Consider the following 143,104-nt stretch of genomic DNA (forward strand, 5'->3'; position numbering starts at 1 on the left):
CCAGTATCATGAAATGTCTCAAAAGAATTTATAGGCTTAGATCATCTCCAAATCAAGACGCAAAAATTTTATTATGCTTCTGTTCCAAAAGGGAGTTTTAGTCATTAGACATGGGGCTAAGTTCTTAATGAACAAGCTATAATGGGAAAAGACACCATAAGGCAGGCAAAATCCCTAGAGAACTTGCCATGGGGTTGGGTGTTTCCTAAAGAAGTAATCAAAAAAATAGGGTACCAGTATGTTTTTTTAATAAGAAAAAAATGACCTGTAGGGTTGACCTCTATAGCTTAGTCTTCTTCTTGGATTCAGTAACTACAGGGTTATGATAATTTTGTCAATGAAATAACAAAAGGATAATAAAAGGCCTATTTAAGAGTAAAAGAACTGTTGGTGCTCTTCCCTGCTTCCCTTGAGGAGTAGCATGGCTTCCCATTTATTTACAGTAATTTAGGCCCTCCTCAGTTAATACCCTTCCTTATATCTACTTGGCTACCAAGGACCCAGGATCCCATCAACATCAGTGACACTGTCACCTAGATAGTATCATTTGTAGATATTTTGGTCTAATTAGAACTCACTTCTAAAATGGGATTTTTATGAATCTTGACCAAATTTATTCTCATATTTAAGACTTTATTTTTAATTAATTAATTAAAGGTATTCTCTACAACCCATTCTCCAATTAATAGTCAAAGGTTATGAATAGACAATTTTCAGATGAAAAAATTAAAACCATTTCTAGTTATATGAAAAAATGTTCTAAGTCACTATTGATCAGAGAAATGCAAATTAAGACAACTCTGAAGTACCACTACACACATTTCATATTGGCTAAGATGACAGGAAAAAGTAATGATGAATGTTGGAGGGGATGTGGGAAAACTGGGAAACTGATACATTGTTGGTGGAATTCCACCATTGTTGGTGGAAATGGGTGAACGGATTCACCCATTCTTGAGAGAAATTTGGAATTATGCTTAAAGGGTTACCAAATTATGCATACCCTTTGATCCAGCAATGTCTCTACTAGGTCTATATCCTAAAGAAATCATAAAAAGGGAAAAGAACTCAAGTGTGCAAAAATATTTGTAGCAGCCCTTTTTGTAGTGGCAAGGAACTAGAAACTGAATGGATGCTCATCATGGAGAATGGCTGAATAAATTATGGTATATGAATGTGTATTCTATAAGAAATGATCAGCAAAATGATTTCAGAGAAGTCTGGAGAGAATTACATGAACTAATGCTGAATGAAGTGAGTAGAACCAAAAGAACATTGTACACAGCAACAAGATGATGTGATGGTCACATCACAGTCTATCAGATGACCATCACAGATGACCATAATCTGTGATAGACTTGATTCTTTTCAACAGTGAGATGATGGAGAGAGTCACCTGTATCTAGAGAGAAGACCATAAGTCTTGAATGTGGATCACAACATAATATTTTCACCTTTTTTATTGTTTGCTTGCTTTTTATTTTCTTTCTCATTTTCTCCCTTTTTGATCTGATTTTTCTTGTGCAGCGTGGTAATTATGTAAATGTGTAGAATTACATACATTTAACCTATATTGCATTACTTGCCATCTAGAAGAGGGGATGAGGGAAAAGGAAGAAAGATATAGCACACAAGGTTTTGCAAGGGTGAATGTTAAAAGCTATCTTTGCATATATTTTGAAAATAAAAAGGTTTTTATTAAAGAAAATATTCTCTGATTAACTATGAATAAAAATAGCCAAATCTAACTATGCTATCTATAAACATAAATATGAAAAGATAAATTCGAATCACTTCTTTGGTAGATTTTCAGGTGTTAAGGCTCAAAAACAAACTATAATGTTACTAGGGGCAGCTATGTTGCACAGTGGATAGAATGCCAGCCTTAGAATCAGTAACACTTTTCTTCCTGAGTTCAAATTTGGCTTTAGGCACTTAATAGCTATATGATCCTGGGCAAATTACTTCATCTGGTTTGCCTCTATTTTCTCACCTGTAAAAGGAGCTGAAGAATGAAATGACAAACCACTTCAGTATCTTTACCAGGAAAACCCCAAATGGAGTCACAAAGAGTGTCTGAAAAGGTTGGGAAAAACTATTATTTATTACTGTGATACAGCAGTATAGTGGTGCAAGGTTCTGTCACCATCCCTGCCTCTCCCCCCGCCCCCATTTTTAAACTACATCAACATACTTAGTGATATCAATTCATTATTTTCCTCTTTTATTATTGATGTTATTACTATGACTTTTAAAAACTGATCAATGTAAAAGCAACTTTTTAAAAATTATATTTTCCCCCAAGTACATGTTAAAACAATTTTTAATTTTAAAAAAGTATCATTGAAAAAATATATACTTTTACTGGCAAAATCATATAAACAAAGTTTCACTTCCTGCATCTCTTTTCTTGCCATTATTATTTTTTGTTTCATTTAATGATTAAAAAAAAATTGCCATTGTCTATCTCACAAGGTTGTGAGAATCAAATGAAATAATATATGTAAAACCTGCTAATTTTAAAGCACTATGCGTTATTTTTTATTAGCAGTAGTAGTAATAATGATGATGATATTAGATATCTTCTTAGCACTTTTAATGCAAAAATGTGCTACACCTAGCACTCTAATGCTCTTTGGGTAGTTTTTTTACCCATATATTATAAAAAGAGGGTGTAGGGTGTGTTCAGGGAAGCCTAGTACCTCTGAACTAAAGGCTGAACCTTACAGGGCTGATTTATTTTATCCACCTGATCCACCTAACTCTCACCTGTGGCCCCCAAAAGCTGTCATATGCATAATAGTCAGACTACAGTAAATCGTTTTGGCAAGTGCGCTAAATCAGACTGAGGGTAATCAAGGGACCTCAAACTTGTTGTTGAGTTTAGGGAGGTGAAGACTTCCTCTGGTGGATGTCACCCATTCCATTTTGCCATTTCTACTTATCTCAAGTCGTTGGTGAAGTTCCAAAGATCTTGTGATGAAGAGAGCCATCTACACCCAAAGAGAGACTGTGGGAACTGAGTGTGGAACACAACATAGCATTTTCACTCATTTTATTGTTGTTTGCTTGTCTTGTGTTTTCCTTCTCATTTTTTCCTTTTTGATTTGATTTTTCTTGTGCAACAAGATCATTGTATAAATATGTATGCATACATTGGATTTAATATATATTTTTACCATATTTACCATATTTTGTATTACTTCTCATCTAGGGGAGGCAGTGAGAGGGGGAAAAGGGGAAAATTGGACCACAAGGTTTTGCAAGGGTCAATGTTGAAAAATTATCTATGCATATGTTTTGAAAATAAAAAGCTTTAATAAAAACAATTTTTAAAATATCAAATGTTCATGTCTAGGCTGAGCTAATATAAAAATGGCAATTCTGCCTAAAAAAAGTGACTGGTGAGTGATGATGAAGCAGCAGGTGCACATACACTGGGAACTGTAGTCCAAACCCTGGCAAATCCAGGCCAGAGGATTATCTTTTAACTGGCAGCATCAGTGAGCAGCCCCCTGAGTAGCTTTTTAGGGATTGCCCCATTCACCTCCTACTATGAGGAAGGAGTTAGAAAAGGTGTCCTACTCTCTTCAACAATGAGATGATTCAAACCAATTCCAATTGTTCAATGATAAGAGAGTCCACAGAGAGAACCATGGGAACTGAGTGTGGAGCAAAACATAGCATTCTTACTCTTTCTGTTGTTGTTTGCTTGCATTTTATTTTCTTTCCCAGTTTTTTTCCTTCTTGATCTGATTTTCCTTGTGCAGCAAGATAACTGTATAAATATGTATACATATATTGGATTTAACATATAATTTAACATATTTAACATGTGTCAGACTACCTGCCATCTAGGGGTGGGAGTGGGGGGAAGGAGGGGATAATTTGGAACAGAAGGCTTTGCAAGGGTCAATGTTGAAAAATTACCCATGCTTTTATTTTTTAAATAAAAAACTTTAATTAAAAAAAAAAAAGAAAAGGTGCTCTAAAAATCATCTGCTTACCCAACCCTTTCCTGATTATTATGTCAGGTGGGGATCCCACCTTGTAGTTAAAATGCAAAAAAAAAAAAAAGTGCAAAAACCTCTGCAAAAATGATTCCACTCATCCTCAGTACATGGAATATGTGCACACTTTTAGACACAAAATTTTAAACCTAAAAGATGAGCAGTTCTTGTGGCAAGAGAATTCGCCAGCTATCAAATCCAAATAGCATCCCTGAGTGAAACAAGGCTGGCAAATGAAAGTCAGCTTCCTGAAGTAGGAGCTGGATACACATTTTCTGGCTCTAGTGAAGGAAAGTAATGTGAAGCAGTTGTGGGCTTTGCAATCAAAACTAATCTAGTCAACAAGCTGGTATACCTACTGAAAGGCATGAACAACAGGTTTGTGACAGTTTGATTGCCACTTGCCGGAAAATGCCAGGCCATGATGCCCATCATCAGGGCCTGCAGTCCCACTTGGTAAACCTTGATTAGGTCAAAGAAAAAATTTGTGAAGACCTGGAGACCCTTATCCTCAGTGTGCCAAAAAAGGACAAGCTTTATAGGAAAATAATAATAATAAATAAAATAAATAAGTCTGAGTGACTTTTATTTTTGCTGAGACAATTGGGGTCAAGTGACTTGCCCAGGGTCACACAGCTAGGAAGTGTTAAGTGTCTGAGGCCAGATTTGAACTCAGGTCCTCCTGACTTCAGGGTGGGTGCCCTATCCACTGAGCTGCCCCTCAGAACAGAAATCTTAACAAGATGTTTGTAGAACTGACCAAGGCCTTTGATACTGTCAATAATTAGGGTTTATGGGAAATTATGTCAAAGTCTGGTTGCCTAGAAAAGCTCGTTAGGATGGCACACCATTGCCACGATGCTATTATGCGCGGGGTGGAACAAGGCTGGCTGCTTGCTCCCATGCTTTTTTAGCGTGATGCTTTCAGCCACGTTGCCAAGGGCCTTCACTGAGGATGAACACAGGCGTCGAGGTCAGCTGCCACACTGATAGGAAATTCCCCTTGAAAAGGCTACGAGCCAAGACTAAAGTGCAGGGAGTGTTAGCCCATGCTTTTTGATTTGCAGATGGTTGTGTACTCAATGCAGTCTCTGAAGATGAAATACAGCAAAGAATTCTCTGCTGCTTGTGCTGATTTTGGCCTAAAATTTACCACCAAAAAAAACAGTCCCAGAACGCCGTCCATATGTGGAACCGTGCTTTGGATAAATTTACTTCCTGTGACAGTATGCTTTCCAGGTAGGTACACACTGACAATGGGGTTGAGAGACACATTGCCAGAGCTAGCTCAGTGAATTAAAATGTGGGAGAGGAGAGGTATTAGACTGACTACCTAACTGAAGGTCTGCAGAGCCACTGTGCCAACCTCATTGTTGTGTATCTGAGAAAGCTGCCAGCGCCCTGCCAGGAAACTGAACTGTTTCTTAGGAAGAGGCTGAAGAACGCCTGAGCAGAGAAGATATCAGATCCTTTCTTAACTGCCAAGCATTCATACTCTACTGCCGACAGCACATTTGGACTGACCACATTGTTTGAATGCCAAATGTACACTTGGCCAAAAAAGTATTTTACAGAGAACTCACCTAGGTAAATTGCTCACATGGTGGTCAGGAAAAGCAATAAAATTGCTTTTCCTTTTTATTTATTATAATTATAATTTTATTTATTATAATTATTTATTAATAACATTTTGTTGCTTTTTTAATTTATCAAGTGTCCTTTTAGGACACTCGCATGTCTCTCTCAAGAACTCTGGAAGTAGATAACTTAGGAGACACTGGCACAGAACCTCCCAGCATAGCATCCCCTCATCAGAGAAGATGTGGTCTGTGAGCAAAGCAGAATTTATTCAATTCAAAAGAAACTTGAGATGCACAAATTTAGAGAATCCATTCTAAATGTTTACATGGATTATTGTCTCTTATCTGTGACAGAGAATTCTGAGCTCATATTAGTCTGATCAGCCACAGTTGGACACATTATAACTTGACTTAACATAGTCATGTCATTTTGGTGGTCTTCAAGAATGAAGAACCAGGGGCAGCTAGGTGGGGCAGTGGATAGAGCACCCAGACCTGAGTTCAAGTTTGACCTCAGACACTTAATGCTTCCTGGCTGTGTGACCCTGGGCAAGTCACTTAACTCCAATTGCCTCAGCAAAAAAGAAAAAGAAAAAAAAGAACGAAGAACCAGCCAGTATTAGAGGCTCTCCTGTGTTCTGAGAAATGAATGGACCAAGTAGCAGACTGACCCCTTATGTTTGAATTAGGACTAGGCTTCTTGCCTAAGACTGTGCCTAAGAACCAGAGATAAGATAGAGAATCTTCACTAAAAAGGGCTTAGTTTGCACAATATTTCCTTTTTGGAGAGGCTCCGCAGAACTTCTCAAATACTCTGAATTCTACACCGTTGTTAGATCAGTATTTTAATTCTAAGCATATAAATTATTCCATGTTGTGATGTCAATCAATCTTCTGCCCTTGACAGTACCAGGCAAATACAACTCCTTCAGTAATGATAGGAAAACTTGACTTTTAAGATAAAGGGGGATGAGTGGATAAAGAGGAGAACATGATACACTCAACTGGGGCTATTCAGGGTAGAGTCCCATATTATTTTATCTTCAGGAGTCATCCTTGTCTGAAGAAACATAGAAGAAAAATTAAGAGATTGGATAGGAAAAGCGTTTTAAATGATCACAGGTAGTGGCTATATAAATATAAAAATATAAACCCTTTATTGTTCATTTGTCATCCAATCTGGTGCCCCCCCCCCCATTTAAATGCTCCCTGGTGGCAGTAGTATAGTCAATCTTCAAAGCAGCTGTTTCTCTGTGTCACTGTAGCGAAACTAATTCTTTTTTTAAAAATTTTAAATTTTAAATTTTTATTTTTGAACTAATTCTCTTAATGTCCTTATATCTAGCTTTGGTCTTTCATGTAGTTAGAAGAGTGAGAGGGCAAGTATGGACTAGGTCATGGTCTTAGTTCCACACAACCAGTGTGGAAGAGCCATTCCTGAGTTGAGTCAGAGAAAACTTTTCAATAGTCTTCCTACATTTTCCCTAGGACACTAGGGAAATGGATTTGTGATCTTAGTGACTCATGAGTTTCCTTTAATGTTATATCCATCCATCCATCCCTGCCCATCCTGTGAGATTTTCATCCCTGTCCCTCACCAAAGGTAGCCCACCCAACATACTGGGGGGCCTTTCTTGATTTCTCCTGAGATTATGAGACTACAAGTGGAGACCTTTGCTTGTCCCCCTTAGATTTCAGTCAGTCTTCTCTTTATATCACACAATTCCTTGATGACTTCCTTAAAGTACCTCATTGGTTACAGGTTGTAGGCAGCTCACATCACCATGGCTCTTTCTGTAGTCTTTCTGTGTAATGTCTATTTTTAGTTCTTTGGAAGCAATAGTATTATGGGTCTCATTACAATAGAGTATATGACATTTCCTTGCAAAGGGTGATTTACTTTTCAATGAAGGATTGATCTAGTTAATTTCTGATTATGATGACCATTTTTATAATTAGCAATACTAGCTAGTATTTATATGGCACTTTGAGATTTGGAAAGTGTTTTGCATATGTTATCTATTTGGGCAGGGAAGTAGAAACCAAGTGACCCCAATCTCTAGCTTCTTAGGTGACTTCTGTCTCCCTTCAAGACCCATCACAGCAAATCTTCAGAAGGCTGCAGAGCAGGTAGGAATTTGTCATATTTTATTCACTTGGATGGACTGAAAATGAACTGGAATCTTGGGAAGACTTTGGTGCTGTCATAATTAGTCATAATTATCCAGTTAAAAAATAAGAGTGCTACTACCAACAAATTTTGACCCTCACAATTTATCAGAACTTAGTTTCCTTCTTCTTAAAATGAAGGATTTATACTGATCTGTAAGACACTGTTCTGTATGTATGTATCTATGTGTATAAAACATTTGGGGGGGATATATCTATTTATTTATCTATCTAATCTATCTAATTTATGCTTCCATCTTGATAAAGAAAGCTAAATTGACAATGCTGTATTATAGAAATGGTAGAGAGTCCCTCATCCTTGTATCATTTTTTTTTTTTTTTCCAGGATGGAAGATAGAAGAATTCATTCTCTAGCCTGGTTACAAATGGTGTCCTGGCCAATGGCCTGTCCTTTTTGGTAACCTGGCAACAGGCTTTCTCTTTGAGAATTCTTCCCAGTGATTGGAGCCCAGGCTGCTAATGGATGATTCTTCAGAGTTCTCAAGGAAAGGTTTCATTGAGCATGTTCTCGTAAAAATTGTGAACTATTGAGAGATATGAGTGGTTCATCTATAGTTCATCTATACAGTGTCATTTTGGAAGATCAGAACAGCTAAAAACAATAGAAAAATAGAGCAATTTGTGGTATAGCTTGACACGCATAAGGATGGAGGTACTGTTTGCTCTGTTGCATGCTGTTTTCCATTTTCTCACTGAAAGGGCCGTTTCCATAGAAATAGGGCCGGTCAGTCAGGAGAAAAACATAAAATGATTTTCAGGAAAAGAAACAGAATTGGGATTGTAACCCAGAATTCCAGGCTCATCCATGAATTGCCATTTGCTTAGTTATTCTCAGATAGTCTTTATTTCTTACAGACTTGCCCCCAACCCTTGTCCCGTATCCTCACGCCTGCAGACAGGAGCTCACCTCAGGACTAGGAACCTCCCCAAAGTAGGATGCTTAGTGACTGATCACCTAGCTCTCCTTTTTTCAGACTTCTTTCTATTCCAGCTCCTGTTCTGACTCCTTAGCCCTCTCCCCACCTCAACCACCTCCACAATCACAGATAAACTTGTTTAGGTGGGAGAACCTGAAAGTCATAAATCAAGACAGACACCTTGAGGTATCAATGTCTAAAACTCATCAGGGCCATCCTCTTGGACTCCTAGGGTTCCCAGGACTCCTCAAATATCTAGACACGCAGCGGACTCACTCTCCTGACCTTTTGAAAGTCTCAAGGTTACATACAGTCTCCAAACTCCTATCTAAAATAAAAAGACACCCAAGCAAAGAGCTGAAACCTGTATTCATGGAATTATAGATCAGCCTCCAAGGGAGAAGGCCCATGCCCTCTCCCTTTATAGAGCTGTTTTTTATCAGACACCATCAACAAAGGAGTAACACTGAGACAGGAGCTGAGAGGGCAGCTAAAGGCTTTTGATAGTGCCTCCAGTTTAGGTTTTAAAATAGCAACCAATCAAATTGCCATTTTCCATGAAGTACATGGCAAACCACTCCAGTATCTTTGCCAAGAAAATCCCAAATGGGGTCATGAAGAGGCAGACACGACTGAAAAGACTAAATAACAACAAGAATAACGTGGTGAATATCTGTAGAATATGCTCCAAATTCTCTCAGTTCCATTACTCATTGTCACAACTCCCTCCTCTTCTATGGGGGAACTGCATCAGCCACTAGTGCACCCTGTGCAGACTTCAGAAGAACTGGGTCTATTGGACAGTCCCCTATCACAAAAGAATAAACACAAAAGAGAGTCCACAGACAGTTGTCTGCTGGCTACCCCTACCTGTCCACTGTAAGCCGTCCTGGCTGGAAAGCCGCCAGGGAAGAGAGATTGGTCTCTTGTAATGTTGGGATGTACCGTACATTCAGTCTCAATTAAGCCTCTCTTATTTCATCAGGCCTTCTATCTTCAAAGGCAATTAGAGGGCTTTGCATAATAACATAATACTAACCCTGAGACATCATGGCCAAAATCAGTTTCGAAAATTCCCTGGGTTAGATGGGTAGCAGACAGAAATGTGAGTTTAAAGGATAGGGACTTCATTTGCCAGTCCTTTGATTTCATTTATTTTTGGCAAGAGAACAATGACTACTTTGGGAAGGGAAAGGAGGCCACAATAGAGAAAGCACCTGTGGATGTTTTTATTTTGTCTTCTCTCTCTCTGCTTATTCTCACACTTTTTTCTATGAAAGCTTTTCCTCCAAAACTCAGGACTGCTTATGCTGAGCCGGTCATAGGAATCTCTGCCCCCATAGCAAGCAAAAAAAAAAAAATCTCTTTTTAAAAATGTTTTTTTTCTCTCTCAGCCTTCTCTCCCCCCTCCCCCCCCAGCTCCGGGTTAAAACAATCTATTTTTTCTATCAGTGACATGTCACTACAACACCATCAGCCCTAACTTTTCAAAAGGAAAAAAAAAAAACTTGCTTTTTTTAATTTAAGAATTTGAACATTACTTGTAGATGTTGAGACTTCAGAAAAAAAAATTGAATAGTATCTCCTTTGTACCAGCCCAAAGTAACAAAGCCCATTGTAACCCTCTTGGTCTATTTTCTCCCTCATTTTCTCCTCTGTGAGTAGCAACACCCTCCCCCCATCCCCCAGTTCTTAGGACTGGTCTGTTATATTTTATCTGTTTTAAAGAAGGCTGAAAATGAAAATAAAATGGGGGAACCTTTAAAGCATTTAAAAAGTATGGGAATTTTTACTTTTTATTGCTTGTTTTGAACTTCACAAATAAATGAGAACAAAACTTCCCCCTGTGTCCGCTGTCTGCTGTCTGTGATCATAGGGTTTTGAAGCGGATGTTGTTCAGTATAGATGTTGTAAAAAGCCTGATAATGGGGACTGGGAAAATATGCTCTTCCTGTTAAAAAAAAAAAAAAGAGACACAGAGACAGAGAGGAGAAAGAATAGAGAAATAATAAAAGAGAGAAATAGAGAGACAGGAAGATACAGAAAGAGACACAGGGAAAAAGAAAGGGAGAGGGAAAGGGAAGGAGAAAGGGAGAGAGAGATAGAGACAGAGAAGAGAAAGAATAGAGAAATAAAAACAGAGACACACAGAAATAAACAGGGAGATACAGAAAAAGACAAAAGGGAAGAGAGAAAAAGGGAGGGGGAAAAGGGAAGGTGAGAAAGAAAGGGAAAAAGAGAGACAGATCAATAGAGATAGAGACAAAAGACAGAGAGACAGAGACATGGAGACAAAGACAGAAAAAGATAAGAGAAAGGCAGATATAGAGAATGAGGGAGATAGAGACAGAGAGAAAGAGTTTTCCATAGATCCACTTTTTTTCTCCTCTTTCCCTCCTTTTTTGCTTAAAAACAAACCCAACTTGTGTATGGCACGGCTGTTTTTGGAGTGGGAGACAGTGCTACTTGAGGGTGAATGGGAGCAGGAGTGGAGCTCCATACCTCGTCTCCCTCACTCCTGTGTCCTTCTGTCCATTTTAGGAGGACCCAGAATCACCTTCCTGGTCTCCCTTTAGAGTTCCTATTCAGTTATTTTCCTGTACTAGACAACTGAGACCTTTTTTGGGGAGGTTGTGTGTTGTGAAACTATGGATTATCGATAAATGCTTGGTACCCAATATTCCCATGGCTTTTTTCTCCCAAGAGAACCCATAACACTGGTTTTTCAGCAGAAACATCCCCGGATCTAAAGGAGTTGAGTTCAAATCTGTTCCTTACTTCCTGGTTGATAGGAAACAAGTCATTTGTACTTGCTTTGCAAGAGGCTGGGATGACAGTATAGTTGGAAAATGCTTTGCAAAACTTCAGGTGTGATGGAAATGTCACCTGCTCATGTCTCCTTTCCTGGATCTTGAGTTTCCTCATCTGGAAAATGCTGTTAATGACTTCTCTACCAACCTCCTTCCTGTGTTAGGAGTGAGAGTCAATGAAGTAAATTTACCCCCTAAAAAAGGCCCATCCCCTAGTGAAATGGGGTATTTCCCCAATCAAGATTGCCCCATGGGCAGGATAGAGTACTGAGGCTTTCACAAAGGAAATGTTAAAACCTTGCCAAGAATCCTGAGACTTGTGGGATTTTGCCCTCTTAATCTAGCAAAAAAGCCTTTTATATTTCTGATCATAAAAGACACATATGCGTATGTATATGTGTATCTATATTTATATGTTCATGTGAGTGCATATGTGTGTGTGTGTGAGAGAGAGTATTTCCTTAAGAAAGGAGACCGAACCAAACTATTTCTCTTCAAGAGGCTGAGAAAGGGTTAAAAAATGTCCTCTCTCCAAATTTCCCTTCCCCATTGCTGGTCACTAGCTGGCATCAATTTATGATATGTTTCCTTACTAGGTTTAAGTTGTTTCTTTATTTTGATTTTGCTTTTTTTCTTCACATAAAAGCTATGGTTGAACATAACATTTGTGGGTGGCCTGTTTGTTCATTAGTGGAATACATAGTGGGCTGATGGGAGATGCCAGCAGTTAGCTGAAATAAAAGTACAAAAAAAAAAAATCAGAAGAATCAATTCTGTTCTAGTGACCAGATCTTAGAACTTAGCATTTTTATGTATTTTTACTAGTAAGTGATAAATCTTCAAAACAGTGGGATTTTAAACTGAACTTTTCCCCATGTACTAAAAAAGCAGGATAGTGAGAACTTGGGTAACTGGGGCTAGACATCATCTGCCTTTCCTGTTTCATTCTCTAGAATTAAGTCTTTAAATAACACCTACTATGTGCCAGGCATTGTGCTAAGTCTCCTCCCCTTTTTTTAAACTAAAAATTATCTCATTTGATCCTCACAACAACTCTGCAAGGTAGTTACTATTATTATCCCCACTTTATAGCTGAGGAAACTGAGGCAGACAGAAGTTAAGTGACTTGCCCAGAGTCACACAGGTAGTAAGTATTTGAGGCCAGATTTGAAATCAGGTCTTCCTGACTCCAGGCCCTGCACTCGATTGCATCCCCAGCTGCCCTTAAGAGAGAGAGAGAAGTGAGTCAGGGGGAAACAGGTGAGGAGAGAAAGAGACAGAGACAGAGAGAGACACACAGAGACAGAAAGTGATAGAGACAGAAACAGAGAAGAGAGACAGAAAGAAACAGAAAAACAAGAGAGAAAGAAAGAGGAGGAGGAAGGGGAGAGAAAGGGAGGGCAGAGAAAGAGAGAGAAATGGAGGAGAGAGATTTGAGGAGAATGAAAGCTCAACCCTCCAAGGAGACACAGTGTAGTCTTGAGGAGAAGGGAGACATGAGTACAAGTCAGCCAGCTTTGCTTCTCAGGGTATCAGCTATTGGTTACATGAGTATCCCGGGGTTTAGGGCTGGATTTTACAGAGGGAACTGAGCACTCCGGGAGGCTGTGACATCCACAGTGGCCCAGAGCTGATAGTCAAACTCTGGTCTTCTGAAAAGTCATTATTCTTCCCATTGTACCACACAGACTACTCTCTCTAGGCCCCCATGAACCCTTGGAAAAGAGGCCGGCCATCTCTGTCCTCCAAGGATGGAGAACTGTCTCCCTTCTCTATAGCCCTGTAGGACTCATAATGCACTTTCTTCATGACAACCCCTGGAAGTATTAGATGGCATGAGAATTATATTAGCTCTTTTTTATAGTTGAGGAAAAAGGCTCCACAGGTCACTGGGCTTGCCCAGGCTCACACAGCTAGCAGCCATCTGAATCCTGATTTAAACCCAGGTCGCCCAGGTTTCACGACTGGCACTTGTCCAACTGCCCATTGCTCCCCATAACATCTTATAGGGAGAAACAATCGGCAAGACAATGTGTCCAGGGGCGTCCTGTAAGAAAGAATTTGAAGATGAGATCGGAATCCAATTTTCTTGTCTCCACTACTCTATTCCATTACTTTCAGCTGCCTTCTGATAATTCTGATAGAGAACTGAAGAAGAAAATAAATCATGGGTTATCAGAACTGGAAGGGAGCACTCCTGAAACAGACCCACAGAGGGATGGTGACTGGTACCCAAAAAGAGTGGCAGGACCAGCCCTTGGGGACTTGGCCCATTCCTGGCTAACGTGGATGTTTTAGGTGATTCTCGGGGGACACAGGTCCATCCCGTTGCGTTTCTTGACTTTGCTGTACAGGGGTATCCCAGGCCCCCTCCCTTTTACCTCATGGAGGGCCCCAGGAAGTGTCTGTTGGTAATGCTGAGGCTCTGGGCTGTCCTGGCGGTGTAGCATCTTGGAGCTGTGGACCTCCAGTGGGGGTGGAGGGAGGGCTTCTGGTTCTACTGCAGACTGTCAATGACGGAACAGCATTTGGCAAAGATATTTTCTGCAGCATCTTCTGCCAGGATCTGAAGAAGGTGTTAGGTATGGAGGGGGAAGGGTCAGCCCCAGGCCAGGGGAGGAGGGACCCCTGTCCTTACTTCCCCCCAAGTGTATCACTACCACCAGCCCAAGCCCAGAAATGGGGATTTCTTGTCATGGGAGGCAGAGCTTTCAGGGACTTCAGATTTCAACCCCATTCATTTTTCAGATAAGAAAACTGAGAAATAATCTCAAGATCATACGAGCAGAACAAATTTGAGAGTTGGGATCTGAATCCAAGTTGCTCTGACTTCAAATGCAGGCCCCATTCAACTAAATTGTTATTTTCTGCTTTAAGGAAACCTGACATCTAAAAATGCCATTCCTTCAACATCAGAGGTGGAAGCTAGATCTGTCTCCCCTGCTCTAGGCTGCTTTCTCGTAATTCTGATCAAGAGCTGAAGAAGATATCATGCAGCTTATGATCTGCTAACGAGATTAGCAGTAATCACCTCTCATTGGCTATAAAATTAAAAAGTAATTTTCTACTTTAAAATGGCTGAAAAGGAGAATAAATCATGAGATATCAGAACTGGAAATGAGCACCCCTAAAACAGACCTACAGAGGGGGTGGTGACTTGGACCAAAAAGAGTGGCAACCCATCCCTGGCTAACGTGGGTATTTTAGGGTACCCATAACTGCCCATGATTCTAAGGGGACAAGAGTCTGTTGCCTTTTCCATTTTTCAGATGGAAAAAAAAAATGAGTCATTGAAAAGGAAAGTCCCAGAACTAGGAAAAATGAGTTGAAATTGTAAGTGGACAAATTTAAGTTTGAGGTGTTAAAAAACTACCACATAATTAGAGCTATCTTAGAATGGGATGGGATGCTCAGACCAGTGACTTGTGCCTCACTAACAATAGCTAATAATAATAATAAACATTTGTATCTATGTGCCAGACACTTTATTGTCTATCACTGCTCCTCACATTGTCCCCCACTTTGCAGATGAGGTTTGCCCCTGAGGCAAACAGAGTGGCTTGCCTGCAAGGGGTCTGCCTCCAAGCCCAACCTGGATGGCATTGTTCAGGCTGGTGGGGGTTCAGGAGAGGATGAGCTGGGCCTCGGGGTCCCCTCCCCTCCCTTCCAACTTAAGATTCTATGACTCAGACTAATGGAGCTAGAAGGAATTTAGATCACAGAATGTAGAATGTTAAGAGTCAGGGGGAACCTTAGCTCATAGAACACAGAATGCCAGAGCACAGAGGGAACTTGGACATCATCCAGCCCGCCCCCCTTATCTTACAATCTTGAAAGGAAAAGCTTCAAAGAGGAAAAATGGTTTGCTTTAGGTCAAGAACCAAGTGGCCGGGCCAGTATTGGACCCAGTCCTGAGGCTGGGATCTTTCGGTTTGCTTCTTACTCTGCTGCCATCCAGACTTTCCTGTAAATGTCAGCAGAGACCCTCCCCTTTTCCTCTGCCCTCGCCCAGTTGGGATCATTTCGCCCACCCCCCTCACTTTTACAGGTGAAGGCCTGAACACAGGCTGTTGGAGCACCTACATTCCGGAGAAGGTTTTTCTGCTGGTAGAAAGCCAGGATGGGCTCGCACAGGGTGTAATGGGTCTCCAGCCGCTGGCGTACAATGTCCTCAGCATCGTCCTCACGGTGCTCTTCCTGGCCTCGAAGCAACACCCGGTGAATCATGGTCTCCGTGGAGCAGTCGAAGACAATGACGATGTTGGGGGAGCGACCCACCTGGTGGGGTGAGGCAAGGGAAGAGGCTGCAGGGGGTTCCCCCTTACTGTCCCCCCTCCAGTCTCAGAGGTGCTGACTGAGGGAGCAGCGAGGGCCTAGCTAGCAGTCGCTGTGAAGAGGGCAGATGCTCCTTCCAAGAGTCAGGGGCCTGTCTTTGCAGGTGCTCAAGAGGAGAATGGATGACCATGCTTGGGGATGTCAGAGGGAACGGCCCTACCCGTATATAGGTTGGCTCACCCACACGTGTAAAATCAGTAATAATAATGGTGATGAGTAGTAACATTTACATAGTGTTTTTTAGGCTCCAGGCCCTGTGCTCTAAGCTTTTGATCCAAAATGGCACCTTATTACCCCATTTTATAGATGAGGTAACTGAGGCAAAGAGAGACTTAATAACTTGCCCAGAATCACAGAAGTAGTAAAAAGCCAAATTAGCCGTCTTGAGTAGGTTTTGTTGGGGGGGTTTTGTATTTTTAACTCTGAGACTGCTTCTATGAATGTTAAAGGAAGAGTAGTGGACAGGGAATCAGAAGGTCTGGGTTCAAAACCCAAACTTTCCCTTTCTGGGCTTCAATTTCTGCATTTGTAAAATGATTAGATTTGAGCTAAATGATCTTTTAGGCCTCTCATCTCAAAAAACTATGAAACACATGCTTGTGTGACCTTTATAAGTGACTTAGCTCAAACTTTGTGCGTCCTGGTTTTCCATTTGTAAAATGGGAATAAAATGGGAATCCCCCCAAAAAAATCCTATTAAGAAAATGTTCTGTAAACTGCAGAACACTATACAGATAAGAAGTATTGCTATTGTAATGAACTGAACCAGCTACGCCCAGCGAGATGCCTAAAAACCATTACATTGAATTCCCAATCCCTATATTTATGCCCACCTGCATTTTTGATTTCCTTCACAAGCTAATTGTACAATATTTCAGAGTCTGATTCTTTTTGTACAGCAAAATAACGGTTTGGTCATGTATACTTATTGTGTATCCAATTTATATTTTAATGTATTTAACATCTACTGGTCATCCTGCCATCTGGGGGAGGGGGTGGGGGGTAAGAGGTGAAAAATTGGAACAAGAGGTTTGGCAATTGTCAGTGCTGTAAAGTTACCCATGTATATATCCTGTAAATTAAAGGCTATTAAAAAAAAAAAAGAAGTATTGCTATTACTGTTATTATAGGTAATATCAGAAATCAAGTTTTTATAGCAACTTTTACAAAGTGTTGTATTTTTTTTATATAATAACTCTGTGTGATAAGTTGTGTGTCTCCATTTTTAAAGAGCAGGGAAAGTTATGTTTTTATAGGCAGCAAGGTGGCAAAGTTGATAAGAGTGTTGGCCCTAGAGTCAGGAGGACCTGAGTTCAAATCCAGCCTCAGACACTCACTAGCTGTGTGACCCTAGGCAAGTTACTTAATCCTGTTTGCCTCAGTTTTCTCATTTGTAAAAATGAGCCAGACAAGGAAGTGGCAAAATTACTCCAGTGTGTCTGCCAAAAAAAAAATCCCAAATAGGGTCACGAGGAGTCAGACATGACTTGGACTCAAAAGCAAACATGTTTAAAGAAACTAAGCAATTTATTACGAGGTCTTCTGCTGACCAATTTTTTCTTTACTTTTTTTTTAAAATTCATTATTGCAAGGCATACATTTGGAAATAAAAGTGATAGACAAACAAAAGCTATCTGTTTTTTTAATTGCCCAAGACCACATCATGGTCTTGGTTTTTTAATTCCAAGGCTCTGAATCTATTTTTTTTTCTTTAGAAACTCAACCCAAATTTGTTGCATTTTGCTTCATTTTTATCACTTTAGATCTGGAGATCTTAGAGATCATGGAGTCCAACTGGCTCGTTTTACAGATGGGACCACTGAGGCTGGGAGACAGACGGCAACTTGCCTGCCATTACACAGATCCTAAGGGAGCACAGACTCTCACTCCAAATTCACTGGGTCTTTCTAGCACACTGCACTGCCTTTCCAAAGATCTCCCTGTTTTCAACTCATTCAACCAAGCATTCTCTGCCACCTTTTTCCAGTCCCTCCTAATTCTAAGGCCTTCCCTCTGTTGATTCCATCCGGTATCTTGTGATTTTTGCTTGCTTGTTTGTATCTGTTTGTTGGCATGTTGTCTCCCTTTACATTATGAGCTCCTTGAGAAAAGGAACTGTCTTTTGCCATTCTTTATATTGTGCCTGGCACACAGTAGGTGCTTAATAAATACTGGAAAGACTGCTGGAGGACTCCAAAGAATAAAAGGATCTTTCCGTTTTGCAATTCCCTGTTCTTTGACCCGAAATAGGAAGATTCTGCGCTGGCTGCATCTGCACGGCCTGGTTCAGGTCCTCAGCCACCTGATGACGCGCCCCTTCTTCACACTCCACTTCCTGTCCCAGACCCCATAAAGGTGATTTCTCTAGAACAAAGCAGATCTTGACCTCATATGGAATCACATAACTAAATATGGGGGTTGTTAGATTGTGATTTATTATCAGTAAATGTTTGATTTATAGGCCTATTTTATGTGCCCATATACCTGAGGGTCATGTGAAAATTTCTTGAGCAAAAAGGGAGTGGAAAAAGTTTAAGAAGCCGTGTTCTAGGGGCAGCTCAGTGGCACGGTGGAGAGAGCACCAGCCCTGAAGTCGGGAGGACCTGAATTAAATCTGACCTCAGATACTCAACACTTCCTGGCTGTGTGACTCTGGGCAAGTCACTTAACCCCAATTGCCTCAGAAAAAAAAAAAAAAAACAAAGCAGTGGCAGCCCTGCTCTGGAAGGAAGGAGGATTGAGGGAGATGGCCGGATAATGCGTTCCTGCGTGGCGGGTTGGGAAGAAGGTGTCCGGCATCCCCAGACTTGGGATGAGCGCTGGAATCTCGGGGTTTTCCTCAGGGTTGTTACAAAGTCGGGGGTGGGAGGTGGGCCGAGAAGATGGCTGAGTTGATGAAGGCAGGGAGGAAGCAGACACTTACAATGCGCTCAAACTCCTTGGCTTGGCTGAGCTCCCGAGGGAATCCATCTATGAGAAAGCCCTTGCTCTCTGGGCGGGATAACATGTTGTCACTCACCATGTCCAGAATCACACCCTGCAAGGCAGAGACTGGGCATTAGGGAGGTCACGTGGGGTCCTGCACTAACTTGCTGCCATGGGAACCACGGCGTTTACAACTGGGGAAACTGAGACCCAGCCCCACCTCTGTGTTAAACTCCAGTGTCACCATTTAAACGAGATTTAAACAATCTGACTGCTCCAACTCAGCTCTTTCTACAGTTGCTTCAGTCATATCTGAAAAATGGACCCTGATTTCCAACCCCATGCAATTAGTTACCCAGGCCCCAGGACCCAATCGCCCAAATCTGTGAAATGGGTATAATGGCCCGTTCCGTCCCTATGGGCCCCAGAGGAGTCCTTTGAGATGCCGTGAGGAAGGACTCGGGCCACAAAGGCAGCGCTGTGGGGAGCAGGGGGGACGTTGGGTCCTCACCGTGGGCACCAGCAGGCCCTTCAGCATGATGTCCCGGATCAGCTGGCCCCGCACAGTTGCCTGATTTGCCTCCTCCCTCAAAAGCTCCCCAAGGCCCACGTGGCAGAAGCCGTACTTGGCTGCCATGTTCTCACATTGTGTCCCCTTGCCACAGCCTGGTCCCCCCATTACGAAGATGATCCGATAGGACTTGAGCAGATCTGGGGAGCGGGAGGAAGAAGGTAAGCTGGCCTGTGTATGCAGTTGGCACATGTATGTGCATGCTTACTCTTGTGCTTGCTGCATACAAATGTGGGTGCCACCTTTTGTTACAGAATCATACCATGTAGAGCTGGCGAGGATCATATGGTCTCATACAGTGAGAAAACTAAGACTTAATCTTTGCCAAAGATTTGAACCCAGGCCTTCTGACTGCAAGGCTGGGACTGGCCACCAGCTCACGAGTTTACACTAGCAAGGAGGGAGAACCCCTAAACAAGAGGGAGGAAGGCTCCAAGTGGTATCCCCTTGACTTTTCTCCCCACGGCTTCTCCCCCAACCCCTCAAGGAAAGGGACTGGGCTTTCTGCCTGGATCCTGGCCCCCTCCGCTCAGCCACGGGCATGTGGGTAGGGTAGGGGGGAGCTGGACCCCCAGAAGGGTTCCTGGAGATTTACCCTTCTGCTGAGGCCTCAGGGGTTTTCCCACCTGGGGCAGCTTGGAATGGCATCTGCCCATCTTCCCAGTAGCCCTGGGGGCTTAATGACCCTGCCCGCCAACTTCTCCCTCTTGGATCTTGTACTTCCAGAACCCCTTTGGTCCTAACTCAGCATTTCTCTCCCTCTTTACCCTCCCACCCCTGCTCCCCTAGCTTTCTGATGTCATAAGGAACTCTGGGGCCCCTACTATTGCTCTTACCTTGGGTGGGGAGGGAAAGGAGACATACATGGGCCAGGAAAAGGGAGTAGCATGGGACTCTGGAAGCCAACACAGAATCTGGATGAAATCTTAGAGATAATTTAATCCGGGAATTCCAAACTCTATTTGTGTCAAGGAGCAGTCTGGTAAAAGCTATGGATCTCTTTTCAGAAAAATGTTTAAATGCAAATACACACATATATAGACATACATTCATGTGTGTATGTCTATGTGTTTATGTTTATATATGTAGGTATGTGTATAGATATACATACCCATTTGTACATGATGAATTATATTGAAATAGTTACCTAAATATTTTTTTTTTTAAGTTCATGTACCCTGGGTTAAGAATTCCTAACGTAGTCTTACCTTTTGTTTTTCAAGTAGGGAAACTGAGGTACAGAGAGTCAAAGTGACTTGCTCAAGTCCAAGGAAACACAGCTTAGTGGGGCTTGGAGTCTGGGGTCTAAGCTAGGTCTTTTGATTACAAATCCAGTGGTTCTTCCTTCATACTTCTTCAGCCAAAGTGTGATCTCTGTATTCAGAGCCTTAGAGAAAATGAATTTCTGTGCTCTCCCATATCTGAGTTCATTTAAATCTCTGTGACATCTGGGCTGTAGGTCAGGTTTTGTTCTGCTTTTACTAATAGGCTCAAAAATAATTAGAGAAGACAATATCAAAGACAACAACTGGCTCTTCTCGCCACCACTGCTCCTGTTGAACACTACTGTATGCCTTTTTTCCCCCACTCCTCCTATCTGGAGCCTCCTATCTGACTCCCCCAAATATGTCCACATCTCTCTTATTCACAAAGCCTCTTGGCCACATAAATAAGAAATAGATAGCAATGTGCACGAATGTTTGTGGCAGCCCGCTTTGTAGTGGCCAGAAACTGGAAACTGAGAGGATGCCCATCAACTGGAGAATGGCTGGGTAAATTGTGGTATATGAATGTTATGGAATATTATTGTTCTGTAAGAAATGACCAGCAGGATGATTTCAGAAAGGCCTGGAGAGACTTACATGAACTGATGCTAAGTGAAATGAGCAGGACCAGGAGATCATTATACTTGGCAACAACAATATTATACAATGATCAATTCTGATGGACCTGGCCATCTTCAACAATGAGATGAACCAAATCAGTTCCAATAGAACAGTAATGAATTGAACCAGCTACACCCAAGGAAAGAACTCTGGGAGATGACTGTGAACCACTACATAGAATTCCCAATCCCTATATTTCTACATAGAATTCCCACTCCCTATATTTTTGTCTGCCTGCATTTTTTATTTCCTTAACAGGTTAATTGTACACTATTTCAAAGTCTGATTCTTTTTGTACAGTAAAATAACTGTTTGGACATGTATACATATATTGTATTTGACTTATACTTTAACATATTTAACATGTATTGGTCGACCTGCTATCTGGGGGAAGGGGTGGGGGGAAAGAGGAGAAAAATTGGAACAAAAGGTTTTTGCAACTGTCAATGCTGAAAAATTACCCATGTATATATATATATCTTGTAAATTAAAAGCTATATAATAAAAAAAAAGATAGACAGCAGAAGTATAAAATGGATAATTTTGGTAATTTGCCACATTTCTCTCAGGCATTAATTGCTTTGATTCTGATTCAGGAAGCAACCTCAGAGAATGAGGTACCAGCACACATGTCTATATGGGAAATACTCACAGGCTTGAGAAATTTTCCTCCAACCTTCCATTCCTGGGAAGTTTGCTACCTTCCAAGGGAACCCATTCCATAGTTAGACAATTCTTGTTACCAGGTGGCACAGTGGATGGAATGATGGGCCTGAAGTCAGGAAGCTTCATCCTCCTGAGTTCAAATCTGGCCTCAGATTTTAACTATAGGACTCAGGCAAGTCGCTTCACCCCATTTGTCTCAACTTGCTTCCTCATTTGTAAAATGAACTGGAGAAAGAAATGGCAAACTAATTTAGTATCTTTGCCAAGAAAATCTCAAATGGGGTTATGAAGAGTCAGACGTGACTGAAAAATGGACATTGAGCTTTTCCTAATAATTCAGCCTAACTTTGTACCTCTACATCAATACCTCTCCACTCCCCACCTTATCTTCACTCCCAAATTCCCCCCACACTTTTATACATGAAAGACAGAGAGGATGATTGTGGGAACAATCTGCTGGCAGACCTCAGAGAGGACGGGATCAAATGCATAAGTAGAAAAGTTGACTTTATAGAGAACAGCCATCTTTTCCTCAGAGGAGAACTGCTGTTTGGAATCAAGTGTACTGAGATGTAAAGTGTGGGAAAAGAATAAAACTCATGGAGAATCTTTATTTTCTCATTAAAAAATAAGGTGAGGTTCTGATATGATGTGGAGATTAGGGGCAGGGGAAAGAAGCTATGCGAAGCTTGAGAGAAGAGAAAGTTTGGAATATCCTCTATGTTGAAATGAGGCAAGGAATCAGAGAACATTAAAAAGATTGCCTTGCTGCTGCAGGGAAGTCCCAAATGAAACCAGGCAACATAAATTTGTAGTGGACTCAATAAGTTCGCTTGCAGGACATCCTCTGGGGCCCTTCAATCACACTGGCAGTGGTGCAGAGAATTGGTCCAATTATTCTAAAAAATTATTTTTTAATTATGCAAGAAAATTCATTAAACAGTTTTATGTTGCTCTTAGACCCAAGGATCAAGAAATGAAGAAATACTTTTTTCCACTTAGAAGCAGGGTGTGGGATGTTACTTATTACTGCCAGTCCTTATTTTGTTGGATTTATTAAAAAAATTTTTTTTTAAAGGAGGGGGTAGTATATATCAAGAAATGGCTGTAAAGTTTAAAAAAAAACTTTTAATAAATGTTTTAAAATCATTACATTTGGATCGATTTTTTATAGCCTATTAAATAATCTTGGATCCTGACTGCTGTTCAAAGGGTTGGCTGACTTTTCTCGTTATGTGTCATCAATGAATATGATAATCATTCCACCTATGCCTTTTTCCCCCAAAATAATTGATAAAACTATTAAACAGTGCAGGACTAAACATAGGTAGCTAAGGCAGGAGGTTGAGAGGGCTCCTTCTGAGCCGATTAGGAACCATTAATAGCTCTTTCAGTCCAACTATGCAACCTTTTTTTCATTTGCTTAATGCTACCATTTATAACCCTCATCTATCTCATCTTTTCCACAAAGGTAACATGTCATGTTAGGTATGTATTTTTGTGGAACTACCGAACCTATACCTATCTACCCCTAGCTTTTTGCTCCGATGGCTGAATCTACAAAGAAGCAGGCCACCATCCAATTACTCAATTAACAAGCAAGGGAATAAAGTTTATAACTTGTTCAGGAGGTGATACCACGCTCTGTGCATCAGGTCCGGTGGGGTTCAAACAAGGCTATTCAAAACGATCTCTTGCTGCTACCACTTCGTGGCTGAGGTTAGTCACCCTCACTCACCAAATTTAACATTCCCTCGGTCTAGAAGAATTAGGAAATATCTCTGTGACTGCCTTCACCTTGGGCTGGCAAACTCCTTCCTATCCAACTGGCTCTTTGGATGCGTCCTTCCTTCTTCCCTCCTCCTGACCATTTCCCAGTAGAAAAAGTTACTCCTAATTACATTCTCCTTTCCCCATGCGCTGAAAGGATTAGGGGCAGGAATTACAAAGGTTGGGACATCTTTAATTAGGGTAAAGCACCTAATCTTCCCTCCATTTCACCAACTAACATGGCTCCCAGAAACTGCTGCTCTAAATCCCACCCCCCCAGCCCCCATTCCTAGAAAACAGCCTGCATCTATTTGTTGGGGACTCAGCTGCTGTGCTGATTAAGCCAGGTTAAGGCTCAGGCCGCAGCTTCAGTGGTCCCCACAGCAACCGACTGCTCCCTGGGGGTGGCCTGGCTTACAGGGCCCACTTTTCTTCTCTTTCCCGCTCTCTTCTATCTCGAACTCAGAGGAGGAGTTCAAAGGTTGTGCCAGGGGAGCAGGTGCTCTTGCAAGTCCTAATGAGCTAGTAAAGTTTTGAGTCACTGCGTTGTGTGGCAGTTGTCCAAAGAGCACAGACTATCTTCAGAGCACTGACTACATGGGCCACAGTAACTGACAGAAAAGCACCCCAAAGAGGGGTGGGGTTTTTCTGTCGCTCAGTGTATAAGAAGCAATGATGAAAGATTCCTGATATGATGAAATAGCTTGATTATCATTCAGGCTCTTTTCACTTGCTCCAGCATCAGAACAAAGGACATTTCAAACCTTCCAAAACACATATTGATTTTCTTTCAAACTTCTTTTCTGACCAGTCACCACACATCTCAGACATCCCAAAGGAATTTCATAACTCTGCCAATTATCAATTCATTGATTTCTCCTTTATCCAATCATTCGCTGAACTTTACTGTCCCAGTCACCACCATTTCTCAGTCTCCAGTTTCCATAACAAATTGACATTATCTTCATGATTTTATTGACCTCTATCCAGATCTGTGCTGAACATTTACTGGTCCTCTATCATCCGCTTCACTCATCATATCATCCACTCTCCACAAATGCAGACTCTACTAAGCATGATTTTTAATGATTATCAGCAGCCTCTTAGTCTCTAAGAACCTACACCTGTGAGCTTTGTAAAGCTCCTCACGAACCAGATCCCCGAGAGATTCTGAAGTCATCACAGCCACTTACGATAAGCGACCAAGGTGATTTTCTTAGATGATTACTCAGGATCCAATGGGTTCTGGCTGCTGGATCTCTAAAACTAAACAGTCAAAGCAACTGCTGAGTGAAAGAGCCCTTTCAACCTGACCAAGGAGGAGTCATTTGGAGCTAAAGTCACTAGAGGGGAGTGTAGGATAGACAAGAGATACCCTTTCGATGCAACCTGAAGATCACTAGAAGACAGGATGTCTGGGGCATGGTTCATTGTATGCAAAATCTCAAAAGCGCTCTACAGGCAGCAGCCTCCTCTCGAGGGAAAGAGCCCAGGCTTTAGATCCCAGCAAAGGAGTCTCTGGAGGACAAAAACCCCACCAGCCACCGGTGAGGAGGCAACCAAAGAGAAAATCCTGATGGCAGAACCTAAGATCAGCTAAGGAAGAGACAGGGATGAATTCTGGGAGCATGGTTCCATTGTTATAGAGAAATCTCAAATGAAAAGCTCCCTCTACCAGGGCAGGCCAGCACCTCCTCTGCAATCAGCAGTCGCGGAGAGTTGCCCAGGCCACTAAGAGGTCCCCTGTCAAGGGGCAAGTCTTCCTGGTCAGGGACAAGACCCTGCCCACCACGCCCCACCGGCTGTGAGGAGGCAAGCTCGAGGGGGCAAAGCCGGCTCTCACACCTCGGCTCAGATGGGAGGTCGCAGCGCCCCTGGGCCTCGCTCGTGGAAGGCTGGAGCTGGCGGGTTGCCGGAGTGTGGGAGTTCAGCGGGGGCAGCCAGGCCACAAATAGCCGCTGGGCGCTGGCTGTCTCTAGCCCTCTGCTAAGCGCCGAAAGGCTCGCTCCCACGGACGTCGGCACGGAGTCCCACCTGCCGGGCGGGCCTCTCTGGGGAAGGGAAGCCTTCAGAAAACGGAGCGGGTCCGAGTTTCTGCGATGAGCCCCGAGGCCGGCTTCGCGGGCGGGGAGGCATCACTCCAGCCCGGACAGGCCACGGAGGCCGAGCCCCCTCCTCGGTCACCCTGCGACCCTCCTCCCAAAGGCCACTGAGTCGGGCCGCCCAGCCCCGGGCGGGACTGCCGTGCTGCACCGGCAGACCGGGACGCTGCCCGCGCTGGGGTCGGGGCGATCCGGGCGAGCCGCCCCGGGGGAGCCAGCCTGGAGGCCGCTCCCGTAGCCTCTGCGAGAGGGGCCGGCCCTGCGTCGTCCAGCGGCGCAGCAGCACCAGGGAGGCAAGTTAAAGCTCGCCCCGAGGGAAGAGTTCCCGCCCGAGCTACGCAGAAGCGGCCCGGCACCCCTCCCGCCGGCGGCGGCTGGCCGCTTGTCCCAGGCGGTGCGCGGACACGGCTGCACCGCAGCCCCAGGTGCACACCAGCCCCTAAGGGTGGATGCGCCTGTTTCCCGGAAGGGGGAGGGGGAGGAAGCCTAGAATGCGGTTGCCATGGCCTCGCAGTCGCCGTGACAACTCCGCCAGGGAGAGTGCGCCTGCGCACAGGGCGCGGGCTCGCCACGCCCGGGAGGGTCCAAGAACTACGGATCCCGAGATGCGCCGCACGACAAGGAGAATCCTGCGACGCCGGCGGTCGCCCTACAAGATGACGACACAGGAAACGCCGGGTCAGTCCGGCCCGCGCGGAGAATTTACCGCCTCGTGAATAATTAACGAAGCACGGCCGACTCCTTTCCCGCGCCCGAGCATGGGGCCGAGACCCATTCCGCCTCCGCGGCGCCCGCGCCACGCTTGTCCGCGATGGGGGGAAGGGGCCGGGCACGAACCTCGGGGCTTGCCGCGGCTCGCCGCGCGGGCCCCCGTAAGGCCGCCAACGGTTGTCAAGACGACGACGCGGAAAGTTTAGTTTCCGGGTCAAGCCGCGGCGCTTGCTGGGACTCCAGGTTCCCCGTGGCGGCTCTTCCTGGTTTGCGGGAGGGACCTGGCCGGCGTCGGATCGCCTCGGGCTTGGGAGGGGAGATTGGGAGCCGGCGCGCCACCAGTTTTGACCCTCCGGGCGGTCCCGCCGCGGGCCCAACTGGACAAGATGACGAGCCTGGTGAGTGAGCGGGCGCGGCCCCGGCCCCTGTCCCGTGGGGGGTGACCCCGGCGCGCCCTGTGTGCGGCGCCCCAAGCTAAGCCTGCCTGCAGGCCGGGGCCCGCACGGACGCCCCGTGCCCGGAGTCAGCCCTCCGGGCCGCCTCTGACGCCCCGGGGCTCGCCCCCCTCGGGCCGGGCCGCCTCTGACGCGCGCTTCTCCCCGCAGGGCACCAGCAGCCAGACTGTGACCGAGTATGTGGTCCGCGTTCCCAGGTGAGTTGTGCGGGCTGGGCGGGGCTGGGGGCGGGCTGGGGGCGTGGGGGCGGGGCTGGGGGCGGGGCTGGGGGCGGCTCAGGTCCCAGCGCCGGCTTCCGCCGCCGGCTCTTGCCTTCCCTGGCCCGCTAACAGCCTTCTCCCCGCAGGAACAACCTCAAGAGGTACAACATCATGGCGTTCAACGCGGCCGACAAAGTCAACTTCTCCACCTGGCACCAGGTACACGCCGGGGTCAGGGAGCAACGATGGAGGAGCCTGGGGATGAGGGGAATGAAGGCTTTGAGGCGGGGCCGGGGGGGGGGGCGGGTACGGGGCCTGCACGGGCAGGAGAAAGGGCATCTTCCTAACGCCGGGCGCCCAGCGTCCGTTAGACACCTGTCGTAGGCTCAGTCTGCCCGCACACCGAACAAGATGCGCAGGAAACACAAGAAAAAGGCTCCCTGCCGGGTGCGTGATTAGATGCCAGGCGGCAAATCTAAGTCCTGGCCGCAGAACGCTGAGGGGGCGGGGCTGGATCATTCCTGGGGACCGCGGGGGGAGGGGCAAGCTGCCCCTCCCCCAGTCCTTGCAGGGCTCTGAGATGAGTGGCTTCTCCCGTGTCAGGCCAAGATGGAACGGGATCTGAGCAACAAGAAGATCTACCAGGAGGAAGAGATGCCAGAATCTGGGGCTGGCAGTGAGTTTAACCGGAAGCTCCGGGACGAGGCCAGGAGGAAGAAGTACGGCATCATTCTCAAGACCTTCAAGGCTGAAGACCAGCCCTGGCTCCTCAAAGTCAATGGCAAAACAGGCAGGAGGTGAGCGGGCCTTTGGGAGGCCCCTTCCCCTTCCCCTTCCCCTTCCCCTTCCCCCTCCCCTTCTCCCCCCCCCAGGCTCTGGCCTCTTCCGGAGCATTCCTCCAGCCTTAGGGGATGAGGCCCCAGGGAGTCTGCCTGAGGCTTGGCTGCAAGGCTCTGGCCCCGCCCTGGGCCCTGTTCCCAACCCTGTCAGTGCCTTGGGCCTCAGAGGGCTGAGAGAAGTGGGGGCCCCGGAGGAGTGGCAGGGCCCGGACCGTGAAGACATCTTTGTCCCCTTTCCTCTTGCCTGCTGCAGGTTCAAGGGGGTGAAGAAGGGCGGGGTGACAGAGAACACCTCGTACTACATCTTCACCCAGTGCCCCGACGGGGCCTTCGAAGCCTTCCCCGTGCACAACTGGTACAACTTCACTCCGCTGGCGCGGCACCGGACGCTCACGGCCGAGGAGGCCGAGGAGGAATGGGAAAGGTGAGCGGGCAGGGATCCGGGCCCATCTCCCATGGGGGAGCCAGCCTGCAAGGGAGGGGGGTCCCCGGGGCTCCAGCCTTTGCATCAGGCAGGTGTGGAACCTCTTTATTGAACTTCCTGGGCCGTGTGATCCTTGGTGTGTCCTCTACCTCCTAGTGGCCCACAACCTGGGTCAGAGAGCTAGTAATGGGGAAAACCCTCTTCTGCCTTGGAGAGCTTGGCCAAGTGCCCTCAGCTCCTGGGCCAGAGGACTTCTGAGTTTGCTCCGGCTCTACTTCTGTGATCAGAGGATTCAGGGGACTCTCACAGCAGGGGATCATTTCCTAATTCCACATGAAGGGTTCCTGCCCCCATTCCTTGGCTTTGGAAGAGCCTGGGACAGACAGACACACACACACACACACACCTCCCAATGCAAACAAACTAGACCTAAGCACAGAAGGGAAGCAGAGAGTTCTGAGCTGGGCTTCCTCAGTCAGGGAGGGCTTCCTGGATGAAGGGACTGCCCCTCCTGGAGACCCTGCATGATGCACAGCCTTGTTTGCAGGAGGAACAAAGTCCTGAACCACTTCAGCATCATGCAGCAGCGGCGGCTGAAGGACCAGGACCACGACGAGGATGAAGATGAGCATAAAGAGAAGAAGAACCGGAAGAAGCCCAGTGAGCTCCGCATCCACGACCTGGAGGACGACCTGGAGATGAGCTCTGATGACAGCAATAGCAGTGGGGAGGAGGGTAAGGATGGGGGGCTGGGGCTGTGAGTGTGCTGGGGGAAAGGCCCCTGAGGGGATCAGTGACCAGGACCTGACCTCCCCCTGCTCTCCCCAGGAGAGAAGGTCCCCAAGAGCAAGAAGAAGGCGGCTCCCTCCAGGGGGGGCAAGAAGAAGAAGAAGAAGGGCTCTGATGATGAGGCCTTTGAGGACAGCGATGATGGGGACTTTGAGGGCCAGGAGGTGGACTACATGTCAGATGGCTCCAGGTAAAGGACACGGGCTCCTCCCTCCCCCCCTCCTTCTTCCTTCCAGACTCAGCGCCCAGGCCACAACCTGCTCACCTGCAGCCTGTTCTTTCTCTTGCAGCAGCTCTGAGGAGGAGGCAGTAGGGAAAGCCAAGGTGGTCCAGCAGGAGGAGGATGGCCCTAAAGGTAGGTGTGGGCCTGAGGGCAGTACCCATCCCTCCCTTTGTCTTTCCTTGTGAAGAGCAGGATGTCCAGTGCAGAGCAGGTTGGCCAGTACTGGTTAAATGCCAGCCACTGAGGAGACTTGTGTTGGAGAGAAAAAGGCCCTGCCCTCAAGGGGCTGACATTGTGCTCCGGAGAATGTGGACTCAGAGAGGTGCAATTCAAAAGGGGGGGGGGGTGGAAATGCTCATAACTGTGATCCCAAAAGGTCTCAAATGGGAAGGCTCGCTTCAGGGAAGTGTTAAACTGAGCTGAGCATCCCAAGAAAAGGAGGGTTCCTGGCCTGTTCAAAGCCTTTGTGGGTAAAGAACAGTAAATAGGCCAGTGTAGTTGGGTTATTTAACTTTTGAAAGATATCATGTGAAAGATATGTAGTAAGGTAGGTTGGGACCAGATTGAGAATGGCTCTAAATGCCAAAGAGAAGTTTGTTATCTCAGCCTAGAAAACAAGAGAAAACACCTGAAGCTTCTTGAGCTTCTTTCATTAGAGATCACTTTTCACTTGAGAAATTTTTACTTGACCCTGAGTATATAGGAATATAAAATAGGTAAACAAATCAAATACTTATTTTAAAAAATCATTATTTAAAGATTTCTTCCACCCTCTCCACATACATTTCAGCTACAGGACCCTGTATGAGGTATGATTCACAGTTTAAGAATCTGGGCTCTAGAGGAAGGGTAGGAGATGGGAGAGATTGGAGACAAGGAGACCAGTAAAAAGGAAGCTGTTGCAGTGATCCAGGTGAGAAAGAATGAAAGTCAAAATTGGAAGGGGAGAGAACAAAGACTAATTAGAAATAGAGAAGTAGAACACACAAGACTTGACAATATGAATAATAAGGAGCAATAGAGCTTTTAAAAGAAATTTGGGAAAAACTTTTTAAAAATAGGGAAGTTAGAGGATGTGGGTTTGTGGGGCGTGCAAGGAATGTGATAAGCTCTGCTTTCCTTATGTTGAATTGGAAATGCATATGTGCAACATCCATTTGGAAAGAGAAAAAGGCAGTTATGCTTAATTAAGAGATCAATGGTAACCTTGATGACAATGGTTGCAAAATAGAGTCCCTTTGCTTCCAAAAGCCAGGCTCCTGTAAGGAGCCGAGAAGACAGTGGCAGGGGAGGGAGCGCTTTCCCTGAGGAAGGGTGGGAAGGGGAGCAGAGAGCCACAGGCCTTTCGCTGCAGAGGATGCTTTAAGCCTGGGCTAAGTCGGGGTGCCAGTAGGCAGCAGAGCCGAAGGCAAGGGCAGCTCAGGGTCCCTGGACCAAGAGAGTGTTCTGGCTTCCCCGTCAGGTATTGATGAGGAAAGTGAAAGCAGTGAGGAGAGTGAGGAAGAGAAGCCCCCTGAGGAGGAGGAGAAGGAGGAAGAAGATAAGAAGGCCCCCAACCCGCAGGAGAAGAAGAGGAGGAAAGGTGAGCTCAATGGCCAGAGGAGCTGGCCCTGCGTTCAAGGCCTTCACGCTGTCTCTGCACAGCTGGTGTCCCCACAGCCGTCCCAGATGCCCTCTTGGCTGAGGGTTCCCTGGCCTTCCCTTCGGGCGTCCAGCACTCCCTGCTCTCCTTGTGCTTACTCTTAATCCTCTCTCCTGGCCCCTGAGCTGCTGGGGGAAATGCGCTTGGAGGCCCCAGAAGCCTTCAGGACTCCCCAGAAGCTCTCCTTCCTTCCCCAGAAACCCCTCTGGCTCCCCCAACTTCCCTGCCTCCCCCAGATCCCCTCCTTGGAGCCCCAGCTCCTCTCCCTGCCTCCTCTGGCCTGGCCCAGCTTTCCCTGCCAGGGCAGCCCACAGTTAAGGCTGCTGCTTGGGCTCAGTTCTGTACCTGCCAGTACCTGCCATCAGGCCAGCTCCCTGAGGGCAGAGTCTGTGCGAGGTGTCCCTTTGCCCAGCCCCGGGAATGAGGGAGAGGGGGTTCTGGGAGACGGGCCTGGGGCTCAGGCTCCCCTTTGTCCCTCAGGAGACAGCAGCGAGGAGTCGGACACCTCCGAGGAGAGCGACATCGACAACGAGGCATCCTCGGCCCTCTTCATGACTGTGAGTATGGCCCTGGGGGACCCTGGCGCAGGGTGGGCTCCTCTTTGCCCTTCCCCGGCTCAGTCTCCCTTACCCCTTTCTGCAGAAGAAGAAGACCCCCCCCAAGAGGGAGCGGAAGGCCTCGGGCAGCAGCTCCAGGGGCAACAGCCGCCCGAGCACTCCTAGCGTGGACAGCGGCAGCACGTCCTCCACCCTGCGGGCAGCCGCCAGCAAGCTGGAGCAAGGTGAGGTGGGCCCCGGCCTCCACCCCTCCCCCATGAGCCTGTGTCCCCCAGGGGCCCACTCCTGGCCCCCGTCTCTCCCTCCCCTCTACTTTTTGGGCACTTTCCCAGCTTCTCTTTGGGAGGTTCTGTTGGCCCCTCTGAGAGCAGACAAGCTCATTTTGGGGGTACAGGGGCAGGGTCCCAGACCTGGGAGGGGAGAGCTCCCCGTCCTCCGCCACTGCAGTGTGTCGTTCAGTCTTGGGGCCCACTTTGAGCGCACAGTGACAAGGGGGACGGCCCAGAGGGAGATGACCAGAATGGCGCGGGATTTGGAAGCAAAGCCCAGGGAGGCCTTTGGAGGCTCCTGAAGGAGGGGCTCCTGCTCAGGTGTAGAGAAGCCTGAGCTTTGAGAGACCCCTCCAGCTCTGACCTGGGGTTGGATGGTTTCATTGCAGGGAAGCGGCAGACGGGACCCAGTGATACGCCTGCTGCCAAGCGCCTGAGGCTGGATGCCGGGCCTCAGAGCATCTCAGGGCGGGGGGGGTTGGGGCCAAGCTGGGCAGCAGTGGGTGAGTAAGGGGCCATTTGAGAGGGTGGGGTCCAGGTGGGCAGCATTGGTTGAATAAAGGGCCATTTCTGGAGCCTGGGCAGCAGAGCCTCTGTCCCCTGACCCTGACCTTTCTCCCCCCAGTGATGTGCAGGTGACAGAGGACGCGGTCAGGCGCTACCTGACCCGAAAGCCCATGACCACCAAGGACCTGCTGAAGAAGTTCCAGACCAAGAAGACGGGGCTCAGCAGCGACCAGACAGTCAACGTGCTGGCCCAGATCTTGAAGCGCCTCAACCCGGAGCGCAAGATGATCAATGACAAGATGCACTTCTCTCTCAAGGAGTGAGGCGGCCGCCGGGACACAGCCGGGGCAATAAAAGCAGTTCAGTCTTTTTCTCAGGCTCTGTGTGACTTTCTGGGGGGGAGGGAGGGGACTGTGGGTTTGGGAGCTGGTGGCCCGAGAGACCATCGGGGGCAGCTCCCCGACTACAGGTGGGGAAAATGAGGCCCACGGAAGCAAAGGGACTGGTCAGGGCTGTCAGGCCCTGCCCCCCCTTCCTCATCCCCGCAGGACTGCCTTCCACCAAGGGATTTGATCTGGAATCCAGGTGTGGAAACTTCTCTTCCTGCAGTGTCCCCTCCCCACGCTGCACTTGGCGGCTGCCGGGAATGTCTGGCATGTCGGGCTAATTCTTGGGAAATGTCTGGCATTCCCAGGAGGAGACTCTTGTTCCCCATCTCCTCACCCCCACCTTGGAGGGGAACATCCATGAGGAAATAGGTTCTTCTGGACCCCCGGCTCGCTTCCCTCCCCTCTCCCCTCCTCCCTCCTAAACACAGGTCCAGCTTTCAGGGACTGGTGTCTGACAGCTTGGTTCTCTGCCTAGCAACGGGATAGAGGGGATCCCCATCCTCACTTTGCCTTCTCGCCTGTTGTGGAAGAGCACCAAGTTCCCTGGCCTAATAATCTGTGGCTCAATGAAGGGAAAATGTGGGCTTTGATGGGGTGTTTCCTGTTTTGATTTTGGAGCAGGCAGGCCGGAGACAGGGGCATGATGCCTTAATCCCTCCTGCTCAAGTGGGAGCCCAGAACCTAGGAAGGGTGGAGGAGGGATTGCCCAGCATCTGTTGCACATGTGGCAGTCCTCAGTGTCCCCCTACCATTGGTTATTCTGCCTTTCCCTCCAGCTCTGCTTGAGAGATCAGAGGTGGGTCAACAACATGCACTTCGGTCCTCCTGACTGGGGAAAGTCTTACTCTAAAGTTTGGGCATTGAGATGTGATCACCTCCAGCCCAGGCTGGAGAAACTGCATTATCAAAGTCTTGGAAAAAAGCTTTTGGAATGATGAAGGAGGGAGCAACTTTTTTCCTGAATGGTCCACAGGCGTAGCTTTCACTCTTCTCTTCCGATGCTGAACACCCAACAGGGTGGTATAAGCATTAGGGATTCAATGGTAGGCATGATGGGTAACGCTTAAGGCACAGGAGTGGGGCAAGGCAAGAGTTAATATTCTGGGCCGCCCACCCAGCTCTGACCAGTTCCTCCTGCTGGGGGTGGGGGAGATATAGTGGCGTGCATGGAACCCTTCAGTCTCTAGCTCTCCTACAATCCTCAGTGCAGCATGGCTCGGGCACCAGCCTTCCTCACTCTCTTGCTTCTGCTGCCTCCTACTCTGGGGGAACTGCCTTCTAAATCCAGAACTCCAGGGCTACTTCTGGAAGAGAAGCCCACATCTGGGGAATCGACTCTGGTTCCTGGAGCTTCACACCTCAGACTTGGAAAGCTGCCTCGGACCTCCAGGATCAAGAAGCCATGGCTAAGTAAAGGATTCCACAGCAGGCTAGGCAAAGGGCTGTCGGTGTATTCTCCAAGTTAGGACTTCTCAAAACTTTCTCCTTGAAACCCCTTTTGCATGTCCCTGTGTTTATAGGTACATCTGATAGGTATACAACTCAAACATTTACCATTAAACTAACTTTTTGACCCTCACTTTGTTAAATGACCCTATCCTGATCATTTTTAAGAATTTTAAGCAGCTTTGCTCTAAGGAGAGAATGAGGCAAGATCTTCGTTCTCCAGAAGAGGTCTCCTGTTTACACTTGCAATCACCCTATACCTAATGAGTAGCTCTTTTCTTCTAGGGGACCACCTGTTGCCATCTGCTTCAAGAGCCCGGGTATCCAGGGACCTGTCTAGCTCCACCACTGAATGTCAGCTGCAGAGCCTGCTCCTGCCAGTGACTGAGTTGGGCCTCGGCTACGACTCCGACGAGACCATTGCCTTCCGCTACTGTGCGGGCAGTTGCCACAGTCCTTACACCCACCATGGCCTGACACTGGCCAGGCTTTCAGCTGAGGGCCGGGTGATGGGCCAGCCCTGCTGCCACCCCACCCAATACGAGGATGTGGCCTTCCTGGACAACCACCACCACTGGCATCACCTGCCCCAGCTGTCGGCCGCCGCCTGTGGCTGTGGGATCTGAAAGGCACCCTGTGAGACCCACCCTGCCCTCCCCTCCTTTCTCTGAGGTTGGATGTCAAATGCATTTCTCCTTTGCCTCCTCTGGGCCAAGGCCTATTGTGTCCACCTCAGCAGCATCTTGGCAGCCTCATACCTGGCCTACCTAGGCCCACTTGAGAGTAGACATTTATGGACTTGGTAATTGAGATAAAAGTTAATCCTATTCTCCAGAGTGAGTGTGATGGAAACGAGGACGATTTTGGGGGAAGAGGGACATTGTTAATAAAAAGGCAGGTGCTGTGACTTCTATGCACTAGCTGTGTGCCAGGCTCTGTCCTTCTCATCTCAGGGCTGACTGCAATAAGACCTTTATCCATCCAGTTGGGAAGGTGTTCCCTTCTCTCTTGTTCAATAGCAGCCAGACCCAGGGGTCAAGTATCATTTCTCTAACTTTATTCATAAATACTTTATACAAAGTACCCTGTGGTGGTGGAACTTGAAGTTCATTTAGATGGGGGGCCTGGTTCCCCCTCAGGGAGGGAACGGCAAATAACAGAAATTCTTCGGCCCCGTGGGACCCGGTGCTCCCCGAAGAAGGACTCTTCGTCTCGAAGGATCTGGTGGGAGAAGTCGTATCGGGCAGGGCCTCTGGTGTGAAGGGTAAGAAAGGCTTAGGTCAGTTGCTGAGGGAAAGGCTTACTGCCCATCACCATGGTGCCCTTTATATGGTGCTTGGGAGTGGCAGCAAGCATTATAATTCCAATGGCTAGGACTGACACAGGGCCAAGAGATGAAGTCAAAGAGAACCCAAAGATTCAGAACCCCATTTCTAGGAGTTCTGCCCCTCTGGTGGTCTTACCTGAGGATATAGAGGGACCCAGGTTCCAGGAGCAATTCCAGCCACTCCTGAGGATCTTGGGTGTCAACTAGTCGCATGACACTGGGAGAGAGCAAGGAGAGGCCTGCAATGATGCCGCCACAGAACTGGCCAGAGAATTAGAACCACAAGATGTCAGAACTGAGACAGGCAATTTGGGACCATCCCATTTCAGTGATGGGAGGACTGAGGCCCAAGAGGCCTCTAGGTGGCGCAGTGGATAGAGCTGGGCTGATCAAGTTTAAATGGGCCAATGGAGTTTAAATCTGGCCCCAGGGATTTACTAGGTGTATCACAGTGAACATGTCACTTCACCTCGGCTCATCTGTAAGAGTTGCAATCAGCATCAAATGAGATAAGACTTGTAAGACACTTAGCACAGCACCTAGATCATAGTAAGTGCTGCTGTGGCCCAGAGGAAGCTGGTGGTTAGGATTCAAATCGGGCTTTAGATACTTCCTAGCAGTATGACCTTGGGGGAAAGATACTTCACTTCTGCCTTAGTGTCCCCAACCTTGCTGTGGGAAGAATAACAGCACCACTTACAGGTTGTTGTGAGGTTAGCACGGTGCTGAGAGCACAGTAATTGCTTAATAAATGCTTCCTTCTATCCTTCCCAAAAAGGGAAAGGGCTTGCTCCTTCAAAAGTCACACAAGGAGAGGGGAGGACAGGGAGGACCCTCGATCTCCTGGCTTGGACGGCAGTGCCAGAGAAGGGCAAGCACCAGCCAGGACGGGCCTCTCCTGTTCCTGTGGAAGCCTCCGTCTCTCTTCTTGCCCTCACAGGCTGGGTGCCCTGCCCACCTTGATGCTATCCACATGGGGCTTGATGTAGCCACTTTGATGGAGATCCAGGACGTGAACCATGGGAAGCTGGGCCAGAGCCGGGGGGAAGGCAGCTGCCCGAACGCGCTGCAGAATGGCCTGGCTTGCTTCTGACCAGTGGGACTTCTCTGTCTCCCGAAAGCCATGGATAGCCTGCAAGAAGCAGAAGAAGTGGCTAGTTCTGAGTCCAGGGGAGGCAGGAAGCTACTGGGATGCCAAGAGACCCCAAGAGGAAGGAGCTGGAAAAGAGAGCGAGTGGCCAGAGAGGAGGGAGCCAAACCTGGGGGGGGGGTACCCGAGCTTCGGGGCCGAGGGACTGGGGCGCAGAGTCCCGGATTGGCGCCCGCTGGGTGCGAGCGCCGGGCTAAGCGGAAGGCGTGGGAACCCCGAGGCGGCCCTGACGCGAAGCCTGGGACAGCGGAAGAGCGAGGACCGGGGAGCTAGAGGGGCCGAGTGCGGCCCGAACGGGGACGGCATGGCAGGGCGCGAGGCGACGGCAGTAGGGGCACAAGGAAGGGCGCGTCTTGGGGATGCCCGAGAACCGGGGGAGGAGGGAATGGCGAACAGGGGAGGTCGGGGAGACAAGGGAGTAGAGAAGATGGCACAGCACGGAGGAAGGGGAGGTAGAAAGAGAGGGAGGTGGGGGAGTGGGACGCCGGCCCCTGGGACGTCCGGGCGCCAGCACTCACCGCGTCCCAGTGATCGTACTCGTAGCGGCGTCGCCGGAGCTCGGGCTCCAGCTCCCGCTTCAGCGTCTCCTCCTCTGCCGAGCTCAAGAAGCCAGGCCGCACCACGGCCGCCCCCCGCAACCGGCGAAGCACGGTGGGCCCGGAGCCCCGCAGCCAGCCGGGCCAGGTTCCCAGCCCCGGGGCCCGCAGCGCCCCCAGGGCCAGGCGCCCGCTCCAGACCATGGTACCGCCGGCCCGGGCAGCTGGGCCCAGCCCGGGCCCTCCCCTTCCCCTCCGCGATTGGGTGGCGACATTCCGGAGGCCCAGGGCTATTGGCTACTCCGGGGCCCCGCCCCCACGTTCCGGAAGACACCGCGAGGCGTTAACGGACCCGACTCGCGGCCAGCTCAGAAAACCGCCGGCTCCGCCCCTGTCCAGGTGACCTCTGAGGCACCCTCGGGGAAACACTCCACCCGCCTCGATCCGCTCTCGACCCCGAGCCTTCCCGAGGTGCCCTAGTGCACGTGGCCCCCCGGCAGCCCGCCCAGCTCCGAGGAAGCGGCAGGCGGAGCGCCGGCGCAGGGGGGCCGGGATCCGCAAAGAGCTCCGGAACGCGGAGAGCCAAACCCCGCTTCTGCTCTTGGTTGCGAGTCTTTGGCTCGTTGCGGGAAGGGGTCGGTCCGAAGATGGCCCCTGGGGTTCATCCCGAAATTGTTCCGGGTCTAGGCTTGACCTCGCGATGCCCTAATGGTTTAGCGGTTGGAAGTGTGACCAGAGAACTTCTAGTTCCATCTGGGCCACCGGAGCAGGGAAGGACCGCGCCGGTGGGGCCCCAGGACAGCAAACTCTAGTGCCCTCTAGCAGCCTGGGGGAGTGGGCGGGCAGGAAGCCAGGGATTCCTAGGCAGGGGCACAAAGCTTGAGGACAGGCACTCCCATGTGAGTCCCCTGGCAGGTGGCATAAAAGCCACGAGGTGAGGGCATTCATGGAGCACTTATAAAACTCTGTACAAGTCCTCTGTGGGTGGCAGGTGCTATCGTGATGCCCATTTTATAGCTGCGTAAACTGAGGGGAGAGAGGCTCAGGGTTGGTATGTTTGTGTTGGAGACACTTGGGGGTTAAGTGACTTGCCCAGACAGGTGGCCTGAGTTTGCACTTAGGTCCTCCAGGCTTGTGCTCTATCCAGGGAGCCCCCTAGCTGTTGAACAAAGGGATGACAAAGTTTTCTCTGGATGACTAAGAAAAAGGAAGACAGTAGGGACCAAAAAGTGACCAAAGTTTTAATTTAAAATCCACGCTCCCTGGAGAGTCAGTTCTGGGGCAGTAGGCCAGCTCAGACACTGCTCCCAGACAGGACCCCAGAAGCCCCTGAAATCTAAAACTACAACCAGGAGTCCTGGGACAGAGCAGCACAGTGCAAAGGTCAGGGGAGAACCAGTGGAGACAAGGGGCATCGTCTTTTGGGGGTTAAGGGGGTGTTGCTCCTCAGTGTCCCCAGGAAGGAATGGGCTCATTTGTGCTCAGGGCCCAGCTGGAGCAGGGACTACTGCAGACTCCTTCTGTACCAGCTCTGGTTCATCCTCTCCATCATGTGGGGGGTGCACCAACACTTTGTCCAAGATGCCAAACTCCTGGGCTTCCATAGGACTCATGTATCGGTCCCTTTCCATGGCAGCCTCTGCAAGGGGGCAGACAGTGGAGTCAGGACTAAGACATCCAACAGAGATGGTCCTCTGAACCCAGCACACTTCCCCCCCACCCCCCCACCCCTCCCACATACCTAGGGCCTGACTGATCAGAGGCAGCTGTTTGAAAAGCTCAGTCCTGAACCTACACTTGGTCATGAATCCACAGTTCTCTTCACTAGGCCAAAGTAGGTCAGGACTTGGGTTCAAATTCTGCCTTGGACATCTACTAGTTGGGGAAGCTACTTTTATCTTGTTGGGTTTTTTCCTTATCTGTAAAATGAGGCTAACAAACTTCCTATCTCCAAGGTTATTGTGAGGAAAACCTCTAACCACTCAATCTTAAAATGTGAGCTGCTCTTATTTAAGAGCAGTGACCAGAGTGTATCTGGTGGAAAAGAAAGGCCCAGCATGGCCCATGGCTGGGGCCGACTCACCAATGACATCCAGAGGCTGCTTGGTGTGTTTAGCATAGATTCCATAGAGCTGTTTCTTCAGCTTCATGATCTCCTCAGCCTGAATGGCAATGTCTGTGGCTTGACCCTGGGTGGGGGAGGAGGGGATCGCATGAACAGCCAGGGACGGCCCACACAGGGGACACTTCCCAACTTGCAGGGAGCCCAGCCTGCAGTCAATAATTCAACAAATACTTATTAAGTGCCTAATGAGGGCTCACATTTATATTGTGTTCTAAATTTATGAAGTGGTTCCTCATGACAATTTTATGAGGAACACAGTACAAAGGACTATCACCCTCATTTTAAAAATTAAAAACCTGATATTCACAGAGGGGAAGTAAATGGTCCTGGGTCACAATGGTACTGCTACAGCCAGAATCACTAAGCTTTGGTGAAATCCCTACCTACTATGAGCTGGGTGCTGTGCAGAATGTTTAACCGCCAGAACACAAATACCAGTCAATCTTGATACAAAATCCAGTACCTTTCCCTATACAATATAACTGAGAACTATGAACTGAGAAAGATACAAGGTTTCCATGGAACATTCCTTGTTTTTTTATGAAGCTGTATTAGGGGGATAAGATACAAACCCATAACCCTCTGAGTCTGACACCTCTGTTATAGATAACTCTGTAAGAAGCTAAGTCCCAGAGAATGTGCTGATCTGCAGTAGTGGAGGGAGTTTCCTTACCTGGGAGGTCCCTTTATAAATGAAATCACAGGTCTGCATCTGCCCCTATGCTATGCATTATATAAGAGCATGAGAGAAGCACAAGTGACAAAAAGAGCAACAAGAGAGGTGGGTATAGGGACCCTCTTTACCAGCTGAAAAGATCAGGGAAGGCTTCATGGAGGCAACAACATTTAAGTTGGACTTTTTATGAAGTGGGTGAATTCAAAAGAGGCAGAAGGGTGTACAAGGTGGAGTCTCTCCATTTTAACACAATCCTGGAACATTCTATCCTTTCCCTCTCCAGAGGCTTCTGTCCTAAAATAATAAAGTCAATACTAAGCTTTTAGGGCCTCAGTATCCCTATCTGTGGAAAGAGGCTAACAATGCACTCAGGACCTGAAGGCTGTTAAGGAGTTTCAAGTGCTTTATAAACCCCAAAGAGTTATGTAAATGAACAGCTGGGAAAGCAATCTGTAAACTGCAAAATACCCTATAAACACAAGATTCAACTGTGCAGGGGCATAGGGAGAGTGCTGAGTGGGGTTGGAATGGAAACAGAAGGAGGGGGAAAGGAGTGAGGAAGGGAAGGATTTAGAGCAGGAGGGGATGGGGGAAACTGAGGCAGAAGAACAGAGGAGGAAGAAGAGAAGATACAAGAACTAGGAAGTGAGGGGAAGGATGGGACAATGGTGTGTGAAGCCAAGTGGGAATGGAGAGAAGCAGGGCTGCCTGCTGCTACAAGTATGTAACTCACCCGGGCCCCTCCAGATGGCTGGTGGATCATGATTCGAGAGTTGGGCAGCGAGTGGCGCATGCCAGGACAGCCAGCCGCAAGCAACAGGGAGCCCATGCTGGCTGCCTGGCCCACGCACCACGTGCTAACGGGATTCAAGATGTACTGCATAGTGTCATAGATGGCCAGGCCCGAAGTCACAATGCCCCCTGCCACATCAGACAAAGACGAGATGAACACAGGCTTCCATTCCTTCCACCCCAAGCCATCTTCGTGCCCGGCTCCAAGCTCCCCAACCCAAACCTGAACACCCATCAGAGATGCTTTCTTCCTCCTCCCCACCAGGTCACCCTCTTCCTTCCCCCAGCCTGGGATTCTCAGGAGCCCTCGAGATTTCTTTGAACTCTACAGCATCTCCCCAAAGAGAAGCTAGGGACCCAGTTTTCCAATGGGTTTATGGACCACACAAATGAGGATCTATTCCTTCATGGAACTACTTGAAGGTCAAGTTCATTCCCTTATTCTAGAGACAAGAAACTGAAGCCTAGATGGGTTATTATGGGGAAGAGCCAGATTTTCTCATTCTGATTCCAATGTTCCTTCACACTGTCTAAAGGATCCTCAGCAAATCCCTTCCCTTCTCTGGACCTCAGTTTTCCTTTCAACTATGGACCCTATTGGATTATTATGGGGGGGTTAAGTAGGGGTTTTAGGGTGGGGAAGGGTAGTCACTCACCAGGACTATTGATGTACATGTGGATGGGTTTCTTGTTACTTTCTGACTGAAGGAAAAGCAGCTGGGCGATGACTAAACTGGCCAAACTGTCATCAATCTGGGTAGAGAGGACACGAAAGCAGGGAGGAGGTTAACGTCAGGAGGGATCCATGGGCTGAGCAAGGGGCTGAGGTAGCAAATATTATACTCACAGGTCCCATAACACAGATGATCCGTTCTCGGAGTAGTCGGGAGTAAATGTCATAGGCCCTTTCTCCCCGGCCCTACATGAGGAGAGCAGAGTGAAGCCGGGGGGAAAGTAGTTAAGAGAGTGAAGACACTGGGGTGAACAGGGGTAGAAAGGAGCAGGTCAGAAGCAGAGGAATGGGGCAAAGATGACAGGTCAAGAGGCAAAGTGAGGCAATGAGACAGGAAAAGGGAAGTAACAGGATGCAAGGGCAGCAACATAGGGACAAAGTGGGGAAGGGAATAAGGATTTAAGGGCCAGCAGGTGCACTGGAAAGTTGAGGAACCTTAGGCAAACAGTGACTTAGTGACTTGCCCAGGGTCTCAGTATCTGAGGCCGGAGGGCCAGGGGTCTTTCCGCTGTTTGCTAGGTGCTTCCTGGGACAACCAGGCCCTTATCACCACTCCACCGGGGCGTCTGAAACTCCTCTCCAGTTGGTTCTACACACTGATCCTGATTCTGAATTAAAACAATTCCGGCAGCTATTGCCTCTAGGAGGGGAAGACCAGGTGATCTAAAAAGGGCGGGCCTGGGATCACCAAGACCCAAGTTCAAATCTAGATTAAGACACCTACTAGTTATGTGACTCGGGACAAGCCACTTAACGTGTCTTACCTCATCTGTAAACCGGGCTAGAGGAGGAACTGGCAAACCACCCCAGCGTCTTGGCCAAGAAAGCCCCAAACGGGGCAGATGAGAGAGCCCTAATCACGCAAGCCACTCCCCGTCTGCCTCAGCTTCCTCTGCCCCAAAGAGGGGCGACGGCAGCACCTACAGGTCGGGGCGATGGCCAGAATCGCGCAGGTTAGCGCGGGACGTGCAGAGCTTTTAATGCTAGCCACATCCGATAACCGAGATGCTTCTGCGGCACACAGCCGGCGCATAATAAATGCCGGCTGAACGGCACCGGGGAGAAGAGGAAGGGGGACAGCAAAGGACCCGGGAGAGCCGGATACAAGGGGCAGTACGGGGGGTGCCTCAGTTCGGCCTGGGGGTCGGGGAAGGCGGGGGCTGGGGCCGGGGGAGTTACCGTCTGCTCCACAACGATGGGGATGAGGGGCCGCGCCCAGGTCGGGGTCCCATGCAGGCTACGAAAGGCCAGGCCCGCCCAAGGGCGCACCCGGAGAGGCCTCTGCGAGGGGACATGAATGGGGTGAGCGGGACCCTTCCAGGACACCTCTTCCCACCAGCCCGAGCTTCCCCTCCTGCCTCGCCCGGCCCCTCAGCTCTCTCACTGCTCGCGATTCCCGCCCTCCCCAGTGACCCCTGACCCCAGACCCCGCACCGCTATCCGGGGCCACATTCCCAAGCCGCCGAGTCAAAAGAGCTGGTGACGCGAGCTCAGCACGCCGCCTGCTACCCGGAAGCGATCTTACCCTTGGCGGGGCGGGACAGGGATGAGAGGCGGGGCTTAGGCTCCGCCTACAGGACTACATGTCCCAACGTGCCTCGCGGGACTCGCAGGGGCGGAGACTCGACTCGGGGATTGGCGCGTGAGTCTCAGGCATGGGACCGGAGGCCGGCGTTGAGGCTCCGAGTGTCGCACCTCCTCAGGCTGGAGGAGTGATGAAAGAAAAGGAGGGCCCAGCCCCACACCCCGTATCTTCTGGCATCTCCTGAGCCTAGATCCAGAAGCCGCGTCCCGGGCCGCCCCACCGCCGGGCAGGAGGCCGGGCAGGAGGCCGGGCAGGAGGCCGAGCAGGAGGCCGGCAGGAGGCCGGGCAGGGCCCTGCAGATCCGGGCCTAGTTTTGCTCCGGTTTCCGTTTGTGCCGTGTTCTCCCGTGGTCAGTTGTGTCTCACGCTCCGAGACCCCGGTTGAGGTTTTCCTGGCAAAGGTCCTGGAGCGGTTTGCCATTTCCTTCTCCAGCTCGTCTTACGGAGGAGAAACTGAGGCAAACAGCGCGAAGTGACTTGCTCGGGGTCACAAGCCCAATCTGAACGCGGCAAAGAGGAATCTTTCAGGCGGGCGCGCACCCCCTAGTGGCCACTCTTTATAGAATAGATATGGAAGGAGCCTCGATGCTGATCTAGTTGGAAGTCATAATCAAAAAGGAATATCCGCTATAATCAATTAGCGAGAGATCATTTAGCCCTTGGGGCTTCCGCTACTTCCACCCTAAAATGAAAATAGCCTAAAAGACTATTTTGTGGAGAATTCGCTCAAGGTAAGTGCGCGTGGAACTCAGAAGTGACACAAGGACAGTTTTCGAGCCATCTTTGAAGAACCTTGAAATTGATTGGGAGACTGGTACAGAGCTCTTGTGCCCTGTAAGCAAAGCAGAAGTAAAGCGGCTCAAAAGCAAGGAGATGAGCAAGTTTAGAAACATTTCCTTCCTGGGACGCTTTGTGCCTAACTTGTATCAGAGCTGCTACAGCTGGATAGACTGTTACCTTACCCTGACAGAGTGATGTCATTTTGGTCCTCTTTAAACAATAATCGACCATTTCCATCCCAGTAATTACTCCCTTAAAAAGAAGATTTTTTTTTCTTTGCTTTTCCCTCTGCCTTTGGAAAGGTATTGAGGAAAGACAGCTCTAACATCTCTGGATGATGGTTGCTGACCATCATTACTATATAATGCTTCAATTTCCAGACTTGTGATACATTTCCAGAACTAGTCAATTCTCTCTTCTCTCTGATCTTTTTCTCTGTCTACTCAGAAGATACAATTGCTTTTGCTTCTTCCCTTACCGGGCCTGACCCAAATGCTTTCCATCAAGCTTCCACCATTTGGCTCCTGAATTTGTTCACACAGTATGCTTAATTTAATTTTTTTTTTTATTGTGAACTTAACAAACACTAACATTTCAAATGACAAAGAATAGAAAAGATTATATTTGAAACTATGAGCTTATATACAATTTGTTAAGTGAATTGTTGGAACACAATACTAATAAGAAGAATCCTCTTTTAAACTGTTGATTTCTTCCATTTCATTGATACCTTTCTTCTCTCCCTCCTCCCATCATTCTTATTACCCACCTGCTGCCTCTCTTCCACATCCATCACAAATAGAAGCTCATTCTTTTTTTTTTTTTTCTGATGGAATAAGTCAGGGATTCTTAACCTAGTATCATTGAAAGAGATTTTACTTTTTAAATATTTTTTTTAATTATTGTAATTTTTTATTGACGGAACATATGCATGGGTAATTTTTTACATTATCCCTTGTACTCACGTCTGTTCCAATTTTTCCCTTCCCTCCCTAGATGGCAAGCAGTCCTATACATATTAAATATGTCACAGTATATCCTAGATACAATATATGTGTGCAGAACCGTGTAGTTTTCTTGTTGCACAAGAAGATTTGGATTCACCCCCTCCCCTAGATGGCAAGCAGTCCTATATATGTTAAATATGTCACAGTATATCCTAGATACAATATATGTGTGCAGAACTGAATAGTTCTCTTGTTGCATAAGAAGATTTGGATTCAGAAGGTGGAAATAACCTGGGAAGAAAAACTAAAATGAAAACAGTTCACACTCATTTCCCAGTGTTCCTTCTCTGGGCGTAGCAAATTCTGTCCATCATTGATCAGTTGGAACTGAATTAGATCTTCTCTTTGTCAAAGATATCCACTTCTATCAGATTACATCTTCATACAGTATTGTTGTTGAGGTATATAATGATCTCCTGGTTCTGCTCATTTCACTCAGCATCAGTTCATATAAGTCTCTCCAAGCCTCTCTGTATTCATCCTGATGATCATTTCTTACAGAACGATGATATTCCATAATATTCATATACCACAATTTACTCAACCATTCTCCAATTGATGGGCATCCATTCATTTTCCAGTTTCTGGCCACTACAAACAGGGCTGCCACAAACAATTTGGCACATACAGGTCTCTTTCCCTTCTTTAGTATCTCTTTGGGATATAAGCCCAGTAGTAGCACTGCATCGTTTGATAACTTTTGGGGCATAATTCCAGATTGCTCTCCAGAATGGTTGGATGTGTTCACAACTCACCAACAATGCATCAGTGTCTCAGTTTTCCTGCATCCTCTCCAACATTCATCATTATTTTTTCCTGTCATCTTAGCCAATCTGACAGGTGTGTAGTGGTATCTTAGAGTTGTCTTAATTGCATTTCTCTGAGCAATAGTGATTTGGAACATTTTCATATGGGCAGAGATAGTTAAAATTTAATCATCTGAAAATTGTCTGTTCATATCCTTTGACCATTTATCAATTGGAGAATGGCTTGATTTCTTATAGAGTCAATTCTCTATATATTTTGGAAATGAGGCCTTTATCAGAACCTTTAACTGTAAAAATGTTTTCCCAGTTTGTTGCTTCTCTTGTAATCTTGTCTGCATTAGTTTTGTTTGTACAAAGGCTTTTAAATTTGACATAACCAAAATTTTCTATTTTGTGATCAATAATTTGGTCACAAATTCCTTCCTCCTCCACAAGTCTGAGAGGTAAACTATCCTATGTTCCTCTAATTTATTTATAATCTTGTTCTTTATGCCTAAATCATGGATCCATTTTGATCTTATTTTGGTGTATGGTATTAAGTGTGGTCCAAAGCTCATTCTGGCTTTGGGGTCAGAAAACTTAGATTCAAATCTCATCTCTGACACATTCAGTGTTCTCATTTTCTAATTTATAAAATAAGGGGGGATCAGACTGAATGGTATCTCAGGTCCCTTCCAGCTCTAGAGCTATGATGGAGCTAGGTGGCACAGTGTAGAGTGCCAAATCTAGAGTAAGGAAGACTGGATTTAAACCTGGTCTCAGTATTTACTACTGTGTAACCCTGAGCAAATCATTTATACTTTGCCTCAGTTTTCTCATCTCTAAAATGGGAATAGTAACAGCATCTACCTTGCAGATTTGTTTTAAGAATCAAATGAATCTGTCATATAGTAGGTACTATTGTTGTTTTTCTTTTTTTAAGTCTGACTTTATTTGTATAAAAAGTGTTTTGTAATTGCATTTATGTAGTTCTTGGGTTTGTTTTGGCAAGTAGTCTTCCAAATATTTTATATTGTCTAGTTATTTTAAATGAAATTTCTCTTTCTATCTCTTGCTACTGGACTTTTTTAGTAATATATAGAAATGTTGATATTTATGAAGGTCAAGAAGCATTTATTAAATACTTACTGTATGCCAGATATTGTGCTAAGCAGTGGGGTTACAAAAAAAATAGAAAAATCATAGTTCCTGTTCCCTCTCCCCTCCTCCCCCCAAATCACTCACATTCTAGTAGAGAAGATAGCATACAAATACTTATACAAGATATACATAGTAGAAATGGAACATTATCTCAAAAGGAATATGGGGAAGGAGGAAAATCTAGAGAAAGGAGTAGGCCTGGAAAAGTTTCCTCCAAAAGCTTAGAGTCTTGAAAAAATCCATGAAAGCCTTGTGGTAATGGTGAAGAAGGAGAATATTCCAGGAGTGATGGGTATCAAACTAGTGAAAAGGCATGAAGATGTGAAATGGAATCATATGTTCAGCAAATTAATAAGTAAGTAAGGGATTAACATGTAAAAAGACTTGAAAAGTAGGAAAGGGCCAGGTTATAAAGGTTTAAATATCAAATAATTCTATATAAGACCATGGAGATAATAATAGTGAGTCATTGGAACTTTTTTTTTCACTTGAGGCAATTGGGGTTAAGTGACTTGCCCAGGGTCACACAGGAAGTTTTAAGTGTCTGAAACCAGATTTGAACTCAGATTGTCCTGACTTCAGGGCTCATTGGACTTACTGAATAGACAAATGATATGGTTAAATATGCCAAAGGTGACCAGATTGTAGAGTTTTAAATGTCAAACAAACATTTGTATTTGATCTTATAGTTCACTGGTCACTGTAACTAACATTGAGCATGGGAGTGACATGACTAGACTGGTGCTTTAGGAAAATCACTTGAGCAGTTGAATGGGGGTAGATTGGAGTAAGGAGAGATTTGAGGTAGGAAGATTAATTAGGGTAATAAAAAATTATAATAAGCTAGTCTTTGTATATAGCACTTTATGGTCTGCAGAGTACCTTATATGCGTTCTCATTTAATGAGAAACTCTACCAGTGTGATGGCTATGTGTATGAGTAGGAGGCACATATGAGAGAGGTTGTGAAAGTAAATAAACTTTCTGTTTAAAAAAAATTTCTTTTTTTAAATTTTATTTTAAAAATAAACTGGGCATGTGGAATGAGTGTTCATCCTCAAAGAGATAGTAGTACCAGGTTATCTTGTCTGTTGAAGAACTTGTATGTGGGCCAAGAGGCAACAATTAGAACTAAACATGAAAGAGCTAATTTAAGATTACGAAAAAACCATGACAAGGCTGTATATTGTCATTTTATTTAATTTATATGACTAGTATATCATGTGAAATGTCAGGATGGACAAGTCAAAAACCAGAATTAAGCTTGCTGGAAGAAATATCAACAATCAGAGACATGCAGACATTACCACTCTGATGGCAAATAGTGAAGAACTATCAGGCAGTTTCATTATAAAGGGGAAAGAGGAAAATATAAAAGTTGTCTTGAAGCTTAACATAAGAAAAAAAAGCTTAAGGTCATGGCAACACTTCCTGGCAAATAAAGGAAAGAGAAATGGAAACAGTGTCAGATATTACATTCTTGGGCTCAAAGAACACTTCAGATGGCAACTGCACACATGAAATGAAACGACTCCTTGGAAGTAAAGTTATGGCAAAGCTAGACAGTGTAATAAAAAGTAGAGACATCACTTGCTAACATATGTAAAGCTCTAGTTTTTCCAGTAGCAATGAATGACTGTGAGAGTTGGACTATGAGGAAAGCTGAATGCTGCAAAATCAGTGGTTTTGAATTGTGCTGGAAAAAGATTTTTTGAGAGTCCTTTGCACAGCAAGGAGATCAAATCAGTCAATACTTAAATTAACTGAGACTATTCACTGGAAGATCAAATACTGAAGGTGAAACTTAAACACTTTGACCACACAATAAGAATACAGACTCCATTGGAAAAGCCCCTAATTTTGAGAAAGATTGAAGGCAAAAGGAGAAGGGGATAGCAGAGGATGAGGTAGATAGACAGGGTCATGAAAGTAACCTCAGGAGACAGTGGAGGTAGAAGTCTGGTATGCTATGATCCATGTGGTCATGAAGGAGGTCATGAAAACTATTTCTGTTAAGAAGTCAGATATGATTACATGACCAAACAAGAAGTGAGTATAAGAGAAAAATCAAAGATAATACCTAGACTTCTAGCCTAGGAAATTGGTTTAAAAAGACAGTACCCTTGAGAGCAATAGGGAAATTTGGAGGAAGGTAGGGTTTGGGGGAATAAGATGATGGATTCTATTCTGGGACTGTTGAATTTTGTATACTTCTGGGACACCTAGTTAAGATGTTCAAAAAACAGTGACATGAGAATGGAACTCAGGGGAAAAGTTTAGAGATATATAAAAAGTCTAAGAATTTGTTTACATAGAAATAATGAATGAACCCATAGGAATTGATCATCTTCAAAGATAGTATAGTAGGAGAAACAAATGACCTGGGTGCAGAATTTTGGAAATCACCCACTATTAGGAGTCTTCATCTTGACAGATTATCAAGATCCAGCAAAGGAAAAGAGAAATAATCAGATAAGTAGGAGAACCAGGAGAGCAATGTTCTGACAACCTAGAAAAGAGTATCCATTGAATGTGATTGGCAATGTCAAAGATTGCAGAGAGGCTGAAGAGGAAGAGGATTGAGAAAAGGCTGTTAGATGTAGTAATTGAGAGGTTATTGGTACCTTTGGAGAGAGCAGTTTCATTTGGAATTATGAGACCAGAAATCATATTGCAAAGGGTTCAGAGAAAATGGAGGAAATGAGTATAAATGGCTTTCTCAAAGAGTTTAGCAGAAATATGAAGGAGAAATAACTCACAAAAGATTGGTAATAGATGTTTCTCCTAACATAGATTGGCTTTTTTTCCCCAAAAAACTTTTTTAAAACATGGTGCTGTTGTTCAGTTTACTTAGAATCATTTTTCACACTAATGTTGAGGTTGGGAAGGGACCCCAAAAAGTTGGGAGTCACAGACCAATATTGTAAGCTGTCTCAAAAGAATTTTCAGGCTTGAACTCATGTCCAAGTCATTGGACAAAGTTTATTGTAATTGTAATGCCAATTGAAGCGGACTAAAATCCAGGAATTTAGCAAAGAAGCTGGAGCAAAGAGACAAATTTATCAAGTTCATATCATTGCTATACTAATTTTATGGCTTAGAGGTAGAATCAAGGAATGGTCTCAAGAATTTGGTTATCACCGACCAACAACAGTAATGTTCTAAGGCCAGAAGACTTGAAATCATTTACAGACAGATTGATAGAACAATAGTCTTAGGATCATTAATATATCTTCCCTAAAGTCTAAGGGAAGAAATGTTATTATTTTCCTAGGCCAGAGGACTTTTATAATCATTGACAAAACAATAGCATTCTTAGAACAGAGGGCCTCAGAATCAAATTCCAAAGCCTTCTGATTTAGAATTACTGACAGACTGTTAGAACAGAAGCCGCCAAGGTCAAGGGATCTTAAAATTATTGTTGTCTCCCACAAGTTGTATTATATCATTAATAGAGATGAATATTTTGCAATTATGACAACTACAGAAGAAAACTCCATTTTACACAAATAAGATGTTACAAACTTTTGTAAAATATGGTTCATTTTTATATGATTAATCAGAAAACTCTTTACTCACATGTAGTCAAGATGTAATAATATTTTCAGGTTCAAATTCTCTTTTCAAACTACCATCACAAGTCTATTATTCTTTTTCAAGTGGAGTGAAGCCAAATGTGTCTTTTTTGAGCACGGCAAATGAGTTTTTTGTTCATTCGTACTTAGAAATATCTAAGTCTTTCAAGTAAAAATAGAATTCCAATGAAGATGGTAATAGGAAAAGTTTTTGAGAAGCCCAGTTTTCCCACATACATCCCAGCAAAAATCTAAAAGAATAATAGGTAATATGATGCTGTAGTCTCCTGATTTTAGGGGTGCTTCTGTACTAACAATAAATCAGTAATTCTAAATCTTCTGATTTTGGAGTCTGCACCAGGGACTTCCCACACTTCCAATCTAACAATAATCTTATTCTGAAAAGACCACTCCTCAATTCATTGCTGACTTCAGATAACCTCCAGCCTCAGGATAGTCCTATAACCAAATTCCTGAGACAATAGTGATAATCTTTTCAGTGATAACCAAATTCTAGAGACCACTCCTGAACCATAGAATTAGCACTGGAGTGATAGAAAGCTGGATAAATGTGTCTCCTTGCTTCTGTTTTTTTTGCTGAATTCTAGGAGTCCCCTTGTAGTAGTGTTACAATTACAATACACATTGCCCCTTGGCTAAGGAGATAAGTTCAAGAATGAAAATTCTTTTGAGACACCTCAAGACAGGGGTCTATAATCCCAAACTTTTTGAGTCTCCTTCCCAGCCTCAACACAACCAGTGATCAGAAAGATCAGTTATGTAATGTAGTGGATAGAATACTAGGCCTAGAGTCAAGAAGCCCTGAGTTCAAATTCAATCTCACACACTTACTAGTTGTGTGATCCTGGGCAAGTCACAACTTCTCTCAGAATTAATTTCCTCATCCTTAAAATAGGGATAACAATAAATATTTGTTAAACACTTTCTATGTTCTAGGAAGGACTAGAGCCTCTCTTCAAAAGCAGGTCTCCTACTTCTAAATTCAGTGCTCTTTTCACTGAACTGTGATGACTCTGAGCCTATAAATTCACTCAGATCAATAAACATTAAATGCCTCAATGTATCAGGCACTGAGGAAACAAAAAGAGGCAAAAGACAATTCCTCCTTTCAGCAAGCTTACAATTTAATGGGGGAGACTTTCAAACAAATGAGAGAAATTAATTTTACATTATCTTGTTAATAACTAATTATTAATTTGTAATCCACCCTTTTCCTCCAGTGTCTTTTAAGACTCAAATCCTTAAAAGGTCACTCACTCTCTTTAAGGGCAAAAATGAGTGATGAGATTACTCCTAGTCCTCAAGGCAATACTCATTAACTAGGTTAAGTGAGATCCACCCAATTTTTATTTAGATTATAAACAGAATCCAGTCTGGACAGGCCTTTGCCTGGGGTATGACACCCACCCTCCACCCCCAGTCTTTTGTCCTCTCCCTTGAATTTAGAGCAATTTAGCTTGTAAAGGATAAAACTAGAGAGGTCCTGATGGAAAAGGCTGCCCAGAAAGCTTGAGGCTGCTATGTCTCAAGATCAGGTCGTCATCTCTGTAGCAGAACCTGAAGACTTTTAGTCTATTTATTTACTAAATATCCACCAATTAAGGTTGAGTTACATTTATCTGTGTAGTTCCCTGTCAGAAGCCATACATCCAATTTAAGGTAACTCAGAACCTCCTTTTGCAGTTTTGATTACTGAGAGAAACCATGACCATCAATTTATTATAATTAGGTTACAGGCTAACCTAATTAATATGCTTATTATTAATTACCCAGAAACTAAACTAGGAAATAATTAACAATGAGAGAGCACTGAAATTAAGAGATGTTGGGGAAGACTTATGTAGTAGTTGAGATTTTATTTGGTGCTGTGTGGAACAGCATCGCAATTCCTTACTCAAAATGATTATTCAGAGATTTCTCAAAGTGAAGATAGAAACTTTTATTAGAATCTCACAAGAAGCAGGCAATCCATTCACTGGAGTCTCAGAAAGAAGAGGCCACCGATTACAGAGTTAGAAGCGATTAAATAGACATAGGAATCCCCTCATGTGGTTAATTTTCACTGCCTGCTCAGATGGAAGTAGCAAAAGTTTGCTAAATTCTAGTCAATATAGGTGACTTATTGCAGATGTGTTTATAACAAGCTGATCACAGTAAATTTAGACAATGTTTACAAATGCTTGCTTGATCTGATATGAGCACCTTTGTACAAAAAAATTTCATTTTTCCCAAACCCATCAGACCTTCATAAACTAAAATTTAGGTTATAGGTTCAATCTACCTTAGTTAATGATTTTATGAGAGACCATATAATCCCTTACAATAAGGGGATTTATTTAGAGGTAAGTAATCGATTAAGCCAGAGGGATTAAAAATTTCTAAAATAACTAAGAAAAAAAATAAAAATAAAATAAGGAGACTTGGTTTACCACAGCCTTTCTCAATCAACAGTGATAGCTAGTTTGGAGGCTTCTTGAATATCTCCAGGCCATTAAATAATTAGTCAGGTTCTTTTCTAAGCAGTTGAATAAAGGTCAAGGGGGTTATCTCTGGTATTTCTGCTGGAAGAGCAAGCCTTTTCACTCTTCTTCCCAGAGCCTTAATGATTAACAGATCCTTGGTGCTGAGTCTCGAATTACCCAAATTTATCATTCTGAGAAGTCCTCAGTTTCCCTGTTTCACTCAGTACTTAGATCAGTAGTTGGAGAGGAGAATCATTTCAGGCATGAAGGAAAGCCAGAGAAAATGCCCCAACATGAAAGATGGTAGATCTTGTTCTTATAAATCTAGGAGGCCATGAAGAAGTAAATTGTAAGAAGACTGGAAAAGGTAGGAAGGGACTTGTTATAAAAGGACTTTGGATGCCAAATAGATATTTTGTATTTGTTCCTGGAAGCAATAGAGAGTCATTGGAATTGAGTAGGGAAAGGACGTGGTTGGAATATGGTACAAATTCTAGGGAAATATAGTGGTGGTTTTGGGGTCCTCTGACCTTGGGGCTTCTGTTCTGGCAATCTTATTCCAAAGCCCTGTGGCTTTGCCCCTCCCCACACCCAACCTAGGAATGCTATTGTTCTGACAATCTGCCCAATTCTGAGACCACTCCTCATTGCTGACTGATAATCTTGTCAGCAAGAACCAAATTCCAGAGACCACTCCTCCGCCCTACCTATGAGCCATAGAGTTAGCATATCAATGATAGATGGATAAATGTGTCTTCTTGCTTCTGTTTCTCTGCCAATTTCTTTTGGAAATTCGACCTGCTTTGTAATGGCATTACAATTACAATACATTTTGCCCCTTGACTTGGAATAGGTTCAAGCCTGCAAATTCTTTTGAGACACCACAGTGACACCAGTCTGTGACCCCAAACTTTTGGGGTTCCCTTCCCAATCCCAACAGTTGGACCTGTGTTTTAGAAAATCACTTTAGTGACTGAATGGGGGATGTATTAGAGTAAGGAGAAACTTGAGGCAGGCAGACTCACTAATACCAACAGTCCAGGTATGAGCTGATGTGGTACTACACTGAAGTGATGGAAGTGTCAGAGGAGAAAAGGGAGATCAACAGATGGTGCAGTGGGGAAGTCAGCAGGCTTCCCTTGCTGTTTGGATAGGGGGAATGAGACTGTGAGGAGTCCAGAGTGACTTAGGTTACCTGATGGTATTGACCTCTGTAGTAAGAGGGAAGGTAGGAGTGAGGGTTGGTGACAGGGGAAAGATTATGAGCTTTGTTTTGGACATGTTGAGTTTAAGGTTGTTCATAAAATTTTACTGTTCTGAGGTTTAATCTGGGAGTAATTAGAGGCAAAGCAAAGGTCAGAGAGAGGCATGCCAGCAATTAAATAATGTTTTAATTAATTAATTTCAGAGTGAGCAATGCAGTTTACAAACCTGATGTTCTTCTAAGGAGAACTTAACCATGCTGAAACAAAGGCAGAGTTCATATAAATCACAAGTGGGAAGTTGGGGAGGAGGTGGGAGAAGGCATAGGGAGAAGGTGGATTACAACATAATCATTTCTCAGTCTTGAGCAGTTTCTTATGGCAAAATCATGAGTGAAGACAATACAGGTGTTAAGTCATGTGAGAACAGTTCTTTAGTTGACTGTCTCAAATCTTGGGAGTAATGATTGCTCAGTGGGGTATAGAACCAGAGTTCTGTAATGGGAATAGGTTTTACAGTCTTTGATTTGCTTCACTTAGGTATAGAAGCATAGAAATATAGGAATCATCACAGTTATGGAGACCCTCTGATTCCCAGGACGGAATCTGCTGGGAAAGTGACAGCTGTGAAAAATATAAATAGTATATTCATTACACATTCATTATCGATTAATGTGAAAATTATAAGTCCATTTACAAGATGTTTGCTGGATATCCATTTTGAGATGTCTAAAAGACATTTGGAGAAGTGAGATTGAGGCTCAGCAGAGAGATAGGAACAGATAGCTAGATTTGAGAATCTGGTAGAATTTCTGGAAATTGATGAGATCACCCAGTGAGGTTCTATAGAAAGAGAAGAGAAAAGGACTCAGGGCAGAACCCTGAGGGACATAAATGGACAGAGGGTGTAATCTGGAGAATTAGCAAAAGAGAAAGGAGTGGTTAGATAGGAAGAGAACCAAGAGAGGGAGATATCCAAAAGCCCAGAGAGAAAGTATCAAGGAAGAGAGAGTGGTCAATCAGTCAAGAGACTGCAGAGAGGCCAAGGAAAATGAGGATAGAGAAAAGACCACTGGGTTTGGCAACTATGAGATTATTAGTGACTTAGAATAAAAAGAGAAGCCAGATTGTTAAAGAAATGAAAAGGTTTGGAAGTGCCACTGGAGAGAGGGATAGTGAATGTAAAAGGAATATATAACAGGATTGCATAGCTGTAGTGAGAGCCTAGGTGAAATTATGTAACAGAAATCTATAGTGAATCCAGTCAGAATAATTGTGTGATTTTCTCTAACTTTGTACAGCAACATATTTGTAAAAGGAAGTAAAAAAAAAAAACTGGGAGTGATCCAAGACTAAGACTTGGCTGGGTATAATTGGCAGTTCAGTAAGAGGGGTAGAGTTTCAAGAGAGGAAGACAGTATAGAGTTGAATTGTTTTGACAAGATCAAGATGGGAAAAAGCAGAAAGATTGCTTGTGCGTGGGGAAATTGACTAGGAGAGGATTGAGAACGGATTGGAAGTTATGGTATGAGAAAAGAGTAGAATTTTGTAAGGGAAGACAGAGAGGTAAGAATCCCATAGATACTAGTCAGATTAAGAGGGTTTCTGAATTCTTTATCATAGAGGTAATACATTTGTGAGAGATGGGAAGAACAAAGATCTGACCATCTTTATTTGACTGAAGTTGGTTAGAAGAGTAGTAATTGAGTAGTAATTAGAAGAAGTAGTAGTTGAGGAACTGAGAGATTAGAGTATTTGAGAGAGAATCAGTGTTTTTGTTGACCTCCTAGTATGAGGGTCAGATTTGAGGAGGAGAGAAAATTTGTGAACCAGCTGCTGAACTTATTGAAGAAGTAACCTGGTTGGGGAGAGGGCAGGGGTGTTTCCAGACAACTACTGGTATTTCCATTTGGGAGTTGATGTGAATGGCCTTAAAGAAAAAGAGGTTACTAAGTGGAGGAGAAGCTGGAAGTTACAGTGGGGAACAAGTAGTATTCTAATTCCCCTGCCTGGACCACTAATCAAAGAGAATGGGTGAAAATGCAGTCAGTATTAGTAATGTGGCCAGAAAGTCTGTGCTGTCGGGCAAGCCAGGTTTCAGTAAGAGCTAGTAAGATGGAAGGAGTGAGAGGGGTATTATTTACAATGAAAGAAGTTTGTTGCCTATGGAATAGTCATTTCAGAGGGCACAGTGGAAAGAGTTTGGAAGAAATTTTGGAATGAGAAGGTTGAGGAAGATGGAAATGAGGCAATCAAGTGGTAGAGGATGGGAAATGGAGTTCAAAGTCACTTAGGATGTGAAGAATATGACCAGGTGTGAGAATGTTCATCAACCTTCAAAATACAGGTACAATAGGAGGTAAGAGACCTGAAGTTGAAGGAGGAGTTGTTTTGTTTTGTAACAGAGGTTCTTCCTCTGTTGAGAAGTTGGACTAGAAGAAAGACATGGAAGTTGTCTTGTTCTGGCACAGATAGACTAGATAGTTTGGGAGCTAATGAAAGATGCCTGGCTAGGTCCCTAGCAACCTTTCCTCAGGTAACATATTGCGCCCAGCAAAGGATGGAAGGCTCAGAACACTAACACATGTGGGATCTAAGGTATTCTTAGCTATAATAGTAATACCTACCTCTGAGGGTTGCTATGAATATAAAGTGAGATGATATTTGTAAGGTACTTTGCAAACTTTAAAATTCTGTATAAATGCTAGTTATCATTATCATCAACATAATCATTATCATTATTAAAGAGAGATACCAGTAGAGTACTCTATCCAATCTAAGACTGCATAAGAAAATTGACAGATGCCTAAAGAAATTGGCAAAAGGATGATAAAAGGATCAGGATGGAGTAAATAAAAATCTGTAGGCACAGTGAGGAAGTTCTAGAGGAAGGGGCTGGTTCACAAACTAGCATCAGTTCTAGTAATCTGAATCTGAAGTCAAAGGATCTCAATCTTCCAGCAGCAGTAGGATCCACAAGTTATTATATAGGGAAATTGGCCCAAGAAATAAAACAACTTCTTTATTTTTTAAAAATTGTTATAGCTTTTTATTTACAAGATATATGCATTGGTAATTTTTCAATATTGACAGTTGCCAATCCTTTTGTTCCAACTTTTTCCCTCCTTCCTTCTACCCCTTCCCCCAGATGGTTGACCAATACATAAAACAACTTCTTTAAAAGTAGAATTGGAATGGAATCTGGTAGAATGGAAAAGGAGGTACAAAAGCTAACTGAAGAAAATAATTCATTAAAAATTAGAATTGGACAAGTGGAAGCTAATGACTCTGTGAGACATAAAGAATCAGACAGAACTAAAAATATGAAAAAAAAAAACATAAGAAAATCTAAAATACATAATTGGAAAAACAGTTAATTTGGAAAAGAGATTAAGGAGAGAAATTTGAGAATTATTGAACTGAAAGCCATGACCAAAGAAGGAGACTCGACAACATCCTTCAAGAAATCAAGGAAAACTGTCCTGATATCCTAGAACCAGAAGTCAAAATCTCCTGGGGGGTTTTCTGAAGAAGATCCCAAAATGAAACCTACAAGAAAGAAATGGGCAGCAAAATTATACTAATGGGAGATTTCAAACAGGCTCTCTCAGAATTAGATAAATTTAACTAAAAGATAAGCAAGAAAGAAGTTAAAAAGGTGAACAGAATTTTTAAAAAGTTAGATATGATATAGCTCTGTACTAACTATGTATTAGGGCATAAAAACCTTACACTCAAATGTAGAAATATTAAGTGTACTCTTTTCCAGATCATAATATAATTAAAATTACATGTAATACAGGACCATGGACAAATAGATTGAAAATTAATTGTAAATTAAATAATCCTAAAGAATGAGTAAGAGAATGATGACAGTATACTAAAACTTATGGGATGCAGCCAAAGTAGTTCTTGGGGAATTTTTTATTTTATTTTACTTTATTTTTAACACACATTGCTTTATGAATCATGTTGGGAGAGAGAAATCAGAGCAAAAGGCAAAAACCATGAGAAACAAAGAAAAAAAACAAAAAGAAGTGAACACAATGTGTTAATTTACATTCAGTCTCCTTAGTTCTTTTTCTCGATGCAGATAGCATTTTCTGTCCAAAGGCTATTGGGATTGAACCACTGAACCACTGAGAAGCATCAAGTCTTTCATAATTGATCATCGCCCATTCTTGTTGTAATTGTATATGATGTATTCCTAGTTCTGCTTGTTTTGCTCAACATTACTTCTTGTAAATCTTTCCAGGCCTTCCTAAAATCAGCTTGTTCATCATTTTTTAGAACCATAATAATCCTTTATCTTCAAATACCACAAATTTGTTCAGCCAATCCCCAATTGGTGGGCATCTATTCATTTTCCAATTTTTTGCTACCACAAAAAGAGCTGGTACAAACATTTTTTGCACATGTGGGTCCTTTTCCCTCCTTTATAATTTCCTTGGCATACAGACCCAATAATGCTACTGCTGGATCAAAGGTTATGTACAGTTTTATGATCCTTTGGGCATAGTTCTATATTGCTCTCTAGAATGGTTGGATCAGTTCACAACTCCACCAACAATACATTAGTGCTCCAGTTTTCCCATATCTCCTCAATCATTTATCATTATCTTTTTCTGTCATTTTAACCAATCAGAAAGGTGGGAGATAGTATCTCAGAGTAGTTTTAATTTGCATTTCTCTAATCAATAGTGATCTAGAGAATTTTTTCTTATAACTATAGATGGCTTTAATTTTATCATCTGAAAATTGTTTATATGCTTTGACTATCAATTGGGGAATGACTTGTATTCTTATACATTTGACACAGTTCTTTATATATTTTAGAAATTAGACCTTTATCAGAAATACTGGCTGTAAAGATTTTTTCCCAGCTTTGTACTTCCCTTTTAATCTTGTTTCTATTGGTTTTGTTTGTGCAAAAAACTTTTTAGTTTAATCAAAGTTATCCATTTTACCTTTCATAATGTTCTCTAGTTCTTCTCTAGTCATAAATTCCTCTTTTCTCCAAAGATCACTGAGGTGAATTATCCCCTTGCTCTCCCTATTTTGTTTATAGTATCCTCCTTTATGTCTAAATCATGTATTCATTTTGACCTTACTTTGGTATGGAGTGTGAGATGTAGGTCTATGACAAATTTCTGACATATTATTTTCCAACTTTCCCAGCATTTTTGTCAAATACTGAGTTCTTATTTGAGAAGCTGGAATTTGGGGCTTTATCAAATACTAGCCTGCTATAGGCCTCCATTATTGTGTTGTATGTATATAATCTATTCCATTGATCCACCATTCATTTCTTAGCCAGTACCAAATGGTACTTTGTACTTTTTTTTCATTAATTCCCTTGATATTCTTGACCTTTTCTTCCAGTTGAATTTTGTGATTATTTTTTCTTTTTTTTATTTAATAGCCTTTTATTTACAGGTTATATGCATGGATAACTTTATAGCATTAACAATTGCCAAACCTCTTGTTCCAATTTTTCACCTCTTACCCCTCACCCCCTTCCCCAGATGGCAGGATGACCAGTAGATGTTAAATATATTAAAATATAAATTAGATACACAATAAGTATACATGACCAAACCGTTATTTTGCTGTACAAAAAGAATCAGACTCTGAAATATTGTATAATTAGCTTGTGAAGGAAATAAAAAATGCAGGTGGGCATAAATATAGGGATTGGGAATTCAATGCAATGGTTTTTAGTCATCTCCCAGAGTTCTTTCTCTGGGTGTAGCTGGTTCAGTCCATTACTGCTCCATTGGAAATGATTTGATTGATCTCACTGCTGAGGATGGCCAGGTCCATCAGAACTGGTCATCATATAGTATTGTTGTTGAAGTATATAATGATCTCCTGGTCCTGCTCATTTCACTCAGCATCAGTTTGTGTAAGTCTCTCCAGGCCTTTCTGAAATCATCCTGTTGGTCATTTCTTACAGATGATTATTTTTTCTAGTTCTATAAAATAATATGTTGGCAGTTTGATTGGTATGGTACTGAGGAAGTAGACCGATTCTGGCAGAATTGTCATTTTTGTTTTCAGCCCTGCCATGAACAATTGATAGTTTTCTAATTGGTTAGATCTGACTTTATTTGGGTGAGAAATGTTTTGTCATTGTGTTCATATAATTCTTGGATTTATCTTGGTAGGTAGAAGTATTTTATTTTGTCTATAGTAATTTTAAATGGAACTTCTCTTTCTGTCTCTTGCTGATGGACTTTGTCAGTAACATATAGAAATGTTGATGGTTTGTATGGCTTTATTTTATATCCTGTAACTTTGTTAAAGCTGTGAATTGTTTCCATTAGATTTTTGGATGATTTTCTAGGATTCTCTTAAGTATCATATCATCATATGATATTATCATATAATCTGCAAAGAATGATAGTTTTATTTCCTCATTGCCTATTCTATCATTGAGGAATTCTATCAATGAGGAAATAAAACTAATTCCTTTCATTTCTTTTTCTGTGCTCTAGTACACTGTTGAATAATATTGATGATAACGGGCATCCTTGTTTCATCTCTGATCTTATTGGGAATGAATTCAGTTTCTCTTTTTCTTTCTTTTCTTAGGCAATTGGGGTTAAGTGACTTGCCCAGGATCACACAGGTAGGAAATGTTAAGTGTTTGAGGTCAGATTTGAACTCGGGTCCTCCTGACTTCAGGGCTGGTGCTCTATCCACTGCGCCACCTAGCTGCCCCCCCAGTTTCTATCCATTACAAGTAATGCTTGTTCTAGGTTTTAGATAGACTCTGCTTATTATTTTAAGGAAAGCTCTCTTTCTCCTTGTGCTCTCTAATGGTTTTTTTGTTTTGTTTTGTTTTTAACAGGAATTGATGCTGTATTTTGTCAAAACTTTTTCTGCATCAATTGAGATTATCATATGATTTCTGTTGTGGTTTTGTTATTTTATGGTCAATTATGGTAATAGTTTTCCTGAAACTGAACCAACCCTGAATTCCTGGTATAAATCCTACTTGGTCATGGTGTATTATCCTGTTGATAACATGCTGTAATCTCATATTTAGTCATAGTGTATTATTCTAGTGATAAGTTGCAGTAATCTCTTAGCTAATATTTTATTTAAATTTGTTTGCATCAATATTCATAAGAGAGATTGGTCTGTAATTTTCTTTTCTGTTTTGGCTCTTCCTGGTTTAGATATCAGTATCATATTTGTGTTATAGAAGGAATTTGGCAATATTCCTTTACCAATTTTCCAAAATAGTTTACATAGCATTGGAATTAATTGTTCTTTAAATGTTTGGTAGAATTCACTTGTGAATCCATCTGGCCCTGGAGATTTTTTCTTAGGGAACTCATAAATGACTTGTTCAGTTTCTTTTTCTAAAATGTGACTAAGTAATTTATTTCCTCTTCTGTTAACCTGGGAAATTTATATTTTTGTAAATATTCATTTATTTTATTTAGATTGTCAGACTTGCTACCATACAGTTGGGCAAAACAGCTCCTCGTTATTGTTTTAATTTCTTTTTCATTGGTGATAAGTTCACACTTTCATTTTTTATTTCATTTTTCCTTTTTTCTGATCAAATTAACCAAAGGTTTATCTATTTTGTTGGTTTTTTCATAAAACCTACTTTTAGTTTTATTTATTAGTTCAATAATTTTCTTATTTCTATTTTATTAATCTCTCCTTTGAGTTTCAGAATTTCTAATTTGGTATTAAATTTGGAGCTTTTAATTTGTTCTTTTTCTAGCTTTTTTAGTTACATGTCTAATTCATTGATCTTCTGTTTCTCTATTCATGTAGCTATTTAGAGATATAAAATTTCCCCTGAGAACTACTCTGACTGCATCCCATAGGTTTTGGCATGTTGTCTCATTATTGTCATTCTCTTGAATGAAATTATGGATTATTTCTGTGATTTGTTGTTTGATCCACTCATTCTTTAGAATTAGATTATTTGATTTCTAATTGGTTTTTAGTCTTGATTTCTAATTGGTTTTTAGTCTATCTTTCCCTGGCCCTTTTTTAAATATAATTTTTATTGCATTGTCATCTGAAAAGAAAGCATTTATTATTTCTACCTTTCTGCATTTTATTGGTTTTTATGCCTTAATATATGGTCAGTTTTTGTGTATAATACTTTCTGTCCCTATTGAATTTTCTTGGGAGGTCTATCATATTTTGGTTTTCTAGAATACGGTTAACCTCCCTAGTTTCTTTCTTGTTTATTTTGTGATTACATTTGTCTGTTTTTGAGAAAGGAAAGTTGAATTCTGCCATTAGTGTAGTCTTGCTATTTCTTCCTGTAGCTGGCTTAGAATAGGAATTTGCCTGCTCTACCACTTGGTGCAAACACATTTGATATTGTTACTGCCTCATTATTTACAGTATCCTTTATCAAGATGTACTTTCTTTCCTCATCTCTTTTAGTAAGATCTATTTTTACTTTTGCTTTATCTGAGAGTTAGAGGAAGTTAGGGGAAATTTTATATCTACAAATGCCTACAAAAATAAAATAGAGAAAGAGATCAATGAATTGGGCATGTAACTAAAAAAGCTAGAAAAAGAACAAATTAAAAATCCCCAATTAAATAAGAAATTTAAAATGCTGAAAATTAGAGATTTAATAAAATTGTATGTAAGAAAACTATTGGACTAATAAGTTAACAATTGGTTTTGTGAAAAAACTAATAAAATAGATAAATCCTTAATTTGATTAGAAAAGAGAAAGAAGAAAACCATATTATCAATATCAAAAATGGAAAGGGTGAACTCACCATCCATGAAGAGGAAATGAAAGCAAAAATTAGGATCTGTTTTGCCCAACTGTATGCTATTAATCTGACAATCTAATTGAAATCCATAAACATTTACAAAAATATAAATGGTCTAGAGTAAGAAGAGGAAATTCAAGTTACTTCAAAAAACCCATTTTAGAAAAAGAAATTGAATAAGTCACAAATGAATTCCCTAAGAAAAATTCTCCAGTGCCAGATGGATTTATAAGTAATTTCTACCAAACATTAAAAGAACAACTACAATGCTATATAAACCATTTAGAAAAACGAAGTCTTTGAAAATTCCTTTTATAACACAAATATGGTGCTGATACTTAAACCAGGAGGAGCCAAAAGAGAGAAAGGAAAACTATTTGCATAATTGACCATATCAATAATAAAACTAACAAAAATTATGATTATCTCAATAAATGCAGAAAAAGCTCTTAACAAAGTATAGCACAACTCCCCCACAAAACCCTAGAAAGCATAGGAATAAATGGAGTTTTCCTTAAAATGGTAAGCAGCATATATTTAAAAACATAAGCAAGCATTATATGTAATTGGGATAAGCTAGAACCATTTCCAATCAGATGAAGGATGAAACAAGGGTGCTTTTTCTCACCAGTGTTATCTAGTATTGTACTAGAAATGTTATCTTTAGCAAAAGAGAAGAAAAAAAGAAATTAAAGGAATCAGACTAGGCAATGAGAAAATTAAACTATCACTCTGTAGATGATATGATGGTATACATAGAGAATCCTAGAGAATTAACTAAAAAGCTACTTGAAATAATTAACAACTTTAGCAAAGTTGCGAAATATAAAATGAACCCACATAAATGATTACCATTTCTATATATTACCCACTAAGCCAAGTCTTAAGAGATTGATAGAAAAATTCCATTTAAAATAGCTGTAAGATTATATAAAATATTTTGGAGTATACCTGCCAATACAAATCCAGAAACTGTATGGACACAATTATAAAACACTTTTCACACAAATAAAGTTAAATTGAAACAATTGAATTATCAAGTGCTCATGGATGAACCAAGCTAATAAAATTAGAATGACAATTCTGCCTAAATTATATGCAATGTGCCTATTATTTCCCAATGTGCCCTCTCTTCTTCCCTCCCACTTTCCTGCAGGGTAAGGTAGATTTCTATACCCATATTAAGTATGGATGTTTATTTCCTCATGAGAATAAGATCCATTCACTCTCCCTCTTCTCCTTCCCCTCCATTGTAAAACATTTTTCTTGCCTTTTTTATGGCAGATAATTTATATCATTCCACTTCTCCCTTTCCTTTTCTCAGTACATTCCTCTCTTACCCCTTTATTTTATTTTATTTTTTAGATATTATCACTTCATATTCAACTCCATCTTCATCTGAGTCTTCTTATGTACTTTTTCTAACTGCCGTAATAATGAGGAAGTTCTTATGAGTTACAAGAATCATCTTCCCATGTAGGAACCGGATAGACCTTGTTAAGTCCCTTAGGTTTTCCCTTTCCTGATTACCACCTTATCCTTCTCTTGAGTCCTATATTTGAAAATCAGATTTTCTATTCAGTTCTAGTCTTTTCATCATAAATGTTTGAAAATCTTCTATTTCATTGACTATCCACCTTTTCCCTTGAAAGATTAAATTCACTTTTGCAAATGGGTGGTTCTTGGTTGTAATCTGAGTTTCATTGCTCTTCAGAATATCATATTCCATGTTCTTCAATTCTTAAATGTAGAGGCTAGTAAATCTATTGTTAATCTGACTGTGGCACCACCGTTCTGGAATTCTTTCTTTCTGGATGCTTTCATTATTTTCTCCTTCACCTGGGAGTTATGGGAGTTATTATTTCTTGGGAATCTTCATTTTGGAATCTCAGGAGGTGATTGGTACACTAGTTTTAGACTATCAGGACAGTTTTCCTTGATAGTTTCTTGAAAAATGATGTCCAGGCTCTTTTTTTTTTTTTTTTTTTGATCATGGCTTTCAGGGAGATCAATAATTTAAAAATTCTCTTTCCTAGATCTATTTTCCAGATCAGTTGTTTTTCCAGTGAAATATTTCATGTTTTTTCCCTATTTTTTTCATTATTTTTAATTAATTGTATTGCATCTTGATTTTTCATAAAGTCATAAGCTTTCATTTGCATAATTCTCATTTTTAAGGAATTATTTTCCTTATATTATTGCTCCTTTCTCATTTGGCCAATTTTGTTTTTTAAGGTATTCTTCTCATTAGCTTTTGGTATTTCCTTTTGTATCACTGATTTCTCTTCCCAATTTTTCTTCTTTCTTACTTGATTTTCAAAATCTCTTTTGGATTCTTTCATAGCCTTTGACCAATTCTTATTTATTTATTTTGGAGGCTTTAGATGTAGGAGCTTTGACTTTGTTATCTTCTGAGTGGATATTTTTATTTTCCTTCTCAACATAATACTATGAGCTAGTACTGCTACCCAGATCTAGCGTAGACTATGCAACACAATCCTGCTGCAATGCCAGCAAAGAGGCCCTTGCAATCTCCCTCTGTCCAACTGTCTGTGCCCTCCTACCTGTGACTGACAAGAGTTGCTATGTCCTACTGCAGTGCTGCTGCTTTTGTTTCAGTGGCTCCCAAAGCTGGATCCTGAACTGGGGCTCTCCTCACACCCTAGTGCACCAAACCTTTCCTGCTGAGTTGTCCTTGGCCTCTATGGGCTGAGGGATTTTGAGACAGCTGCTGTTTTTTTCTTTCTGGTGGTTTTCCCCGTTTGCTCTATTTTTTCTTTCATAACATGACTAATATGGAAATATGTTTAGCATAATTGTACAGTGTATAACCTCTATCAGATTGTTTGCCGTTTTGAGGAGAGGGTAGCTAAAAGAGGGAGGGAGAAAAAATTTGGAATCCAAAACCAAAAATGAATGTTGAAAACGATCTTTACATGTATTTGAACAAATAAAATATTGTTCAGCTTTTAAAAAAATGATTGTACATGCCTAGCTTATATCAGATTACTTGCTGTCTTAGGAAGAGGGGACCCAAAGGGAGGGAAGGAGAAAAATTTGGAATTCAAAATCTTATAAAAATGAATGTTAAAAACTATCTTTACATGTATTTGGAAAAAAATATTATATGTAAGAATTCATTATTTAGTAAAAAATTATTGGGAAAAAATGGAAAATAGTCTGAATTGGGCATAGACCAATATTAAACCATATACCAAGATAAGGTCAAAATGAATACATGACTTAGATCTAAAGAGAGCTAACTCAAGAAAATTAGAAGACCTTGGAACATATTACCTATTAGACTCATGGATAGGAGAATGGGAGAATAATATATGAAGAAACAAGAGATAGAGCATTGTTAAGATATAAAATAGATAATTTTGATTACATTAAAAAAAAACCCTTTTGTCAAATTTATAAGAAAAGGAGTCATACCTTAATTGATAAATGATCAAGGAGTATTAATAGGTAGTTTTTTTATAAACAAAATCAAATCTATTTGATATCATATGAGAAAAATGCTGTAAACCAATCTTAGAGAAATGTAAATTAAAACAATTTCAAGATATCATCTTAGATCTATCAGACTGGCTAATAATAGATACCCTCCAATTAAGGAATGGCTAAACAAGTTGTAGCAAATAATTGTGATGGAATATTAATATAAGAAATGATGAGTTGGTTGATTTAGAAAAACATGGAAAAACTTGGACCTGTGAAGAGAGATGCTATCCCCCTCCAGAGAAAGATTTGACAAATAGAAAATGGATAATAGAGTCTTGTGTGTGTGTGTGTGTGTGTGTGTGTGGCTTATAGATATGTATGTCTATGTATTTATATTCAAATTTGTTATAGCTTTCTCCAGGGCATCAGGATGGAGGAAGAAAAAAATAAAATAAAAAAGTGTATAGCAGGGAACAAAAGAAAACCTAAAAGGAAGCACAGAAAAACTGGATAGTTTTGAAAATAATGTGTATTAATCTACTGGTCATCCTGCCATCTAGGGGAGGGGGTGGGGGGGGGATAAGAGGTAAAAATTGGAACAAGAAGTTTGGCAATTGTTAATGCTGTAAAGTTACCTATGCATATATCCTGTAAATAAAAGGCTATTAAAAAAAAAAAAAAAAGAATACTTGAAAAAAAAAATAATGTGTATTATTTTTTACTAAGGATTTTTTTTAAAGAAACTGTTTGAAATGAAAGTATATATTGTTTTATATTGAATCTTTTCATGTTCTGCTATGTACATGGAAATGTTCTCTTCTTCCCCCTCCCATTTTGTATTTAAGTTTAAAATAAATGTTAAAAATAAATAGCAAAAAAAAAAAAAATAAAAAAAATAAGAAAAAACAGAATAGCCCTCACAGTCAATAAAAAGGTGAAAAAAGAAAGACTTGGTTATAATCTCAAAAAAGACAAATCTATTCAAATCCAAGACAAACCATTCAACATTACAGTAATATAAATCTTGTGCTTCAACCACTGATGCCTAAGAGGCCAAAGGTGATCTGTTCTATATTTTGCAGCCAAAGGTGGATAAGTTCTTTACAGTCAGTTAAAACAAGAGCTGGAGCTGATTGTGGCTCAGATCATGAGTTTCTTTTTGGCAAAATTAGATTTAAATTGAAGAATGTAGGGGAAACTATCAGACAGTATAGGTATGGCCTAAAGAATATCCTTTATGAACATGAAATAGAAATGATGTTTAAGAGATTAGATCTGGTAGATAAAACCATGGACACAGCTTCAGGATATTATATAGGAGAAAGAAACAAAAAATATTCCAAAGAAAAAGAAAAAGAAAGCAAAACAACTATCTGGTGAAGCTTTATAAATAGTTGAGGAAAGAACAAAAGTGAGAAAAAAGAGAAAGGGAAAGATACACCTAACTGAATATAGAATTCCAAGAAGAGATAAGAAGATTTTCTTATATGAGAATTGCAAAGAAATATAAGAAAACAATAAAATAGGAAAGATAGTGATCTCTTCAAGAAAATTAGTGATATCAAAGAACATTTTATGCAATAATGAACATTATTAAAAGACAAAAATGGTAGGGACTTAAAAGAAGTAGAAGAGATTAATAGGTGGCAAGAATATGTAGGAGAATTTTACAAAAAAGATCTTAACACCATTGATAACCTCTATGGTGTGGTTATTAATCTAGAATCAGTTATTCTGGAGAATGAAATTAAGTGGGCCTCTAGTAGAGGTGATAGAATTTTGGCTGAGCTATTTAAAATCCTAATAGATGATGCAACGAAGGTGCCGCACTCAATTTGCTAGCAATTTTGGAAAACCCAACTATGGCCATTGAATTGGAAAAGGTGAGTTTACATCACACTCTTAAAAAAGGACAATGCCAAGGAATGTTTAAATTACCAAATAATCAATCATGTTTATTTTTCATACCAGTAATATTATACTTAAGATTCTACAAGCTAGCGTTCAGCAATATGTGAACTAAGAATTACCAAAAGAACAATATGGATTTTGAAGAAGCAGAGGAACTAAAGTCCAAATTGCCAACAGTAGCTGGATTGTGGAGAAAGCAAAAGATTTCCGGAAAAAACATATATTCCTGCTTCTTTGACTACATTAAAACTTTTGTCTGTGTGGACCACAACAAAATGCATGAAAGTCCTCAGAGAGATGCAAGTAACGTATCATTTTATTTGTTTCCTGAGGAACCTGTATGTGGTCTGGGTAGTAATAGTTAGACCCAAAAATCAACAATCGATCAAATTAAGATTGGGAAAGGAGTATGACAAGACTACACATTGTCCCCTTATTTATTTAAGTTATGTGCAAAATATATCATATGTAATGCCAGACTGGACAAATAAAAATTCACAATTAAGGTAGCTGGGAGAAATATCAACAATCTCAGATGTGCAGACAATATCATTCTGGTGGCAGAAAGTGAAGAATTAGGAAGTTTCTTGATAAAGGGGAAAGAGAAAAATATAAAAGTTGTCTTGAAGCTTAACAAAAAACAAAAAAAACTAAAATCATGGCAACACTTCCTAGCAAAGAGAGGGAGAAGAAATGGAAGCAGTGTCAGATATTATATTCTTAGGTTCAAAGATCACTCCTGATGGCAAAGGCACACATGAAATTAAAAGATGATCCTTGGAAGCGAAGTTATGGTAAAGTTGGATAGCATACTAAAAAGTGGAGCTATCACCATGCTAATATATGTAAGGCTCTAGTTTCTTCCAGTAGCAATGAATGACTGTGAGAGTTGGACTATCAGGAAAGCTGAATGCTGCAGAATCCATGTTTTTTAGTTATGGTGCTGGAGAAAGATTTTTGAGAGTCTCTTGGACAGCAAGGAGATCAAATCATTCAATACTTAAAATTAACTCAGACTATTCACTGGGCTATCAAATACTGAAGCTGAAGCTTAAATACTTTTTGACTACATAATAAGAATACAGGATTCACTGGAAAAGCTCCTGATGCTGGGAAAGATTGAAGGCAAAGAAGAGGATGGCAGAGGATGAGATGGATAGTGTCATGGAAGCAATGACAACAGAGTGATAGTGGAGGACAGAAGGGCCCGTGGCTATAGGGTCATGAAGAGTCAACACATGACTGAATGGCCTCCACAACAACAATCAAAAGGAGAATTGCTTTGATGGAAGAGCCAAACAATTAAGAAGCTGGGTCTTTGCTTTCTTTTATTTCATTTCTTCCACCTAACTGTTGCTGTTTCCTGTCATACCCTACCTCCTTGGAGTTTCAATCAGCTCAATTCCTATAACTTATTTCTCTAATTAGTCTGTTCTAAACATAGACTTAACCACACCCTTGATCTCAGGAGCATTCAAGAAGTGCTTCAATTTCAGAGTTCAAGGATTCTGAAATTCTTATCTGATCATGATCTTCCCTTATTGCTTCTTCTGAAGTTTCACACCTCCTCAACCCATTCTTTAGCTTCACCTAGAGCTCCACTCCCTCCACCTCCTCAGTCCAAGCCATCACCTTTGCTGTCACTCAACTTTTCTCATTCTCAGTCTTGACTATATAATTAGTTAATGCAATGCTAAACCGCCCTTTAAAGTTCCCTTATTCCTTTGTTTTATTGATTATCATCTACCTTCCTCACATCTATTCATGTGCTGCTAAATCATCTCAACGTAAGGCATTTTCTCTGGCAGTTTTCTGCCCACTTCTGCCCACTGACTTCTCTGGTTTCTTTTAAATCCAAATTAAATCCCTTCAATCACAGGAAATCTTTCCTAATTGCTCTTTATTCTAGTGCTTCTTTTCGGTTATTTCTTGTTCATCTTTTATATTGTTTGTTCTATATATATATTTATTAATGTTTATATTGTAATTTCCTGTTCATCTTTTATATTGTTTGTTCTGTATATATTTACCCCATTTTATTGTAAGCTCCTAGAGGGCAGAACCTGCCGTTTGTCTCTTTTTTGCAGGGACTAACCAATTGTTTATTGATTGCTATTAATCAAATATATTTGTTTAAGTTAATTAAATCAATCAAAGAAGAAATTACTCAACCATACTGACTGCTGAATTAGAATTTGTGCTTTCTAATATAAACTGGACCGTTAGTTTAACAACACAATCCTTTTACTACTTTCTAATTGATTCTCTATCACAAGCTATATCACAAGGGCTATTTCAGACCTTTCCTTCTCAAGTCTCCCAACCCATTACCTACTTTTTCCACTCTAAGCTAAAAATTACTCATTCCTACTTTTTTGTATGTCAAACTCCTTTGGCATCATCCATACTCTCTTCTATTTTACTCTAGTCTTTGATAAAGAAATGGACTTTAACCTCACAAAGATCAACTCCACTACTTTTATTCATGATCCCATTCTTTCTAGTCTCTTTACAAGACATTATTCCCACAATCATTCCTTCCCTGTCCCTCTACTTTTTAATCTCTTTCTATCTCAACCTTTTCCTTACAAATATATTCAGGTCTTCCCTATATTTTTAAGAAATATTCTTTATTTTTTTTAACATTTATTTTTTAAAAATTGGAGGGTTCCAAGTTCTCTACCTCTCATCCTTCCTCCACCCATTAAGAAGGCAAGAAATGTCATTATCACTTATATATGTGAAATTATATAAAACATTTTCATATTAACCATGATTAATGATAATATATAATAAATAAATAAAATGCAAATAAATTAAAATAAATAATAATAATTTACCAGAGGAAAAAAGAAGAGAGAGAGAAAGGTGGTTAAAAAAAAAAGCTTCAATCTGCATACAGATTTCACCAGTTCTTTCTCTGGAGATAGCTATCATTTTTCAACACAAATCCTTTGGAATTGCCTTGAATAATGATTACTGTCTATTAATATGAGTCTTCCCAGGTTTTTCTTGTCATTTCTAAATCACAATAATATTTCATTCCAATCGTGTAATACAACTTATTGAGCCATTCCATACTTGATGAGTTTTCCCTCAATTTCTAATTTTTTGCCACTGTTTTCTTTGGAAAATAGACCTAGTAGTGATATTGCCATGCTAAAGTATGCAGAGTTTAGAGTCCTTGGACATAGTTCCAAATTGCTCTCCAGAATGGTTAAATCAATTCACAACCCCACCAACTGTGCATTAGTGTCCCAATTTTTCCATGTCCCTTCCAACATTTGTCATTTTCCTTTTCTGTTGTGTTAGTCAATCTGACATGTGTGAGGTAGAACTCTGAATTGTTTTCATTTGTATTTCTCTAACCAATAGTGATTTGGAGGCTTTTTAATATGACTATTGATAGTTTTGATTTCTTCATCTGAAAACTGCCTGCTCAGATCTTTTGATCATTTATCATTTGGGTAATGATTCACACTCTTACAAATTTGATTCAGTTTTTTCTATATTTGATTATGTTTTTATAATTATATATGTTTGAGAAATGAGGCCTTTATCAGAGAAACTTTCTCTAAAATTTTCTCCCCAGTTTTCTACTTTCCTTCTAATCTTGAAGGTATTATATTTGTTTGTACATAAATGTGATTTAAATTAATGTAATAAAAAATTATTTACTTTACTTCCTATTCTTTATCTTTTGTTTGGCCATAAATTTTTTCCTTATCCATAGCTCTGACAGATAAACTCTTCCATGCTCTTCTAATTTGCTTATGGTATCACCATTTTTGTCTAAATCATGTACCCATTCTGACCTTGATATATGGTGTAAGATATTAATCTATATTAAGTTTCTACCGAGCTGTTTTCCAATTTTCCCAGCAGTCAAATACTGAATTCTTGCCCCAAATCTTGGATTTTTGTATTAATCTAACACTGAATGACTATAGTCGTTTAATATATTCTTGTGTAGATAATCTGTTCTACTATTCCCTCCTTCTACTACTCTATCTCTTAGCTAGTACCAGGTTGTTTTAATGATCACCACTTTGTAATACAGTTTGAGATCTGGTATTGCTAGACCACTTTCTTTAACAGTTTTTTTTTTGTTTGTTTTTTGTTTTTTTTTACTCATTTGATATTCTTTATTTATTGTTTTTCCAGATGAATTTTAACTTTTTTTCTAGCTCTATAAAATAATTTTTGGTAGTTTGGCACTGAAAAAGTAAATGAATTTAGGTAGAATTATCATTTGTATTCTATTGATTCATCTTGCCTATGAGCAATTGATTTTTATTTGTTTGGATCTGTATTTGGGTGAGAAAAGTATTTTGTAATTGGGTTCATATAGTTTTTTTTATTATTTATAGCTTTTTATTTACAAGATATATGCATAGGTAATTTTTCAACATTGACAGTTGCAAATCCTTTTGTTCCAACTTTTTCCCACCTTCCCCCAGATGGCAGGTTGACCAATACATGTTAAATATGTTAAAGTATAAGTTAAATACAATATATGTATACATGTCCAAACAATTATTTTGCTGTATAAAAAGAGTTGGACTTGTTCATGTAGTTCTTAGGTTTGTATTGATAGGTAAACTCCCAAATACTTTATGTTGTATTATTTCTCTATCTCTTCCTTTTGGTCTTTGTTGGTATTATATAGAAATGCTAATGATTTGTATGGCTTTATTTTATATCCTGAAACTTTTCTAAAGTTGTTCATTGTTTCACCTAGTTTTTTAGTTGACTCTAAAATGCTCTGAGTATACCATCATATTATCTGCAAAAAAAGTGATAGTTTTGCTTCCTTATTCTAATATTTTAATTCTTCAATTTCTTTTTCTTCTCATTGCTACAGCAAGCATTTTAGTGCACTGTTGAATAACAGTGGAGATAGTGGGCATTCTTGTTTCAACCCTGATCTTTTTGGGAAGGCAAATAGTTACAGGTAATTTGACATAAATACCACTTATTATTTTAAGGAAAACTATTTATTCCTATGCTTTTTAGTGTTTTTTAAATAGGAATGAGTATTCCATTTTTGTTAAAAGCTTTTTCTGTATCTATTAAGATAAACATATGATTGTTATTTGTTTTTGATGTGGTCACTTATGTAGCTAGTTTTCCTAATATTGAACCAATCCTACATTCCTAGTAGAAATTCCACCCATTTGTAGCATATGATTTTTGTAATATATTGTCATCTCATTGCTAGTGTTTTATTTAAAAATTTTGCATCAATGTTCATTGGGAAATTGGTCTATAGTTTTGCTTAAACTCTTTTTGTACTCCCTGGTTTAGGTATAAGCACCATGTTTATATAAAAGAAATTTGGTAGGATTTCACCTTTGCTTATGTTTTCAAAAGGTGTAATAAAATTCACTTGGGAATCCCTCTGGTCCTGGGGATTTTTTCTTAAGGAGCTCATTGATAGCTTATTTAAATTTCTTTTTTGTAAGAAGGGGATTATTTTATTTATTCTTCTCTTAATCTTGGCACCTTATATATTTTATACTCATCCATTTCATTTAGATTGTAAGATTTATTAGCTTATTATTGGGAAAATATCTTTTAGTAATTGCTTTGATTTTATGACTTCATTAGTGGCACATTTATTCTTTTCATTTTTGATGCTGGTTATTTGGTTTTCTTCTTTCCTTTTTAAAAAATCAAATTAGCCAATGGTTTATCTATTTTACTGATTTTAAAAAATAAATGGTTTTGCTGGTTTTTAAAAAAATATAATTTTACTTTTTTGTTGTTGTTGCTGAGGCAAATTTGGGTTAAGTGACTTGCCCATAGTCATTCAGCTAGGAAGTATTAAATGTCTGAGATCAAATTTGAACTCAGGCCCTCCTGACTTCAGGACTGGTGCTGTATCCACTGTGCCACCTAGCTGCCCCTTAATGGTTTTACTTTTTTTTTTTTTTTTTTTCAATTTTGTTAATTTCTAATTCGATTTTCAGGATTTCTACTTTGGTGTTTAGCCTATTCTTTATATAGTTTGTTGCGTTACATGCACAATTCATTGATGTGCTCTTTCTCTGTTTTATTGATTGAGATATTTGGAGATATAAATTTTTCTTCTAAGTACTGCTTTGGTGATTTCCAGTAAATTTTTACATGTCTCATTGTTGTAATTCTCTTTAATGAAATTGTTATTGTTTCTATGATTTGTTCTTTGACCTATTAATTTTGTTTTAGGATTTTATTATTTAGTTTCTAAATAATTTTTAAACTAAGTTTCCATGGCCATTTACTGAATGTAATTGGACTATGGTCTGGAAAGGCAGCATTTAAAATGTCTGGTTTTCAGCATTTTTTTGGTGAGGTTTTTATGCTCTACAGGAGATAAAAAGGTATACTTCTTTCTTTTCTGTTTTCTCCAGAGTTCTATCATATCTAATTTTTCTCAATTTCTATCATCTCCTTAACTTCCTTATTATTTATTTTACAGTTAGATTTATGTAGCTATGGGAAGGGAAAGTTGAGGTTTCCCCAGTAGTATGGTTTTTCTCTTTTCTCCAGTAACTCATTTAACTTTTAAAACTTTGAATACTATGCCATTTAATGCATACATGTTTAGTATTAATATTACTTCATTGTCTATGGTACTTTTAGCAAAATGTAGTTTCCCTTCTTGTCTCTTTTATAGACATGCATCTAAAACAATATAAATATGGCTGATGTATAATGTAAATTTTTCTCTTGATTGAATTTTTAGGTTTAACTTTGTCTGAGATCAATGATTACTAGGCTTACTTTTTTTTCCCCTAATGAATTCTCCTCCTGATCCTTGTTATAGTGTTGGTGTGCATCTATAATTTTCCATCCCTAACTCTTCTCCTTTAATTCTACTTCTTTACTTGCCTTGCTATTACTTATCCTTCTTCCAACCCTTGGATCCCTCCCTTATCTTCTCTTTCCACCTTTTCCTTCCCTCTTTATTTCATTCCCATTGATCTACAGACCTTATTCTATTCCCATTAAACACCCACCTTTTCCCTTTTTATCCCTTTCTCATTAATCTATACACCTTCTCCCACTACCATAATTTTACATATCCTTCTATAACTCGCCTTTATCCCACTCCATGTATCTCTTTTAGATATATTTTTGCTTGTGCTTTGTCTGTGATTAAGATTGCTATGCCTGCTTTGTTTTTTTTTTTTTTTAATTTGTCCTGAAGCATAATAGATTCTGCTCCAGCTATCTTATTCTTCCTTGTCACCAAAATTAGTTTTAATGATCAGGTCCTTTTTTTTTAATTCTTCGCTTATTTTCCCAGCCTATTTCTAACTTTTAACTTTACATTAAAGTTGAACTTTGCTCCTGGGCTGGAAAGAGTACTTCCCAACTTCAGTTTTTCCATCCTGCTGTTTTCAGCACTACTTCTGGAGATCTGTAAGTTTTTGGTGCTTCCAAGGTGATATGATCCGAGGAGAGGTGTGGTCATTGCCTCCTGGCCTGGGTTCTGGTCCTTTTCAGGTAGAGACCCCTGCTAATTCCATTTTGCATGAGATCATATAATAACAGATTTTTCTGAAATCTGTTCATTACTTATGGCATAATACTTTTGTGTGATGTGATATTGTAATATGATATTCATATATCACAACTTATTTAGCCATTTCCCCAATTGATGGACATTCTTTCAATTTCCAATATTTTGCCATCATGAAAAGGGCTGCTATTAATATTTTTGCATATGTAGGTTCTTTTCCTTTTTAAGGATCCCTAGTAATGCTATTGCTGGATCAAGGGGAGTGTATTAATGTCCCACTTTTCCCTCATCCTCGCCAACATTTATCACTTTCCTTTTTTTTTTGTCATATTGTCCAACCCGATAGATGTAGCACTTTTCTTGTTTAGTGCTTCAGATGTGGAGATCCCTAGGATACAGAGACAATCTATAGTATCTAAGAATGCTTTTAGCCTAGGCCCTCAACCAAGTCAGATTTGAGATTGCTCAGAGGAAATTGCTTGGACTTCTGTGGGGATCAAATATGCTAAAGGAACCGTTAGACAATTTTTCCCTGTTTTGGCAGACACCAATTGTGTGACCTTAATGCACTGTGAGAGAATTGTTGGAAAATTTCCACCCAGGAGTTTTCTCATTTGAGAAAGGGGAAATACTCAGTTGACCCCAGTTCCCTTATCCCTGTGTGGGAGAACTCTACGTAGCTAAGAAAGCTTAGTGTGGACTAGGTTTCCTGCCTGAGTAGGAAGCTAGTCCTTTGTCTTGAAGATTGGAAAGAAGTACTATAAGATTAAAACTTAAGTAAGCATATTTGGTCAATTCTGTAAATTGCTTCTTGAAATCTACCTTCTTCTGTAAATCCATAAAATTTTATATTTTGAGAATATTATGATTTTTATCTGTACATTTGAGATTTCATATATATTTGAAATTTGATGGTATGTATGGCAGTGGGGAAGCAAGTGAAAGGACATTGCTTATGCCTTGTCAGAGAACATAGAGAAATGTTCAGTTTTTAGAATGAATGCTGTGAAAAAAAATCGTTTTTGCACCACCTTTCCTGGGATGGCAAATTTCAAACTGTAGGAAATGTGTAACATGCCCAGAGATTGTCTCAAGGAGCCTTTGAACATCCCCATTTTGCCTAATTTCATATCCAAGCGTGTGGTTCCCTTTGACTGTCTTTTCTGTATCTTTAAAACTGGCAAGACTGAATCTTTGCCAGTGTCTTTCTGCTATTTTCAGCATCTCAATTTGTTGTATCCAAAAGGTGAAGGTTGCACAATTCAGACATTGCATGGGCTCCATGGAGTGAACAGGGAAGAAGGAAAGGACTTCCTTTCCCTTGCTCCCTGAGAAGTAGGCCTGGTGAGAGGGAGAGGGGGAAGGATTTCTTTCTGTTCTGTGGTTTCTCCTCCCTCATTTCAATTCCAGAGTCTGGTTCAAGCCAGGGAGATCTTGCAGTCACGATAGTGCAGCCGGTCAGGTCAGCATGCAGGCCCTGAGAAGCCAGATTGCTTGGGACTCAAGGGGATGGGAAGGTTAGAACCCAGCTAAACTGAACCTAATTCCTTTTTCCTCCCCAAAGACTGGGGTGGTACAAAGGGGAAGAAAGGGATTATGGATCCCACCTGTTAAGGGAGTAAATTTGTATGGTTGTGATTATGCCTTTCGAGATAAATATATCTGTATAAAAGCTAAAAACCACAACAACAAAAACCCAAGCAGGGATTGGAGCCATGTGAAGGGGTTTTTTAAATTTGTTTTGAGGATTGAAGAGGAAAACATGTTCCTCCCTTTCTGACCCTTAAACCACATGTGGGTAGATAGCCAGATTTATATTCCCTTCAGGAGTTCCAGTGAGGTGGCTATTTTGCTTTTAGTCACCAGCCTCACTTCTAATCCTTGGGCTCTTAAAGCCTGAACTACAGTGGGAAAGAAGAATTTCATGCTTCTGAGAAAAGATTTCTCCTGCTTCCACTTATCAAGATTTCTCCTTCCAGAATATTGTTCTTCACTGGTGTCTAAGAGAACCCCAAAGCCTATCTGGATTCATTTTAAGCTCTGGTTCTATTGAATTTAATAATAGGCTATCAATAAAAATCTTTTTGCTTTATCCAGAGCATTTGGTAGAAATGCCAATGGTAAAGAAAATCTCTTTTCTCTTTCTGTCCCAGAATGACCTATGCCTTCAGCTTAGGGCTTTTACTTTTTTTTTTCCTTGAAGACACATCAGCACAAAATGAACGATATTAGAAAAACTGGATACTTGCTGAGAACATCTGGCAAATAGAGATGAGTAGACTCTTTACAGAAGTGAAGAACAGTACTTACAAGTTCTGTGTGAGAGCCAGATCATGAAAGTAATAGGGAAAGAGGAATGTCTGTCTCCAGTGGGGCAATGTCTAGTCTCTTCCCAGCTCTTCAGCTGTTCTGGTCATGCTCCCACTTTCTAGGGGCTGCTTTTGACCTTTGGCTTCCCATGGTGGACAGGGACCGCCACGTCCCCCATACTTCCATATATACGCTGTCCATCACAGGGGCAAAGCGTTCCTAAACTTTCCCTGCCTCCCTGATCTTTCAAGGTCGAATTTAGTGTTGCTTCATCAAGAATCTGCCCAGCTTCTCCAGAACTTCTTCCTTTGGAGCTGCCCCCTTGCTGCTTGGATCTGCCTTGGGGGGCCTGAGGATACACGGCCCATGGTCACTTCTGGGCCAAGGGAACAAGCAAGCTGGGAGCTCCTTCACAGAAAGACCAGAGCCTGTGCCTTTTCCCCTTCTCCCCTTCTATTCCAGTTTCTAGACTCCTATAGCACCAGATCAGACCTAATGTCTGTCCTGGGCAAGGGAAGCTCTGACAGGCTGCCCCAGATTCCATGATGAGTAACCATAGATGTCGCCCAGCCAAGAAGATTGCAAAAAGGCAGGCATACAGGACCAGCCAGTTTTCCCACAGCCTCAAGTCTGACTCTTAGATACTAGAGCCCACTATCATCTGTTGTGACATTATCTTCTCCTTCCTATCTCAAGGACTTCTTTCTTTCTGCTCCTGGCCCTTCCCTTTTTCTCCTCTATTGACTTCTATCCTCTTTTTCCCCCTCCCTTCATTTTCCCCTCCCTTCATTCCTTCTTTTTCTTTAATGTCCTCTTTTCTTCCTCTGTCTCCCCCCTTCCTAATCCTCCTATTTTCCTCAAATTTCATCTCTTTTTGATTTTCTTTCCTCCAACTACAAACATTTAACAAATTTTTCTCCTCCTTGCAGAGCCCTTTGGGAGGTACTGAGGAGAGGCAGGGAGGAGGAGACACAAAGATGAATAAGTCTCAATCTCTGCTGTCCTTACCTGCTCATAGATACAGAAAATACACATACTCAGATTACATGGGCCAACTGATTATCCATGAGAATCTAAGTGTGCAGAGAAGTCCAAGTCCAGAGATTTTTTCCATTTCTTTCCTCCCCTGCCCAGCTTCCCCCCCTTTTTTTTGAGGATAAACCTGGCCCCAACCATGCTCCCTCAGAATGACCAACACAATGGGCCCCATGACATAACTATTAGCACATAACCACTCCCTGGGCCCTAGTGTCTCTTTGAATGCCTGGGGGTAGGTGGGGCCCTGTCACTAATTTTGTGAGGCAAGAAGAAGGGGTGTGGGCCCCCCACCCTAAATCAGATCTTCACCTCTGCTCCCCTATCCACTGAGCAAGACCCAGAGAGAAGCCTCCAGGGCCACATTTCCTGTGAGGTACCATTGGTGAGCAGCCAGGGGGGTTCTCCCTCCTGCCAGAACTCTTCAAGCTTCAGTGCTTATCTTTTGAAGGTCCAGGTTGAGAGTTAGGGACACCTAGATTCTAGTCTCAGTTCTGCTCCTGATCTTAGGCAAGTCTCTTTCCCTGCCCCACTTTTTCTGAGTTCAATTTCCTCATTTATGAAAGGAATAATGATACTCATTTCTTCTCTCCAACTCTGTCTGTCATCGCCTATTATAAAGGTTACAGGAGAGACTGGGAAATCTCAGAAAGGAATTTTACCAACTAGTCCAGAAGTCATTAGTACTTGAGGGAGTCGTCTTAACTAAAGTCAAGGATCATGATGTCAAAGTCAGCTACCCCCATAAATCATGCAATTTAGAGCTTGAAGAGACTTTATTATCTAGTCCAATAGCCTTATTTTGTGGAAGAAGAAACAGATCCTAGGTTGTAAAGACTGCATGAAGAAGTATGACGTAGTAGATAAAATGCTAGATTTGGTGTTTGAACATTTGGATTTGAATATTACCTTTGAAACTTACTAGCTTTCTGACAAGGAAAATTACTCAAACCCTCTAAAGCCCCAGTTTCATCTATAAAATGGAATAGGAATTTCCAATTTTGCTTACCTTTAAGGCTGTTATGAAACTCAAAAGCCCAAAATTATTTTATATGTAGGACTGCTATATATTATTATCTCCCAAGGTTGCACAAATAAGAAATTGGAGAGCTAAGACTGGGACTCTGAATCTGTGTATAGGTCATATGTATCACTATAAGTTGGTGACCTCTTCCTTTCCTTTGACTCATCTCATTAAAATTTATATAATCGTAGGGGTCTTAATAGGGATCAGTAAAAACCTAAGCAATAAACTAGCGTCAGTTATTGAGGCTATATATATTCCTGGGCCTAGAATAGGAGAAAGAATCCAGAACAGCTGGGGTGGGGTGGTCCCTAGCTTTGTCCCTGAATCACCATGTGACCTTGAAAGCATCTTTCCTTCTCTGTGTCTTGATTCCCCTATCTATAAAATGGAGGTGAGGTAGCGTTAAGAGTATAGTAGGATTATGTGCTGATGATTCCTAAAGAACCTTTTAGCTCTGACATTTCTCTGTTCTAAAGGCCCTCCCAGCTCCGACATCTTGTGTTCTAAGGGCCCTCCTAGCTCTGATATCCTGGATTCTAAGAACCCTCCTAGCTCTGATATCCTGGGTTCTAAAGACCCTCCCAGCTCTGACATCCTGGATTCTAAGGGCCCTCCCAGCTCTGACACGCTGTGTTCTAGAACACCTTACTGGCTTTGAAGGGATGTGTTCTAAATTTTAAGGATCTAGATTTATCTTGACTATAGTGCCCACTGCCCCCTTTTTTTCCTACCATGAAGATTATAAATGACTTTTCAAGGGTTTGCTTATAAAGGAGAAAAGGACTAAATTACAGACTTATAGGACCACAGTAGACAATCAAAAGAAACTTTTCCAGCATTAAGTTCGTGTATCTTTCTATAGTTTCCAAATCTGTTTTTGGGCTACCCAGAACCCTAGGCCAGTTCCTCAGGCCTCCATTTGAAAACATTTACTTAACCATAATTCCTAGGGCCAGGAAGTAGCTGAACTATTACTCTCGCCACTCCAGTTCAAATTATTTTCATTGTCTCTAGAACACCACAAACTACATTTATGTTCTATCCAGAAGAGTACCCATTGGTTCATAGTACAAAGTTGAACTCAGTCAAGAGAGAAGTCATTTTGTTATGAGAGTTAAGTGGTATAATAGATAATAGAGAGCTAACCTGGAGTTAGGAAGCCTCAAGTTCAAATGTAACCTTATGACACTAGTGGTATGACCCTGGGCAAGGCACGTAATTCTTTCCTCACTGTGCAATGGGGTGGTTAATGCTACCACCTCCTAGGGTTGTTGTGAGGACCAAAGAGTATAATAATTATAAAGTGCTTAACACAGTGCCAGGAAGATAATAGACACTTAATACCTTCCTTCATCCTTCCCTCCCTTTTTTCTCCCTCCTTTTCTTCCTTCCTTCCTTCCTTCCATCCTTCCAGAAGAACATACTTTTTTCCCATTGCTATACACTCTTCTATTACCTAGAAAAATATATTTCTCCCTGTCATTTCCCAGAGATATCCAGATCTGTACAAAGTACCAAGCTCTACAGTGACAGATCCCTGAAATTTCAGCTGCAAATGCAAGTCATTTAGTATTTTATTTTTCCACTAATTACATGTAGAAACAATTAACATTTGCTTTTTAAAAATTTGAATTCCAGATTCTCTCCCTTCCCCACCTCACTGAGGAGGCAAACAATTTGATAATAGGCTATACATGTTCAGTCTTGTAAAACATTTCCATATTAGTCATGTTGTGAAAGAAAACAGACAAAAAAATAAAAAAGCCCCAAACAAACAAGAAAAATAAAGTTAAAAAATAGTATGCTTTGATCTGCATTCAAACTCCTCCATCAGGTCTTTCTCTGGAGATAAAAAGCATTTTTCCCCTTCAGTACTTCAGAATTTTCTTGGATCGTTGCAGTGCTGAAAATAGTTCATTCACAACTGATCATTGTACAATATTTCTGTTACTATGTACAATGTTCTTATGGTTGTGTTCACTTCATTTCACATCAGTTCATGTGTTTCCAGGTTTTTCTGAGAGCATCTTGCTTAGCATTTCTTATAGTACAGTAGTGTTCTATCAAAATTATATGTGACAACAAATCAAGGATCCAGGTCATCATTATCCCCATGCATAGTCAACATTTGGAACTGATTGAGTGACCATTTTGATAATGGTCATATTGAGTTAGTATCCATCTAGGAGAGGGTCCCTAGTGGAATGCTCCAGTGATCTATCTTCAACCCTTTGATAAGTCAATTTTCTTTTTCAATGACTGGAATGAAAGCATAGAATGCAACTATATCATGTTTGAAATCTTTGTGAAATCTGAAAGGATAGTTAATATGTTGGAAGACAGAACTGGGATTCAGAAAAGTCTCAATAAGCCAGGACAGTGGACCAAATCTAACAAATAAAATTTAATTGTTTGTCCTTCATTCTCAAAATTTAATAAGAAAAAAATATAAAGTCCTTCACTTGTTTTTAGTTTTAGGGTTTTTTGTTTGTTTGTTTTTTAAAATAATAATATAAGAGCAGTATAGAATAAGAACTATGTCCTGAGAAAAAGACCCTAGGAGTTTTTAAGTGGCTAATAACTCAGCATGATATATGATTGATTGCCATAGAAGCTAATATCTTCTTGGGTTGAACCAAGATGGGAGGTCCAAAATAAAAGAGGTATTCAATTCCTGCTGTGTTGTCCCTCTCAAGCCCCATCTGATATATTCTGTTCAGTTCAGGTGCTACCTTTGAAGAAGGACATTAGTAGACTGGAAAATGTCCAGAAGAGGGCAGCCTGGGATGGTCATACAAAGATTGAGATAGCCCAGAGAAGACGTTGTCTTCAATGTTTGAATGCTGTCCTTTAGGAGGACTATTCTGCTTGTCCCCAAAGGGCAGAAATAACTCCTCCCCACCTCCAGTCACCACTTCCACTAATTGGGAGGGGAGGAATTAGAATAAGTTCTAGGATAACTATCCAGTGGAAATTTCTAACAATGAAAGTAGTCTTAAGAATGGAATGGGCTGCCCAAGGCTTCATCCTTGGAGGTCAAATGACTACTTGTTAGGGCTTCCTAATCAGGATGGGTTAGATGCCTTTGGAGATTCTATAATTGACTTGAGTTAAAAGGATCATGATACATATGTATAGAGAGCATTTCCATACAGTGGCCTTCTTACTCAGCTCTGGCCCTTCAGAATCAAATGCAAATGCCCATGTGGGGAAGTGGAAGATCTCTCCAGACTATCCCTTTTCTACTCTTGTAGTCCCAGATACATTCTACCATCCAGCTGCACTGGGCTACTCAAAGTTCACATAGGACCCTCCATCTCTCATTTCCCATCTCCATGCTTTTGCCCCCCACTTTCCCCTCCACCCCCAGACATCCTGCTCCCCATCCCTGCCTCTCACTTTTCCTGGATTCCTTCAAGGCTCAGCTGAAAGCTCACTTTGTACAGGAGTTTTTTCTCAGTCCTCTCAACTATTAGACTGAAATCGCCTTTCATCTACTTTGTTCATATCTCATTCATACCATGTCATTTCTAAATTGTTTTCCCGATTAGAATGTGAACACCTTAGGGGCAGGGCCGTCTTCAGCTCTCTATTTGTATTCCCAGTGTTTAGCACAGTGCTTGACACATTGCAAATGCTTCTTGATTGAAATGCATGAAAATCAGTTTTTAATATATAAAACTAAAGAATCACAGAACTATGGAATTATATCATATGCATATATGCTAGAACTGGAAGGGATCCCAGAACATAGTTCAGACCTGGAAAAGACCTTAGAGGCCATCTGGCTGCCCCTTTCCCACAAGTGAAGAACCCAAAGTCCAGAGAGAAGTAGTAACTTGCCCAATGTTTTACAAGTTTGGCAGCAGAACCAGAAATGTGCCAAGCTTTGCAGTTGTCAAGTGAGTTCTTTTATCCTCTTGGGAGTGGACAGGGATAGAAAGGTGGGGGACTATCAAAGATTCAGGTGGGCAAGAGGAGACTACCTAGAGTTGCACTGACAAAGAGCTGGTAAATTGTTTTGCACAGAGTTCAAATTCTAGGATGTCTGCGAGTCCAACACAAGCTCACTGGCAAGCAGAGCTGCACAGCTTCCCTCCCTTCCTCCCTCCCTCCCTTCTTTTCTTCCTTTCTTCTTTAATCCTCCTTTCCTCCTTCCTTTCTTCCCTCTCTCATTCCCTTCTTTCCTCCCTCCCTCTTTTTCTTTTCCTCTTTCTCTCTCTTTCTTCCTTTCTTTCCCTCTGTCCTTTACTTCTTTCTTCCCTTCCCTCCTTCCTTGCTACTTTTTTTCCTTCCTCCCTCTTTCCTTCCCTCCCTTTCCACCTTCTTTCTCTCCCTCCCTTTCTTCCTTCTGATGAGGTTCAGCACAGGGCAGAAAGTTGTGGGAACCAAGCTAATTGTACAATATTTCAGAGTCTGATTCTTTTTGTACAGCAAAATAACGTTTTGGTCATGTATACTTATTGTGTATCTAATTTATATTTTAATATATTTAACATCTACTGGTCATCCTGCCATCTAGGGGAGGGGGTGGGGGGGTAAGAGGTGAAAAATTGGAACAAGAGGTTTGGCAATTGTTAATGCTGTAAAGTTACCCATGTAAATATATCCTGTAAATAAAAGGCTATTAAATTAAATAAATAAATAAATAAGTAAATAAGTAAATAAATAAATAAAATCATGATAGCCAAAAAAAAAAAAAAAAGAAAGTTGTGGGAACCCCCTTCTGGTTGGCGTAGATTCTTTGTAAAAGAATTCACGAATCTGAAAAGTTAGATTGGCAAGAGAAGTTTATTGTTGGAACTGAGAAGCCAGCTTTTGCTAGGAGGCTGACTTCCTTAGTGGCAAGGTCTCAACAGAGAAGTAAAGGTCTATAATGCCAAAAGAAACTGAGCAAGACAGAGATTAGAGACCAATTCAATAGTTTATTAAATGGAGAGAAATACGGGGACCAATGGCTCCCAGGGCTAGATGAGACTATCATCTCAAAGAGTCTAGCCCCGTGTATCAGGACAGCAAGCCTTTTATGGAATAACAAGAACAATGACAGAATGGAGAGACCTAGGTGGGGATAGCCTCATAGATGGAGGTTACTGATATTCCAGTGACATTAAGGAATGTCTATAACACCTTTATCTCAGCCATTAAGAGGGGACGGTCATGACCTTAAGGCAGAATTATGAAATAGGACAAATGGAGGAACTGGTCACCCCATTAAAAGTGACCTTTGGCATTACATTCCCTCCTTTTTCTCTTGGAACTATTCAAATCTTTGAATTACTTTCCTCTAGAAGGCCTTAGCACTATAATTTGAACAACCCTATGTGAAGTAAATCAAAATAAAGCTAGACCAATACAAGGACAAGTCTCTCCCTGATAACCCCAGAATTAATAAGCAATACACAAGGGTCCTTATTTCAATTATTTCTGACAATCAATTGTCAGATCCTCTGCAATTGGGGAGCATATGGATAGCTGTGGTCATTTGTGCATGACTCGGCCTCTGCTTATGGAGAGCAGCAGGCTCAAGGCAGTTGTGTTGCCCATTCAGAGGGGCAGCTGGCTCCAGGAGAGAAGAGAGAGGCTTGGAGTAGCCCCACCTGTCCCACCCAGAGGAACAAACAAGGCTGCCACTAGAATACAGATTTCTGAGCAGATTATGCAGTTTAGACCAAGGCATGCAACCCCAAACTTTTTAGAGGCCTCGATATCAACAAGGTCCTTTTAAGTACGCTGAACTACTAATTAAGGATCTGGGGTAACAGGAGTGGAGAAACAGCTCAGAGAGACTGCCAGTTCCAAGACAGGTATCCAATTTCTGGTTGTTTCTAAAAAATAATCCCCAAAACTGAGTCTGCCAGGGCAATTCCAACAGAATAAGGGATTTCCAAGATAAAGCACAACCAGCAAATCGTAGTCTAGTAAATTTAAGCAAGGACTAAAGGACTTCCAATTAAATCTGAACTAGCAAGATAACAGTTTTCCCAATTTTCTATTTCTTCTCCTCCCTTTTTTTTTCTTTTGGAAAGGAATTATCAAATGACCCTCCCACATACAAATCATACACATATGCATATACATAACAGACTAAAAGTCCTTCAAACATAATAGCAATAGTTACACAAGTTTAACAATTTCTGTTCCAAATCTTAAACACACAGTAATACAGTGAAAATTTTAACAAGTCAGCCACTTTCCCACTCCCCCCCATCAGTCCAAATTACATCAGGAAAAGTGGGCGATGGCTGTCATTTGCGTCTTCAAGCTGGACAGGGACAATGCTAGGGATGATGCTCAGTCCGCGAGGGGGATGGGTCTGTAGTGTGGCGAGCTGACAAACAAAGGTTTGATCTAGGTCCCAGAAGCAAGTCAATATATCTGCAATTTGACCAAATCTAGAAATAAAAACAGATCTAAGAAAGAAAAGTTAGAACAGTCTGAGACAGAAAGACCAGTCCACAAGGACTGCTACAAGATGTGGCCTCTCATTAGTTAAAAACCTTAAAAAAAAACTTGAATATCCAGACACAATATCTGGTAACCAATAGATGACCAGACTAAATACTTATTTGCTCAAGTATTTAGGATATAGTGATCACACATAACCAGATTGGAAACAGCAAGGTATGACATAATTGAATTAACAATTTCTTATTGACCATTATAGAAATCAGTTACAGGAGGGAAAAAATGCAGTGCATATTAACTATAAACCCAAGATATTTTACCTCTAGTAACAAATCCTAAACAGATATTTACCATAACCTTATCAGTTTGCTGCTTTTAAAATGTCTGGAACAGTTGAGAGGAAGGGGGGGAGAATAGAATTCCATGTGACTACCCTTCCCCCAATTCCACAAGAGTGGGGAGTGAAATCACTCCAGGCTAACTAAATGGTTCCTATAGCTGAAGTAGCATGGGGGGAGCGAGTTTAAATCTTTACAAAAGATCCCTACCCCACACAACATTTAAAGTAGCAGAAATCAGTGGGTGGGTGGGGGAATCCCATAAAACCCACATGTCCAGCAGAGCTGGATTTAAAGCATATAATCCATTTCTATCTCATTTCAAATAATAAAACAACATAGTTGCTTTCTCTCCTTCTGCCCCCATGTGGCCATTATTCCCAATGAACTTCTCCTAAGCCCAGCTTGGCCAGGGATGAAGCTTTCAGAAAAGTCCTTGTTACATACTTTAGGTAAAATTAGAGGCACATGACCTCTTTCAGGCAAGTTAACAGAACTTCTTTAAGAAGCTATTGTTCCTTTAAGATCTTATACTTAAGGATAACCAATTCATTTCCCAAATTTAGAATCATCTTTAAGTTCCTAATCAAATATTTTCACCAGCTGGAGTTCAGTATTGAAATAACCAATTCCCAGATTTGATCATTGCTCTTAAATTTAACAGAGCTCTTAAGTTACCGAAACAGACAAACAAATTACAAACAATTTCACAAAAAATCACGTAGAATACAGAGCACAACTAGACTGTCTAATAACATACAAGACATACAGAACACTGATCACACTTTAGACTGCACAATTACAACATTCAGTAGGACACTAACATTAAAGCCAAATCAAATGGCGTTTTAAAAAACCCCCAGTCTTTGTAGATAGCCCCCTGAGCATGCAAAAGCCAGAGGGGCCGGCATTGCTTTAACTAACACAGGATGACCCAAACAGGGAAACTGAGTCCCATTTTCAAATGTATATACTTCCCACTTGATGGGAGAAGTAGGAGGACCTCTCTTAGAAATGCAAAGGATGGGCCTTTGTCTCTGGAAAAGAGTTGGACAGAGTTTCCTCAAGCAAAGCATCTGTTCCAGGAAAAGAGTTTTGAGGCCGCAGAGTGTCTAGATTGCATACAAGTAAAAACTTAGTTTTCCCAACCTTTACAGCCTTTTTTTAGAGATAGAGCCGCAGCAATTCCTAAAGAATTGTGCCAGAGCTCCCAAGAGCTCCAAACAACGACTGCAGTCTTGATGACTGCAATGTCCACCACAAGATAAGGAAAGAAAAAGTCTTTACTTTGTCCAAAATTCCATCACACTCTAGTAGCGACCCCCTGCGTCCAGTAGGCCACTCATCAACCAAGCAAATGGCACCCCCAAAAAGGACACCCCAAGTGACCCCACGTCCGGTTATTCACTAATCAACCAAACCAACCGGTACCCCAAGAAAAGGTCACCCCAAAAGTGACAACTGTGCAACCTGGTGAATCCAGTTATTCATCAACCAAACCAAACAAACAAGTCTTAAGACATAACCACATGGTACCCCAAAAGGTACCCAGACAAACTTACTCTCCTGTGGCTGAAATGGGGTTGTCTACCATCAGGCTATTGTGGCTGGGAAACTGCTCTCTTTCCCGGAGGTTCTGGAAAGAAATCCAGGAGGGCCAGACCTCTCCAGGCCAAGAGTTCAGATTCGCAGCCACCCTGCCCAAAGCAGAGACCAGAAAGTCTCATCTCTAATCCTGCTCATTTTCTAATCATCTCGCTGGGGCCTCCAAATGTAATGACAAAAGAAACTGAGCAAGACAGAGATTAGAGACCAATTCAATAGTTTATTAAATGGAGAGAAATACTGGGACCAATGGCTCCCAGGGCTAGACGAGACTATCATCTCAAAGAGTCTAGCCCCGAGTATCGGGGACAGCAAGCCTTTTATGGAATAATAAGAACAATGACAGAATGGAGAGACCTAGGTGGGGATAGCCTCATAGATGGAGGTTACTGATATTCCAATGACATTAAGGAATGTCTATAACACCTTTATCTCAACCATTAAGAGGGGACGGTCATGACCTTAAAGCAGAATTATGAAATAGGACAAATGGAGGAACTGGTCACCCCATTAAAAGTGACCTTTGGCATTACAGGTCTAGCAGAGGAGTCCTGGCAGTGAGAGAGAAAGTTCCTAGCAGAGAAATCCCTACTGAGAGGTAAAGAGGGGTGTGGTCCTGTTAGGGAAATAGGTGAGAGAGATAAAGAGGGATTAATGCTGAAAAGAGAATGTCTTCTCGGCAGACAGAGGGTCGCAGCTATGCCAAGGGAGGTCCTTTGGCCTGGCATGATAACTGCTTTTAGGTCTTCTGCAAGGAGTTAGGCCCAGTGGCCCCTTTTAAAAATTGAACCTTGGCTAAGGCCTGCGTGCAATTTGAGTTGAAATCAGACCAAAATCTTCAAATTGAAGTTTTCCATTTGAATGCGTATCCCTGGACTGATCTCCAACAGAGGTTGAAATCTAGATCTCCAGCTCCTGCTAAATAGGAGTGGTCCTGGACTCAACTAGTCCCACCAAGATAAACAGAATGAAACCCCTTTATCTTGATTCCCAGGGGTGGGTCTTTTGCAGAAGGAAGGATTCAAGGAATATCTCTCCTTCAAGGAGTTTCTACCTCATGGACCTCTCAAGTCAAGACATCATTGGGGCTCTCTACATCACTTCCTTCCTTCCTTCCTTCCTTCCTTCCTTCCTTTCCTCCCTCACTCCTTTCCTCCCTTCCTTCCTTTCCTCCCTTCCTTCCTTCCCTTCCTTCATCTTTCTGAAGTGACTTCCCCCTCCTTTCTTAATAAAATATACAAATCCACACATTGACTCTAGTCCAGCACATCTCTACCTCAAGGCTCTCTTAGTAGGTCAGATTTGAGCCTGAGGCTGCCAGCCCTTTACCTTACTTCTTTTTCATTCCTACATAAGTCTGGGAACATTGTCCTCTAGGAGGGTTATTCACACTCAGAGGAGGTTAGAGGTCTTTGGAATAGGGCTTCCTTCCTCCTTCCCCCCCTCCCCTACCCCCCACAACCACTGAGAATCCTGATAAAGGTGCCTATATTCAAGCAAAACAAAAAGGTCAGTCTCAAGGTCTTCCTCCCTTTCCAGATTCTTTGTCTTTTGCCTCTTCTTTGAAGGAAGGAGGTACCTCTCCCCATCCCTCTTTAGTGATGTTGGATTGGGTGATCTCTTCAGATCCAGCTCCTGCTAGGTCAGAGCTAGATCAGCTTTGAAAAGGAGAGACAGGTTAGGGAGTCTAGCTCAACTTAAAGTTAACTATAGAGGTCACTGTTCAGGGCTTCTTGGGTGGAAATTGGGAAGGGGTGCAGGGGGATTTCTTGTTAATTTCAAAATCTGTCTTTTCTAAGAGCACCAAAAAATCTTAGTGTTAGAAGTGCCTTAGGGACCACATCCAACCCATTTTACAAATAGCTAACCTCAAACCTAGAAAGGAGAAAAGACTTTTTAAAAAAATTTATTTTCCCCAAGTTACATGTAAAAACAACTTTTTGGGGGGTTATACATGTACATTTTTTTGGTATATTTCCTTACGAATCATGTTGGAAGAGAAAAATCAGAACATAGGTAAAAAACCACAAGAGAAAAAAGAAAAAGAAAAAGCCCCCCAAATAGTGAACACGTCTTAATTTCCATTCAGTCTCCATAGTTGTCTCTTTGGATGTGGATGGTGTTTTCCATCCAAAATTTATTGGGATTGCCTTGGATCAATCTGAACCACTGAGAAGAACCAAGTGTCATAGCTGAAAAAAACATTTTCAAAAGTCACAGAGCTAATAATTTGAACAGTAACTACTTGAATCCAGGTCTTTCAGTGTAAAATTCTAAGCTCTTTCCATTATATCTTACTTTACTCCATTTAGTCCAACCTTCCTCATTTTCCAAAGAAAAACATTTCAAGCCCAGAGAAAAGTGGTTTGTTCAGGCTCCTAGAGGCAGCTCTCAAAGAGAATGCCAACTCCCTTCCTGCTATCCACAGAACCAGAGGAAAGCCCTCAGCATCCTTTTCAGCAAAGGATGGAGTTTACAAGACTTAGTCTCAGCGTAGATAAGGTTGGGCTTTGGAGGAAGGGCCCAGGAAGCCTAAGAGGTTCTGGAATGGAACAAGGGAGGCCAGCTGGATCAATGGGGAAAAAATTCCCCTGAAATTTAAGGATTAGGAGATGTTTCTCTCTGCTTCTATCATGTGTAGGGTGGGGCTCCCATTCTAGGGAAGAAAGCACTTAGCAAGCATATTGGCAAATAGCTGGAACCTGGGGCAAGAGAAGAAATCTCTTGCCTACACCCCATCTTTGCCAAGCACACATGTGCAACCGGCTGTGCCCAATGCTAGCCCCAGAAAGATCTCAGAGATCTTTGGAGTATTAAGTACTTGAGAATTCACAGTGATTCTAAGATCTTATTCTGATGACGAGATCATGAAACATAAATGAAACAGGCCTTAGATGATTTAACTCTATAGGATCATTTTGCCAGAGAAGTTTCCTAAATTAAAAAGGATCCTCTTTAGTATCCTGTGGGCATTAAATAATCCCTCAGTGTTCTAAATTTTTTGAAGTCTTCCTTTCTAGAAGTCCTATAAATGCTTGGAGATCTCAAACTAGACATGAGATTAACAAGAATTCCTAAATAAGACTTTGAGATTGACAAAAATGGCGCCCACACCAAAGTCATCAAAGCATTGGTGACCTTAAGTCCAAACCATCTGAATGTAGGAGGTTTGTCTCCTCAGAGTTAAAAGTCTGGCCCTGTAGAAGATCACTCAGACCAGCAGTAATATGTGGAGAAGGGGAAAAGTACTTTCTTCTTTCAAGGAACAAGGGGTCTTTGTAACTGGGAAGAGAAGAGGGCCTCACTTTGAACCTTTTCTCCTTATAAGAACTTCTAAGCACTTGGAACATGCTCAGTAAACTCTTTGGAAAATAAGGGTGGTAGGAGAAATTATTTCTAAAGTCCTATCCAACTGGAAATCCTGTGATCCTAGGATTTCAAGGTATCTTAGGACTTTAATATACTGAAGGATCTTAAAGGATTGAATTCATAAACCTCAATGCACTTTTTAACTTCAGAAGCAGCTATGACTTGTTCAACTAGGGTTACATTCCTGGGGAGTGTTCCCAGGCAATGAGACTGAGTGATTATTTTTTGAGGATGGAGAACTTCGAGGAAGGAGGAACAGAGAAGAGAGATTGTAGAAGAGCTAGTTCATGGTCACAGCCAGCCTGTAATGGGAAGAGTATTATTAAGCAAGGGTTTTGGGGTAAGAGTCTGTCCTGGAAGAAGAATTGCATTTTAAATCTGAGAAACCTGAATGCTAATCCTTGATCTGTCACTACCTTTGTGGACATAGCTAGCCCAATTTCCTTTCTTTAGGCTTTTCCCTCTTCTATAAAGAACTATTCCTTATAACAAAGAATAAAGAAACAGCTCAGCAAAATGAGCACAATAACTAAGTGACATTATAGGCAGTTTTATACACCTATAGTCTTTTACCTTTGCAAAGGAGGGAAGGAGGTACATTTCTTGGAGCCAAACTTTGACAATATTACTTAGTCTAGCACTGTTGTTTCAAAAAGCATTTATTTAATGTCCACTATATACCAGGTACTATGCTAGGTGACAGAGACAAAATATCAAATTTTTTCTCTCAAGAAGTTTACATTCTTTTTGGGGAGAAATAGCAGGAACCACAGACATATATAGATAGTATGAACACAGACATATATATACATACACGCACACACACACACAAAAAAAAACACGGACATATAATATGTATACACACACACACACACAGGCAAAAAAATTTTTTTTTTAAAAAAGGCCATGGAGAGAAAGTCACTTTTCTGGATTTCACAGTCCTTCTATCTAAAATGAGAGGAAATGGACTAGAAGTTATTTAAGGTCTCTTCCAGCTCTAATAAAAACTTAGATTCTATGACTTTATCTAAGAAGTCTTCTCCACAGTGATTCTCTCCTTCCACTTCCCTTTGCTACTAAGGTGACTACCTGGTCCTAATTCCTGCCTGGCCTCATAGTGAAATGCCATAGTCCTAGAGCTGCTAGTTTCTGAGATATTGGTATAATCAGGATGGAGCCAGAAGATCAGGTTTTTCTTCTTAATGTCTGTCAAGCCCAGATTTCCATCCTTGCCCGCCTCCCTTGGTCCCTCCCAATGGGTTCCTCCCTGACTGCTCACCTGTAAGAGACTCACCTGCTCCTGCCTCCATGGCCAAAGGCAACCCAGAAGAGACATGGCCAGCATATTCTCATATCAGAGCTCCGAGGTCGATTGGTGTGAAAGCAATTATCAGCATTCAACTCTGGTGGCTGAGTTCTACAACTCGGTGAGAATGGGGGTGGTGAATTATTCTGGTGCTAAGCCAGGTAGCTTGGAGAAAAGGTAAGGACTCAGGATGCTATTCACATAGAAAGTTTGGAATTCAGGTCCTAAGACTCTCTCTGGGTAAGACTCTGGGATGTCCTAATTTGACCTGGGTTTTTTGGGGACCTTTAGGGGGACCAGGGAGGAGATTTGAGTGTAAGGGGGGCACTGAGTGGATATGAGGAAGGGGTTACATGGGAAAAACATTAGAATGGGATTAGGAAACCCTGATTTTAAATCCAGCTCTTTCATTTATTGGCTGTGTTTCTTTGGGCAAATCTATTTCCCTCTCTGAGTCTAGACTCATAAAATCACAAAATGTGGTTTTATTTAAGAGCCATTCTAGTATTTTGTGAATTTTATGAGTCCAGAAAGGGAGAAATGGGGCTGGAGTGAGGGTTGTTGAGGACACCAGCAACTTGGGGTGGGATGGAGTTGAACCAGCCCACTCTCAGAGAGCTTCAGTTGTATCTGAAGAAATTTCTTTTTCCCAGTCTTTTGAGTCAGGATAGATAATGTCCCCTCAGGCCTAATGTTTACCATGGACCTCTATTAGCTTGGACCTCTATTAGCTTCCACGTGGAGCTAGCAAAATGCCTTTCCATCCATGCACAGTGCATAGACATGTCTTTAGGAATGTCTGTTATTATCTCTAGGCTTTGAGAAAACCTCCAAACCTTTAGCCTCTTCCTTCAGTCCCTTGTTCCGGTGGTTGGGTAGAGACAGTTTAAGGCTGATTAGATCTCAGGAAACTTGTGTTTAAGTCCTAAATCTAGAACCTGACTCCCAAATCTAGTCTAGCTATGTGATCTTGGTCACATCATTTCCTCTTTGAGCCTCATTTTCCTCCTCTGTAAAATGAGCACAAAATGTCATTTTATCTTTACATGACTTTTTACAGGGTTGTCAAGGCAAGAACTTTAAATGTAAAGTTTGAGAGGAGGCAAGCAATTATTAATTAACCATCTTCTGTGCTCTTTTTCCTTTCCTCTCTCCTTCCACTTTTTGGTTTTTCCCTTGTCTTCAAAGTTCCAGTTATAGGACAGAGCTTAGTGATAGCACAAACTGGACCCTCAAGAGTAGGAATGAGTTATTTCTCTATCCTAGGCAACCTAGATACCCAGGGATATATATGTCTTAGCTGGTGACCAAGGGCAGGGATTAGGAAAGGTTCAAATAGAGAAGAAGTCCAGGAAACTGGAGTGGTTAGGAAAGTCTGAGGGAAAAAGTTGAAAAACTGGTGAAATCTAGAAAGGAGAAGAATATGTGGCATTTTGTGAATCCACAAAAGACAGATCCAGGAGTGGAGGAGGTAAATGGAGACAGTTATGGGGAAATAGAGATTGTGGAAGAGATTCCACTTGAATATAAGGTTGACCTCACTGACTTGAGATCTTTTTCTTTCAGCTTTTAGAGAAACAAGAGTTTGGGGTAAACAAGATTGGTGTTGTTTGGATTCTGGATTCAATCCTTAAAATTTGTACTTATTAACAGTATGGCCTTAGACAATCATTTTGCCATTCTGAGATTCAGTTTACCTATTTGTAAAATGAAGTAGTTGGAATAGTCTCTAAGGTTCCTTACAGCACTAAATTTTATAATCCTATAATACAGTAATCTAGAGGTGTTGTAGAAGGGGGAGGACAGAACTTGAGAATAGTTGGAGAGGGAAGCATGGCTAAATCTAGAGTATGGAAGGACTGGGTAAGAAAAGGCTAAGGTGACAAAGTGCCTTGAGTCTTTTTTGAGTAATTTTTCTTCCAATTACATGTAAAAATAGCTTTCTATACTGCAAGTAAAATTTTATGTTCCATTTTTTTTCTCCCAACTTCCTTCCTCCCCAAGACAGCAAACAATCTGATATAGGTTATACATGTGCAATCATGTAAACATATTTCCATGTCAGTCATGTTGTGAAAGAAGAAACAGAACATAAAGAAAATCCATGAAAAACCAAAAAAAAAAAATGAAAATAATACAAACTACATTCAGATTCCATAGTTCTTTCTCTGGATGTGGATAGCATTTTCCATCATGAGTCTTTTGGAATTGTCTTGGGAATCATTGTATTGCTAAGAAGAGCCAAGTCATTCATAGTTGATCATTGCACAATATTTCTGTTACCGTGTACAATGCTCTCCTGGTTGTGCTTATTTCACTTAGCTTCAATTCATGTAAGTCTTTCCTGCTTTTTTTGAAATCCACCTCCTCATCTTAGTGCTAGTCTTAAGAAATATCTGCTCATAAACTCCTTTACTTGAGCATCAGGGTGTGACCTAAATCTGACACTTGGAGGCTGGTTTAGAACATGCCCCAGGGAAGCCTGATAGCATCACAGATCTGAGATCCCTGGGCCTGCTGGCCCAGCTGCTGCTCTCCCCTAGTTTCTCTGGTTCTGGTAATTCTCAGACACCAGCCATTCTTGCTGGAGAGGCCTCTGCCCCTTGGCACTACTACTAGGGCTGTTGAGAGAAGCCCAGCCCTGCAGAAGCTAGGAATTTCATATCCGGGAGGAATCTCAGAAGGAAAATAGGACTTTAGTATTTAGAGCCAAAACCAATGTTAGAAATGATCGAAATGTTTATAGGAGGAATTTTTATCTAAAGAAGGAAAGGGAATTGCCCAAGATCCTACAGCAAATTAATGGCAAAGTAGGACCAGTATCCAGGTTCAACTCACTGATGCTGTTGCTTTCAGTCATGTCTGATTCTTTGGGTTTTTTTTTTAAACTAGTATTTTATTTTTTCAAATACATGCAAAAAAAGTTTTCAACATTCATCTTTGCAAAACTTTGTGTTCTAAATATTTCTCCCTCTCCTCCCCCCTTCTCTTTCTCTAAGATGACAAGCAGTCTGATATGGATTAAAAACATGCACTTCTTCTAAACATGTGCACTTCTAAACATATTTCCATATTTGTCATGATGCACAAAATATCAGATCAAAAGGGAAAAAAACACAAGAAAAAAAAACCAAGCAAACAACAAAAAAAGATGTAATTACTATGCTGAATTTTGAGTGACCCCATTTGTGGTTTTCTCAGCAAAGATGCTACAGTAGTTTGCCATTTCCTTTTTCAGTTTATTTTACAGATGAGGAAACTGAGGCAAACAGTTTCTGTTTTGTGACTTAACCAGGATCACACAGCTAGAAAGTATATGATATCACATCTGAATTCGGGTCTTTCTCACTCCAGGCCCAATATTCTATCACTGTGCCACCTAGCTGTCCAACCCATATCCAGGTAGCAGCTCCCCATTAAGTGTTCATTTAACCTCTACTTAAAGACAGGAGTCTCACTACTTGTCAAAACAGCTTTTTCTACTTTGAAGCAGTTCTGCAGCTTCAATTTCCCCTTGAGAAAGATAGAGCAGGAGAGCCAGAAAGCCACCAGCTTGATGGGGAGACATGACACTCAGAATATTTTGGGACAACTTTTTTTTTTTAGGTCCTTGATTAGAGCTATTCAATCAGATGCTAGATTAATTATAACCAGGGGTCATACTAAACAATTATAAACAGGGTTGGTTCAGTGGAAAGACCAGAGTTTCCATCTGAGCTTTGCCACTTCGTAGCTTTGTGACTTTGAGCAAGTCACTTAACTTTTCTGGACATGTAAAATGAGATGAAACTAGGGGACCTCTAAGGGCTCTTTCAGCTTTACCTCTATAATTATCTGTAGCTATATCTGAGAAAGTTGAATGAGGGAGATATTGACTCTGGAATTCAGGTCAGACAGTCAACAAATCATTCAGCAAGCATTTCTTAGTGTCTATCCTGTGCCCAGCACTTAGTAAGTGTCTATCCTGTGCCCAGCACTCTGCCAAACTAGGGATACAAAGAAAGATAAAAGACAATCCTTGCTCTTGAGAAGCTTGTGAAATTTACAGTCGGAAGGAACCTCAAAAGGTGTCCAGTCTAACTCTTACTCATGTAAGAATTTCCTGGTGTAATATTCCCAACAAGAACTCATCCATATGGAACACTTCCAGTAAGAGAGAGCTCTCAGTCTTCTAAGGATACTTCTTCCCTTTTTGGATAGTCCTCAAAGGAAATAAAGCCTTCTGCTCTGAAACATCACAACCAATTCCCTCTGGGACTAAGCAGAATAAATCTTTTTTTTCCTTTTTATTTTTTTCCACTTAGTTTATTTATTTTTAATACATATTGCTTCAGGGTAAAAGGGAAAAACCATGGGAGAGCAGATGGCATTTTCTGTCTTTTGGGATTGCTTTGGATCACTGAACCATTGAGAAAGACCCAAGTCTTTCATAGTAGATCATCACACACTCATGCTGTTATTGTGTAAAATGTATTGCTGGTTCTGCTTGTTTTGCTCAATATGAGTTTGTATAAATATTTTCAGGCCTTTCTAAAATCAGCTTGTTCATCATTGTTTTATAGAACAATAACATTCCATTACCTTCATATACTACAACTTATTCAGCCACTCCCCGATTGATGGGCATCCACTCATTTTCCAATTCTTTGCTACCATAAAAAGAGCTGCCACAAACATTTTTGCACATCTGAATCCTTTTCCCTTCTTTATGATTTTCTTGGAATACAGACCCAGTAATGGCACTGCTGGGTCAAAGGATATGTACAGTTTTATAGCTCTTTGGTCATAGTTCCAGATTAAGCAGAATAAATCTAATCCTTCTGCAAGACAGGTCTCCAATCTAGTTTGAGATGACCATTCCCAGCTGCCACCAAGAGGGTTGCTAGCTGACAGTGGACTGAGTGCTAGCCCATTTAAATCGGACCTCAGACACTTAATAGCTGTGCGACCCTAAGCAAGTCAGTTAATTCTGTCCTTCAACTTAGTTCCTTCAACTATAAAATGGGGATAATAATAGCAGGATCAAATGCAATTAAAACTTTAAGTGTTTAGCACATAGTAAGAGCTGTGTGAATATTAGCTATTATTATTTCCAGTTCTTTCAACGAATTCTTATCTGGCATAGTCTCTGGTCCTTTCATCAATGGGGTTTGTTCTCTTTACACTCCAGGTTTTCAATATTCTCCTTTAAATGTGCCCCCAGAATTCAAAACAGAACTTCAGGTGAGGTTCTGACCACAGTGGGGCTTTAGCTGGACTTCTGAAGAAAGTTAGCTTTGTCCGGTCCTCTAGAAAATATTCCTGAGCATCCATCATTTGGGAACCTGTCCTTTGGCCTTTTCCAGAGCAGACTATATATACTCAGGTCTCCTAGGGGGCCCTGGGACTCTGAATATCCTGAGGTAAGAAATTGTGGATTGTTCATTTCAAAGATGGGCCCCCACAGAGCCTACCACATAATATTCTGTCAGACTTGGGGTCTCACAGATACCTCTGTTTTTTCTACTGACACAGAAGCCAACCTATCCACATCTCATCATGTGGGATTCTTGTCTGCCTTTCCCCATAAATATTTAATTGAGGATTTACCCAGTGCATTGTAGGGATCCCCTCTTCTTTCAGATTCTGTAGATATCAATTCGGTGCTTGGGTGGTCAGTCTATTAACTCTTTTTATCACTAAGTAATCATCCCACCTCTTCTTCTGGTCACAAACATCATAATTTGATAATTCTATTTAAATTAATATTTTATTAATACCTCTTGTTTTTATATTTCCAAAAATAACTGTCACTCATTAACCATTCCCTACTCCTAAAAGAAAGAGAGAGTAAAAACAACATACATAGTGATCAAATCTGACAGTATATACAATGTCCTGTAGACCACAGACCTCTTCAAGGAAAGGAGAGAGAAAGGAGGAGGATATGCAATCTGTTTAAACCCACCATGCATCTTTTTATCACCCTTTGGATAATCCTCAAATGTAATTCTTCTGATCATGATATTCTACTACTTACAGTCACATGACATCACCAAAAGAGTACCATAGTTGGGAAATGAGCTTTTGTGGCAGCGAGCACCTTGAGATCACTTAAAGTCCCCAGCATTCCCATCAATTTCTAGTTCATTATCTATTGGCAGTGCCACTCTAAGTTCTGTGTCTTAATGGACTGGGTTTCATGTCATAAAATGGGAAATACGGAGTTTTCATCCATTTTGTCCACTATGGATGGTTAGAGCAATCCCAAGATTATGAATTTCTTTGGTAAAACTTCATGCTATTCTGAGAACCTGGCTCAGTTCATCAGATGTCATCACCAAATAGTAGTAAAGATTCTTCTCATCAAAAGATAACACTTCTTTTATTTAAACTTAGAGCAAAATATTCTCAATGATACCGAGGAATACTTTTTTATTGGATATGTTTTATACCTCACTTGATGTTGGAACTCAATCTACTTTGAACAAAACTATTATCTTTGTCATACCTGTCATGAAGTGTATTTTAAACATCTTTTTATTTTTTTAATATTATGGACTTTTGACAAATAAAAACAATTATGATCATTTCTCAGACAAAGAAGAGCTGAGAAGGGATTATACAAGAAATCTGTAATCTTATCCCATAAAGGTTTTGTTGTGTTTTGGTTTTTTGGGAGGTTTTGCTGAGGCAATTGGGGTTAAGAAAACCCCAGGGTCATACAGCCAGGAAGTGTTAAGTGTCTGAGTTCACATTTGAACTCAGGTTCTCCTGACTTCAGGGCTGGTGCTCTGTCCATTGTACCACCTAGCTGCCCTTTGTTTTTTTGTTTTGTTTTCTTTTGTTTGTTCGTTTGTTTTTTTAACATAGTACTTCTAAAATGGCCCTACTTGTCTGCATCTTTGAAGTTCCTTCTGCTCTCTTAGTATAGTTTTTTTTTTCAAATGTTTGATTGATTTATTTCCTTTTTTTTAGTCATCACTATCAGTATACTCTCCCTATTGTCCCATAACTGACTTTCTATCCCTCTTCTGTGACAAATAAATAAGGTCAAACAAAAATAAAATTTACACTTAGCCATGTCAAAAAGACCTGAGTCATTTGTCATCTCTAGTACATTAGCCTTCTGTCAAGAGTCAAGAGGCATGATTTCTCTTTGCCATTTATAATCCTATCTGATTTCAGTGTAGTTATGGAAGATAGTTTGCTTAAGGAAAGACTTTTTTTCAGGGAAAGACTTGTAAAACTCTGTTTTATGCCATCAGTTCAAATGCTTCTGGTAATCCACAAAAAATAAACAGCCTTATCCTGTATTGTTTACATTTCTTGGCTAGTTGCAAAATTTGTTGAAGAAAGTTGTCTGTAAAAACATGTCTTTTATGGTTCATTCTCATGTTTTCACCAAGGATGCCCTTAATGCCTTCATAAACCATTCTCAAAAAGATTTTCTAGAGACAAGAAAGTAGACATATGAATTGGTAGTTGACTTTTTCTGTTGCTAATATGCTATGATTTTTTCTGGACTAGTCTTTCAAATTCCCTAATTCTTTGAGATATTGTAAAATTAGGTCCTTGAGTGACTTTTAAGTCCTATCTCCTCCAATATGGATATCTTCTGACTATCCTCAGTTTCGGCCTCAGTTTCCTCATCTGTAAAATAAGCTGGAGAAGGAAATGCAAACCCCTCTAGTATCTCTGCCAAGAAAATCCCAAATGGGGTCACAGAGAGTCAAACCCCATGATTTCTTGAGGTAACCCATTCCTCTTTTGGTCAGCTCTAATTGATTAAAAGATGTTTCCTGATGGCATGTCATTTCAGTTTTTACCCATGACTCCTGATTCTGCCCTCTGAGGCCAAACAAAGCAAATTCTCATCTTCCCTTCATCCAGCAAGCCTTCAGATACTTGAACAGAACTGTTGTGACCTGCTGAGACTTCTCTTCCCCAGGTCAACCAAGTCCATGTCTTTCAGCTGATCTATATATAATGTGAATTAAAGGTCCTTTGACACCTGGGTGTCCTCCCACAGCTCTCCAGCCTTCCAGGGCGCCCTAGTGCCTCTCAGTGCAGCCCAGGGTCACATTAGCCTTTTTGGATTCCATAGCATGCTCTTAATTCATGTTTAAGTTTGTATCCCACTAAAACTGTTTTTGTTCATATAAACTACTCTCTAACCATATCTATCTCATCCTATACTTGTATTTAGTATTTTGCCCCCAAATGTAAGAGTTCTATTCAGTTTCATTTGTTTAAATCCATCCTACTGCTCTAATCTGACATTCAATGATATCCCTTCAAAGGGAAAATAACAATGACAGATAATATTTACATAGCACTCACTATGTACCAGGTTCTGGGTACAGTTATCTCATTTGATCTTCACAAAGAGGTAAATGCTATAATTATCCCTATTTTACAGATGAGGAAATCGTAAGAGGTCAGACAGTTTAGTATCTGTTTAGTATCTGAGGCTGGATTTGAATTCAGGGCTTTGTGATTTCACATCTGATCCTCCATCCACCTAGCTGTCACAGAGCAACAGATGCAACTCTTCCTAGCTCATAATTTTCAAGTACAGATCAGATTAAAAAAAAAAAAAGCTTTGTTGTTATTACAAATTATGGCAGGAAGAGACGACAAATGACTGATAGTTTTCTCTGACAATATGTTTTGACCATTTCCTCTGTGAATCAAGTAAATTCTGATTATTACAAGTCCTTTCCTGTTAGGATTCTTACAAAACGATGTCAGTTGTCTAATTTTAGCATCGTGCTTAGCAGTTCTCTAATTCAGAGTTCACACCTTTCACACCTTTAAAAGTTCATACATTAGTTCACACATTAGCGTTGCAGATTCACAAGTCAGAATCCCACTCTCTTGGAGGAGGAGTCAACTTTGAGTTCACACCTCTAAAAAAGGACATAAAAGGACAAGCCTCAGCAAAGGGTCAGTTTAGGAGATTGAGAGCCAAGATTCAGAGAGAACTGGAGGCTGAAGCTGGCAGAGGCAAAGGACTAGCAGCAAGAGCTCTCGGAACCAAGGAAAGCTAACTGGGCTATTTTGAAAGAGACAATAAAGGATTTGAACTTTTAACTCCTGACTGCATCTGAGGTGATTATTATTTGGAGATGAAACTAAGGCTGCCTCCAGAAGTCCCCCAAGAAACTTGCTTCCAGAGAACCATCATATTTTAGAAAAGAAAAGAACACTACAATTTCCCATTAGTGTAAAGAGATTTCAGTGAAGGACAGTTAGGCTACATACTCCTTGCAATGGGCTTTGGAAGTAGGACAGGGAAGCTTGTTTCTTCCAAGTCAAAGAGAGGTGCTTATCACCTTGTTAAAAAATGTTAGACAGGACAGGACCAAGCACAGGCCCCTGAGGTTCTCCATGGAAATCTCCAGCCACGTTAACATGGAACCATTGGCAACTACTCTTGGAATCTGAAAACAAGATGGGAGGAAGTTACAGGCCTGGTAAATGGACTGATGGTCCAATAATTTGATAATTTCCTTCCTTTCTTTTTTTGTTGTTGAGGCAATTGGGGTTAAGTGACTTGCCTAATGTCATAGAGTTAGGAAATGTTAAGTGTCTGAGAGCAGATATGAACTCGGGTCCTTCTGACTTCAGGGCTGGTGCTCCTTATAAGTTTGGTTGATTAGTTTTGTTTTGTTGTTTTTTATTTTGTGTGATGGGTGAGGGGAAGGATTTTGGGGTTGCACCTCCGAACTGACCTTGGCCATGGTTGTCTCATAGATCAGCAATGTTCCCTTCTTCATCATTGGGCCTCTCATGATGTACCTGATGCATCCTTATGCTCAGAAGCGCTCCCTCATTGTGCAGCTGCCCTGGGTCCTCTTCATGTTAGTAGGTATGTTAGAGCTACTCCTTGGATACTCTGGCCATCTCCCTGGTTATAGGATCTTTCGATCAATGTCTCCCCAGTCCCACAAGCCCCTTCTTGAGGTTTCCCCAACAAAGGCTCCCCTGGCTAAGACCTTTCCTATCCTGATCAGTGTTTCCCTAGCTCTGGGCTCCTCTGGTCAGCATCTCCTTTATCCTGAGGTTCCATGCTGAGTATCTCCCCAACTCTGAGGTCTCTCACCTATATCTCCGGCTCCGGTATCCCCTAGTTAGTATCATTCCAACCCTTAATTCCCCACAGATCAGAGTTTTCTAGGATCTGGAATCAATTGGTCAGTATTTCTCTAGCCCTTGGGTTTCTAGAACCAGGCAGGTACTGTTTGGCTATCTGTAATGGAAATAAAACTGGAATTTGAATAAAAGACCTATATTCAAAAAGCCAATCCTGCCCTTTATTGCCTTGGTGACCTTTCCCTTTTCTGGACCCCAGTTTCTTAATTTATAAGAAGAATTTGGATTTCTAAAGTCCCTTCTCAGCTATAAACTCTTAAGTCCTATGATCCTACCAATATTATGGACCCAGCAAGTCTGGAAGTATTCCCCCCCAGCCCCCACCCCCGTCCCCGCTCCACCTTCTCAGAGAATAGGAAATAGGAATGAAGAATTCTGTCCTGATAAGGGAAAAGAATAGACATCAAGAAAAAGTGCTTTGAGAACCAAGGAGTGACTAAGTCCAACCTCATCTTATTAATTCTAGGCGCATTCTCTGTGTACTTCCACATGACGCTGAGTTTCTTGGGGCAGATCCTGGATGAACTGGCCATCCTCTGGCTGCTGGCAACCTGCTATTGCATCTGGTTTCCTCGCTGCTACTTTCCCGCTTTCTTGAAGAGGAACAGGTATAAAGGGAGGTGGCCAGCTTGGGCCTTTGCCCTCTGCCCTGCCCAGCCTCATTCCCTCCTCCTCTGGGCTGCAGGTCACACTTCACTTACATGGTCCTGTTCATCGCAATCATAATCACCTTCCTGGCCTTCCTAAAGCCAGTGGTCAATGCCTACGTGCTCAACTCCATCGCACTGCACATTTGCTACTTTGTGAAAAAAGAGTACAAGAAGTGAGTGAACTTGGTCTGGGGAGCATAGGAGGGAGGGAGTAGCCTTGGCTGTGTGCACTGAGACCCCAACCCCAGAAATCCCCCTGCCTTGTCGATATACCAACAGAGACAAAGATCCTTAACAGGATCAAAGGATTTTAAGTTAGAAGGGTTCAGAAGGTCATTTTGTCCAACCCCCCTCATTTTACAGATAAGGATAAAGGGACAAACATGCATACATGTCCCTTTTCTCCCACCCCTTCAGAGCAAACCCTTGCAGATACAGAGATGCTGACCCATGCTTGCAAGGGACTCGCCCCCCTGGCACCTACTTGTTCTGTCTTCCCACAGTGGGTCCTCCTCCTTTGCCTCTAGTTAGGGGAGATTACATTCTGGGAATTGGCGTTATAATATACCTTCCCCTCCATATGTCCCCAGGAAACATGCTCAAGTGAATCATATGATCACGGTATCTGTGCTATGGTGGTTATTGGCTGTGTCCACCTGGATATGTGACCGGATCTTCTGCTCCTACTGGCAACAGATTAATTTTGCCTATTTGCACAGCCTCTGGTAAGGGTCAGACTGGGATGAAGGACAGGGTTTGGGGAGCTCCGTATAGGGCCTCAGTAATCTCAGAGGTTGTAAATATGGAAGAATCCCTAGTAATGAGCTGGGAGGTTGGGAGAAGGGTGAGTTTGTAAGATTTCAGGGGTTCTGGGAGAAATTAGGAGGATCTGGGATTATGGTAATTTGGAGGGATTCCTATGGGATGAGGAATCAGTAAGAGGTGAATTCATAGAAATTCTTTTACCTGTTCCTCTAGGCACATCTTTATCAGCATTGTGTTCCCATATGTAGTGGATGTCTTAATTATTCTGGATGGCCGGTATGAGATGCAGGATAACTCCCTGGAAATCCACTACTGGCCTCGGGATGAGTGGCTTATGGGGCTGCCCTATGTGACTTTCAAGGGCGAGAAGGTCAACAGTGGGGGCAAGAACTGCTGACGGCCCCAGAGTTTGGAATAGCAGGTCTGTGGTGCTGATGGGACCAGGTAGGGGCATCCGGGCTAGGCAAGAAAAAAAAAATCTGTCCTGTAGACAGAGACCTCAGGCTGCCACCCTGGCACTGAAGGGGGAACAGGGTTGGGGTACAGGGTACTTTGTTCCCATGTTAGAGGAACCAGCCCCTCCGGGAAAGGAAACAACAGGGGAGGCTATAGATGGGAAAGTGTTTCTGATGTCTATGGGTATGGGTATGGGACAATGAACCTGGGGTCACAGGATCTGGGTTTGAGTCCTGGCTCAGTCACTAACTTAGCATCTTATCCTGGTTAAGTTGATTCCTTTCTCTGAACCTCAGAAAGGTTGTATCTCTTTGGTTCCTTCCCCTTCCAAGTCTTATTATCCCTATGACCCTAGACTCTCTCTCTGCTTCTCCAGCTTCCCTACACATACATACAAGCCAGCCTGAGACCTGGCACAGCACATGCACATATACTAATGGGTATGGAGTCTCACCTCTGACATCAGCTCCCTAGGTGACCTTGTCCCTTTCCCCCACCAAACTTCAGTTTCTCCACTTATAAAATGAATGTTAGACTCATTGATCCCAACAGTCCCTCCAGCTCCTTCTATGGTATGAAGATAGAGAAATTTCATCTCTCTGACACTTGGCATTCAACAAAGGGAAAGGGATCAGAATGGGCGTAGTGAAAAGAAGTCAGAAGACCTGAGTTCCAGTTCTGGTTCTGTTCCTAATTACCTGTGTGACTCTAGGCAATCCCTTCCCCTATCTGGGCCTCAGAATCCTTAGCTACCAAACAAATAGATTAGACTAGATCTCTTAGCTTCTTTGTATCAGTCCCATGAAATCCTCACCTTGTACCTAGAGAGGTCAGTCTTGTGGTCCCGACCAAAAGCAGAGAAATGACCTTTAAGGTTTCAGCTATTTCCTCTCACTCCCTTTTCTCTTCTCCCATCCCTCTCAATTTCCCTCTTCCACAACTAATATTCCTCTTCAGCTTGGTGCTGATAGATCCTGGATGGTGAGACCAGTCTGGGAAAGGGGCTGGACAAGAGAAATCCCAGGCTCCAAGAAGGTCCATGCCTGAGGTTGAGGTTGGGGAAACTAATCACTCCTAAAGCTTCATGACTTCCATATCAACATCTATTCACTTCCATGTTTCTGAAACCTAGGTCTGTGTTCCTGGTCATTCTCCCAGAAGTGACCTCCAGGCTTATTTCTTCTTCCTCCCCCACAATGTCTCTCTCTCCCAGAATCACAAGATCACAGAATCTTAAAATTGGAACAGACCTTTGAGGCTTTTTAATCCAGCCATTACCTGGGCAGGAATGCCATTCTCAACAAGTGGCTACCCAGCCTATCACACAAAACCCTGGCTGATGTTCCTTATTTGTCTTCCTAGCCTTCTCTAACTGTCCCCTGTGTTCCTCATCCCCTCCCGCCTTTCTCCTCAGTGTACCTGACCATAGCATCACAGGAATCCTTGAGTCTTGAAATTGGCACAAACTTCAGAAGGCTGTCTACCTGAACAGGAATCCTCTCAATTATTTCCAGAATGACCATCTACCTCCACTCAAAGACCTCCAGGGATGAGGAACCCATCTCTTCCTGAGTCAGCATATTTCACTTTGGAATAACTCAGATTGTTGGAAATTTTTCTTTTCCATGAATGGAAATTTTCCCTCAAAATAATGGCTCCACTTTGCTTCTACTTCCTCTGTAAGAGATCACATGGAACAGGTCTTAGCCAATCTCATACTTGAAGATGGCTCTCGTGTCTCCCATCTTGCTTATCTCCAGGCTGAGTATCCTCACTTCCTTCAAACGATTCTCCTATAGACAGAGTCTCCCATTCTCTTAGCATCCTAGGTCTTTCCTCAGGACTTACCCCAGTTTGTCAATGTACTTTACAAAGGATGACCCCAGAATTGACCACAAGAGTGGAAAGTGTTCTAGGTTCAGAAGCAAAGGGTCTGGGGACAAATCCTGGTTCTGCTCTGCCTTTATCTATGCTATCTTGAGTTAGTCATTTCCTCTGTAAAATGAAGGAGTTAAACTAGAAGTGACTGCTGAGGTCATGATCAGGTCTCAATGTAGGATCCCATGTGGGGATTTCAACAAGATGGCTCTGCTTTGCTCTGGAAATTGCTCTTCAATGAAGACGGCATAAGACTGCATTTCTTCCTCCAAGTTTTACCCTCTGGTACCTCCTCATGATGTAGAGGCATTCTCAGGATTTCAAAAAGCTGTAAGTAGGGATAGCACAGGATAGCACAGGCTCTCTCAGGACTAATGGACATGTGTCTGGAGGACCTAATCTTGCTGAGTATGGAAAAGGTACCACCAAGTATGGTAGGTTAATGCATGTTTTGTTCACAAAAAACTTAAATATTATCTGTTACATTACATAAGAGTTGCAACATACTACCTTGTTGGGAGCATTCTTTGCCCCTCAAAGTAACCTATTCTGGAAGTTGTATTATACTAAAGTCAGATATTGCCTTAGCTTTTTTTTTCAGCTATAGGAGCTTAAAATGCATTAAAACCTGTATACAAATTGTTCATCCATTCATTTATTCATTCATTCATCCATCCATCTATCCATTCATTCATCAATACTGCTTCAATCAACACTTATACAACTGATATTTCTTTTTCAATCTGTGTGGAACTTTACATTTATCCCTATTAAATATTATATGCCCCTACTAAAGAACTCCTTCAATACTTTGTTGTGCTATGAACCTTGGGTCCATGAAGGCCATGCCAATGGAATACAAGTCTGGTGGGCTACTGCAAGTTGGGAAATAGAAGCCTAATATTTGAGCACCTGCCTAGCAGAGTGGCAGAGGCCACCAGGTAACAAATATGCTGCTCATGAATACTAAAGAAAGAAGCCATCCACTAAGGGATGGTTGTATCCATGGAGTCCTAGCAGGAATAAATGGACAGATCTTCTGGAATATTGTAATTATTTGATTCTGCCTATTCTTCTGGGTTTCTAAGATCTTCTTAGAGCCTGATTTGACAGTCTAGCACATTAGCTACTTCTCCCAGAAATGTGTCAAGTACACCATCCAAGTTACTGATAAAAATAATTAGCGGCAGGAATGACTCTTGCGCTACTTTTCTAGAGCCCTCATCAGTTCATTAGCTAGTAGACTTCTTCCCTTCCCTTCTCCAATATCTCCTCTCTCCTTAACCCATTCACCCCATTCTTCCTGTCTAATGCAGACTTCCCTCTCACTCAAATGTTCCCCATCTCCTTTAGTTTCTTCCTCTCTCCAGTGTTTCCAACTATCCCCAGTGTCATTTTTCTCTCTCAGTGCCTTCCTTTCACTGATATCTTCCTTCTCAATTCAATAAATATTTACTAAGCATGGTTCTGTGTCCAGACTCTGGACACCAAGAAGAAAACAACAGTCCTTGACTTCAAAAATACATGCAAAACGAGCATGATACAAGGAAAGCTGGCAGAGGAGCCAAGAAGAGGTCCAGACAAAGCACTATAAGAAATCGGAGGAAGGAGAGACCTCTTTCACCAAAGATGGGGAAAGCTAAGATGAAGGGGAAGGGACTTCAGTAGTCAGAGGAGCCAAGTTCATCGGCAGCACAAGAATGTGAGTTGGAGAGTAGTGCAACTTATGGAGGAAGTCAAGGAAGAGAGACCATGTGAGATAAGGCTATGCAATAAGTACCATGCTAAGTATTGAAGATCCAAAGGAAGGCAAAAGACAGAAATTCTATCTTCAAGGAGATCCATGGGAGAGACAACATGAAATAAGCAGCTAGGTACAGGCAACTGTATATGGGATAAATTGGAAACAATCAGCAAAAAGATGGCACTAAAGTTAAGGTTACTTGGAGCTAAACAGGAGAAGGCTTAAATGACAAGATCATTTATTTTGAAGACAACACAGGAAATGACTCTGTAAATGAGACATGCACCAGGAAGATTGTTCAGGTAGCTATATAAAGGATGCATTGGACAGGGGGAAAAGCTAAAGGTGGCAGGAAGACCACTTAGAAAGCTATTATAATAATGCAGATGAAAGATGAGGAGATCTAAATTAAGATGCTGGCAGTAGGTAGGGAAAGGAAGGGTCCTAATGAGGAAGTAAATTAAAGGGACCTGGCAACTGATTGGGGGTGGGCAATGTGAGAGAAAAACAACAGAGAGAAAGGGAGAGATAGACAGATGGGAAAACAAGCAATGGAGGGACAGACAGAGAAAGGATGGGGCAAGGAAAGGAGAGACAGAGAGACAGAAAGGGGGAGACAAAGATGGAGTCAGAGAGCAGCAAAGAGAGAAAAAGAAAAACAGAGACACGGAATCAGGGACAGAGAGAGCCTAAGAGTAGCTCCAAAGTTGCATGAAATAGTCTCTACCCTCAAGAACCTTATATTCTTTTGAAGGAAATAACACATACAGAAGTAAATAAAGGTCAAATAATAAAATGCTAGGCAGTGTAATAATGATGATGATGATAAGTAAATACTAGGTAAGGGTAATCAGGGAACCCCTCTGATTTGCTTGATTCGGTGTATCCCTTGAGGCTAAATCTATTTTTGAAATTCTACCTGTGGGCCATATGCTAAGGCACTCACATGTATTCTTATGTGTCCTGGTTAATGGGAGTTATACTGAAGATTTTGAGATCAGAGTACATAGTAACAATAATTTGAGAAGTGTCCAGATGATCAAGATCAATTTCCCCCATTACAGCCGTTTCAGGAAGGGAGGGAAGCTACCAGGAAGCCTTATATAGAAGATGGTACTTGGGCTGAGATTGAAGGGATTCTAAAAGGCAGAAGAGAGTGTACTCCACACGTGGGGACTAGCCTTGACAAAGGCACGGAGGTGAGAGAGGGAATGTGGTGTGTGAAGGAAAACATTCTTGCTTTTTGGGTAGGTTTGACTTGACCGTGCACTGCATGAAAGAGAGGAATATATAAGAAACCTGAAAGAACTAAAATAGGAAAAATGGAAGGAAATAAGAAAAATTAGCAGAGAATTGAGTTTGGAACATGTTAAGTTTGAGGTATTAATTGAGAGATTCAAGTAAGATGTCTAGGAGTCCATTAGAAAAGTAAAACTGGTATTTCAGGGACATGTTTGAGGTTGGATGAACAGCTTTGAGAATGACTTATAGAAAAATGTTCATTGAACCCATGAAAGTAGATGAAATCAAGAGAGAGAGAGAGAACAGAGAAAGAAGAAGGCACTCAGGAAATCCTGGCAGACATCATGGCGGGTGAATTGGAGCAGATTGCTGAATTATCAAAAGGAGGAGTGGTCAGATTGGTAGGGAGAGAAGAGAACATTGTCATGAAATCTGAGGGAGGGAAGAGCATCCTGGAGTAAGAACTGATGAAAGGCTATTGAATTTTTCAGTTAAGGTAGAGGGAAAAAAATTCAATGAAACCATGAAGGTTGAATAAGAGAAAGGGGATGATAAGAGAAATGGTACATGGTTCTCTCTAGGAACTCAGGAGACCCAAAATGGATAGGATCAAAAGAAGATTCTTTTGAGGGAATAGATGAGATAGTGAGGGGAGGTATTTGTACATATTGAGTTTGAAGTGATGGCTGAACCCCAGGTGAACACATATCCAGCAGACAGTTAAAAATGTGGGCTCAAGGGCTATTGAGGCTAGATTTGTAAATCTGGAAGGTTTGAGAAAGTAAAAATGGGAAGCCATGGAAACATACAAAATTACCCAGGAAGAGAATGTAGAAAGAGAGGAGTCTGCACACGGCTTTGAGTGATACCCATGCTTAAACAGCACCTCCCCATTGCTCTGTCATTCCTATATACCATTCTCTTTGTAGCTACCTCCCCCTCTCCTAAGTGTTGCCTCTCTTTCTAGGGTTGCATGCTATGTGCCGAGCACTATGTATAAGTAATGAGGCACGGTGCTAAAGATTATAGAATAGATTGATAAGCAAAACATATCAATATGTAGGATGCAGAAAATTCATTTTATGCAAAAACAGATAAAATTTGAATTTGCATGTTTCTTATACAATTAATTTCAAGTTAAAAATGCAAGCAGGACTGTTGAGGCATCTGATACTGATAAAATGAAATTTGATTTAGAAAATGAAAAAAAACAAAAATATTTAATAACTGCATATTCACTAAAGAATTAGACAGTTAAGTGTATAAAATAAATATAAACCAAGTATAAGAATAATAAAAATGTAATAGTAGCATAGGATTTTAACATAACCATTATCAGAAGATGACCAATCAGATAAATTAATAGTAAAGAATTCACACATATGCATTGTTTAATAGTTTGGAATTAATAGATATATGTAGAAAACAAAAATGGAGAAAAAGGGAATAAATTTTCTTTCAAATTAAAAAAGTACTGGAATTATACACGTACTGTATTTAAGACCTTAATGCAATTAAATTAAGAGTGAAATAAAAATAAGATGATTAAAAACTACAGAATTCCTTGGAAATTGAAATATAACATTAGTTATTGTATAAAAGCAAAAACAGAACATGAATTTTTAAAAACAATGTGAATATAATATAATTTTTCCACAATATAGACAAAATTACCAAATAAAATATTGTCTAGCAGAAGACATTCAGAATATTATTCACTGTGTCAAAGCTGGTTTTAAATTCGGTATGCAAGACTTGTACAGCATCAGAAAAGTTATGAATATGATACAGCATATAAATAAAAATAAAATATGCTTTATCAGTAGATGGAGAAAAATTGGAATAGAAGAATTTTTCTTAGATATAGATAAAAAATATCTACCTTAAACCAAAAAAGCAATATAACTTGCAATGGAGGCACATTAGAAGCAATCTCACAAAAATCAAGTATAAAATAAAGATCCTCTATTCTCACCACTTTTATCAATACAAATTAAGATAGTAAGAGACTTCTTGATAAGGATAAAATTATGAAATATACACACATACACCCACCCCCCAGAAAAATGGAAAAATATAGCATGGGCAATTGAAAAAGAGCTAAAGGGTAAAGGCATTCTGCATCATGTGATACTTTAAAACACTATTACAAAGCAGTTATCATAGAAAATATACAAAAAAAGAGAAATTGAAAATTCAAATAAAGATACTGGATACCCAATGAAATATATTTTAAAATTAATTTTTGCATGCATATATATGTATCTTTAGAAAAAGGATTCTTGTGTCAAAAAATATGCTTCTCTTTTCACATTCCCTCCTTTTCCTCAATATCACTTTATTTCCCTAACATCCCCTCTTCCCCTCAATGTCTCACCTTTATTTTCCTTTAAAAATTTTTCAGAGGCAATTGGGATCAAGTGAGTTGCCCAGAGTCAATCCCTTCTCCTGAATGTACCCCTCTTAATTTTCCATGTCCTCAGTCTTCCTCTAACACCTATTTCCCCCAGTGTCCTCTATCTTCTCTAGTATTATCCTTCTCCCCATATTCACTTCACTTCCTGGCTGTCTCTTTTCCTTTTTCCTTATCTTTCACAGTCTTTCCTTATTTTTTCTTTTTAATCTATCACTTTCTTTTTCTCTCACTCCCCCCATCTCCACTTCCCTTCTATTATCTACCTAACATGTCCCTTTCTCTGCCTCACTTCCTTTCTTTTGTCCCAATGATGACCCTTCCATTTAACTATTTTTTAATTTTAACATTTTATTATTTTATTTTTTATTTATTTATTTTTTGCTGAGGCAATTGGGATTAAGTGACTTGGCCACGGACATACAGCTAGGAAGTGTTAAGTGTCTGAGGTCAGATTTGAATTCTGGTCCTCCTGATTTCAGGGCTGGTGCTCTATCCACTGCGCCACCTAGCTGCCCCTATTATATCTATTTTTTATTTTAAATTAAGATATTTTAATATTTATTATTATTTCTTTGCTTCTTTCTGCCTCCCATTTTCCACTGTTCTCGTTTCCCTCTACCTAAGCATTTCCTTTTTTACCATAATACAATAGGCATATTCTTTATTATTTTTATTATTATTATTATTATAGCTTTTTATTTACAAGTTATGTGCATGGGTAATTTTACAGCATTGACAATTGCCAAACCTTTTGTTCTAATTTTTCCCCTCCTTCCCCCCATCCCCACCCCCCCGATGGCAGGTTGACCAATACATGTTAAATATGTTAAAGTATAAATTAAACACAATTTAACACATGTCCTAACAGTTATTTTGCTGTACAAAAAGAATTGGACTTTAAAATAGTGTACTATTAGCTTGTGAAGGAAATCAAAAATGCAGGCAGGCAAAAATATAGGGATTGGGAATTCTATGTAATGATTCATAGTCATCTCCCAGAGTTCTTTCACTGGGTGTAGCTGGTTCAATTCATTACTGCTCTATTGGAACTGACTTGGTTCATCTCATTGCTGGAGATGGCCACATCCATCAGAATTGATCATCATATAGTATTATTGTTAAAGTATATAATCTCCTAGTCCTGCTGTAATAAGCACATTCTTAAAAACAAAGAAACTAAATTTAAAATACCATTAATAACAGTTATTTGATGTGTAGATTGGGAGGTCTGAAACTCAAACAGCATTTAATTAAAGGAGGAGAGAAATCTTCACTGGATGAGAGCTAAGAAACTTGAGAAGAGCAGAGGTGATGAGTGTGACTTTGGGATGGAGTAGTGACAACTATGAAGGTAAAGTTTTGGTGTATCTTTTGAATCCTTTGAAAACTCTTCTGCAATATAGGGTGTATATCAGAGTATATTTAGATTTCCTTTCCCTTGTCACAAACTCTAGGAGAAAGTGATCATTTGCTTCTAGGTTTCCCATTATTCCCACTCCAGGAATCAGTTGACATCAATGTCAAAATATCTATATCCAAAACCTCAAAAAAAAAAAAAAAAAAAAAAAAAAAAAAGAGAGAATCGATCTCAGGCCCAAAAAATACTCCCTGGAAGAGCTCAAAAAGTATTTTTTAAAAATCAAATAAGAGGGATAGTGATAAACAGTTGATCAAGAACAAAATTCCCCCTGGTTTGTTTTTTGACTTTTTGAAGGATGAAATTAACAATAAAAAATGTCAAAATGTTCTCAGTTCTGCTTTCAGCAGAGAGAGAGCTCTAGCAATGTCATCATGATTAAAGTCCCCCTCCTCACTACTGTATCCTGCTTCTGTCCTAAGATTATCTGTTTCCCAAACTCCTTATCTAATTACTCCTTCAGTACAAGCTATCCACTGTATCCCAAAGATGAAATCCACCTTCCATTGCCCTTCATCCAAATGCTCTCCATTTGCTTATCCCATTCTGGCTCTTAGAATTCCTCACTGATAAATAATACTGCCCACTACCCTGCCCTTTCACTTATTTCTTTTGAATAAGGAACATCCATACAAAGCAATTTCCAATTATTGGTTCCACTGCACCAGTATCAATGATACATATGATGTCATATTTGCCTCTTTACATTAGGATGTCTAAGACCATAAGCTCATCCATCTAGAGCTGGAACAGACCTCAGAGTCCATCTAATTCAAACCACTCATTTTACAAATAAGGAAACCAAAGCTAGAGTAGATTAAATGGCTTGCCCAAGGTTCCAAAAGTAGTATCAGAGGGAAGATTTGAACCCTAATCTCACTACTCTGGAGCCAGTGCTTTTTCTTCAGTGCCATGTTACCTACCTAGTAATCTAATGCCATCTTCTTCCATTGGAACTTCAGCTAGGGAGTGATTGATTTCAACTTGGGGTAAACAAATAGTCAATATCTTCGGTATTGATTGATGACTATTGAGAACAAGCTTCAGCATTGATTGATGACTGTTGAGAACATTATGGAAGTATTTAGCCCTTCTGTCTAGGATCATGTCCCTATCACTAATCAGTGTGGCCCCATCAGCACTGAATAGTTGAGATGCACCATAGGTCTTGGCTAATAAATAATCTTCATTGCATTTGATTCATAGTCATCTCCCAGAGTTCTGTCGTTGGGTGTAACTGGTTCAATTCATTACTGCTCTATTGGAACTGACTTGGTTCATCTCATTGCTGGAGATGGCCACGTCCATCAGAATTGATCTTCATATAGTATTATTGTTGAAGTATATAATGATCTCCTGGTCCTGCTGTAATAAACATTCTTAAAAACAAAGAAACTAAATTTAAAATACCATTAATAACAATTATTTGATGTGTAGATTGGGAGGTCTGAAACTCAAAAAGCATTTAAATTAGAGGAGGAGAGGAATCTTCACTGGATGAGAGCTAAGAAACTTGAGAAGAGCAGAAGTGATGTGTTCAAGCATAAAACTGAATTTCATCTGCCTTTTTATTCAGCCAAGAATCTTGCATCTCTAAGTTTCTATTGTACTTTACTTTTGATGTAATCAAACTCTACCTTTTTAGAGATGGATGAACTATCCTGCTGGTATAGCCTATGGAGTTCTCATTTTTCATTTAGCAGCTTCCGAATTTCCCCGTCATTTTCATCAAACCAGTCTTGATGTTTGTGAATATTCTGACCCAGATGAACAAATGCAGTTTTGTACATCAAATTTCTGAAAGCTGTCCACTCCTTTTCTGCTCCATTGTTGCCAACTATCTGTTGGCTCAACTTATTCTTCAAATTGTTCCCTTTCAGAGAAACCCTTTAATTTGTTGACATTAATTCTTCTTTTAGTCTTTTTGCCTTGGGGACAGCCTCTTTTGTTGAATGTGAATATTCATCTTGGAAACGATAAGTTTATGGTCAATCCCAGCATTCTGTCTGTCTCTTCTTACAATCACATAGTTTATTAAATGCTGATGTCTGCTCTGAGAGTGCATCCACAAAGTTGTATTGTGTTTAGGTAAATGGAATACAGTATTGGTGATGAGAAGGTCATGAGGCACAAGTATTCAATAGCAAATAATCATTGCTAAACTGCCAAGCATTCCAACTCAACTGTAGAGAACATAACTCTACTGGGCTGGCCATTGTTTGAATGCCAAATGTACACTTGCCAAAAGATTTATTTTATGGAGAATTCACATAGGGTCACAAAGTGGTCAGAAAAAGCAATACAAGGACAAAGCAGAATTGAATTAGCCCAAAGGAAACATGAAATACACAAAATTAGAGAAATTACTTCAAATGTTCATAGGAACTATTTGTGTCCAATCTGTGGCCAAGCACTCGGAGCTTCCTCCTCACTCCCTAGACTTTCCCTATGGTACCACAGAAATCTCTTCATTCTGGAAGTTCACTTTGGAGTTCTCACACATTCTTCCTAAATACAGTTCCTACCAGAACCTCCAATTCAGAAATTTAGATCTTTATTTTTCTCCAAGATGCACTCTTAAGGACTTTCCTGCCATTTCTTATTCATATTAATTTTTTTAAAATCTACTTATTCTACTAAGCTTATGTCTCTCAGTTTTTCAGCTTCCTTTTTTATATTTTGTCTTTTCCTCTTAAAAGTAAACTTCTTGAAGATAAGGAACTATTTTGTTTCTGCTTGTTTTTGTATTCCCAGCACAGTGGCTGGCACATAGCAAGTTTAATAAATTCTTGTTGACTTGATTTGCTCCAGCATTTTGCTAATTCTTGAGCTAAGATAATACATATCAGGTCCCCTGGTTTTTGACCTGTACTTTTGACTGACAATATTTTGACAAATATTATTCAGGAGCTCTCTTTTTCTGGTAAACTAGGCAAACATATTTAATTACAATGTGCTTCAGTGCCAAAATATCTATTAATATCTCTTAAGCTCCTGTATCATCCTTTGCAAAAGAAAAGTAAAAGGGAAAAGGGGGGAAAGCAATGCAGATTTCTCAATGAAGTTTCTTTCTATAGACCTCTTTAACAAATTGTCTTCCAGAGCCCAAGTCTTCAGTTCAACTGGGATTTGACTCCCAGTCATTGTAAGAACTCTCTCCCTTCCGGCGACTTAATCTGGAAAACTCCTTTGACTTCTTCACAAAGTGCTAATAGTTATGTTGATACCTCACCCCTGCATTAAGAATGGAGGAGGAGATATGTTTTGAAGCCCCAGACAAAGGTTTACTGTCCTATAATATAAGCTTATGAAGTTAGTTGAAGGGAAATTTGTCTGGAAAATACCTCACACAATTTTCTCTTCTTAAAATCCATCTCTCCAGAGAATGGCACAGTAGAGATAGCACTACTCTGAAATCTGAGGACTTGAGTTCAAATCCCACCTTTGACTCTTACTACCTTGGGGCATTTGGCAAGTGACTTAATCTTGCTGGTCTTTAGTTTTCTCAACTATTAAATGTAGGGATTGAATTAGAGAGCCTCTAAGATCCCTTCCAACTGTCAATGTATGACAGTTTCAATCATCTCTCTTCTCCAAAATCATTATTCCAAAAAAGTTACTCAAACTCAATTGCTTTTTGAGTTGTCTCATTTATGTTACTATATTCACTATGTATATTTTTCTGCTGATTTTAGTTTCTTCATTCTACACCAATTCATAACACATCTTCCTGTTTCTCTGAATTTCTTATCTTCTTCATTTTGTATAGCTATAACCCAGTATGTCAACTGACACAAATTCTACCAAAGAAAAATAATTCTGGATACCGCCTGGCACTATTTCTGCTGAGGAAGCCTCAGGGTTGGGTCAGACTTCCATAATCTGTGCCATGAATAGAAGAAGGATTGGGTTTAAAGAAAGAACATTTGTTGCAGTTTTCCATCCCCTTCCTGCCACTGGGAATTAGCAAACTGGAGAAGTCCCATCAAAGGGAAAGAAGGACTTTTTGCTTTTGTTTTAGAAGAAAAATTTGACAGCAGCAATGACTGTGATGGCCAAAAAAAAAAGAGACTGAACTCTGATCCTTGCAGGCTTTTCTCCTATGGGTGAGCCTCCAACAACAAAGAAACAACTCCCCAAGAGGTTGAATCATTTCTCTCCAAAAAACTGAATAAACCAGTAACATGCTTAACTTACTCTTTTCTTTTCCTTTTTTGCATTATCTTCTGGAAATGACAAACATTTAAACATTTTTTGCTCTTTAAGTCTAGTCATCAGTACTGATGTAACTGTTTTAAAAATGTTTTCCTTTAATATAAGAAAATGTGATCATTTATGACTGCTTGATCCTACACCTCTGTATATTTATTCCATGTCATGGAATGGCAATGGAAGGTTGTTAATAGGTAGTTGAAAAACAGGATTAAATCAGGTCAGAGATATTAATCTCTGCCCAAATATTAGGGTCCCTCCCTTAGAGCTCCAAGGATATATGTATGAGAGGATCTTATGGCGATGGTTGTTGTTATTTTTATTTATTTAACTATAAGCTCCATAAAATAGCAGAAGGAGGCCTATGTGTTAGAACAAAGTTATCCTTGAGCTAAAGGAGGTGATGATTGATATTATTTATTTAACTATAAGCTCCATAAAATAGCAGAAAGAAACCTATGTGTGTTAGAACAAATTTATCCTTGAGCTAAAGGTGGTGATTATTATTATTTTTATTTAACTATAAGCTCCATAAAAAGCAGAGAGAAAGAGACCTACCTGTGTTCTGACAAAGTTATCCTTGAGCTAAAGGCAACTGAGCCATTGTTATAACCAGATCAGCTGGCTGAAACTTTGAATGTCTGAGACAGACCTCATTTCTCTGAGGGAGATGGGGTAGAGGTGTGGACCAATAGAAAGATGCTGTCTGTCCGGCAGGCTACTTAGTAAGAGGAGAAGAAAGTGATCTGGGAAGAGTCAGATCTTCCCAATTTCTTTGAGGGAAGGGAGAGAAGGGAAAGGGGCCAGCCAAACTTTACTCCAAGACACACCTCCTGGTTACAAAGCACAGTCATATTCCATTGAATTCTTAAAATGTGTTAATCTATTTCCAAATCAAACGACACTCGTTTTATTTCTAGTTTTGATGGTATCTGTGTTTTTAAGCAGCAAGAAATCAAATGATGTCTCTCTTCCTTTCCATGAGGCTTCCTCTTTCCCTCTCCCCAGTATATTCCCTCTTACCTTCAGTAATTCCCTCTTCTTTCTAGTGTCATCTCTCCCATTTTCCATCAACTACCCCCAGTACTCCCTCTTTCTCCCCAATTTTCCTTCTCCTTCTGCTCTGCAGACAGTACCTACTCATCCAATAAAGGTTAAAATGTGCTTCCTCTCAAGGCCCCATTAACCACTGATCCTTCCTAGTAAGGCAAGATGGGAACCTGATGGTTATTGTCAAATCTTCATGTCTTGCTCCTCCATCTGCATCCAGCAAGGAAGCCAGACAATTAATCTCAAAATTCTGTGAAGCAATGGAAATGGAAGGAATGGAAGTAGGAAGGAAGAAGTGGGAAGCTAGAGTTAAGAAATTGAAAATATAAGAAAAAAGCTGAAAGATTAAAAAATTTAAGAGAAAAAGATTTACAGGTATAAGGCTAACTACCAAGGAGATAAACTAATGGTAAGTTGTGTAAAGACAAAAAGATAAGTGTATAAAAATCCAAAGATCATAAACACATTGAACATATACTATGAAGAAAAATTTCCAGTAAAAATGAGAATTTTTTAATGACTTCATATTTGTAATAGATTTTGTATTTCTTGCCTTTTTATGGATGGGAGGAGAGGGGAGAAAATCTGGAACGAAAACAAAGTAAAACTGAATTTAAAAAATAAGAATTCTCTAGATTCTCAAAATATTATAGAGCAACACTAAGAAACTCAAGAATGGTTCAAAAGAAAAAACCTTTAAAAGAAGACATTTTGATAGAAATTGGATCATAAATTAGAATTAATGGAAATAAATAGCAGGGTAGAAAACTTAAAATAAGCACTGGAGAATCTCTCCAAGGAAGTAGAGCCTCTAAAAAAGAAAATAACATCTGAAACAAAAAAAAGTGGAAGAAAATTTGTCAAAAGAGAAGTAAAAGTCAGTAACTTTTAGTAACATGGATTATATATTAGCTAAAAGCAACTAACCTTAAAGACAGTATGCAGAGAGATAAAAATATTAGGTCTCCTGGGGGAAAAGGATAACTTTTAAAAACTGTATGCCATATCACAGTAATTTAAAAAAACAAACAAACTTGTTTAGACCTTTTGAATGCATCCAGTAAAGTATTGATTGATCAAGTTCATAGATCATTACCAAGAGAAAAATCCTAAACTCATTAGTAAGTTTTTCAGGAAGGCAGGAAAAAGGCCTTCATTTCAGAACCTTTGCATTCATCCCCTTGAAAACAGATCTGTCATTTGCCTTCCTTTATATCTCCAGTATTTAGCACAGTGTCTAATATAGCAGGTGCTAAAATAAATAATAAATAAACAAATAAATATACTAGGTGCTTAATAGATACACTCATTGACTTGATTCTAAAGGAACCCTAATTCAAGTAACTCAGATTTCCTAAGTAAGTAATTGGAGAAAAAAAAAATGGAATTTCTCCTTTTAAAATTTTAACCTAGGAAATAATTGGAGTTAAGAGGATCACAGAGCTGGTAAGTGATTAAGGTAAATTTGAACTGGCATCCTTTTAACTCCTTAGAGTTGGATAGTACTCTATCCAATGCACCATCTAGCTCTACAGTATGGTCTCAAAAGCCCAGGAGTTCAAGCTGCAATCCCAAATTGCACATTTTAGAAGACTTAACTTGATCACCAATAAAAAAATATAGATCCTTACCACAAGAGGCATTTGAAGTTCTTCTGCAAAAGAAACAAAAGCAAAAATATAATGAAAATTCAGAGGAGAGTAGGATGTTCAATTTGCAAACCCTTCTTACAATAGAAACATTTTTTTTTTTTAAATAGGGAAGGATTCTGGGAAGATGATTAAATAAGTTAGTAAATTTCAGACTCTCCAGATTTCCCCCACAAACAGAAAAATTTGCCTCTGGGGTGAAAATAGGACTGGTGAAAAATCAAGAACACTTGGGGCAAAACAGGGGTCTTCCTGGTCCAACCCAAGAAGATCCTAAGACAGACCCCAGGCCGGGATTAACCTGGGGGCAGTGCAAACACCTCTGGACTAACTTGGCAGAAACACCAAGTAGGGACTCCTGGGGCTGTCTGGGGTAGGCTGAAGCATCTACAAGAATCACAGAGATTTTTACTTCCCAGACAGTGTGGGAGTCGGGATCTGAGTCTGGAAAGACTGAGGGAATTTAAGCCCAGCTGTGCTGCAGAGATTTGGCTTTAGTTGAGAAGAAGGTACTAGCCCACCTGTCCTACAGAAGCAGTGAGTCTGGGGCAGTGATCACTGTGGGCATGTACAGGAGGGTAAAGCTTTTGGTTTGGGGTTTCAGTCAGAGGAGAGAGCTGAAGTTAACCTAGAGGTACCATCCCCCCATTCCACAATTAGAGGTACTTACGCTAATACTTCTCATTAACAACAACAAAAAAAGAACAGTCAAGAAAGAACCCAATGATAGAAACTTACTATGGGAATAGGGAAGACCAGATTCATCTTCAGAGGAAAACAGTGAAGTTAAAAAAAAAAAAAAAAAAGCTTTTTCTATCTCAAAAAATAACACTAAATGGATCCCTCCCCAGAGAGACTTTATAGAACTAAAAAAATAATTTAAAAATCAAATGAGAGTTTTGGTCATGTATACTTATTGTGTATCTAATTTATATTTTCATGTATTTAACATCTACTGGTCATCCTGCCATCTAGGGGAGTGGGGGGGGGGTAAGAGGTGAAAAATTGGAACAAGAGGTTTGGCAATTTTTAATGCTGTAAAGTTACCCATGCATATAACCTGTAAATAAAAGGCTATTAAATTAAAAATAAAAAATAAAAATCAAATGAGAGAGATTGAGGCAAAACTAAAAAAATAAATAAAAACCATTCAAGAAAAACAAGACCATTATGAAAAAAAAAATTAATCAATTAGAAAAGGAAATATTTAAGAATATTTGAATTTTGAAAATTAGAATTAAGCAAGGAGAAGCTAGTTGAAGCTATGAGAGACCAAGAAATAACAAAACAGAAAATGTTCTATAAAGAATGTTCTATCTATAGAAATGTTCTATAAAGAATGACAAAATAGAACTGAATATGAAGCATTTTATAAGAAAAATGAAATCTGGAGAACAGATCAAAAAGAGAAAATATAAGCATAATAGAACTATCAGAAAGTTGTGACCAAAAAACAAAAACAAAAAAAAAACCATGACACAATAATGCAAGAGATAATCCACAAAAATTGTCCTGGAGTGATAGAACAGGAGGGGAAAGTAGACATAGAAAAAATCCACTAAGCATCACCTCAACAAGATCCTTTGTGGAAAACACATAGGAATATTTTTTTTACAAATTTTGAAACCCCCAGATCAAAGAGAAAATTTTCCAAAAAAGGAGAAAAAAAAATAAGAAAAAACAATTCAAATGTGCTAGTTACAATTAGGATTGTACAGGATTTATCAGTAGCCACAATAAAAGACCACAGGTCCTGGAATAATATATATCAGCCATCAAAAGGACTAGGCCTGCAACTAAAAATATCTGTCCAGCAAAATTATCCATAATAGTGAATAAAAAATGGACATTCAGTGAATTTGCAGATTTTCAGGACTTTCAACCAACTCTAGGCTCAATAGAAAATTTAACACATAAGGGCCAAAATCAAAGATCAGTTTCAAGGAACTTAATAATAAATTGTTTGTTTTTTACCTGGAAATGTATACCATATTTTAAGACTGATATCAGAAATTGGTTACCTCAAAAGAAATAGTAGAGTTGAGTATGGTCTGACTCTAAAAAACAAAACTATTCAGGAAAAGGTGAAAATATAATTGTTACACAAATGAGGTACAGAAGAAAAATTAGGGGGCAGGAGGGTTCATAGTTTTGAAAATTTACTCACATCTGGAATGGGTTCAACAGGCCACACTACATACATAATATACTACCCTCCAAAATCTATAAAAAAATAAGGGGGTAGGGATGTGCAGAGAGGGAAGCAAAGGATGAGGGAAGAAGACAAGGGAGGAATCCATGAGTAGAGGGAGGTTAAGTAATAATAAGCCAAGTTATGGAGCCGAATTAAAACAAAGTCAGCAGGGATAGAAAAAAAGAGATATGCACAAACAAACACTACAACAAGGATCAGGAATAGAATTTATTAGGGAAAAAACTAGGGCTAATAATCATTGATCTTAGACAAAGTCAAATTTAAAGATTCAATTAAGAGAAATCGCTATTATATGTCAGCTATACTGATATTTACATATGGGTAAATGTGTGTGTATATTATATATATGTGTGTGTGTGTGTGTGTGTGTTTCTGAGGATATGTAGATAGGTATGCATATTGTCCTATATATGGGTGTATATAGATATATGTACATATATGTGGAGCTGTGGGTGGTTGTGAATATATATGTATACATATGTGGGAGGCGGGGTGTGTGGGTGTGGGTGTTTGTGTACATGTTTATATATATATATATTTGTATGTATAAATATAACTGTTCTTAACTGTAGCCTGTTTGGGAGAGGTGGGAGGATTAAAAGGGAGAAAAAAGGATAACTTTAAAAAAAAGAGAACACCAGAGAACAAAAGAACAATGTACAAGGAAGCAAAGAACAAATGGACACTTATGAATATAATTTTTCTACTATTATATATTCTTTTTTGAACTAGTAATTTATTGTTGTTTATTTTGAATCCTCCCCAGTGTTCTGCTGGATGCATGACAATGTTCTATTCGGTTTTGTTTTGTTTTATTTTTCTTTTTTCTATTCTGTTTTTTTTTTTTTAAAGGAAAAAAGAAAAGAAAAAGATAAATAAGCATAATTGTCTAGGTCCTGTCTGCTTCCTACTGGCTAGTTGTACATCTATTTAACAGCCACAAGGTGGCAGCTGCAGCAGCCCCTAGAGTCATTGACCCTTCCCTGCCTAAATGGAATTTCCCTTACATAGCCTGGGAGTAAAAAAAATACAAATATTAAAAAAATAAAAATAAATTACAAAGATTAAAACGTACAATCAAAAATGCAAAAAAATTACAACACAATCTTAGCTTCTCAGAATATCAGAAATAAAGTGGAACTTGGAGACCATTTGTACAATCACTTTATTTTATGCAGGAGGAAACCTGAAGCCCCAAAAGGGGAAGAGATTCCTTTAAGATCAAAAAGGCAGTTGGTATCAAAGTTAGGACAGGTATCTACCTACCCTACCAGCCCAGCCCTCTTGGCACCAAATCAGCTCTGTATCCATGTGTCCTCTAGGAAAGTAGCCCAGAAAAAGCCTAGCTCCCACACGTGTACTCTCTCAGATAGTCAGTCCATAAGAATTTATTAAACACTTTGCTGTTGTTGTTCAGTCCTTTTACTCATATCTGACTCTGTGACCTTATTTTGGGTTTTCTTGACAAAGATATTGGAAGGGATCATCATTTTCTTCTCTAGCTCATTTTACAAATGAGAAAACTGAAGTAAAGAGAGTTAAATGACTTGCCCAGCCTCACCCAGTAAGTGTCTGAGGCCAGATTTGAACTCAGTTTCCTGACTTTAAGCCCAGCAGTCTATATACAATGCCCCTTAATGCCCATTATTAAGCTTTTACTATATTCCAAACACTATGCTGAGCACTGGAGATACAAAGAAAGGCAAAAAAACAAGAAAACAAAACAAAACACAGGATCCTTGCCCTCAAGGAGCTTATGCTCTAAAGGACATACAAAACACATCTACCACAGATCTCCCTCTACACTCCCTTTCTTCCAGGTATCTGACATGAACTCACACTCACTTTAGAGTCCACTCACAGCATCATTTATACACAAATTCAAGAATATACATGTGGTGTGCTTTGTAAATTTAAAAGGGCTATATAAAATTTAAACTGATATTGCATTCTATTCTTATTTTATTTGATGATATTCAGAAAGAAAAAATAAACAGTATTGGAATAAGTCTCCTACTGACCAGCTATTCTTGCAATGAAACTTTGAAAAGACCAGTGAGAGTCCAATCATAGGAACATGTACAGGTCACCTCTATGGATGTTTGATGAGCTGACAGCCATGGAGGGCTCTACTCTGCTCACACATATTCTATGACTGTTTCCTATTTACTTTCTTGGTTAAAAAGGGTCTTTTTTGTTGATTGCTAAGCTTTTAAAAAAAAAGTTTCAATAGTATTTTATTTTCCACATATATATATATATATGTAATTTTCAACATTCATTTTTATGACATATTCCAGATTTTTCTTCTTCACCCTTACCTTCTCCCTCCCCAAAATAGCAAGCAATTTAATATAGAATAAATATGTACAATTCTTTTAAAAATATTTTCATATTGGTTGTTAAGCTTCAAGTGAAAATGCATACAAAAGACTCCAAGACAGAAATTGCCCTTTTTGCTCCCTGGGTGTATTTGACTGAGAAGGATAAATAGCTGTGGTCTTATGGTAGTAGACATTTTTAGAGCACATCCTTAAGGTAGTAGACTTTCTTAGAGCATCCTGGAAGTTAGTAAACACATGATTTTTTTTTAGGTAAGCCTTTATCTGTAATAAGGCTACCTCCTATTTTTGCCTTTTTCCTTTGGTACAGAACTTTATGAGCTCCAGAATGGCCAGAAACCCAAAACAAGTCCAAGTCAAATAAAGTACCAGCATAGGCCTAAGGATTAACCTTCGGGAACTACATTGTGTCCTACAGCAAAAAAACTTTTTTAGAACCTATGACACATCTTTAGGAAAACTTAGGATGAATTCTTTCTAGCAGTCACTTTAAGTTTGAGTCTACTCCCATCAGTGACCAAGGTAGTCAGAAGACAGCGGACTCCCAGTGTCCAGAGACATACTTCTATTTTTGCTATATATTTTCAGCAAATATCCCTTTAAAAAAGATAATTGCTGTTAATTGGCTATTTTCACAGTGAGGAAACGAATTATTAGCTCCATTAATTATATAAAAAGATAATAACTAACTGGCAATTGATATTAGGGGAACACACTAATTAATGAATCAATAAACATTTATGAAACAAATACTATATGTCAGGCATTGTGCTAAATACCAAGGATGCAAAAAAAGGCAAAACACAATGACTGTCCTAATGAACTTATGATCAAATAGGGGAGAAGACATGCAAACAAAAATATACAAAGCAAACAGGTTGTTGCAACACACTGAATGTGGGTAAGGGGTGAGAGATAGTGAAGAGTCCAGGTTATTTTGTGAGCCTGGGGGACTGGGTAGATGATGTTATCCTCTGCAGTAATAAGAAAGATTAAAGAAAAGGGAGAGCTCAATGGAAAAGATGATGAATATATCATATTGGAGGCGCAGATTGATATCATTAGAAAGATACCTCAGAATCACACAGGGGATACCTCTAAAACCGTAAGAGAGATACAGTTAGCCAGGCCTTTAGGGACTCGGCTCATCAATGATAATTGGAATAAGAACACTCAATATATAAACAAATGCTCAAAAATTTTGTTTTAATTTTTTTCTTTTTCTATGGAGTAATTATTGAGTAGTTTGATTACTTTAGCACAGATAAGTAGATTAATTTCAGATTGTAATTCTTATATTACCATAGTCTAATGATGAATAATTAATATATCTCTAATTATTTAGCTCTAACCCAATTTCTGTAAAGAGTGTTTTATATTTGTAGTCATATAATTCTTGTGTATATCTTGGTAGGGAGACAACTATATTATAGCTTTCATAGGTCTTTTAAAAATAATTTCTTTTAGATCTTAAAGAAGGGAAAGGGACCCATATGTGCAAAAATGTCTGTGACAGCTCTTTTTGTAGCGGCTAGAAACTGGAAATTGAGTATCCACTCATGGATGTGGATGATGGACATCCGTCCATCAATGGGAGAATAGCTGAATAAATTGTGGTATATGAATGCTATGGAATATTATTGTTCTATAAGAAATGACCAGCAGGATGATTTCAGAGAGGCCTGGAGAGACTTAGATGAACTGATGTTGAGTGAAATGAGTAGGACCAGGAGATCATTATACCTGGCAACAACAAGACTATACGATGATCAATTCTGATGGACGTGGCTCTCTTCAATAATGAGATGAACCAAATCATTTCCAATAGAGCAGTAATGTAGAGAACCAGCTACATCCAGTGAAAGAACTCTGGTAAATGAGTGTGGACCACAACATAGCATTTCCACTCCTTCTGTTAACTCTCTGCTTGCATTTTTGTTTTCCTTCTCAGGTTACTTTTAGCTTATTTCTAAATCTGATTTTTCTTGTGCAGCAAGATAACTGTATAAATATATATATACATGTGTTGCATTTAATATATACTTTAACATATTTAACATGTATTGGTTTACCTGCCAACTAGGGAAGGGGGTGGGGAGAAGGAGGGAAAAAGTTGGAACAGAAGGTTTTGCAAAGGTCAGTGCTGAAAAATTACCCAAGCATATGTCTTGTAAATTAAAAAGTATAATAAAAAAATTTGTTTTTCTGGTGCTTGTTATTAGGTTTTGTTGGTGACATACAGAAAAGCTGTGAGTTTCATTTATATCATTATATTTCATTAAAGTTATTAAGTTTTTCAATTAATTTTAGCTGAATAGGGATATTTCAATAAGACACATCATCAGCAAAAAGTGACAATTTTTTCTCTCATAGCCTACGGTTATTTCCTCAATTTTAACATCTTATCTTATTCACTAAAAGGCAACTATATGGCATGGGGGTAGAAAGACTCATATTTCTTTTTTATATATTTTATTTTTTCTAGTATATTTATTTTTAGTACACATTGCTTTATGAATCACGTTGAGAGAGAAAAATCAGAACAAAAGGGAAAAACCATGGGAGAGAGGAAAAAACAGAGAAAAACAGAGTGAGCATAGCACGTGTTGATTTACATTCAGTCTCCATAGTTTTTTTTTTTTTTTTTTTTTTTTTTTAATGCAGATGGCATTTTCTGTCCAAAGTCTATTGGGATTGCTTTGGATCACTGAACCACTGAGAAGAATCAAGTCTTTCATAGCTGAACATCACACATTCTTACTGTTATTGTGTACACTATATTCCTGATTCTGCTTGTTTTTCTCAGAATCAATTAATGTAAATCTTTCCAGGCCTTTCTAAAATCAGCTTGCTCATCATTTTTAAAAGAACAATAATATTCTATTATCTTCATATATCACAATTTGTTCAGCCATTCCCCAATTGATGGGCATCTACTCATTTTTTTCCAATTTTTTGATACCACAAAAAGAGCCGCTACTAACATTTTTGCTCATGTTTGTCCTTTTCCCTTTTTGTGATTTCCTTAGGATACAGACTCAGTAATGGTACTGCTGGGTCAAAGGCTATGAACAGTTTGATATCCCTTTGGATATAGTTCCTGATTGCTCTCCAGAATGATTGGATCATTTGGCAACTCCACCAAAAATGCATTAAGTGTTCTACTTTTCACATCCCCTCCAACATTTATCATTATGTTTTCCTGTCAGCTTAGTCAATTTGAGATGTGTAAGGTGGTACCTCAGGGTTATTTTAATTTGCATTTCTCTGATCAATAGGGATTTAGAAGATTTTTTTTATATGACTATAAATTGCTTTAATTTCATCATCTGAAAATTGTCTATTCATATCCTTTGCCACTTATCAATTGGGGAATGACTTGTATTCCTATAAATTTGACACAATTCTTTATATATTTTAGAAATGAGAACTTTATCAGAAACACTGGCTATAAAGATTTTTTCCCCTAAGCTTTGTACTTCCCTTTTAATTTTTTTTTGTTTTGTTTGTGCAAAAACTTTTTAATGTAATGTAATGTCCATTTTGCCTTTCATAATATTCTCTAGTTCTTCTTTGGTCATAAATTCATCCCTTCTCCAAAGATTTGATAGGTAAATTATCCCTTGTTCTAATTTGTTTATGGTATCATCATTTATACCCAAATCATGTACCCATTTTGACCTTATTTTGGTATGAGGTGTGAGATGTAGATCTATGAGGATTTTCTGAAATATTATTTTCCAGTTTTCCCAGCCATTTTTTGTCACATAGTGAGTTCTTATTCTAGAAGCTGGAGTTTGGGAGTTTATAAAATACTAGATTGCTATAGGCTTTGATAATTGTGTTGTATGTATATAATCTATTTCACTGATCTACCACTGTATTTCTTAGCCAGTACCACTTAGCCAGTACTACTTTATAATAAAGTTTTTGGTTTGGTACTATTAAGCCACTATTCTTTGTATTTTTTTTTCATTCTCTTCATTTGTATTGTTTTCATTAATTTCCTTCATATTCTTGATCTTTTGTTCTTCCAGATGAATTTTCTTATTATTTTTTCTAGTTCTATAAAATAAATTTTTTGGTAGTTTGATTGCCATGGCACTGAACAAGTAGACCAATTTAAATATAATTGTCATTTTTATTATATTAGCTCAGCCTACCCATGAGCAATTGATATTTTCCCAATTGTTTAGATCTGAATTTATATGAGTGAGAAGTGTTTTATAATTATGTTCATATAGTTTTTGGGTTTGGGAAGACATATTTCTGAGTTCAAATTCATATTACCTATGTAATTCTGGGCAAGTCCCTATTTGTCTCCATTCATCACCTGTAAAACAAGCTGGAGAAAGAAATGGCAAAACCATTCCAGTTTCTTTGCCAAGAAAACGCCATATGGGGTCACAAAGAGTCAAACATGACTGAACGATTGCAAAATTCTTTTATATTAAATGTTCTTCAGATTATTGCAAAGAAGGATAAAGTAACTGCTGTTTTTGTAACTGAATAATAGTATTGGTACTCTTATAGGAGTTGGCTGAAAGTATTTGTGGGACAACTCCAAGAGCAGATAGGATGACAATGCTCAGTCATAATCACTTTATCCCATTCCCACAGGCTATCTTTTTTGGCATATTGCTAGTTTGAAAGCTTTTCATTTCACATATGTTGACAATTATAAATATTTAGTTTGTTAAAAACTGATTAAAATATTAGTTTAAAATGTTTCTAAAACAGTGTCCCATCTAGATGACTGACTGAGGGCAATAGCATTGCTTGTGATAATTTTCCAGTTGTAATACAGTTCATGTACTCAATTATCATGGATATTTTGAAGTCTGAATTTGTAATATGGACATTTTTTTGGTCTGTCCTTTTATTATTATTCAACTTTTTTTCTATGAAGTCCAGATAGAAATAGTCTTGGGACATATATCCTGGCATTATTTTTTTTTAAATATAGGTAATATCCCATAAACTATTGACTAAGTGGATAAAATAACTGCTATTTGTAATTAAATCAAAATTTTGGGATTGTCTGAATGCCATTGTTGCTATCTCAGGTATGACACTTAGCAACTATGTGAATTTGGACAAACTTCAATTTAGGTTCAGTTCAATTTAACATTTATTAAATGTCTACTGTGTACTACTGTGGTAGATATTGGGATGAAGATAAAAGGAGGAGGAGGAGAGGGAGAAGGAGGAGGAGGAGAAAAGAAGAAGAAAGGAGGAGGAGAAAGAGGAAGAGGAGGAGGAGAAGGAAGAGGAGAAAGGAGAAAAAGAAGTAAAAGAAGGAGGAGGAGAAGGAAGAAGAAAGGAAGCAGGAAGAAAGATAGACAGAAAAAGGAAGGAAGGAAAGGGAAGGAAGGAAGGAAGGAAGGGAGGGAGGGAAGGAAGGAGGAAGGGAGGGAGGTAGAGAGGGAAGGAAGGAAGGCAGGAAGGAAGGAATTAGACCTCTATTAGAGGTCTCTAAGGGCTCTTTCAGCTCTAACTTTCTGAGGTTCTGCCTGCATTCAGAGACTAGAGCCTGTTCACATGGGCTATGTTCCAAGTCTTTTTCACAGCCCCTCCTACCATCTCCTCAACCCCAGATTCTAAAGAGGCAGAGTAATCATGTAATTCTGTCTGAACCACATGTGATGATGATGTTCTCCACGCCTAAGGGTTAGGACTGGGCTCTTCCACCTCCCCTTCCCCCTGCTTCCCCACATAACTCATTAATTCCTATTCTGGCCCGTAGCATTTTTTAAGCTCTAGCTCAAAGTTCCCTCTCTCCTTCTGGAGTCTTCTCTGGCTACCTCAGCTCCCTTCTCTTAAATCCTCCCACTTGCTACTTGAGGTGCACAATTTAGAACTTTCTCCTAATAATCATCCATTTACACATGGGAGGGCTGTTTCCAGGTGATGTGGAGTCGGACTCTGTGTGTTCCCCCTCCGTCTCTTCCCCAGACTGGGAGCTCCTTCCCTTCCCCCATCATCAGTATAAAGCTGAATACATTGGGAGGAGGAGGGAGGAAGATGTGTTTGAGGTGTAGGAGATTCCAAAGGACAAATAGCAAGGTGATTGAAAAATAAAACAAAAAATAAACAGAGGCAGGAGGGAATCAGGCCCTATGGTCCTGCTGACCCAACATCCTGAGCCTGCAGGTGACCAGGCCAAGAGGATTATGCACTTGTCTGTGGGGTGAGAAGAAACAGACTTTGCTTCTGCTTCTGGGGGTGAGGTGAGAGGCCTTGGAGCGTCTGCAGAAAAACACAAAACCAAAAAAACCTCAGCTACCACATCTGGCAACATTTTGCATCAGGACACAGAACTGGGGCCAACGGTCCCATGCGGGCCCCTTGCCAGTGATCTGCCCCCCCCCCAACACTGAGCTTGGCGCAGCTAGCTCCTACCCTGGGGATAGATGGGTACTTCCAGAAAGGAACTATCTTGACTTCTTGCCATATGCAGCTAGCTGGGCAAATTTTCGCTCCCGGGGCAGCTTCAGAAAAGCCACAAGAGCTGTTTTTCTTTTAAAAATGAAAAAAAAAAAGTCAGGAAGCTGATGCTTTGTATCACCTCCTGTGGTTTGCCTTCCCCCTCCCCACCCCTCACTCTATGTGTCAGCCTCAAGAAACATTTAATTAGTTCATTACCATGTAGGGAATACTTTGTTAACAATAGAGGAGAAACAAATAAAGGGGCTCCTGTCCTCATGGAGTTCACAGTCTATTGGAGATAGAAGTTACAAGCATTATGATACACAATAAAAACTTATTAAGTGTTTACTGTGTTTCAGGCATTGGAGATGCAAAAAAACTACAGAAATGATCCTTCCAGGAGAAAGGTGGGGGAGGTGAGGAACAATTTGGTTCAGTGGAAAGGCTGCTTACTACATAGGAGACAGAATATCTGAGTTCTGTCACTGTCAAGTTAATAAACATTTATTAAGCACCTACAATGTGCCAGTCATTGTATTAAGCTCTGGGATAAACAACAATAAATAGTAAACAACAAAGGAAAAAACAAACAAAAAAAAAAGTCCTGGTTCTCAAAGAGCAATAAGTCTAATGGAAAGGACAACATGAAAACAATTATGTATTAATAAGCTACAGACACAGGATAAATTGCAGATAATCAACAGAAGAAAAGCACTAGAATTAAGGAAAATCAGAAAAGGCTGTTGAAGGATGGATTTTTAGGTAGGACTTGAAAGAAACCAGGGAAGCCAGTAGCAGAGATGAGGAGGGAAGAACATTCCAGGCATGGGGAATAGCTAGAAAAAAAGCCTAAAGTCAGGAGATGGAATGTCATGCTAGGAGCAGCAAGGAGACCAGTGTCCTGAGTTGCAAATGACACCAAAGGAAATAAAGTATAAAGAGACTGGAAAAACAGGAAGAGGTCAGCTTAGGAAAGGCTTTAAAGCAAAACAGAAGATTTTATATTTGCTCCTAGAAGTAACAGGATCCATTGGAATTTATTGAAAGAGAGTGTGTGTGACATGGTTAGATCTGTGCTTTAGGAAAACCAGTGGTGAAGTGAGCAGAAGCAGGAAAATTGTACACAGCAATAGCCACATTATAATGAGCAAATGTGAAAGACATCTACTCTGATAAATGCAATGAACCAAGACAGTTCTAAAAGACCCATGATAAAAAATGAAATGTACCCCCAGAGAGAAAAATAATGAACTCTGAGCATAGAATGAAGCATTTTTTTTTTTTTACTTTCTTGCTTTTTGTTTTTTATTTTTTGCAATGTGGAGATATGGAGATATGTTTTGCATGATTATATATGTATAATTGATATATTGCTTGCCTTCTAAATGGGGAGGAAAGGGACCAGAGGAAAAGATAATTTGGAACTCAATTTTTTAAAAAAAGGAATGTTAAAAATGAATAAATACTTAAGAATCAATCTGACAGTTGAGGATGATCTAGAGTAAGGAGGGACTTGAAACAGGGAGACCAAAAGTAGGCTATTGCAATAGTCCAGGATCATAGTAGTGTCAGAAGAGAGACAGGGATGTATATGACAGATATGGTGAAGGTAGGTGTTGGCAAGTGATTGTCTATGGGGCATGAGAGACAATAAGGAGTCAAGGATGACATCTATGTTGTGAACTCAGGTGACTGAGAGGATAGTGTTAGTACTCATAATAAGGAAGTTAGGAAGAAAGTAAGGTTTTTTGGGGAAAATAATGAATTCCATTTTGGACATGTATTTAAGATGTCTATGGAATATTCAGTTTAAGCTAGATGTGAGTCCAAAGGTTAGGATCTCTCCTAACCTCCTGATTAGAGCTGGATTAATAGTTTTAAGAATCATCAGGATAGAGATGACAATTGAATCCATGGGATCAGATGAGTTCATCAATCACTACAATATAAAATAGCCACATTTCCCCTGAACTTACATTTCTTGTTGACTTTGGATATACAATAAAATTAACTCCTCCAAATCCTTTATTTGCTTCTGTAATTAGAGCATTAGCTACAACTTCCTTCTCCTGATTTATTTTTACATGAGGATTGATATGCTTAAATTTTTCTAGTTTTGTATCCACTGTATGTCTCTTTAAAATTTCTTTTAATTTGTGCACATTTACCAATTTCCTCATCATCTTTCCTGTTAGAATGTAAGCTCTGTTCAAGGAGGGGTTGTTTCATTTATTTTATTTGTAACTCCAGCACCTAATGTAAGATGTGGCACACCATAAGTGCTGAATAAATATTAAGCGGGGATTTCATATTTGGAGTGTCAGTGGCTAAATTAAGATTTAGAGACAGTTTTTAAAGAAAAATTTAGTGATTTCTACCAGGCGTATATCCAAAGTAAGTTATGGATAAGAAGTGCTTATGGACTCCCAATATATATGTGTGGTGTGTGTGTGTGTGTGTGTGTGTGTGTGTGTGTGTGTGTGTGTGTGTAGCAGAGATAGTATTTTTATGGTGGTAGCAGAGACCTGAAAACAAAGTAAATGCTCATCAACTGACTTAATTATGGTACATGATTGTAATGGAATATTACTGTACTATAAGAAACAACAAATATGATAAATGCAAAGAAACATTAAAAGCTTATCTGAACTGATACAAAGGGAAATAGGCAGAGACAAGAACAACACAGAGAATTATAACAACGTAAGTAGAAAGAACAACCACAAAACAATTTAAAGTGTTATAAAATTATGGAGAACAAGCCCAACGAAAACATGTGAGAACCTCTCCTTAATCATTTGCTATAAGGCGGAGATGCAGTGCTATGGAGCATCACATATTTTCATATTTTTAAATAAATTCATTGCTTTTGCTGATTTTTTCCTCTTCTTTTTAAAAAATAAATTTGAGAATGACTCTGATACCAAGGGAACTTTAGGCAATGTAAAAACAAAAGATATAAGTAAAAATTTAAGATAACTTGGTGATTCTTAGCACACTCATGCTCCCTGTACTCTACATAGTACAGGAACTGTAGGAACAGAAGGAGGCCCCTCAGGACCAAGGGCCATTTTCATATTTTGTTTCATGGGTTGCTATGATCAAAGAATTCATCCCCAAGGTGCCATCTTACTGGAGAGTAACTACTAGAATTTAATTGTGCTAAATAACTGTTGGAAAGCAGGCACAGGTTGCTGTAGGAACTCTATTGAAAGTCTTTCCAGAATAATAGAGCCTACTTACTTTATAGAAACTACCAGAATAGTAGAATTTTACCATACCTGCTATGGCATAGCCTTTGAGACTCAAGATCCCACTACTTCTGGATCTATCTTTGAGAGTCAAGAAAAACAAATGTAATCTTTCTTTTCATGTGATAGTATTCAGTATTTGAAAATAGGAGTTTTGTCCCTCTAAGTCAGATTGCAAAACGTTCTTAACAGTGTCTAGCATATAGCAAGTGTAATGTAAATGCTTCTTCCTTTCCCTTTCCTTCCTTTCTTCCCTTTCCCTTCCTTTCTTTTCCCTCCCCTTCCCTCTTCTCCTCTCTTTTCTCCAAGTTAAGTAACCCCTATTCTTTCAGTTTCTGTCAGATAGTATGAATTTTTTCAGGACTTTCAGTCTCCTTGATGCTTTCCTCTGGATGCTCTCCAGCTTATTAATGTCACTACTAATATGTGAGCTGCATATTATATTGCAGATGTGTTCTGACTAGGGCAGAATCACCAGCCTAGTCCCAGACATGACTCTTCTAATGAAGTCTAAGATTGTTTTACTTTTCCTGGCTGCCATATCATACTGTTGATTCATCTTAAATTTATGGTTCATTAAAACCCCTAGCTCTTTTTCAGATGAATCATTGCCTAGCCAGACCTCTGCCATAAAATTAACTTGTAAAGTTGACTTTAAAAAAATACCGTTGTAAGACTTCACTTTTACTCCACACAAAAATCTGATTGACATTTACTTGATGGGTATCTTAAAACTGTCTTTCTCAGAACATCTAAAAAATCAGTTATTGGATATATGATTTTTAACTTTAGTGACACTGACATAGGCTGTTTATGCATTTAGTGGAAACCTCATTAGGCACTGGCAGCTGGATGATATGAGTGTTCAAATCAAGACTCAGATATTTACTAAATGTGTAACTCTGGGCAAGTCACTTAATTTTGTTTGCCTCAGTTTCCTCATCTGTAAAATGAGTTGGAGAAGGAAATAGCAAACCACTCCAGTAACTTTGCCAAGAAAACCCCAAATGGGGTCACAAAGAGCTGGATACAACTCAACAATGACTCATCGACAGGACACCAACAACAACCATCTGGTACTTGAGGTGCTGTATTAAAAGTAGCCACCCACCCTGATTTATGGGTTTATGTTAAGCCCATGCTGCAAACTGCATTGCTTCAAATGTCTATGCAAGAAAATAATTTCCCTGGACCAGTTCCTGAATTTTATCCTAAAAGCTACTATTTAATATTGCTCTCAAATATAAAACTAGACAAAGTTATTCAATTCTACCCACACACCCTATATTTGGGGAAATTCTTGCTTCTTTTATAAAAAGTTTATTCTGAATATAATGAACATCCTCTAAAAGAGGACATTTCCATCTACAAAATAGAATAGAAAAGAGTTATATGTGAAAATGAGAATCTAGATTGTGTCTAATTTGCTCTTTAACATAGACTGAATTCAACATATTACTTTAAAAGTTGTCTTGCTTGTCTATGATTTCTTCTGAATTTACTTTTTTTTGTTTGATGCAAATTTTTAAAATACTTTTTGGAAACTTTTTAACATCTTTTTTTAACCTTTCTGTTTAGAGTTTAATTTTATTTGTTAAATAATTAATTTTTTAAATTATATATAATTATATATATATAAATATATAATAAAATAAAAATAAATTAATGCACCTAGGATAAGAAGTTGTTCAGTTATTTCAATCATGTCTTCATGTGATTCAGGATCACATTTGGAATTTTCTTGGCAAAGGCAATGGAGTGATTTGCCAGGAAACTGAGGCAAACAGGTTTAAGAGAATGGCACAATGTCACAAAGCTAGTAAGTGTCTGAGGCTGATTTGAGCTCAGGTCTTCCTGACTCCAGGCCTGGTACTCTATGCCACCTATATCCCCTAGGATAAGAAGGAAAATGGAAAAATGGGGGGAAATCTTTGTATCAAATTTTTCTAATAAGGTTTGACATACAAGACATAAAGTGTGTGTGTGTGTGTGTGTGTGTAAGGAAGAGAGAGAAAGAAAGAGGGGGGGAAACTATGGTGGTCCAAAATAAAAGACAACAATTGAAATTTATTTGAAAAAGTAGCTTTTTTTTAAAATGTATATTTAATGCCCTTAAAATTATGTAGCATCTAGCACAGATTTATTCTGTGTTTTCTTTATATAATTCAGCTTTTCTTGTCATTTTTTGTTTTTTTAAAGAACCATTTCTATTTCTTCATGCAAGACATCTGGCACTGAGATGTTAAAACCCGAATATGGCAACTTCATTTTAATCCAGAAAATAGCTTATTATAGAATGCTTTACAGATCTTTTCCATTTTTCATTCAATGTTCTCTTTCTGGTCTCACCTTGTTATGCCCCCAGACTTACTTGGGTCTCTTGTTAACTTTTAGTAAACTTCCACCCCCCCCTTACTGTTTTTTGCTGTTTTCTAACATAACATTACTCATATAACCTTTCACCATTCTACTTTGTAAGATTTTACAAATAATCTTATATTCTAAACTCATATTGCCCTTGATTGCTATAGTTCTTCTTTTAACAAAAAGATAAAGTATTCACTGTCTGGAGAAGTTTCTAAGGGTTAAGGGCTATATTCACTTTTTCTTTATATATCTAATGTTTAGCATATCCAACATATAATAAGTACTTAACAGATACTTGCCAATTTTTTGATTTCTAGTCTTTTTTTGGTGCACATGTGACATTGATTTAATATAGCTTAAAACTCCTCAGGAAAAGGTGATGGCTCATGTCAGTATCTGTTCTTCTGTCTTTTTTCCACTGGGGAAATTGTCAGTAATTAGTTTAGATAAGTCAGAATGGAGCAGCTTCAATCGTATGCCTTATCTTATTTTTATACTTTCAGTTTGCTATGGCTTTTGATCTTTGTTCTAAGAATATGATCTTATAACTGTGCATAGACAACTGATTTATAAATGGCTCTTCCTTTAAAAATTCAATTTTATTTTTATTTTCAGTTACAAATTCTCTCCCTCCCTCTACCCTATTCCCTACCTAATTTTAAAAAAAAATTTTAAAATTTTAATTATTTTTAGCATTCTTTAAAAAAAGTTTGACTGCTTGCATTTTTGTTTTTCCTCCTGGGTTATTTATACCTTCTGAATCCAATTCTCGCTGAGCAACAAGAGAAGTGTTCAGTTCTGCTCACATATATTATATCTAAGACCTACTATAACCTATGTAACATGTATAGGACTGCTTGCCATCTGGGGGAGGGGGTGTAGGAAGGGAGGGGAAAAATCGGAACAGAGGTGAGTGCAAGGGATAATGTTGTAAAAAATTACTCTGGCATGGGTTCTGTCAATAAAAAATTTTTTAAAAAAATTTCAGTTCCAGATTCCCTTACTCCCTTTCCCAACTCCCTGAGAAGGAAAACAATATGATATCAATTATACATATTAAATAATGTAAAACATGTTTACATATAATCATATCACAAAAATATTTTATATATATATGCGTGTGTATATACATACATATATCAATTTGTACTCAGAGTTCTTCAGTTCTTTTTCTGGAGGTGTATGACATTTTTTCCATACTAGATTCTGGTTTACCAATCCATTGAGCTATTTACTTTCATGCTATGGATTAGCTCATTCACAATTATGATCATTAACTATACATTTCCCTCTAACCCATTTTCCTTCATTTACCTTTCTTTCTCTCCTTTTATCCTGTCCCTCCTCAAAAATCTGTTTTGCTTCCAATTATTGCCTCTCCCAATCCAGCCTCCTTATTATAACCACCCCCCCTACTCACCTCTTATCCATTCCCTTATCTCTCCACTGGATGAACTCGATTTCTATATCCAACTAAATATTCTTCCCTCTTTGAACCATTTCTAATGAGAGTAAGATTAAAGCATTATGTGGGTGTCTTCTATTTGAAAGTTAGATTTTCTATTCTACTCTGGTCTTTTTATCAGGAATGCTTGGAAGTTCTGAAGGATTATGTTCAGTTTTACTAAGTAGATTATTCTTGGTTGTAATCCTAGCTTCTCTACCCTCCAAAATATCATATTCTAAGCCTTCCATCTTTTTAACATGGTAGTTGCTAGATCTTGTGTTATCCTGATTGCAACTTCATAATATTTGAATTGTTTCTTTCCGGCTGCTTGCCATTTTTTCTCCTTGATCCCGTGAACTCTGGAATTTTGCAATAATAAATATTACAGTGAATTTTCATTTGGGGATCTATATCAGGAGGTGATTGGTAGATTCTTTCCATTTCTATTTTACCCTCTGGTTCTAAGATATCAGGGCAATTTTCCTTAATAATTTCTTGAAATAAGATGTCTAGGGTTATCTTTCTTTCTTCTTCTTCCTTCTTCCTTCTTCTTTCTTCTTTCTTTCTTCTTTCTTCCTTCTCCTCCTTCTCTTCCTCCTCCTCCTCCTCCTCCTCTTTCAGTTAATTCAGTAATTCTTAAGTTATCTCTCCTTCCTCTATTTTCCAGGTCAGTTATTTTTCTAATGAAATATTTCACATTTTCTTTTGTGTTTTTTTATTCTTTTGACTTTGTTTTATTGTTTCTTGCTGTCTCATAAAGTCATTAACCTCAATTTGCCTATTCTTTCTTTTTCTTTTTTTTCAAGAGACAAGATATTATCATTTTAGCCAAAGTGATATTAGCTTTAGTCAAATTGGTAATTTTTTTAAAAAAAACTTTTTTATTGTTTTCTTTTTTCTGGTTATATAAGTACATTAATTTTTTATACACATTTCTTTGTGAATAATGTTGAGAGAAAAATCAGAACAAAAGAAAAAAACCTTGAGAGGAAAAAAAAAACAGAAAAAACAGGAAAAAATGAACATAGTTGATTTACATTCAGTTTCCATATTTATTTCTTAGGATACAGATGACATTTTCCATCCAAAGTTTATTGGGATTGCCTTGGATCACCGAACCACTGAGAAGAACCAAATCTTTCATAGTTGATCAATGCACAATCTTGTTGTTACTGTGTACAATGTATTCCTGGTTCTGCTTGTTTTGCTCAGCCTCAGTTCATGTAAATCTTTCCAGGCCTTTCTAAAATTAATTTTTTCATCATTTTAAAATAAAAGAATAATATTCCATTACTTTCATATACCATAACTTATTCAGTCATTCCCCAGTTGATGGGCATCTACTTATTTTACATTCTTTGCTACCACAAAAAGAGCTCTATAAATATTTTTGCACATGTCAGTCTTTTCCCCTCCTATATGATTTCCTTAGGATATAGATCCAGTAATGGCAGTAAAGGCTATGCACAGTTTTATAACCCTTTGGGCATAGTTCCAAATTATTCCAATTGTTCTCCTCCACTCCCTTTTGACTGAAAGTATTCCTTTCTGCCCTTGAATTGTGATCCAGAAATAGGAATAGGCAATGAAACTGCTGACCCTCAGGCTTCCTACTTTGTTTTAACTAAAAGTGCTCCAATCTATCTTTGAACTTGACCCTAAAGTTGGTGGAATCAATGGGGTTACCAAACAGTATCTGGTCCTGTGTCAGCACAGGATACCCTACATCTCTTCCTAACCAGTTGCCAGGGTCTCTTACCATCTCTGGCTTGAGAATTACCCAAACTGATACTGCTTCTGTCACAATCACTTAGTCATACCACTGGTGTTTCATCCACATGAATTCAAGCCAGTTTCCTCTCCCATGTCACAGAACCCTCTATCCAACCTCCTTTGTTGTCTTGGACAGGAATAAGGTCTCATTCTAACCTTTTGTTCTCTCAGCCTCTTTAGAATACAATTTAAGGCATTATTTAAAGTTATTTGGAGGGAAATGTTGGAAAAACAGAATGGCTTTCTACTCTGCCAATTTGGAACTACCTACAGAAGTCCTGTTAATATATTTTTCATAATTTTCTTGGATCACTCTTACTTCCTTTCACATTTTCCCTTTATTACTTTTAGCTATTTTTAAAATTCTTCCAGGAATTCTTGCTGACCTTGATTTCAGTTAGTATTTTTCTCTGAGTCTTTGCTTTTAACTGTTTCCACATTGTTGTCATCTTTTAAGTTTATGACTTGGTATTTCCTGCCACCATAGTTACTTATTTAGTTCCTTTTTTTTTTTCTATTATTCTTTTTCTGGTATTTGATTATTTTTTCACTTTGAATTATGTTAAAGTTGGGCTTTGCTCACCTGGGATAGCAGAAGCACAGTTCCAAGCTTCAGGCTTTTTTGGGGGGCTGTTTTCGGAGCCACTTTTGGGGGTTCTTGCAAGTTTTCAGCGCTGCAAAGGTGGTGTTATCCTGAGAAAGATGTAGTCATTGCTTTCCTGGTCTATATTCTGGTCTTTACCCAGGAAGGGTCCCTGCTCTCCTGTAGTTGAAAGTACTACTGTTTTTCTTGGCCCTGGAACTATGATCAAGGACCTTGCTTTCTTGTGACTGATCACAAGCACTCCTCTTCACCCTGGAATTGTGACCTAGAACTGTTTATGGGCAAAAGGGGTCAATTAGCTGCACCAAGTAGCAGCAAAGGGTCTCCTTTAATCCCCTATACCATACTTACTGAGAAGACAAGAATTACAATTTCCATTATATGCAATTACTCATGTAAAACATATTTTCATATTAGTTGCATTTTAAAAAAAACAAGAAAAAAGAGGGGAAAATGGTCTGTCTGTGCTCTTAGTGCATCTGTTAATAATAACTACTAATAACATCTAATATATATATAGTATTTATTATAGTCCAGGCAAAATTAACATATCAATTTTATACAATAATGTATGCTATAATTAATACCCATAGTCCTTCACAGTCAAGGGATGGTAGTATGTTTTCTCCAGGATAAGGTTTGATCATTATAATTACATGGCATTTAATTTAAATATATTTTCTGGCCACACTGTTCCTGCCACTCTGCTGTGGACTTTTCCAACTAGATCTTTGGGTCCCATTTTAACTGATTTAATCTCACTTCCTCTAGCCAGTCCCAGTCCTTACCATGATATTTTCCTGCCATGTTGCCCTATGGGTATCTTACCTTTCATTTTTCTCTCCTCTGCTCTGGGAAAAATAGTAAAATACTATTATTGCTTCTGGAGAAAATACTTAATTTAATTGCCCTATGGTTCCATTCATCATCCCTTTAACTTTACCATTGCCCAGACACTATTCCCCTATATGTGTTGTCTTGTATTAGAATATAAACTATTTGAGAGCAGAGATCATCTCTTCTTTTATTTGTAAGTATTGGGGCATAGTGTTTCTTACATAGTAAGCACTTGTATGATTTTTAATTCATTCACTCAATGTTCTTTCTTTTTACATTATTGTAATTATTAGGTAGTCTGTTTTTTTTCTAGTTCTGCATATCAATTCATAAAACTCTTTCCATGCTTCATTGAATTCTTTTACAAACTCTTTCTTATTCCATTACATTAATATACCCCAAATTATTTAATCATTCCCCAATCAATAGGTATATACTTTATTTCCTATTTATTATTGCCACAAAAAGTAACTATGTAGAGCTTAGTGTATATTGGACATTTCTGTCTTTAAGCTCCCCGGAGTGCATGTCTACCAGTAGGTTTTTTGGGTGAAAGGGTACGAACATTTTAATAATGTTTTAAAACATAATTTCAAATTCTTTTCCAGAAGATATTATTCATGTCTTAATCCTGGTCTCTCATTTGAATCCCATACCATATACCATTCCTATAAGATAAGAATGAAAGATACTTAAGTTTACAGGTAAGAAACTAAGGCTCTGAGAAGTAACAATCTCTCCATGATTACACAGATAGTATTCAAGGCAGAATTTGAGTCCATGTCTTTTCTGATTTCCAGGCTCAGTATTCACAGACTTTTAGAGTTAGGAGAGATCATGAGGCCCTTTGATCCAACTTTTACCTACACAAGAATCCCCTCTATAGCATATCCCAAATGGGTTCATCCATGGGTGTATTCCAAAGGAAATATCCCTTTGGAGAAGGATGGATTGGAAAGAGAAGAGAATTGATGCAGTCTCATTAGGAAAATATTGCAATAGTATAGGTGAGAGGCAATGATTACATGAACTAGGGGATTCACTATGGGATTAGAAAGAAAAAAATTATTGTGAAAGAAGTTGTAGAGGTAGAAAGGATA

The 143,104-nt window shown here is 40.3% G+C and overlaps 6 protein-coding genes across 25 annotated transcripts; 3 read left to right on the forward strand and 3 right to left on the reverse strand.

Annotated features, from left to right (window-relative positions):
- Positions 1-6,442: 6,442 nt before the first annotated feature.
- LOC100915270 (adenylate kinase isoenzyme 1) lies at positions 6,443-20,145 on the reverse strand. Of its 7 annotated transcripts, none has more exons than XM_031947748.1 (6): positions 19,934-20,094; positions 19,279-19,478; positions 18,766-18,879; positions 15,591-15,785; positions 13,889-14,073; positions 6,443-6,650 (listed from the first exon to the last, which is right to left on the reverse strand). In XM_031947748.1, exons 1-5 carry the CDS (start codon positions 19,992-19,994, stop codon positions 14,005-14,007), a joined length of 639 nt encoding a protein of 212 aa, XP_031803608.1. In that variant the 5' UTR covers positions 19,995-20,094; the 3' UTR covers positions 6,443-6,650; positions 13,889-14,004. The 7 variants fall into 7 exon arrangements, with proteins under 7 accessions (XP_031803608.1, XP_031803609.1, XP_031803605.1 ...); XM_031947749.1 differs by lacking the exon at positions 6,443-6,650 and adding an exon at positions 8,350-8,372; XM_031947745.1 differs by lacking the exon at positions 6,443-6,650 and adding an exon at positions 9,941-10,028.
- Positions 20,146-26,612: 6,467 nt separating this feature from the next.
- LOC116420772 (general transcription factor IIF subunit 1-like) lies at positions 26,613-32,749 on the forward strand. The gene is made up of 13 exons (XM_031947756.1): positions 26,613-26,871; positions 27,079-27,125; positions 27,275-27,347; positions 27,732-27,925; positions 28,221-28,391; positions 28,939-29,126; positions 29,220-29,370; positions 29,471-29,535; positions 30,866-30,985; positions 31,526-31,602; positions 31,688-31,826; positions 32,261-32,370; positions 32,462-32,749. The coding sequence occupies exons 1-13, from the start codon at positions 26,860-26,862 to the stop codon at positions 32,699-32,701; spliced, it is 1,587 nt and encodes a 528-aa protein (XP_031803616.1). The 5' UTR covers positions 26,613-26,859; the 3' UTR covers positions 32,702-32,749.
- A 1,183-nt stretch (positions 32,750-33,932) lies between these two features.
- On the forward strand, positions 33,933-35,222 carry PSPN (persephin). Its single transcript, XM_012542044.2, has 2 exons — positions 33,933-34,177; positions 34,499-35,222. Exons 1-2 carry the CDS (start codon positions 33,979-33,981, stop codon positions 34,837-34,839), a joined length of 540 nt encoding a protein of 179 aa, XP_012397498.1. The 5' UTR covers positions 33,933-33,978; the 3' UTR covers positions 34,840-35,222.
- A 26-nt stretch (positions 35,223-35,248) lies between these two features.
- Positions 35,249-37,859, reverse strand: ALKBH7 (alkB homolog 7). Its single transcript, XM_031947754.1, has 4 exons — positions 37,209-37,859; positions 36,499-36,672; positions 35,677-35,801; positions 35,249-35,465 (listed from the first exon to the last, which is right to left on the reverse strand). The coding sequence occupies exons 1-4, from the start codon at positions 37,428-37,430 to the stop codon at positions 35,321-35,323; spliced, it is 666 nt and encodes a 221-aa protein (XP_031803614.1). The 5' UTR covers positions 37,431-37,859; the 3' UTR covers positions 35,249-35,320.
- A 587-nt stretch (positions 37,860-38,446) lies between these two features.
- On the reverse strand, positions 38,447-43,084 carry CLPP (caseinolytic mitochondrial matrix peptidase proteolytic subunit). Its single transcript, XM_031947753.1, has 7 exons — positions 42,987-43,084; positions 42,732-42,833; positions 41,667-41,738; positions 41,476-41,572; positions 40,761-40,948; positions 39,310-39,415; positions 38,447-38,865 (listed from the first exon to the last, which is right to left on the reverse strand). The coding sequence occupies exons 1-7, from the start codon at positions 43,002-43,004 to the stop codon at positions 38,708-38,710; spliced, it is 741 nt and encodes a 246-aa protein (XP_031803613.1). The 5' UTR covers positions 43,005-43,084; the 3' UTR covers positions 38,447-38,707.
- Positions 43,085-43,180: 96 nt separating this feature from the next.
- On the forward strand, positions 43,181-118,024 carry ACER1 (alkaline ceramidase 1). Of its 14 annotated transcripts, XR_004231200.1 has the most exons (10): positions 79,307-79,455; positions 93,032-93,244; positions 102,862-102,976; positions 103,727-103,868; positions 103,946-104,083; positions 104,501-104,635; positions 104,889-105,096; positions 109,818-109,952; positions 113,630-113,762; positions 117,598-118,024. XR_004231200.1 is itself a non-coding variant. In XM_031947751.1 (8 exons), exons 2-7 carry the CDS (start codon positions 93,152-93,154, stop codon positions 105,070-105,072), a joined length of 807 nt encoding a protein of 268 aa, XP_031803611.1. In that variant the 5' UTR covers positions 79,307-79,455; positions 93,032-93,151; the 3' UTR covers positions 105,073-105,119; positions 117,598-118,024. The 14 variants fall into 14 exon arrangements, 2 of the variants coding, with proteins under 2 accessions (XP_031803611.1, XP_031803612.1); XR_004231197.1 differs by lacking the exon at positions 109,818-109,952 and having other exon boundaries at positions 79,280-79,455; positions 93,037-93,244; positions 104,889-105,119; XR_004231198.1 differs by lacking the exon at positions 109,818-109,952 and having other exon boundaries at positions 104,889-105,119; positions 113,615-113,762.
- Positions 118,025-143,104: the final 25,080 nt, after the last annotated feature.

This window comes from Sarcophilus harrisii, chromosome 1, assembly GCF_902635505.1.
Source record: "Sarcophilus harrisii chromosome 1, mSarHar1.11, whole genome shotgun sequence".
NCBI lineage: Eukaryota > Metazoa > Chordata > Mammalia > Dasyuromorphia > Dasyuridae > Sarcophilus > Sarcophilus harrisii.

Coding starts and splice junctions, on each gene's coding strand:
- LOC100915270 (XM_031947748.1), bottom strand. CDS start 19,994: ATGGGCAGATGCCATTCCAAGCTGCCCCAGGTGGGAAAACCCCTGAGG. Junction 19,479..19,933: donor CCTGAGGCCTCAGCAGAAGG/GTAAATCTCCAG, acceptor CCCGCTCCCCAG/ATCTGCTCAAGTCCTATCGG. Junction 14,074..15,590: donor AGAAAAACCTTCTCCGGAAT/GTAGGTGCTCCA, acceptor CACCTTCTTCAG/ATCCTGGCAGAAGATGCTGC.
- LOC116420772 (XM_031947756.1), top strand. Junction 27,126..27,274: donor TATGTGGTCCGCGTTCCCAG/GTGAGTTGTGCG, acceptor TTCTCCCCGCAG/GAACAACCTCAAGAGGTACA. Junction 31,827..32,260: donor CGCCAGCAAGCTGGAGCAAG/GTGAGGTGGGCC, acceptor GTTTCATTGCAG/GGAAGCGGCAGACGGGACCC.
- PSPN (XM_012542044.2), top strand. CDS start 33,979: ATGGCTCGGGCACCAGCCTTCCTCACTCTCTTGCTTCTGCTGCCTCCT. Junction 34,178..34,498: donor GATCAAGAAGCCATGGCTAA/GTAAAGGATTCC, acceptor CTTTTCTTCTAG/GGGACCACCTGTTGCCATCT.
- ALKBH7 (XM_031947754.1), bottom strand. CDS start 37,430: ATGGTCTGGAGCGGGCGCCTGGCCCTGGGGGCGCTGCGGGCCCCGGGG. Junction 36,673..37,208: donor AGTACGATCACTGGGACGCG/GTGAGTGCTGGC, acceptor TGCTTCTTGCAG/GCTATCCATGGCTTTCGGGA. Junction 35,466..35,676: donor GGGTCCCTCTATATCCTCAG/GTAAGACCACCA, acceptor CCTTCACACCAG/AGGCCCTGCCCGATACGACT.
- CLPP (XM_031947753.1), bottom strand. Junction 41,739..42,731: donor CCATCGTTGTGGAGCAGACG/GTAACTCCCCCG, acceptor CTCCTCATGTAG/GGCCGGGGAGAAAGGGCCTA. Junction 39,416..40,760: donor AGCCATCTGGAGGGGCCCGG/GTGAGTTACATA, acceptor TCCCCCACCCAG/GGTCAAGCCACAGACATTGC.
- ACER1 (XM_031947751.1), top strand. CDS start 93,152: ATGGCCAGCATATTCTCATATCAGAGCTCCGAGGTCGATTGGTGTGAA. Junction 93,245..102,861: donor TGGCTGAGTTCTACAACTCG/GTGAGAATGGGG, acceptor GTTGTCTCATAG/ATCAGCAATGTTCCCTTCTT. Junction 102,977..103,726: donor GGTCCTCTTCATGTTAGTAG/GTATGTTAGAGC, acceptor TATTAATTCTAG/GCGCATTCTCTGTGTACTTC.